The following is a 144,179-nucleotide window of genomic DNA, read 5'->3' as shown; positions in this document are numbered from 1 at the left end:
CAGACTCTTTTAAGTGGTCCCCAGTGACAGAATGAGAGGCAGTGGGAACAAACTGAAGCACAGGAGGTTCCAGTTGAATATGAGAGGGCACTTCTTTACTGTGACAGTGGCAGAGCACTGGTACAGATTGCCCAGAGAGGTTGTGGAGTCTCCTTCTCTGGAGATAGTCAAAACCTGCCTGGATGCCATCCTGCACTACGTGCTCTACATGATCCTGGTCAGCAGGGGCATTGGACTAGATGATCTTCAGAGGTCCCTTCCAACCTCAACCATTCTGTGGTTTTGTGTGATTCTGTAATTAGCAATGGTATTCAAGAAGAGGCAGAAGGAGAGGAAGAAAGGCAGCACAGATGATGGAAACGTGGCACTCATCACAGGGAGAATGGCAAACAGCTGGTAGGCAGAGAAAAGATGAGAATGGAAAGCAAAGTGGGTCTGCATGCCATCTAGGATGTGAGCAGTCATCTCATTTCTAAGGACACCAAGGATAGGGTAAGTTCTTTCACACAGTTAGTAACCAATGGCCAGACTGTGTAAAAGTAACAGCAACCATTTTCCTGCATGGCTGACAGTGTAAGGTACCCGGAGTACTCCAGTACCTGGAGGAGCATTCAATGCAATACAACAGACAATAAGAAAGTTCAAATGAGGACAGGGAGAATAGAATAGAAATGCAAAAATTTCTGGAGTCAGTTTAGAAACATTGAGGAACAATTGGAGGTGCCACTGGACACCACATACCCTCTAAACAGTAGAATTTCTAACACTAATGATAGATATTGTCACTAGGGAGTCAGCCTCAAAAAGCACTATCAGCTTGCTCTCAATCTCACATCTTCCATTAATACTTCAGTTTGCTGCAGAGGATGCCCTTGAGATCTACGCCTGTACTGCAATGGCATTTTGGATTTCTGTCAGGAATTGCATTTTGTTACAGGAAGCTTAAGATAAATTTTAGGATAAAAATAACTCTATAAATCTGCTAAAAATAAATAAATAAATTGAAAATGATTTTACAAAGCTTCTAGTAATCAAATCACCATCAAAGATGATGATTCTAACAGCAATTCATTATTATCTTTTGCACACTGACTTTGACTTGCAATAAAGACTTTAAACTTTTTCCCCAAAAACTCTCCACATGAGTCAGTAAGGAGGAAATAAGGCAATCCTGGTATATAAAACATACTGTCTAACATCTCTTTTCAGTTGTTTTACATCTCTGTAAATCACACTGCAAGTGTAAAAGCCATAGATTCAAAGTGCCAACAGAAACTTGAAGTGTACTCTTTGCTTATAAACAATTGCTATGAATCTTTTTTTTTTTTTTTTTTCAAAAATATGTCCTACTGTACAACAGAACACCTAATTTTGAGCATTTATGACTGCAACTCCCTGACACAGGTCTGAGTAAATGAGAAGCAGAGTTAGTTATTCCCTTTCCACACAATAGCAATATTGAGATCATCTTGTACGCACTGAATATTCATTCACTTGCAAATGACTGATACGTCTATTAAACCACATGACAATCTTTGCCTTCCCCAGCACAGGCACAGTGTGGCTGTCATCCTGATATCACTGACATGATCTGATGTGCATAAAGGATTTGCTGTAATGCTGAGTGTGTCAGATCATGCCACCAACAAATTGTTGGTTTTCCTTAACCATGTCACATAAACATTTGATCGCTGTATGACTAAGCAGCAGTTCCTAGACAAGTTTCACAGCTTCAACAACAGAGACAAAATTAAATTGGGCGGGCCATCTGCTCTCTGGATTTACTAGTGGCTGTGACAGCGCATTGGCTAAGCATCTCTGTGTGACAAGGACCTCAGCAGAGTCAAAAGGTATTCCCACAGATGGAGCTGACAGTCCCTCCAGATTGTCGTGAATCCAGAAAAGCTACTTGAAAAAGAATTTCACAAATACAAATTTAAAAATTAATAAATAAAAAATAAATCCAAGCAAAAACAACACATGGTTTATTTTTCCAGCTGCCTCTGAATTCTAACAAATGCAGAGCTCTGGTATGAGCTGTTGAGAGCAAGGGATGAATTTTGGTGCTTTCCTGGGCCTAAGCAAATCCCTAGCAAGGCCCCTTTTGAGCTTGGTGCCCATTTGCAGAATTGCTCAACCTGGCCAGAATATGCTTCCAGGAGGACCCCAGTGCAGAAATGGAAAGGGCTGACAAGCTTGTCATGCTGGGCCAGCCCATGACTGCATGAAGGTCAGACCCTCCATCCAGAAACTGTAGTTCCAAGGTTTATGTGATTATGGGCTGCAAGTATACAACTGAAGGTGAACAGGAACTTCAAGCCACCAATTTCTCTCAAAGCAGAGAAAAGCAATATCTGCTAACACTGTGAATGCAGGGAGGAAAAGACTTCATTCTGGTAGAATCTGTAGGAGAAGCCAGACAGGAAGATAAAACCAAAGATAGGAAAAGAAAGACCAAGCAGAGATAGATATAGGTCTGGTCCACACAGTCCTTGTGTGAGTTTGTGCTTATTCCTGAAAATATTTCCCTCTTAAAAAAAAAAAAAAAAAAAAAAAGACAGGAGAAAAATTATTATCTCATACCATTATTATATTGGGAACATGTTAGGTAAAAACTGTAAGAAATGCTAATTCTTGTGTTGACACTGGGTGTTTTCATCTGTACAAGTCACTAAGTAGTCTTGAAAGATGTTGTTGGAGGGCAAAATGGAGAAAGCAGATTTAAAAAATAAAAAAAAAAAAATTAAAAAAAATGCAGAGTTAAAAAGAAGGAAGGAAAAAATGGAAACCGTAGATTAGAATTTGTTTTCACTATTTCTTAGATTTTTTTTTTATAATTATTATTATTAATAAGGTATCTAAGTCAAACTTCAAATAAATGGGATTTGCTGATGTAAATATTTTGTTGATACCCCAATATTTGCGTGTGCACAAGTGTGTCTGTTTGTACTAATATAAAAATTATTTAGAACAAGTTAATCTAAAGAGTGCCATCTGCTGCTTTTAAGAACACGTCACACATTCACAAAGTTGTTTGCTGGACATGGTTTCCTGCATGAAGTTCTTTTTGTGGTATGAGGAATTGAGGCATCTCAGCTTTTCATTCTTTCTTGGGACTAAACCAAAGCTGGCTGTAGGGACTAGCAGTCCCAGCATCACTTAGCTCTTCTCTCAGCAAATTGAAAATAATTGTTCAATTTTTTTTTTCTTAGGTTAGTATTGAGTTCACCATCACAAGACAAGTTTAAAGTGTCACAGATGCATCTTTTACGTCTGTGTTCTTTTGCCATCCACCAGTGTGGCCTGGCCTTCTGAAAGCACGGATGTGAGAGGGAAGACTTCTGCACTGCTGTTTGGTATGCTGCTCAAATAGCAGTCTGTACTCAAGCAAAAAGACCATAAATTGCCTCTATGCCCCTATCATTCTTCGTTGGTCACTCACAGCTCTTAAGCTTGTCACAGAATCATTACATGTCTTATCAAATTTTCTTTGTTGGAAAAACATCTACTGGTGCTTCCAGAGTGTTTCAGCAAAGCTGATGCTGCCTATCTGCAAATAACAAATCAAAAACAAATATCTTATGATATCAGTTTATATGTTAAAGCACAGTAACCTGAGTGGATTTCTGTGGGCAGAATTTTTTACAGAATAGCTCAAGGTGGGCAGTGAGAGACTTTTCATCTGGCTCTAGTATTCCATAAATAAACGTTCCTTCAGCTTTTCCTGTAAAATAAAACATTTCAGCATTTCAGGAACACTAAAAATCCCTGTTTGGTCAAGAACTGTGTACACCAAAAGATTAGATATGTTACTTCAGTGTTTCTGTGTGATTACAGGCCTGTGTGAACAGTAGTGGGAAATTTAAACAAACGGGAGTAGTGCCGGGAGAATGGGAAAACTGATAGTGTGGTCATACATGTATGTACAGAAGTCTTACTTATGGGAAAAGGAGATGAAGCACCATCTTTTCAAGTCAAATGTCCCCATCCCAATTTCTAGACTTGCTTGCAGTCCCTTGCTACCACTCAGGCTTGGTGTATAAGGCTGGTTGTTGGTGTGGGGTAGGAGGACACATTGCCAGTAGGGTTTTCCCACAGACCTCTCTGTGAACCTTACCCAAGCACTGTTTTTCTGCTAGAATCACACAGGAGCACAAACACCACCTGTCCCACCTGAGGATTTGTGGTGCTGGCAGGCAGCAGGTCCCTCTTGTGAGGACAGAAAAACTTTTGCCAAAGTGTGTGATAAGCTAAGGAGGAGTTTTAAAACAAAGCAAACTACACTCATCTCTAAAGGAGGTTCAGACACTTCTGGGGGAATTTGAGACTTTTCTAGCAGAGAGAAGGTCATTTTTTTTCCTTCCTCATTAAGATTGTCTGAAGAGGTCTCATAAAGACAGACAATTCAGGTTGTCTGGAAACTACAAGACAATTTTGCAGATGTTGACAGTACAAAAACTTGGCATTTGCATACACAGAAGCACATAGAAGCTTATGAAGGTGTTTTTTGTTTTTATTTTTTTTTATTTTTTTTTCTGCTTACACTCACAACATCCACAATTTGAAAAGGAGAAAACAGTTCCCCCAGGATTACACCATAATGATTCATTCTAGCAGCTATCTCTGCAGCACGGAGCATTGCTTTATTGCTTGTGGTATATTGACACACGATGGCGGGAAAGGAAGTTGCAGCCTAAGAGGTGAATGCAGAGTCTTGACTGAAATGTTACACTCAGTGGAAGCTGACAACAGAAGGAAGAACTGCATGGAAGCAAAAAGAAATCTTGTGCCTCTCAGATATTATTTTCTAAAGGGGTAATTTGGCATTTTGTATGCTCTGTTCACAGCAGTGCAGAGAGGTTTAGAGGCCACCAGAATTTGTGGATGGAGTTCCTACCATGTTATCTCCCAGTCCCAAGGGTCAACTTCAACGGTCCCCAGTCTCAGCTTCTAAGTTACAGAAAGAAGCCTGTAGCAGTGGGGAAGCAGAGGAGGGACCTCTTGAGGGAACAAACACTTCTGTGAACCATCTAAAAATGACAGATGAACCCTTAACTGCTGTTATGCACACATATTTTGATTGAGCTGCTGGATGTTTATCACAACATGCAAGATTCACTGCTTTCAATTATCCTGAGAGCACTAAAGCTTTACTTGCCCCTTTTGGCTTTGAAAGACATCCTTCATATCTCCTCATAGAGGCTGTTGGCTTTGAATTCATTAGATCACCACAGCCTGAGCAAATCAAAGTTGCAGCTGCTTCAATTTTCCTAACGGGCCATGTAGATGAGTACACTGATCAGGTGTCTTTAGATATGCTCTGGTGGTCTTCTGAAAAAAACACCAACAAACTATTGTATGTTATCTTAGAAATACACACAAATCATCAAAACCACTGTTTGACCATCAGACTTTCCCTGACCAAGCTGAGAGCCAGGTGTTGCAAGGTGACCAGGGTATGCCTGCCAGCCATAGTACAGTAGGGCTGAGCAGGGACACACTTCTATCTCCCACTTCCTTGGCATAGATTCTCTGCTGATCTGCTTGTCACCCTTCTGGAGTTCAAATGTTTCAGCTATGTTCAAAACATTGAAAAATTAAAGCCATAAGAGAAGGTTCAGGATTATTACATATACAATTCCAGTTACAATTCCAGTGTTTGTTTGTTTGTTTGTTTGTTTTCCAGTCTATTTCATTTCTTCTTACTAATGTGGTTTGTGTATCTGGCACTGAAAGGTTTTGTTCCTAAGCCTTCTAGGTGATCTTAGAGTCAAACAAAGCATGGGATCCCAGTCCTAGTCCTTACCTCTGTAAATGTTTTTGCACCAAACCACAGTGAAAATTACATCATGCCTAAAGTTAGCAAGGAGAGAAGCATTAGCATGGAAGAGAAGGTTTGGATTAAAAAATGATGGAAGGTGTAAGAGGCATTAACCTTCAGGGGAGCAATATGGTCTGGCAAATAAATACTAAGTCTGTCCTCAAAGATAGGGGAACCCAAGCCAAGTTAGAGAGTCAAAGAAGATAGGTACTAAGGGATGCAGACTAGAAAGTGGTCACAACATACCTATAATTTTTTAAGAAAGCCTGGAGGATTTTCTGCTATTGTCTTTTTAATGTTTAACATCATTTAAAAATAAATAAATAAATAAACAGATTTTTAAAATCCCATTCCTTTTATTATTTGCATTTAAAAACATTGCATAGCCACTTTTTTATTCTTTTTTATTAATTTATTTATTTTTCCTGTGAAGACAAAAAGCTCTTTTGAGTTGTTAAATACTCCTGTTAAACAGTATACCCACAAAAGTATCAGCTTGGACTTCTTCCACTGGATAAAGATTAACAAGAATAGAATCCAATATGAGTTGCTTTTATATGTTTTATATGTTTTCTTGCCAATTGTCATGTTAGATTTTTCTGAGAGAACAGGGAGTTATATAATGTTAAGCTTTATGGAGATGAGTTCTGTTGCTATAGGAAGGAAAGTGAAAAGTCAAACTGTCCAAGGCTGTTGATATAAATTGTTACAAATGGAATATCAAGACTCAAGCCTTTTGAGGGGCTATGGGAAAGAAAAATGTTCCCAGAAATTGGGCTGGAGTAAACACAAATTGAAAGGTTAGAAATTCTGGCAACATGGGATGGGAAATATCACATCACTCTCTTTCACATCATCAACCAAGGTTTCTGAAACCATAAATCTATAAAAAAAAAAAAAAGCCTCTTCTCATCTGATTTTATGCTACTTCCAGCTTTCATCTTCCTACCCTTATCTTTCCTATTCCCCTTTTTACCCCAGGGAAGTGTGTGTAGACTAGCTGTAAACACAGATAAACTCGATAATAGTCTATGATAACAGTCAAGTCATAAGGCACATCCTCATGATGCAGGGTGGTATGAGACCATCTGCCCCACTGTGCTCCTGAAATGCTGGCTGTGGCTTCAGATATTTGCAGCCTTGAGTTGGTTTGTACAAACTACTGACACCTATACTGCTGGGTCTTCATGTTCAAAGTACAGGGCGCAGTCAAGTGAAACGTGCCCCCCAAGCCCCTTCCATTTGTTATTCCTTTTTTTTTTTTTTTTTTTTTTTTTTTTTTTCCCTCATACCTACTTCTTCTAAAATACCTCTAAGAAAAACAAAATTGAAACCAATAGAAGAAAACCAGGTACATCTGAAACAAATCTGCCCCATCATCATGTAGAAGGTTGTTAATAGTTGTCCTGTCCATGCTGATCACACAGCTTACATGCTCCTTCAGACATGAAAGGTCTGATCAGGTTATACAGCCACCTAGCATGCCAGGACCCTCAGCTTTATTGAGTTTGGTGTTTGACCTTTGGGCTTTTCATATACAACTTATATGGAGAAAAAAAGATGTACATCCTTGAGATTCCATTGATGAGTAGATTGGTATTAGAGGCATGTCTCATCAACAGGCAAGACAGAGGCAGCACTGAAGTAAGGGGCTTGGTTAGGTGCTTTTTTGAGTGTTTATGGTAACCACCGCAACATCATACCCTGAAGGTTTAAACTGGTTTTGCTCTGAAAGAGTCAGCAATGATTCCATGAAAAAGAAATATCTTTTAATGTGGTATCAGTTAAAATATGTTTCAGAAATTACAGTGCTAAACAGCTATTGTATAAGGAAGAAATACCAAGTTCAGTTTGTCCTCCCCTCCTCATCCTCCTCCTCAGAAAGGAATTATATCAAGTATTTGCAGTGCTGCCACAGCCCCTCGCCCACTCTATTCCTAAGTCCATCACAGCAAAGTTTTAGTTTCAAACTGATCTCATTGAGCAGGTCAGTAAACACAAAATATGTTTATTATCTTTTCTCCTCTGTAGCTAGAAAAACTTGGGCAAAATTAAGCAGCAAGCAAGCAAATCCCCCGGTACTTTGGTGGCTACGGAAAGGAGAGGTGTTTGCATAGTTCTGCCAAGCTGCAGTCTCATTTTGACTTTAAATGAACTTCATTTTATCGTAACAAGGTTGCAGACCAAAGCAGCTGTGGTAGGCAAGAACCATTGCAGGTGATTTGTGAGACTGATCAGAGTATTTAACTCAGTAATGTGGAAATGCACCTACAGTTCCTCTCTTCCTTATGTAGTGGGATTTCTCAAGGGACTCGTTGAACTGGTTGCAATGGCTGCTTTATGTAAGCAGAGCAGTGAGAATTAATTACTGTAATGCTGAAAATTCATCCCAAAGTGCGGATTTATCCTATGCCTGACCACATAAAAGGAGCCCTTTTTCAGTAACAGTTCTGCTCAAAGAGTGTGTTCAAGCACATCTACTGACTTTAACAGCAAAGTTCAGCTAGATAGTAACTTTCTCCTATGCCTCCTCAGAAAAGTTGCAAGGGATTTCCCAAGTGCAGGTTCAGCCAGAGTGTGTGCAAAGCTAACAAAGGGAGCAAAGGTGTCTGGGTGTACCTGAGGGCTTATTTTGGTCCAGAGTGTGGCATTAACAATAACAAATAAATAAATAAATAAATAAATAAATAAATAAATAAATAAATAAATAAATAAAAGAAACATGATAAGAATCCAGTCAGAGATCAGTGTCCTTGGCTAAGTATACAGGACTGAGTTAAAAGTACATCCTTATAAATGGCAGGAGGTAAATACATAAGGCTCAGAATTTTAATTATTTAATAACTATGATAATTTAATAATTTTAGAGTATCAAAGTCATCTAGAACTTAGAGGGTTTTGTTACAGATAGCATCACCACTGGCTAGGTGACCTGGGACTCAGGGGATCAGACTACCATAAAAGTGGGAGTTCTTAAAGATTAAACTCAAAGCCTGCTGCTGTACAGATACTTATATTTTAAGGTGTAGAGGTAGTCTTTAAAACCTGTAATGTAGTTATTCTGCAATACCAAATTTCCAAAGTTTGTAAATTATTTCAAATTATGCAAGTTTAGACAAGTGCAGTGCAATGTCTTTGTGCAAATCTTTATAATCCATCAGGAGTTATTCTTGTCATCTCATGAACTAAATATTTTGCTGTGATACGTGGATTTAGTCAAAGAATAAATTATTGAGCAGATGTAGTGGAAGAATGACCTTTTTGTGATTCACTACACAGTAATTTAGAAACTGTAGTTCCTGGTAAATTCAATTATTTCACCTGCAGCTTTTAACTAAGAATAGTCTTTAAAGGTGACACAGTGACATACTTCTCTTACATTCAAACGACTCTTCCTCTGTCCTAGAAGAATTACATGAATTTACAGGATGCAGGTTAAGCACTAGTTGGGCACGTCATCTACATTAAAATCAGGTAGCATAAACTGCAGACAAGCAGCTAATAAGATGCAGGGGAAAAAAAAAAAAAGAAAAAAGAAAAAAAAAGTTTTAGCTCTCACATATACACCTGCTCATCCCTGAATATTTTTAACAGTCTTCGGGGGGTTTTTTTGTTTGTTTGTTTGTTTGTTTGTTTTTTTATTTATACCACTAACACAGACATGTGGGTTTAGCATTAAGTTTTAATTAGTAGTATTTTTCATTATTGTTACTGACAGCATATATTGTTAATGACTGCATTAAATGCACATCTGAATTCTTGGTTATTGCACCAAAAACTCTGAGCAGTCATTATGTAAAGTTACAAGCATTACTAGGAAAATGCTGACTTGGATAAGAGTGATATGTTCACAGAGTAAAGCAGGACCAATTATGTAATTAAAAATGCTTATATACATTTATCTCTCAATATTTTCTAACAGTTTTTCTATACTTATAGATGTTCAGAAATGTATAGGATCTGTTCTTTTGTTGTGGTTCCTGCAAAACACTCCTGCTGTTACCAGCATGGACTCTCTGAGAATTTAAGTGCTTTTCTGTTCCGGTCAAATTGACTTCAGGAAAGTTACAGAACCACAGTCACTGCCATGACAGACACAGGTACAGCAGGAGTTGTTACCGTGGGAACTGGTTACAAGTGAAAGGGAAAAAAATAAAAATTGAAGACAAGATCTAAAGCACAAAAGTAACTTGCTTTCTGCCTTTCAAGGAACTTCAAGGATATTGTGTCCTGCCAACTGGTTGGGAGTGATTTTCCTTTTGTCAGTTCTGTAAAGACAACTTGCATGTAAATTGTTCCTTTTAGACTGAAAAGACAGGCCAGTATAGAAGGAATCAGGTTGTTAAAACAATTCAATGACATTTCAGAAAAGGTTAAAAAAAAAAAAGAATCCACTCTGCAACTTTTATTTAAACTTCATACACAATGCATGTGAGAACCCCTGGGGAAAATACTTTGATATTTAACCGACAATTTTATGGCTATTAATCTAATATGTCGTAGGCTTAATAAGTCGCATTAGCACATGATAAGCCCATGAGAGCCCCAAGAGCTACAGGAAGCAAGCAAGCAAACATTTTTGCAGTATTTTTACAGAAGGGTTGCTAGTTTATACATGAGGTACTCCTGGCACTCACACAGCTTTAAGCTAATCTATGGCATGCCTAAACTCAATCAATGCCTAAGCTGCAACTCATGAGGCTCTCTCATCATCTTGACTTCTGCTGTTCAGTTGTACAGCCATTTATACTGTAACAACACTGAGCAGTTTTGAAGCATATTTTGGCCTATATTCCACTGGAAGTCAAAGGGCTGTGCGTGCTGCTGACAGAACTAGATATTAGGCTTGCCTACACACTGTGCATAGTGCATCTGGGAGCCATTGCACCTTATGTATACTGCCCAATTAATGTATTAAACTGGGATGTCAGGTAATATATTCTTTTGCTAAATTAAATCCTAAGAGGTGAGGAGGACAGAGTGTGCAGTGCATGGAAGATGCTTAAAGACTTAAAGAAAAAGTCATCAGAACTCCGTAATGTGAACAAAGCAGAGTATTTCTCCCTATTTCTGTTCTGTATAATGGCTTCATTATTTTTGGCTAAAACTAAAACACTCTCTTTCTGTAAATGCTTTTGTATGTGTATGTATTGTATGCTTGTGTGTATGTCTGCGTATGTATGTGTTCGTGTGTATACTTGTGTGAGAATGGGTGTGCATGTTCACAAATGCATATGCATGTATAAAAATAGGTGTGCACAAAATGTGGACATAAAATGAGCAGTTTGGGCCAGTTATTTGTAAGTAGCTGATCTCCTAACTAGAGGTAATGGGCAAGCTACATCAGCAGGGAAATAATCAGTGCTTTGTGAGACATTGTTCTGGAGGCTGCAATATTTGTGTTACAGACCAACAAAAACAGCTTTCACTCTGGCAAAAATCACAATATCGGCAAGTTATCAATATGGTGATAGGCTCTTCATATATATAAAAATATATATTTATATATAAACTGGGTCTGCTGCCCACTTTCAGAGGTTACACACACTTTTGTTTTTCTTGACACAGTCAATTTTTGCTTTTAAACTTATCAGGAATATCTTAAGCAAGCACTTCGCATCAGACCTATTGCTAACCAGACTACTAGACTACTCTTAAGCTGCTGCCCATCATATCTGTTTGCCACTATGCAGCCAGCCCCATACAAAACACAGCCCTGTGATAAAAAAAAAAAAAAAAAAAAAAAAAAAAAAAAAAAAAAAAAAAAAAAGTTAAGGAGGGGGGAACAACTCAGTTGTACCACTTATGGCTTTGCCCAGCAGGCAGTAAAGCATGGCCGAGCTTATCTTCCTCCTCTCCCCCCAGCACCCCCCAGCATCCCTAAGACCCCCCAGCACCCCCCAGTATCCCCAGCACCCTCCCTCGTCCCCCGCCACCCCTCCTGTGCCAGCCCGGGCTGCCTGCGCCTGACCCGCGGCACCACCAGGCGGCGACCCCGGCGCGGTCCTGACAGCTTGTTTGTTTTTGGTTTTGTTTTGTTTTGTTTTTAATGAAGTTTGAAGGAAACGAGAAATCCGCCACGTGGAAGTCCTAGCAGAGCCAGAGCACTGACTGACTTCAGCGAGTTACGATACCCTATCCCTTGCTGCAGAGGTTGGCAGAGGTTTTATTTTCTTGTTCTGACACAAGCAAGAAAGGCTGGCAAACTGTCCCTCATGTCTCACCCAACCCTGGGTTCCTCGCAGAGGAGCTTGATGTGGGATTGGAAAAACTGTTTATTTCTTCCAGCTGCTTGTAACCAAACAGAGATCAACACGTGTTCTGCAAACATAATATACTGGAAACCCTGTAGTTTGTGTCAGTGATGCTAGAAAAGGGGGAAGAGCATCTCAGAGCATCTCAGAATAGCCACTGGGTCTGATTTTAGGTCGTCCATTACCAGCATACAATGAACTGAAAACACTTGGCACAGATGCAGCTTTGTTTTCAAGGCTATTGCTCTGCAGAGTCATCTGAGGAGGGCAAAACTTCCTGCTGCCTCCTGTGAGACCAACGAATTGCCCACAGGAGAGAGAAGACTTCATTACTTCTTTTATTCCAGAACAAGAAATTTAATAATGTACTTCCAGGAAACCCTCTCTGAAAGTAATAATAATAATAATAATTTTAAAATCTCATGTTACTTTGTACTCACCTTAGGTAGATTTAGGTACACTGAGGAGATCTGCATGGAGATTACGCTCCAAGGGAATTAAAACACAAAGTCTCTTGCTTTCCTCTGTGGTAGAGCATATTGCAAAATACAGATAAGTTCTTTGCATCTAATTGACAGTTCACTATTAGAAAAAATATCTGGAAGTCTGCCCATGTTTGCCTTTCGCTGCTGACTGTCTTTCTATTCTTTTGTATTCTTTTTTTTTTTTTTTTTTTTTTTTTGTGAAATATAGAGTGAAAAATACTTTGAAAAGTTTTGTTATGGATAAATGCACATTTGCACACATCTGTGTCTGTGTGTAAAATACCATAGACTAGTTCTGCATCTAGAATTTTCCAATGAGTAATTTTTAATGTATTTTTAAAATAGTACTTATAACTTTTTTGGTTTTATTTTATACAGCATCTTCAAAAGCAATTATTGTGTCAGTAGTACTACTGGAAGTTGCTTTTTTAAAAATTTTCTTGAACCTAGTGTTAAAAAATAATCATTTTGGTGGATAATCAGGGAAAAAGTAAGCCCTCGTCTTTATTGTTTTGTGTAAAACTGGAAAAAAAAAAAAAAAAGTTTTTTTCCACACAGGAAGGAATGTGAGCTTACAGGGAAATAAAATAAAATAAAATGAAATAAAATAAAATAAAATAAAATAAAATAAAATAAAATAAAATAAAATAAAATAAAATAAAATAAAATAAAATAAAATAAAATAAAATAAATAAAAAAAAGACCACTTATAGTAGCCTAAATGTTGTAGGAGACAGGTTCCCAGAAATATGCTAATTCAGGATTCAGTGAAGGGACATCTGCAAAGCTGGTCCTGCCCAAGCCAGTAGCTTTCAAAACAGACTATTATAATATAGAGGCAGCTGGTATTGTCTTTGTCCAAAGGGAACAAAGCTGGAAATATACACAAACTGTCAGCAGGAGACAGCACCACCTTTGAATTTGCAATGAAAGTTTTAGAGTACTATTTCCATTTCCTAGTTAAAAACTGTTTGTATTTTAAACAATCACTGAAATGAAATGACAAGCAAAAGTATGGAGACTGGAAATGATTCCTCCCAAAACTGTGCTGCCTTAAATCAGTACTGGATCATGATTTTGTTTAACAAGGTTCACTTTTTGACAACATTTTAAGTGTAGTGAATTTGATTCTCTCCTATTGCCATGCCAACAAGAAGACTTCTAGTCTATTATTTGCACCAGAAAATTTCCAGTTGCTTCCCTTTCTGCATTACTGTCTAGAAAGTGAGACAAAGAAAGAAGATTGCTGGTACACAGTTATCACAGCATGTCTCCACCTGCTTTCAGATGGTTAGTCAACAGCTAATGATCTTCAAGTTGCATGAATGTGCTCGCCTTAAAATAATGAAAAGGACTATGAGGATCTCATTAAAATAATATTAAGGATGACAGTATTGTGTTTGTTTTAAAAGGTATCAACATTTTATGTTCCAAAATAACTATTTCATTGAGAGTAAAATCCATGTGCATACACTTATTGCATTTTAATTATTTTTTTTTTTTAATTAATAATCATGTAGGCACTCATTATAGAAACTTAAAGAGCATTGATTATGGAATAAATGAATTGTACAAATTAAAACTAATAGTTTTGTTTTCTATTCCTGAGTGGAAATAAAATATGAATGCAGCCATTTCTAGAGCACCTGGAAAGAAACTTAAGGGACTGAACGCTCTGCAATGCACAGCATGACCAGCAAGAGCTTTCTTTGTGCTCACATCAGAGCACGTTCCTTTCTTTTAGCACCTTCTTGTGCACTCAGCATATTAAGGACTGGACTTACCAGACCTGTGTAATAGACTGGATGAATAAGCTATAATTTGCTAGGCAGATGTATTTCAAATTCTTTAAGTGTGGTAAAGACAAAAATTTCTTTATTAGTCGAGAGCTTGCAGGTTGTGTAGCTTTTTTTCTCTTTTTGTTTTTATTCTTTAGAAGTGTGAGGAGACATGCTTATGCCCAAAAGTTTATCCGTAAAGAGAATCATTAAAATGAATTGCCATTTAGTGAGATAAAATTATGATTTTGATCTTTAAAAACAAAAAACAAAAAAAAAAAAAAAACTATGAAAGCAGTAGTTGAAAATGATCATTTAAGCTCTAGCTTATTTAATTTTTGTAAGCATTCATTTGTTCTCCATGTTAGATCTAGTAACACTTTGAGAATGAGAATTGTTTTGTGGGGAAAAAAAAAAAAAAAAAAGGACTACTTCCCACCTCCCTGGGCTCTTTCCCAAGAGGAGCTTCCCAAATCTAACAAAATAGATGTAGATACCATATTGTTGCCTGGAATTCATTGCCACTTGCCACAGATGCCAGTGCAATCTCTTCTGCGTAGCCAGATTTGTACTAGAAAAAATATGTATCTGAAAAATCTTGCAAGTAGCAAGGCCTAAGACACTGACATTTTCTCAGGTGCTACTTTTGAACGTAGGTGTTTGGAGACAAACCAGTTTAAAGTTTGCAGGTTGTTTCACCTAATAAAATAGTTGCCATTTGATTTCTCCTTAGCATCTGGGTACCCACCAGCAGGTGCGCTGTGAGCCGAAGGCAGCAGCTGGGCTAGCAGGGCCATTGCACTGGAGCAGATGAGAGAAGGGAGAAGCCTTGTTGCTGCTGCTGTGGAGCTGCAGGCACGTTTAGACTGGATGAAGCCAAAACCACTGAGCTAACAGGCTTTGTACTTTATGTTTTCATCAATACAAACTGTTTTTGTAGCTCATGCATCAGAGATGGGCAAAGTCAAAAGCAGCACTGTATAAGTCCTTGATGAGGAATGCTAGTCAGCAAATCTGAAAGCAATTCCCAGTATTTGATTATTCCACGTGCAGTGGCTTGCTTCTTCAGTGAAAGGAAAAAAGCTTCCACCCAGCCAGCAGTACATATAATGAAGTTATTACTGAAACTGAAAGTATTGGTAGTAAAAATCAATTAAAAAAAAAAAATAAGAAAAAAGAAAAGACAATGTAGCTAACAACAATCTTGTTTGTAAACCTTTCTAAATGTGGACTTATTGAACTGTTAACATCTATGTGGAAACAGCCAAGAATGGATCGGTCTGGGCTTGTGTCTCAAAGAAGCCAGTAATTCACTGCAGCTGTGGCCTACCCAGTTAACTGTAGTGGGTCTCTGTGAGGACACAAATGCTAACTCAAAATTGTACGAAACATGCATATAGAAATAATCTTTAGTATGTTGGTAGTTCTGTATTAACAATTATTTTTAATTTTAGCATTCCAAAGAGAAGGAGCAAAATTAATACCATGCCATCTAACACAAGAACTACATCCTGCCAGTGTTTAGAGCTGCCAGCAAATCACTCTTTGCTGAACTGGTCTCATCGTCATGTTTTTTGCCAGAGCCAAGCACCGAGGAGTTCGGGTTTATATATCCATTGCCAGCTCAATATTTCTTGCCACTGCACATGGCCAGCTGTTGTAGCCCACCTGCACTGCCTTGGAGTGACAGCGGCCCAGGCCTCTGCCCCATAACAAGGTCCTCAGGACACTACAAAGCACCTCTGCCAGAAAAAATAGGCACCCCAGTGTAGTGTCATGATGGGTTGTTATAGGTGTTACTCTCCATATAGGTGAATAATACAGCATCTTTGAGCATCCTTTGTAGCATTTCAAAAAATATTTTCCAAGCACTGCTTGAATTGCTTTAAGGTAACTCCAAGTAATAAGTTTGTTCTTCCTGTGCTACTTTGAGTCTGTTTACAGATCTGGTTCAAAGTAAGAGGGCAATATTCTTATTTGCTACTCTTCTTTCTCTCTCACATCTCGAAATCCAAATTCTCCAAAACAACTTAGTAAGCTCGGTTATACCTGCTTCTGCTTTCCTCTCCACCTCTGCTACAGCCTAAAAGACACATCACTACTGAGGTGAATGGTGAACTGCCCCCTGCCTCTTACTCTGCTCCTCCTCTCGCAATCTTCACATAGGTATCTGCTGAATCCTGTCAAGGTGACACCTTGTCTCCTGAGGCTGTATCATCAAAGGCAAGTGAGTCCCCAGCACATTGCCCTGCTTCCAGGCCTGTCCCTTGTCTGCTGCTGCCACCCAACCTCACTCACCTAGCTGACTGCCCAAGGAACTTCCCCGCATCAGGAGAGCAGACAGATCTAGCACCGGCTGCTGGACACAGCCCAGACCCATGACTCCACTTTTCTGGACTTAATTTCCTCCATTTGTAAAAAGACATGATCTTTTCACCTTATGTTTGAGATCTGTGAAGGGATTTGAATGAGTTATTGGTCCAGGTAAGCAAGAGGTCATTATGTATGCATAGCTTTCAAATGATACAGAGCTAAACTGAAAACAGGTCCAGCCACATCCTCATTGGCCTCTGCCATGCTACTTTAGATTCTGTAATGATATTTCTACATGCTGAAACAGAGCTTGCAATGGAGACACCATATGAAATGTGAGCATGCTGGATTCAAAATTATTTGCTTGTTTATATTTTGTAAAGCTATACATAGTGATACCTAGCCAGATGTGATTAAAAAAAACCTCAGCCTCATTGGATTAAAAAAAATCTCATGATTAAATGCTGGAAATCCCAGATTTGAATGACTGCTCTCCCAGGTTTTCTATGCAACTTGAAGCTGGCTCTTTCAGTTTAACATTTCAAAACTGGTTGCCTGGCATTAGCTACTCTAATGAAGTTGGTCTGTTTTTCAGAGCCACTTAGTTTGGTTCCTGCATTAAAGTTGTGCAAAGACCATGGGTTCTTGGTATCTCTGAAAATCAGCCTGCTTTTCTCTTCCCTTAGGTTACTAAAATGAGGTATAGCTGAGTACTAACAGAAATACAACTTCGTAACCCTTGTTCTCTGTTTGCACGTAATTTGCTGTTAGAGACAGTAATCTTACATAAGCCTATAAAGTCCTAGTGGATATCACGTACAAGTCCAAGAATAAGGTTTTCTTGTAACTACCATAAAACTATGGTATAACTATGTGAACTGCAGCTATGGGTATTAACCTGAATCACCAAAGGCACCAACAAACATGTCCATTGCATTTTGTGTAATGCTTATCTTCTGCTTGATGCTATCCAAGATCAAAGAGTTTTTGATCAATGGAAAATATATCCCGACCCTAGTTTTCACACCAATGATATTTTCTCTTTTTTTGTGTGTTCCAAGGATTGTCTTTCAGTCTTTGATGTTAACCTGAACATTTTCCATCATGTGTCACTCATGATTCTCAAAGGTAAAGTTTATAGGATAAAACAGTGGCGACAGAAGAAAGGGAAGTTTGAGATGATAAGAGGTAGTGAAAAGAAAGACAGAGGAAAAGAGGTATAGAAGTAAGCAATAATAATAGAAAAATCCATAAGAAACAAAATATCAAATAAAAGTCTAGAGATTAAAAGTATCTAGAAAATCAATGAGAAATGTCCAGTAAGAGCTTTTTTGTTTGGTAGGATTTTGTTTTTTCTTCTTTTTAAATAAGAAATGTTATCTGGCCTCTTAAAAGTTTAGGAAAAAAAACTTTGAGGGAAAAAAATGAGGACATACAAAAAAAGGAAAAAAAAAAAAAGAAAAAAAGAAAATTTAATAAATTTAATAAAGACAAAAAAATGGAGAGAGGAGACAAAAATAAAATATACATGTATATGGTGACTTTCTTCATTGTTTCAGTGATAGACACAAAAGAGATAAGGGAATTACAAAGAAAGACATCAACTATTATTTTAAAAGAGCGTAATTACTATATAACTTAGCTGTAAAGGCTTTTGGACCCCTCAAGTTTTCATAAATAAAATCATCACTATTCAATACCTTATAAAGATTATCATACTATAAAGTAGTTGCAACAGAATCATAGAATCATGTCACAGAATTGGGTTGGAAGAGACCTCAAAGATCATCTAGTTCCAACACCATGCAACGGGCAGGGATGCCACCCACTAGATCAGGTTGCTCAGGGCCTCATCCAACCTGGACTTGAACACCTCCAGGGATGGGGCATCCACGACCTCTCTGGGCAACCTGTTCCAGTGTCTCACCACCCTCTGAATGAAGAATTTCCTCCTAAACTCTAATCTAAATCTCCCTTCTTTTAGTCTAAAGCTCTTCCCCCTTGTCTTATCACTATCTGTCTATGTAAAAAGCCACTCTTCATCTTTTTTTAGAAGCTCACTTTAAGAACTGAAATCTGTGATTGCTGTGTAACAATAACAACTTTTGTACATGTCTTCCAAAATCCAGGAACATAAGTCTTGAACTTAATATTTTTATGAGTGGTCCTGTCTCAATGTAAGATTATCATTTTTCAGCTTCTTCTGCTTCAAACAAAACTCCCTCTCCTGGACATATTTAGCAGCTATGCAGATGTCACCATTTCCTTGTTAAACTGTACTTCCCAGCACTGGAGGCAAAGTTCATAACCAGGTGGAAAAGGCTTCAAACTGACAAGAAAAAGGCCTTCACAGGCTGATAGTATCTATCTGGCTCTACAGAGTAATAACTATGGGATTTGATCCCATTTTCCATAGCTAGATTGGGCTGGGATCCCACAGGGCTTGAGCAATTTCATTTGCTTGTCAGGGGAGGTGAGATTTGCATCACTTGATTTTAGCAACATGAAGGTTAGTTGTTTTGCCCAAGGTATTCCTCTATACTCTATCTACCAGTTATAGAGAAGGAGCATTTGACTTCTCCTGTCAATTGTTTCCCTTAAACTTCCAGTTACCACTGGCTAAAAGGGGGATCAAAAACGTGGCCAGCTCACTGACAGCTGGAGATGAAGCACAGCCTCCACTTATGAAGGAGCTGTGTCCCCATTGAAATGGATTTCTACATCTAGTAATCTCCGCACAGCATGTGATGCTCAACTTTATAAAAATTTGCTTTGCATCAACATTTAAACACAGAGGTAGCGAGCAGGCAGTCCTGCTATATTTGTTTTTAAAAGGCTTAATTTTAAAAAACAGCTCTCTGCTCATCTCTGTCCAGCATGGACCAGACAAAGGTTCAGGTGAGGAGACTATTATATGTTACTTCAGCATGTACTGTTCTCTCTGCTGCTTCCATCTACTAGTACATAGCTTGTTAATTAGTGTAATACATTTCTCCTCTGATGCACTGTATTTTTCCAAATGATTTAAGTACTGGAGGTTTCTCTCTATATATATTTTTTTCCTCTTCTCCTGAGTAAATCCTGTTGAACTAGTAAGGAAAAGACCAAGTTTGGCATTAAATAGGTCCCCACTGTACTGTACATACTATCCAGTACTTCAAAACTGGTCACACTATGCAGCCACATGCTAGAGGCAATTCACAAAGCTTGACATTCATGAAGTTGAGCTGAGCAGTGCTGGGGGCTGCGCAGCTCACAGCTCTGCTGGCATGATGGGATGATACACAGACTATGGCCAGTGCAGGCACAGAGGGTCAAAACTACCACTGAGGAAAAAATAAATAAATTAATAAATAAAAAAATAAATAAATTAAAAAAAAATCAGGTTAGGAATTAAATTAGGAAAAAGTGTGGGGTAGGGGGAAAGTTGTTGTTTCACTAGGGATTTCTGTGAGATAATCAGCTTGTGCCAGATTTTTAAGAATTCTTCCGTTTCAACTTGCAAATAGAAATGTGGATGGTATTTGTAACAGCACATATGAACCTAACTTCTGTTAAAAGCATGAAAAAAATTCAAAAAATCTCACTGTGTACATATCTTCATCTTCGGATATAAAAAAATAGGATGCTTAAATCTTTCAGGGCCTCTGTTTCACTTACAAAAATAGTACTTCCCTACAACATAGATGTATTGTGAAGAGAACTGGTTACAGTTCTACAAAATTACCACTGAAAAGTTCTTTGTTTCTTGTGAGGGTGTTATAAAATAAACAGAAGTGATAACATATCCAGTTAGCTGTAACTGGTGTGTTTTTTTTTTGTTGCTGATCTATTTTGATAAATCAGTTGGTTTGATCTGACTAGCTGGTTGCTTTCTGTTGAAGATAGCTTCTTTGTAAATACTTTTGGTATTTTATCCTTTATAGAAATTGAGGCCATGCATGCTACAGGCATTGTGTGTTCAATTCCCTTCTTTGATTCCTTTGCTTACCTCTAGCATAGAGGAAAAAGTTGCCTCCTTAAGAGGCCAAAGTCTTCTTGATCACTCATAAATTGCTTTAAAAATCTGCTTCATAAAGTTTGTGTTTTCCATTAGTGACACTCAGAAGAGAAAGGCAACTAGCTGTAAGGAGCACATCACAAACAAAAAATATGTTTGTCATAAAGTGACAGAAGAATAATTTATCTTACAAAGCTTCTATGCCTTTTTTTTAAAAGGATCAAATCTTCAAACCTGGATCCATAAATATTTGGCACTTAAAGCATTTTAAGTAATGAATACCTACAGCACACATGGAAATTTACATTTGCTCAGCACCACGAAGATTCAGTCTGTCAATAATTCAGCTGCACAAATAAGGAGCAATATGCCAGTTTTGAAAATCTGTACTGTGCTATATAATAGCTTTCCGGTTTAAAAGCAGGACATTTCAAAAACCAACAGCTATACTAAAGTGGAAGCTATGCTTGTTAGGATCTTATTCTTGAAAGATTCGTTAGGGGAACCATTTTCTCTTTCCTTCTCCCTCAACCAAGCCACTACCTTTGGAAGCACAGGAGCAATTCATTCTAGACACCACTGAATACCAATGGAGTGACATCGATGCATTAATGGCCACTTCAAAGACCCAAAAATTTCCCTGTAGCCAGCTTACTGGAGCAATGGAGAAGGCAGCAGCCTAAACTCTCCTCCAAGCACATAACCACCGATGACACACATGGGCTACCTACTGCAGCTAAAGCTCAGCACCTACCCACCATCTCCTGCCTTCATGGCATATCTGCATTTGGTCCTTTGATGGTTGGGTAACAGCAAAAAATTAATGAGACTGGAGTTTTTGAAGGTAGAAATGTCACAGACAGCAAACAAAAACAATCACTTCCTCGAAAAAGATCTCACAAGTCTTCTTACCTGTCTGGCCAGCTTCCCTAATGTGAAGCAGGTGGGTTCTAGAATCTCTGATCCAGTTCATTTGCAACGATTTGTGAAAATGACTTTCCCAGGAGAGTAAAGGAAAACTTGTAGGGGTTTTTAATGTCTACCGTTAACTAAGTATTCAAAGTCTTAACAAGAAGGAATGATGTTAAAAAGGGAGATTTATGGTAATAATAATTAGCTTTATACAGCTCCTTAAATCAATAAAATGGGAGAGGTTGTTACAAAATGGGAATAATCTGACTTGGCGTGTCCTTTATAAGGAAGTTATTTTGAAAACAAATAATTAAAAACTGATATATGAATTGCTGTTAGACATTAGGATTTTTTTTTCTGTTTACTTCATCAGAAGTAAACTGAGAACAGATCACAGTTCTGAATTAACTCTGACTTTGATGATTGTAATTGCACTTAAAGAGCAAATGCAAATTTATGGCTCAATAGAGTTTAATTTAATAAATGTTAACTTTTAGTTCTTCCTTACAGCATTAGTGGCTTAAAAAAAAAAAAAAAAAAAAAAAAAAAAAAAGATTTCACTTTAAAATTCACAGTAATGCACCATTATATATCAGAAAAATAAAGTGTAAGAAAGTAGGTTCAAAACAGAACTGAAAAAGAGGTCAATATTTACTTTCCTTATTTTGACAATAATAGCTTAATGACTTAATTTTAATGGATATTTATTATTTACTTAAATGGATATTTATGGACTTTGGTATACTCTCCATATAAGCAAAGGATGGTTGTCTTCTGTAACTGAAAAAATAAATACATTAAAAAAAAAAAACAAACAAACAAACAAAAAAAACACCTCAGTTGGACTTCAAATATTAAATAACAGTATTCGGGATGTTTTAAACAAAATATAAAGTTTTTCACATTTATACATTTATGCTAAAAAAGCAGTGTCTGTCATCTTGAGCAAATATGTTTGTACCAACTGATCACCTTCTCTACGTAGAACCTCTAACATGGTAGAGCTTGTCTAGAGTGGTACCTCAGTTATTATCAGACATTAGCCAACCATGTAGATGTAAAACGTTAGGCAAAATCAAAGCTGTTCACCTGGAAAAGCATTTTATTCACTTATGTGTTCTAACGTGTTGTAAATCTTCCAGTTTAGACAATACATTACACACAAGCTTTCATCTGATTTATTTCAAATTTATTTCATTTTATTTACATATTTGAACACAGCAAGGTCAAAAAAATAAAGTCTGAGCAGTAAGTCCAGCACACGTTGTCGAGACCATCTTAGTAATAATTACTTCCAGTTTTATCTCATCTTACACAGCATAGAAACAGAAGGAATAATCAGCATCATATTTAGTGGTGATAACCAGATGAAAATTGTTTCCAGCCTGTTACTTGGTCTGTTTTTAGCCTACAACTTTACAAGTTGTGAATTACCCATTCATAGCATGTACAGCGAGGATCTACAGTGTATCTGTGTGATTTACTGACCTCTGTGTCATTAGAATTATTTTCAAATGTTTTCATATGTTGTTACTTAAGGATTAGTTGCCTTGGGAATCACTTGTATTATTTAACATTATTTTCCTCTCTGGCATAGCATGATCTTGACAGATAGCCTTAAATGGTGCAGGGGTGGGGGCAGTTTTTGACCTTGAGTCTGTTACTCTGATTTAACCAAATTGCCATGATATTAAACAAAAGTAATCCTTTCCAAGTGTACAGTCAAGCTTGTGTCAGAGGATCAAAGTTTATATGCTGTTTTGCTTCTCCAGATGAAAAAAAATAATAATAATAAATAGCAGGAACAGCAAATTGATCTGCACGGTGCCAAGGGGCATGCACAGTAGTATAGCACTTAACCTTGGTAACACTTAATCTGGGCCTGAACACTACATGTAACTCTGGACAATTCATTTAGCTTTGTTGCTTTTCCATGTTGTGTAACTGGAGTCCATACAGTTCATACAAATAGGTGTATTAATACTGAGAATACCTTGTGTCCAGAAACTGGCATATTTATATGATATTTGAAATATGGAAATCAGAGTAAAGTGAACACATTTTCAGCTTTTGGGGGTATTTTTGTTTGTTTGTAGATGGGATGGCTGTGGTTTGGTAATGCCTTTAAGTATATGGCGTTCTAAATGGTCCCAGCTTTTAATCACGTTTAGTGCTATCACAATTTCTGTGACAAATTTCAAGGAGCTGAGGCATTGTTTCCTGTAATCATCATCCAGTGTGCTTTTAATGGCTTTTTGGAACATGAGGTTTTTCATATACTAATATTACTATTATTCATTTTATGCAGTCTTTTGTTTAGTGAAGAGATAAAAGTATTTGTTATCCATCAAACTAGGCTAATTTGCAATAATATGTGGGAGACCCACTGTAAATTACTGAACAAAAAAAGAAGCCATAATAACAAATAACTAAAAGCATCAGTCACAAATAACACAATGTACTTGGTTTATTTTAGCAACTGTAATTTTAATTCCTTCATAATTGACTTGTAAATTAGCTTTCTTTTCAAGAAAAAAAAAAAATGTACATCTTCTGTTGCTATCTGGGCTTGAAAAGAACTTGTACTTGTCTATGAAAAAACACCAGAGAATTAGGGTAAAACTGATTACTTTCTCTACTGAGTGTAGGTCTACCACTTCTTCCTCATGATGTTGTGAAGGTAATTGTGATTAATCAACAAAATAGGTCTCCTAGCTATAAAAATTCATTAGGTTTTCTCAGACTTCTGAGATAGAAACATAAAGGCATTCTAGCAGCTATCTCATTATGCAAATTACTAAAATGTATCTGAGCTAGACAGAAATCACACAAAACATATTTTTGGATATTTGCTAACTCTTATTTATATTACCTTAAAATAGTAAATTAACTCAAGATTTTAGCTATACTAGACCTTAATCTGGAAATCAAGTGTTGTAAGTTAAAGTATTGGATTCCAGCTATAATACTTTTCAACATTTGCTTTAGCAATTTCCTAGTTTCTGATGATACTAAAGACAAACTCTTGTTACAGTATTGTTTAAGCACCAATACAGACCTCCATTAAAGTACTGCTTTCCCAGCTTCCTGAACAGTTAAGAAATTAATCAATGGTGCAGAGAAACTGTGAGTCACTCACCTAGAAGTGTTTGCCATTCTTTAGAGAAAAACACATAAACTGATGGTGCAAAGAGGACTAATGTCCTTACTGATGTAAGTCTGATGTCATGATCTTTTGTGGGAGTTCTTCTAGCAGCCACTGATACTTTAGCACACCAGGTCCCATCTCTGCCTACAGACATCAGGGTACATGCAGGCTATCTGCCTGCAGCTATCAGGTGGAGAGCTGGCAGGCTGATGAAATCAGAACCAAACTGACACCCGTCTTCTGCAGCCAGAATTAGAAAACATACGGCAGGCTCCTTACTTTTGTGGCAAGGATGTTCATTACAACCACAGAATGGTTTGGGTTGGAAGAGACCTTAAAGATCATCTAATTCCAACCCTGCTGTCTATGGGATACCTTCCACTAGACCAGGTTGCTCAAAGCCCCATCCAGCCTGGCCTGGCATCCAGGAATGTTGGAATTCACTGCTGCAAACCTCTGATACAATAGTTCAGGTGAAAAACACCTGTCAGAGAACAGCAAAATCAGAAATCTTGGGGAGACATTGATTTGCTAGTAACAATGGACAATCTTGAAACTCAAACTTTCCACTCAACAGAAAAGCTGCAAAAATGGATAGCCTCTTCCCAGTATGTTCAAATATTGAACTCAACCATTTATCCCTTTCCTGAACACATTTTTTTCCTGTTTTATAATTCCTGTATCTTGGCTTGTAACCCCTCCAAGAAGGGACAGTAAGGGCAAAAACATGACCATGCCTCTCACTATTTCAAGCAATAGATGTTCTCAGAGCTACTGTGAGTTTCCTACAGAGCAAAATGTGCTCAGCCTAAAAGCAGGAATAAAGTCCTAAAATGGGGAACCCTCATTTATGAGCTTATCAAACACTCTTTACTGAAACATTGAGGAAAATGAATCTCCCAGAAAAAGCAAGAGATATTCAATACAGCCAAGCAACCTTTTCCAAATACAAGTGTTAGTACAGTAATATGGTATAATACAGAAACAGTTAGGTATTAGAAGCAGCGATTGTATCACTTTCTCAAATCCTTGCTCTCAAAGTGACCAATAAGAGGCAGATTTGATGTCACTCACGAAGATAAACAAACCAGCACAAAAGGTGCTCATACCACTTAAGCTCTTAGTCTCAATTTTGCTTTGTTTTGAGAATCTCCATCTGACATTAGGCAAGGAAATTGAAAGACATAAGGGGAGAATATTTTGTTTTTCACTAAAGGTAAAGCATATGAATAAAAAAGTTTACAGCCAGTGGGTATTTCTTATGTCAGCTTTCATAACACTGCTTTCTCACAGCACTCATGACCATCCTTGTTTTCTTTGGCAAATGTATTAAAAAAAAAAAAAAAAAGAGCAGGAGGTTGCACTTCCCAGCTGAAGGGCGTCATAGCTTGAGAATCTCTCCTACCCAAAAAGGGAAGGAGAGATTCTACAAAGTTCAGTATGTGATGAGCCTGAGAAAGGTTTGGGCTAGTATAACGAAAGCCTAATGCTAGTTGGGAAGAGCATTCTCTTGGTAAGACAAAATGATGGATCTCTCAGAGAGAGAAAAAGAACTGGGCAACTCTCTGACTGACTAAAAGGAAAACAAACTCTGTTTCTAGTATTCACAGACCAACTACTTCCTTTCAGGTCAAATTACATGCTTTGTGTCAAACAGACTGAAGATCGAGGAGGGGAAGGGGAACTGAAAGGGGAAGAAAAGAAAGGCATGGAGAGTTGTTTTGATGAGAAAAAAAAAAAAAAAAAAAAAGCTGTGGAAATTTACGTCTGCATGATCTGTGGTAATTTATAAAATCAATTATCCACAAAGACTTTAAGACTTTCTCCTGGAAAAAAAAAAAAAAAAAAAAAAAAAGACTACTAGGACTGTCATCAAAAGGAGGTAATTAAAAGCATTCCTCCCTGAAATTGTTAATGCCAGATTCAACTACAAAACACTTGTAGGATTGAGAGGTAATGAGACTTCTGAGAAAGCAGTTTGCTTTTAGAGTATGATAACTTTTTACCTCTAGGTTAGAATATTTCAGTTACATCACTGACAGGGTCTTGTTGTCAGATGTGATTAACCTCCACCCTGTAGTTCGGGGAGTACTTTTCCACAAAGAAGGAAAATACCATAGAATCATAGAATCATAGAATATCCTGAGTTGGAAGGGACCCTTAAGGATCATCAAGTCCAACTCTTGACACCGCACAGGTCTACCCAAAAGTTCAGACCATGTGCCTAAGTTCACAGTCCAATCTCTTCTTAAATTCAGACAGGCTCGGTGCAGTGACCACTTCCCTGGGGAGCCTGTTCCAGTGTGCAACCACCCTCTCTGTGAAGAACCCCCTCCTGACGTCCAGCCTAAATTTCCCCTGCCTCAGCTTAACCCCGTTCCCGCGGGTCCTGTCACTGGTGTTAATGGAGAAAAGGTCTCCTGCCTCTCGACACCCCCTTACGAGGAAGTTGTAGACTGTGATGAGGTCTCCCCTCAGCCTCCTCTTCTCCAGGCTGAACAGGCCCAGTGACCTCAGCCGTTCCTCGTACGTCTTCCCCTCCAGGCCTTTCACCATCTTCGTAGCCCTCCTCTGGACACTCTCCAACAGTTTCATGTCCTTTTTATACTGTGGTGCCCAGAACTGCACACAGTACTCGAGGTGAGGCCGCACCAGCGCAGAGTAGAGCGGGACAATCACCTCCCTTGACCTACTAGCGATGCCGTGCTTGATGCACCCCAGGACACGGTTGGCCCTCCTGGCTGCCAGGGCACATTGCTGGCTCATATTCAACTTGCTGTCTACCACGACCCCCAGATCCCCCTCTTTTAGGCTGCTCTCCAGCGTCTCATCGCCCAGTCTGTACGTGCAGCCAGGGTTTCCCCGTCCCAGGTGCAGGACCCGGCACTTGCTCTTATTGAACTTCATGCAGTTGGTGATCGCCCAGCTCTCCAACCTGTCCAGATCCCTCTGTAAGGCCTTTACGCCCTCATTTGAGTCCACAACTCCTCCAAGTTTGGTGTCATCAGCAAACTTGCTCAAAATACCCTCTATTCCCACATCCAGATCGTTTATAAAAATATTGAAAAGTACCGGCCCTAAAATGGAGCCTTGAGGGACCCCACTGGTGACCGCCCGCCAGCCTGACGCAGCCCCATTTACCATAACCCTTTGGGCCCTGCCCGTTAGCCAATTGCTCACCCATCGTATGATGTTTTTATTTAGCTGTATGGTGGACATTTTGTCCAGTAGGATCCTATGGGAAACCGTGTCAAAAGCCTTGCTGAAGTCCAAAAAAATCACATCAGCTGGTTTCCCTTGGTCCACCATACGGGTGATCTTATCATAAAAGGAAATCAGGTTAGTTAGGCAGGACCTACCCTTCACAAACCCACACTTGTATCAAACTTGATTAAAACCCACAGTCTTGAAAGCAGAGGCTAGCAGTCCCACCTCCACATCGTGGAATGAAATAACTGTACCAGGCATCATGTTGTTGAAGAAAAATAAAACAAAACTCCCTCTATTAGGAAATGGCTCAAACATATATTTATGTGTATATATATATGTATATGTATATATATATATATATTTTCATGGTTACTGGGTGATTTATCAGGCTAGTGAGGCAGTTGCAGTTCCCATTCCCATTAACACTGCCAAGAGTGGCAGAACTGCTCAGGTCAAATGTTGCAAACTCCTGTAAGCAGCAAAGCCTAGCTTAGCGCTAAGTCTACTCTTGAGGGACTTTTTCAGCTAAATCTCCTCCGCCCCTTCTCTACCTTGCTTGCATATCCTGATAAACTCTTTCATATTTAACAGATCCCATTTAACGAATTCATTCTAGTTTCACTAGCCATCCCCTCAGAGTATAACTTCCCCAGACCTTTCAAAGTGCAAAACTGTGAGTTACAGTAATACAGACATGGTGATTTTCTCTGTTTAGATGTATTACAAAGGCCAAATTATCCATTAATAACTTATTTTTTCAATCTCTATTACATTATTGCTCCAAGCAAATCATATTAATGTTGCTTTTCTTAGTGCCCACAACATCTGAAGGAATTTTCTGGCAGAAATTAAATAGCAGGCTCCCTTCATCATTTTCACTGACCAGTTGCATACTTAGAAAGCATTGGACTAAGTAACCTAGATGAAAATAATACTAGTTAATATTTTCAAACCTTTAAGACTAGTCAGATGTACAGATTAAAGTTCTACTTCACATATAAATTTGTTAAGCACATTGAGGAATGAAAATATTTAGTAATTACATTTAGTTACATTTTGTAATGTAAAAAAAAAATCTGCTATAATTCATCAAATTAATGTGTTGGCTAGTGAAAAGTACATTGTTTAGTTTAAGTATAACCCCTGTAACATAAGTAGGAGTGCAGAATGTTGTTATCTAGCATAGTTTTGGAATATGTTTTTGAGGGAGACTTTCAGACAGGTGTCCCATTTTGTGAGCACACTGTAGCCAAAGGAGTTTGAAATACTAATGAGCTTCTCACTGATTAAAAAGTATGAATAAGCTTACTCTCTACACTAACTTTTATTATAGATGCAAACTTGGCAGTGGCCTCTGCTGTTAGCTGCCCTCTCACCATATATTCTCTGTGAGTGGTAGTACAGTCTCAGTGTCTAGTAGACCTTTGCATCCAGGCTAACTACACATCTGCTCATTTCAGCTAGGTCTTCAAAAACTATTGCTTACAAGATTTAATAGAGTGCTTTTGTTGTTGTTGTTTGTTTGTTTAGTTTTGTTTTGTTTTTTCTTTGGGTCAATATCATAATCAAAGAAATATTTATATTCAGGATCTAGCTGTAGTTTCTACAAGACATCGTAATGCAGTATATTTGACTGCATTCACCAGTTTTGCATATCTTACAGATTCATTCAATTCCACAAAGCAAATTTGTCAGATTTGTTGGTGAAGATTTTTGCAGTATTGTTTTTTGTTGGTGGTAGTTTTGTTTCGGGTGTTGGTGGTTTTTTTTTGTTTTGTTTTGTTTGTTTGTTTTTCGGTTTTGCTAGCCCAAAGTAGTGGTGCACTGTCAGCACAGCAGAACTCATATTTGATAAGAATGTGTCATGAAATCTAGTTATCTTCTAACCTTAGTTGGTCTCCCTGGCTATGTTGAGAGGATGATACTATTGCTGTTTTCAGAAAACCACTGTAGATATCACTATCAGGGAAAGTATCCCTGCCCAGACAGCCAACCTCCTCACAGTAGTAATAAACTGGCACTGCTCCTCTGCATCTTGGAGTGACTCAGGCTTTTCCTCTTGGCTAAGAAGCCAACTGCAAACGGTGCTTCCTACTTGCACCAACAGCATACATTGCTGTGTTTCTTGATGCCTGCTAATTCATTGCTGATGCAACAAGTGAGAAACCTGGAAGTTACTTCCAAAACAGGACCCTCTCAGCAGCTTTGTGAACTCATTCCAGTAAAAACTGATTTGATTTCTCCCATAAAGTTTGTCCTTGAACTTTTTTTTCCTCATTCTCTAGGGAAGGTATCTCTCCTCTTGTGTGAAGTACATAAAATCCACTGGACAATTTAAAATGCATTAGCCATCCTGCTGTGAAAAAAATGGTGATATTTACTTTGGCATACAATTCACTTTTCTCTCTGTGACCACTTATTGTGAAATTGGACTTTTTTCAATGGACGTATGAATGAATCACATTGTGCATGATGACTAAATCTTCTAGTGAGGATTTTTTCATGGACTACCTTTTCAGAGTGCCAATCATGAATAAAATCAGAGGACTGTGCCTTGCCTCCTTAAAGTATATACAAATCATAATGCAGCTCTTGGAAAATAAATATACAAACAAAGCTAAATATTCATAATTCTCAGATCTCAAGGGGAAAAAAAAGTCTAGTGCATATTTTCTTCCCTTTCTTCCATTTCTTTTCCACTTTCTTTGCTTCTCCATGGCCCTATCTTCCCCTCATTTTAGGATTTTAGTCAGTGATGGTTTTACCTTTATGTAAATATAATTGCTTGAAAATACGTCATTAAAACTTACTTTCCAAGACTAAAAAATCAGTCGTCACCTCCCCCCCCCCCCGTTTTTTTTTTTTTTTTTTTTTTTTTTTTTACCACTCCATCCTCCTTTGGATTTGGTTCCTGTCTCCCCCAGACTATTTCGTTTCCCCTTATTCTTCCTGGTCTTTATTGTATCGTGCAGAGCTGGCCATGCTGATGCAGCACAGAGCATGACTAACACTGATTCTCCTCTAGCGCAACCCACATTAGCAAGCCAGGAATTTAGTCATGCCTAGGAATGGTATTTGCAAACTATGTCTACACGGGCAAAATTAATATAAGTGCTGTGATGCCACCCAGCTGACTGGACTGTGTTCATGCTCTGCATTAAACCAGTTCCTCAGACTGTGCTTCTCAAGTGCTTAGCCAGAACTATTTCATTAGAAGAGCTGTTCCAATGACTTAGCTTATGTCCACTTCACTAGGCTGTGCTGAAGTAAGGCGTTATTATACAGAGAAATATTTTTTCAAGCACTTAGGTGACTAAAGGCCATTAGCTTTGAGAAGGCCAATTTTTGAAAATTGTGTAAAGCTGGTGGAGCCAGGATGCAAGTGAAGCATTTTGCAGTGCAAACAAATGTTTCGTTTCGATTGCTTCCACATTTCTCTCTCTTTTTTTTTTTTTTTTTCTCACGAAGCTATTGTGCTTTCAGGGTTGATTTCTTAAGACTAGTGTAAATGATAAGACTTTTTTATTATTTCATTTGAGTTGCTTTACATGTCTTCTGGTATAATTCAGATCAGTATTTGATTTCATCTTGGCAGGGAAAATCTGCATGGTTTGTGAGGGTAGAGTACGGATGGCCTTGACTAAGCAAAATACTGAGGACTCGTCAATCCCATTCTCCTTTGCAGCACAATTCCATAAATATCTATTCCTGAGGACTGTGGAATTGTAAGACAGGACTAAGTCCAAAACACTACTTTTCTGAAACTTGCCTTAATTTTAGTATGATTTGCATCACCTATTTCACGGTGTTAAAACTGCAGTCCAGATGAAGGCGATGCAAACACTATGAGTTTGTACTTCATTTTGCATTAAAATTACCTATGCTAAATTTGTTCACGGATTGCAAATAAGTTCACATAACCATTTACCACTGCATCAGTCAGCCTTACACACCTCCCAACCAGCTCACGACTGAGAAGTACATATATTTCAAAGAATTTCTACCCCATTCTCTCTGCAGCGTTGTTTCCTGAGATATGTATGTTTTTTAATTCATGATTATAGAAATATTTCTAACCATCTTTAGTCATTATGACAGTCGCACTTTAATTGCCGTCTAAGTTATCACTTCAGCGAAGCTAATGACTCTTGATGCCATACAGACGAGAGCCTCTCAGCTCAGTTTATTAACGCCAGACAAGGACCCTGCCTGGCACAACTTCAGCACTCGTTGGAGCTTCGGGTACCGTGTAATTCAGTACCGCCTGGGACAAGCTGGGAGCCAGAGCTCCGGATAAATACACAAAACACCGGCCGTTTGCTGGTGGACGGGCGAGAGCCCGGACCCTTCACACCGAGAAGCAAGAGGCCGGTGCTGCGTCGGCGGGGCCCGCGCGGTGAGCCCCGGAAGGAACGCGGCTCGCGGGCCCAAGCCCTGCCCGCGGGGCTCCTTCCACCGGGGGGCTGCGGCCGGGCCCTGCCGGGACCCCGAGGGGTGGGGCGGGCCGGGGCGGCGCCTGGGCGCTCTCCGGGCCGCGGCGCGCCGGGGGGAGGCGACGGCGGCGGATCCGGGCCCGGCGGAGGCGGAAGGGGCGGGCGGCCGCGGCCTGACTCTGCGGGACGCGCGATGCTGGTGAGCGCGAGGAGGCCGCGCCGCTGTGGCGCAGCGAGGCCGGCGGGGAGGCCGGGACGGGCCGGCAGGGGGGAGGCCGGCGGGGAGGGAGGCCCCGCCGGGACGAGCCGCGCCGAGGCGCAGCGGGGCCCGGCCACCGGCCACGCCGCGGGGAGCAGCGGCAGCGGCAGGGGAGGCCGGGCCCGGCCGCCTTTCTTCTCCCCGGCGCGCAGCGAGGGAGAGAGGGCGGCAGGCAGGGAGGAGGCGGCGGCGGCGCGGGGATCCGGCCGTGCCGGGCGGGGAGGCCCGGGGCCGGGCGTTGTAATGCGCGGAGCCGGCGGCGGGGAGCTGCGGGGGCCGGGCCGCCCCGCGGGGCCCTCCTGCAGGCCCCGGCCGTGCCGTGCCGGGCTGGGCTCGGCCCAGGCCTCCGCTCGCTCGTCCCGAGGCCCCTTGGGCTCCTCCTGCGGGCTGCCCGGCCGCCGTTTTCTAGCGTTCAGCCGCCTTCGCTCCTCTCGCCGTGCCCCAGCCGGCCCGCAGCCATAGCGGCGCTGGCGGCTGCCCGGGAGCTGTTGGCCATGCCCAGAGAAACCCTGCTGTGCCCCCAGCGCCCTGGGGTCTCCCTCGGAGTACTTCCTCCTTGTCCCCTCCCCCGGGTCCCCTGGCAGTCAAGGACTGTGTGCTGGACTTTCCCTTGTTGCCTCCTGCGGTTGTGGCCCTCCCAGGGAGGGTGCCCCCTCAGATAACCTTTTATCTGTTTGCTTGTTGATGTATTTATTGCCTCCACCCGGATGGCTAGTCCTGCAGTTTTCTGCCATTGCAACTAATCGCCTCATTCATCTCCCAGTAACTTTGTCTGCCACTGAAAGCTGACTGTGTCCTTACTGGGATACTTTCCAATCCTTCTTATTTCCTCTTCAATCTATATTCCTTAATCATCATTGTTCCCTTATTGCTTTTCCTCTTTCGGTTTTCTTCCCCTCAGTAACTGTTCCCGCACCATGATTTTTTGCCCTTCTGATCTTACTTTCCTGTCATTAAAACCTTCCTTCTGATCTCACCTAATACTCTTTCCCTTTGACATATTCCTTTCCTTTGTAGACTCATGCTGTCTCCCCCACTTTGTATTTAAATCCTCCAGCTGTGCCTTTGAGGAGAAAGGAATTTAACCCTAGATTATCTGTACACTTGTCAGTAAGCACTAGGAGGGCACAGATTACTTACTTGTTTTACCTTTTTTGTTTTCATTTGTTTGTTACTGGCTTCCTTAACAACCTTTTTCTCCTATATAGTGTTCATATATAGTCACGTGCCTTGACCTTAATACACACGTACCCTGATTCTAGTGTAGAAGAAACTTCTGTCATAGGCTTTTTCTCTCAGTCCTGCCAAAAGGCTCTCCATGGGGACCAGAGATACCCAGTGGCTGTGTGCCTTAAATTAGGCTAAATATTGTTTGTAGTACTGTACTGTGAGTTGGTACTTGGTTGATCTGGGTGCATTTAGGAAACATTTGCTTTGGGGAAGTGGTAAGATACTTCTTAAGTGACAAAGTACATAGTTCTTACCCCAGATATGCTTGCAGTTAACAGCTGCGATGTTGTGTGGTGATGGTTAGGAGTCTGTGTTGCACTTAAACTTAATGTGCCTGCTGGCAACTACTGGAAAACAGGCTTTTCCCTCTGCTTTGTGATTTCCCCTATTTCTCAGTATTTTTTGCCAAATTTTTTATTTTATGTCTGGCTTAATTGCTTTGGTTAAGACTGGTTACATTTCATGATCGTACTGTTGTAATATATCTGAAGTGCGATTTAAACACCGAAAATAGCTGCCCCAGGGAGGTGTGGCAAATACGTTGAATCTTGAGAGTACTTTGTACACCTAACTTTAGAATCCAAGTTTGGTGTCTAATGTTAACAGCTTGTTCTTGTTTTTCTCAACTGCGTACACACAGATCCTAGTAACTTGACAACATCTCAGAGCAACTAACTAGGCTTCTGATCTGAACTACCCCTCTAGAGGAAACTTTTTCCATTTGTTGATCCAGGGATCGTATAGAGAATGGTTTCATAGTTTAGGCACCTTAATTAGGTAATACTCACCCCACTGCTCAATTGACAAAACAGTTGCACTGCTTTAACTAAATTATTCTTCTTTTGCCATAGTCCTTTTCCACTGGTTTAAACTTACCTTATACTTTGGGCCTGTTACTTAAACTATGGGCATGAGAAAATTGCATTGCTCTGATTTAAATCCTTTAAATTATTTTAAGCCACATTGATATACGCCCTTAGTTGGATACTGATTTGAGGGTAGTTTTTTTGAATTTAGCTTATTCTCAGTCTTGGTGTAATGTTTTATATTCTAGCTGTGCTGTTACAAAGATAATATTGGTCCTTTGAGGAAGTTATCTCAGTTATTCAGCTTAAAAAGTGTTTTCTTACAATTTATATGTGAAGATCTCTGAGTATTGCTTTTCATCTGTTATCTTTGTCAAGTAGTGTCTAGTTTTGCATAGTCACACTTATTTCAGTAGGGCCCAGTTTAATGATGAGTCACATCCTGGGTGTCAGTTTTTATGTGGATTGGGTATACCTGGCGTTTTCTGAGACTGAAATTTTTTTTTCTAGTTTTCCTAGCAGAAGAACCAGCTTTAAAGATGTCTCACTTGCTGTTATGCCACTTCTAACATCCAAAATATGCATCGTGAATGTGAAGACTGGGGATTGCCAGTATGCTATAGGTGGATAATGATGTCATGTGTACTATACTTTTCAACCAGGATTTTCTAACTTGCTGAGGGCAGAAGCAGATTAAAGTGTAAAGTGGTTGGATCATGGCTGTGCCGCTGTACTTACCATGTTGTATTAACCTGGTTTGTCTGCTCTGAGGAGAAGGGGCAGGTGCTGAACTTTAGCAGGTCTGTGTCAGGAGGACGTGCATGGGCAGTACCAGCAGTGTCTAGGTTAGTACAGTCTTTGTGCTCCACAGAGCTCAAAGGAAGATAGAGCATGGAAAACTTGGAAGTTCAGCTGTTACGTAACTTGTAGCCTTATGTGGATGTTCTTTGTGTGCTTTAGGAATGCTTGAACCTGTTCTAAACTGACTACGTATGTACTAGCATTGTTTTTTTTGGAAAGGGCAAACTCATAAACTTCCTAATTATTGTATTTTTTCAAGGTAATCTCCAACAACCATTTCCTTACATGGAACCAACATTTAGAGGCCTAGGTAAAAGTTGTAACCTTTATAGGGTGCAAGCAAATTTTTAAAAAATTGTTGTTGAGATCATTGAGTTTCTCTTACTTGCTAAAGGGGAACATTCATTAGGGAAGAGACATAGCAAGAAATTTGAATGGTTGGAATTGGAAAGTTACAGAGAGCTGTAAAACATATCTTCATTTGGATTATTTTTTTAAGTCACTTGCAATTTTATTTTAAGAGAGTTTTTAAATGGAAGAACTACTACAGATTGACTGTTGATGGTTCTACAAGAATGCAGTTCCAGCCTTTTACAGACAGGATTAAATAATGTGGTAATAAAGCTGTCCTGACCTGATACGCACCACTATAGTGCAGTAACTCACAGCCTTACTTTAATGTAACTACAGGGTTGGAACACTGTTAGATTTAAACACTTCCTGCATTGCGAGTAGATATATGAGGTTTTAATCAGGGATTAGTTGCAGTGCAGCTGGTAAGAAAACACTCTTTTAGCACATAATCCATGTTCCAGTGGGTAATTTTCAGAGTTCTCTTTTCACCCACAGAACCTCTGATGTTAGAGTCACAACAGCGAACTGATTCACATTGTGATGTGACCTCTTCTTATAAATGATTCTGGACAAGATCAAAAATACACATTTTTTAACCAAATATTTATTACATTCCACTTTATTTAATGTAACACTTCTCAAGTCGTTCTTTATCTAAGAACCTTGAAAAAATGGTTAAAAAATGAAGCTACTGTGAAAATAAGAAAATAATGACTCCACTTTGTGGTTCAGGAAACTGATAGAGAATCATATCCTGTGGCAACCCTGTTGGGATTTCTTGTATTTTATTCTCAAGATGCCCCTACCTTTCTTGAATAAACAATATAATTTTGATGTGGTGCTCTTCCAAAAACTAACACAAAAAAGAGAAGATTAATCTCTTTTTTTTCTTCTTTCCCTTTGATTTTTCTGCCTTTGCAGTCAGGAGGTTCACTGTTGTAGGTTGGTCTGGCAGGTACGTGGCATTGCTTGAAATCACTACTAAGAACAAAGGATCAAATACATATTTTCTCTGTAAGATCTTCCTAGTTGTGCAGTAGGTTCCAATAGCACTTCAATACCCTTGACATCTGTTCTTTATTAAATTAGAAATACTGAGAGGTGATATAAAATGCTCGTTGACCTTGGTTTCATTAGATTGGCACTGGTTAATGTTGCTCTATGTCTCATACTTTGTGTTACTGTGAAGGAGAAATTTAAACTTTTTTATCCTTGCAGAGGACACTGAGGATTGAAGGCTTTTGCAATGTGGGCAGCTTCTCACTCTGCTCTGGTAATGTAGTGGTATTTGGAAAACACAGATGTGCTTCTCTTCTCCCGTTTTCGTGGAGGTACTGGTCATCTCAGTTGTGTTTGAGTCATTAGCATACAAGGTAGACAAAAAATAGTGCCAGGATCCTTTTTAAAAATAAAGCAGGAAACTGAGAATTTGGGTTGTTAGGAATTGAATTTCAGCCATAGCTGAACTCGAGAACCTCTTGTTTGTATTTTTAATTCACAGCTGATGTAACTTGGCTTTTTATTGTTACGTGTTTTAGGTTGGACAATGTCTCGATGCTGATTGGAATTCAGAAACAAGGCTAATGGTGCGACCTTAGTTCACCCTGCTTTGCTCTGTAATTTAAACTTAATTTCATATGTAAATTTGCAAGCTCCTCTAGTGTCACAGCAGTGGAAACTATCATCTGGAAATTTTATCTTAAGTTTGGAGGACTTAATTTTAGATGGGGGAAGAAGAAGGGTTATAGGAAACTGCTTTTGTTTTGTTAGGCACTAGTCTTTCTATCTTGCTTTTTGTGGTAATAATATCGCAGGCAAATGTTTTGCTTGCTTCTGGGTAGTCAAGGGAGAATTTTTTTTCACTGTACAATTTAAAATACTCTTCTTAAGAAAATGCAGATATTTTTAAAACAGTCTGTTCTCTTGCTGTGCAGGTATTTTTCCAAAGTTTTACTGTCTCTGAAAGTGTGCCTCTATGAGAGTGCCATCATTAAGAGGAATAGCGAAACACCCAAATGTATGTGCTTAAGCAAATTAATTAAAATTGATTTTGTTAAAGCAAAGCCTGTACTAATACCTAAGACTTCATGGTGCGAGCTAAATCAACAAGAAGTGGGATTTAATAGTGGCTGCTAGTGGTGCACAACAATTTTAACTTCTGCAAAGTTAAATTGTTTCTCTTCTGTACCAGCCATACCTGTTGCAGTTATTGGGAGTCAAAACTGATTAAAAAATAGCTCAAGACAATGCTGAGTTTATATGAAATTCCCTTTTTGTACAGTAGAAATTCTTTGCTATGAGGAGATTAGATTTAGGGTTTTCACAGTTCAGATAAGTTACTTGAACCAGAACAGTCATGTATGAATCCCTTTTTAGGCCTTAATGAGAAGCATTCTCAGTCCTTTTCTTGCTATCTCTGGAAGTAAGTAGCTATGCCTTGTCAATGTCTAGGCACCTGGAATGAACTAAACTTTACTCTTTTTTGTGAACAGTGTTCACAGCACTGTACCCTACTGGAAATGTGCATTGCTAGCAGATACATCAGTGCATGTAATGTGGACGTAAGGTTAGGCTGGGTTCAAATATAGAATGTAGGCCTGTTTGGGGGAGCAGCTTTTGCATAGCAGTGTCTTTTGTCACATGCAGGAGATAAACAAGTAAGTGCAATGTTCTTTCATTTTGTTGACTGTTTTAACTATATGAGTTGGAGTTCTCATTGCTTCTGAATGAAAGATTAGTAGGAAGGTTAACGTAGGAGGAAACTTTCCAGTATTTAAGCCATGCTCTTGCGATATATTTGATCATCTGAAAACTTCAGACTGTTATAAGTTAGTGTGGCCATAATTGTTATTTTTAAACTGAACTTACAAACTGCATTACTTTGATTAGTTGAGCTCTTGCAAAGGTAAAAAGATCAAAGGTGCTGTGAAATTAATAAGCTATTGGGAAGAGATTCTACCCTGAACTGTCTGACACTTGCTAACATTAGTCCTTGCTAAAATTAGATAAGAATCACTGCTGTCCAAGAGCAATGTGAAAATTTTGCATACAAACGTTGTTACAAGTGAAAGCTGCTATTTGACTATTAACAGGTCAGTATGAAATCATGTACTGTGGTACACTAAATTCTGTTACGATGGAGAGAGATTTGTTGGCATTTAGAGACTCGCCCTGAAGGTTCTGACAGAGGTGATACTGTGACTGCAGTGGACTGTAAGTTCAGACCAAGATTTTCTGGGTAGAGATCTATAGGATCACATTGTTCCAGCTTATGCAGTTGGTTTCAGGTAAAGTTTTGATGGCAAGTAAGAGCTCTCAGGAAATCAGTTCATGTAAGAATTAGCTGTACAAGGTTATTGGGGTCTCTAGGCTGGCCCAAGATAATTCAGAGTTTCCAAAGTCTTCTGTGCTTGTTCTTGCTAAATTGAATTCAATACAACTTCCCACTGCTGATTTTATTTTGTAAGAAGAACAAGGTGCCTTATTCTGTCTTCTGCTAGGCATATTGAGTATCTAGGATTGTGTTTTTTTGACTTCTCCACCCTTGTTTCCCTTTATTGCATCTTCCAAACTGATTCAAGAAATGTAATTTGATCCATGTTGTCCATGAAGGCGTGTGTGTTAGAATATTCTAATGTTTCTCTTCTGGTATTGATGTAATTTTTGGAATAACCTGTAACTATTTTTTTTTTTTTTTTTCAATTGTTGTGGATTGATTTTGCTGAGACACAGTGGAAATGTCTGCTGTAGACAGATTCTTCAGATTTTGAATAATTACACACATGTAGTGTGTGTGAAGTGCTAAGGACACCATACTTGTTCCTAGCCTTGCTGTAGGGATTGGGTTATTTTACATGTGTAAACCACCTGCCTATTTTAGTGACGTAAAATACTTCTGGACAGAAATGTCAATATCATAAAATGTTGTATGCAGGACCATGGTTCAATTAAGCTGTTACGTTATAGTTTTGAGCTCATAATGGTAACCTCCACTGAAGTCAGGTAAACACAAAATAATTCATTTGGAGGCACATGGTTTTAGAAAATGTCTTTGAAATCATAAATTGTAAGTGCAAGTGATCATAGAGACAAAATAGAATTATTTCTCCTTCCTGTTTCCACCACATCAAATCTTAATATGTGCCAGAGTGGAGGCCATGTCCTTTAGGGTTTGAGAGATGTTTAACTTGGAAAAAAAAAAAGTCCAAGAAACAGTTTATATAACTTTTAAAGACAGAAGTAAAAGGAGAAAGTGAAGAGAATTTTTTAAGTCTCTGTCCTACCTCCCCACAAGCCAATGCTTGTGTCTGTTTCACAATGGAGATTCTGTCTTAACCTCCCTTTACCTCTAGTTAATCTGTATATTGTTCTCGGCTCTGTGCTTTGTGTTTTCATGTCTTTCCAAGGAGTTTGTGCGTACATGACTTCAAAAGGAGCCCTAAGACCGCTTTGTAGGATTTTGCAACATCCTATCTGTGGAACTGCCCATGTTTGGTACGAGGGATATAAGAATAATAAATTGACAGCTTTGGTTATGAGAGAGGCTTGGTTTGTTTTTTGGTAAGTTTAGCCTTGGTGTAAAGCGATAGGCATGCATTGTAAGGCAAAATCTTGCAAAGTAGTTTGATGTGGTAATACTTCAGGGGCACTTCAATTATTGTGATTTCAAGTTTATTGTAGCTGGAGTTAAACCAGCATGCAATATCTTAACTCATTTTTTAAATAAGTACAAGAGCAAGCAAATAACTACCATGTTAGAATAAAGGTAGTGTTTAATGTCCTTCTGACTGTGTCTTTTGAAAATACTTCGTATGTTGTTCAGCTGTATTGCATATCCCAGGTAAATAACTTAAATAGTTGCCTCAGCTCAGTGTAGAGGAGGGCAGAACTGGTTGGGAACGTTTTTGAGAGTTGCTGCTGTTGTTTTCAAGAAACATCTGTTGAAATTCTGGATCAGACAAGCTGAAATGAAAGAGGGCAACAGGAGAGCAGGGTAAGATAAGACAGAAATTGAGCTGGAAAAATGGGGATGGAAGTGTATGGCAAGAGGAATTTCACCTTGCATTTGTACGTGTGTGGCTGTATTAAACTTACTACTTTTTCTTGTCTTTTGAAGCCAAAGATTAAATGTTTATTATGCTTTATCCTTCAAGCACAGAGGGCTGTTCTGTTGCTTTTAGTGGTTATTTAAGTGAATGTGGTCACTACACCAATTTTTACCAAAGATAACAAACTGTAGTTAGTGTCCAAATGAACTTTTGATGTATTTTTATTACTTGCAAAATTTCTTTCATCTTTAGAAAATGAATTTGAGGTGTATGGGGGGAAAGCTTTGACTTCAGTATATGTTTGAAAATTTTGGAAACCTCAATAATGTTGAAGTCTTTGAACTTTTAGAATAAGTTATTAGAGTGGTTTCCCCCTCCACTCTGCACTGGTGTGGCCACACCTTGAGTACTGTGTGCAGTTTTGAGTGCCACAGTATGAGAAAGGCATAAAGCTGTTAGAGAGTGTCCAAAGGAGGGCAACGCAGATGGTGAAGGGCCTGGAGGGCAATATATATGAGGAGTGGCTGAGGTCCCTTGGTTTGCTCAGCCCCGAGCAGAGCAGGCTGAGGGGAGGCCTCATGGCAGCCTGCAGCTCCCTCACGAGGGGAGCGGAGGGGCAGGCGCTGAGCTCTGCTCTCTGGGGACAGCGACTGGACCCGAGGGAACGGCATGGAACTGGGACAGGGGAGGGTCAGGCTGGGGGTTAGGGAAAGGGTCTGCACCCAGAGGGTGGTCGGGCACTGGAACAGGCTCCCCAGGGAAGCCGTTCACGGCACTGGGTCTGTTGGAGTTCAAGAAGTATTTGTCCAACGCTCTCAGACATGCGGTATGATGTTTGGGTGGCCCTCTGGGGACCCAGGAGTTGGACTTGATGATCCTTGTGGGTCCCTTCCAACCAGGATTTTCTATGATGACTTTAATGGCATTTGTTTCACCGTAGCTTATTACTGGAATCAGACAAGGGTTGACTTAGAAATGGATGAGGGATTACTTAGATGTGACTGAGTTTAGGTGCTGTGTATTTACAGGTCTGCCAGCTTTTTTTTTTTTTCTTTGTAAATTCTTACTGAGTCAAGAAGCTATCAACTTTGAATTTTATCTGTACTTGTTTTTACTGTTATTGAAGTAAACTATCTTTTAAATCTGTAGTTTAGCAATGCGTGGTTATGAGAGGACAATGGGTGGAGCATAGGCTGTATAGCTGTGAAGAAGAAAGCTATATTGTATTCAGACATCAAAATAAGGTGGCAACTCCAGCATATAGCTTGAGATACTGTAGTCAGGTGTCTTTTATTGTGTTGTTGTTGTTGTTTGTTTGTTTTTTTTTTAAGATAATCTCTGAAAATTAACCCTGCTTTCTTTGTATAGACCTAATTCAAGATACGCATTGTTTTCCTTATATGGGGTAGCTAAAAGAAAGCTTCTTAGGTCAGCAAAAATGAATGATGCCATTTTTAAGTGAGATCTCATGCCTTGTATATGAGGTGTGTTCTTCTTCCAGTACCCCAGTAACAGAAGAGGAGAATAGTGTTTCCTTCTGTCCTTTGAGGGCATTGTTCTAAAGGTTGTGGAGAAATATTACTTCTTTTTGATGTTGGTATAGGCAGAAACGACTAGGTTCTTTGACAGTTCTGTTTCAATTGTATTGCTGGAAAGCAGGGTTAAAAAGTGGGCTGTTGAAAACTGTCATACTGCTGCATAAAGTTGTCTGTATCAGCTGGAAACTGCAGAAGTAATTTTTTATGTAATTATCACTGGTCCTGGAGACATAATGCAATCTGTATTTACTGGTCCAGAGCTACTGAGCAGGTGGTGTAACTTGGGCAGTGGTCCTGTCTTTGAACTGGTCATCAACAGAACATTTGCTTTGTGGTTGAGCGAGAAGGTAGGTACAGTGACAGTCAGTTCAAGTTTGGCTTATACACACTCCTGCTAACATCACTTCCAAAGGTCAGAAATCTTACTGACGAAAAGCTTTGAGCTTTCAATTCATCTGTAGCCATGTTTGGCTCTTGGGAGGGCACCTTGCTTTTGGAGGTTGCACATAGACTGAGCTCTGGGAAATGGCTAAACTCTTGTTCTTTGTTATAGTCTCTGCATTTATTACTTTGTTTTCTATCCCCCAAAGCAGTGAGGATTGCAGCAATGAATTTTTGTTGTTGTTTTTGTACAATGCTGAAAGTCAGAGTATTGTATGATAGCAGGCGGCGTGCATGGTGTCTGTTATGTAAGTTCTAAAAGCTGAAGCCTCTTTAGCTAATGAGAGCTGTTGCAGAAGTGCTATAGATGTCTTATTGTCCCTTCCCTTTATTCTCCCTTGTAAATGTAGTGATAAGGACCATGGGTAGTGAGACACAGTGTAATTAGTGTGGACCAGACTTCGTGAGGTTTTGTGTGCATGAATCACAAAAATAATTTTGAAAATTACACTTATCCGTAGCAGTGAAATAGAACTTCATATTTTCCCTGGGTGCTTGTGTGTAATAATAACTGTTATGCAACAAAGCCTAGTTTTCCCTTTCTCTCCATACATGTAACACCATCTTAGTTGAACAAGTAAGTGCAAACATCTGCTTTTATAAATATGGTTTTGTAACTATTCTTATTCAGTGAAACTTCTGTTATTTAATATATTAATAATTCCCTTTCCATTTTTATGCGTATGAATAAATCTGAAAAAAAAAAAGTAGTTTTGATCATTATTCATCTGTTGTGTTATTTACCAACTGTGTTAACTAGTAACTAGAAGAAGTAAATGTTTTGAATCTATGCAGTTAGTGATAGGATAACATTCCATAGGAAGTTAGTGATATGATGCTAACATTCTGTAGTTACGCCTCTAATTGTAAAATTCAAATTGAAAGATAGCCAAAGGATCGTGATGTAATGTCACATACAGTAGGAATTACTGTTTCTAAAGAAAATGTATTTATATGTAGTGGACTGGATGAGAAAACAAAATGGAAATCAAAACTAAGTTCTTTCTTTGTGACATTTTTTGTTAATGGTTGCATCTTGACTTGCTCACAGAGGTTATTTTAGGGAGATACTAGGGAAAATCAGTACAGTGTGAATGAGGAACGCATTGATTTTTAAAAGATTATGGAAGAAGGCAGCATTTGTAGATGCACCAGGGTATGTAACAAGATTAGGAAGTGCTTCATTAGAGAAGTTATATATTTCTGTCATACATGCATAACTGCATCTGTTAGGCCACTGGTTACAACAGGCTGGCGTGGAATGGTGATGTACCCTTACTGGCACCTAGAGAGACACCAGAGCAAGAACCCTGGGTGTTGCTTCTTTCTGCGCCTTGTCTGGGAAGGGACCTTGTCCCACTCGTGAATTGTAATAACAGTTACTGTATTTTCTTTGACCTAATAAGGGGTTGGTCTTTTCTTGTGAACTTTTATACATGAGTGAAGTGTTCTGTATTAGTTACATCAAAATATTTTTACTAAAATACGTTGTAATTCTGGGCTGCTTGCTTTTTACAGATTAGTAAAAGCATCAGGGTCAGTTACGTTTTACAAATCCTGATAGAGAAGGAGAGTTGGTAGGCTGGTAACTATGTCCTCTCTTGCTTATGTGGAGAGTTGAAGTAGTAAGGAACCAAAAAGTTTCTTTTTTCTTGGATTCAAGAGAGAAAGTTAATTGTGTTGCTTTGTATTGCAGTGCTGACTTAGGGTCATAGTCCAAGGTTGTGGGTGTGTTACATGCACTTCAGACCATGGCCATTCTCCTGCAGTAAGAAGCGAGCAGCCACTTGTGGACCTTTGTTCTTCCTGGTGTTCATTGCTAAGTTGTGGAAATCCCATCACTTTTAGTTTCGTGGCAAGTTTGTTTTCCAGAAATGAAATACCAATAAGGTGTGATCTGTGTGATCTTTTTTCCAGTGCAGCATGGTGATTCACGTGCCTCTAACAATCAGTTTGCTGTAACTACAGAAGCACAGAACAGCAAAGTTAAACATTTTATAAGATACATATATTGATTGTATTCTCATTTTTCTCTCCTAATCTTCCAAGTAATTGTTGCTCATGTTAAAAGAAAAAATAGCTACAGAAGCAGTTTCTCTGATCGCAGCAAGTACTGTCTCATTTTGCAGATTTACATCATCTAAATAATTATACATGTTTTTTACTTAGAATTTGAGATTTAAATACTTGTGGGTGATGGATAGTAAATGACTATGAGGAATGTTAACTTGCGTGTTATTTGGGTAAGGACTGATTTGCTGACTGAAAAAACTGAATGTTTTGTGTTCCCCTTTCCCAATAATTTGCAGGGGGAGCAGACAGGTAAGGTGTGATATTATCTTTAATCTTGAACTGTGGAATTTGGAGTGCAACATACAAAGTCTAGAAGTGGCTGTGATGAAGTACCTATGATGTATTTTAGATCATGGAAGTATATCTTCATCTTCCACTGCTCAGAGGTCAAAAACAAATAACAGGATTTATCAGGTCTTGGCACATACTATCCTTGAATTTACAGAAGGATTCACTTGGCCCTTTGCCACCAGACTCCATTACAGGACAGGTTTATCATAGGGCTGTATTCTTTTTTTTTTTTTTCTGTAGAAACAGTGCAAAGAGTAATGATATGTTTCACTGTGTTTTGAGTATTACAACATTTCAGTGAATGCACTCTAGGGTAAGCTGATCCTGATTTATTACAACTTGATTATTGTGGATTATTTTTTAATCATGTTACCTCCTTTGTCACTCTAGGAAATCTTCTTAATTTGGTTGCTACAGAGGATGAGCCATATTAAAATTGCAAATAAATTCAAAGGACTTGTAAAAATGGATCTTTATTTTGTGCATTCAATTAGTTGTTCTTTCTTCTGACCATTATTGACTGCATGTTTTCCTGCTCATACAATGACATTCAAGGAAGTGATGTTATTTTACTTAACACAGAAATTAATGTAAGCATGTATCTACCAAATACAAAATGCTCTGCTCCCAAAATACCTTGGACTTTCAGATTATCTGTGATAGAATCTCGAGTCTAGAAGAGTTTAGTGATATAAAAGAAAAATAATGGTATTAGATACCTTGTGGTTATGTTGGCTATGTATCATGGTGTTGTTAAACCATGAGTTATCACAGAACCATAAGTTGGTGTCAAATATTGGAGGGAGGAAACACTTCATGGCAGGATAGTGTCTGCTTCTTGGAACAATTATTTCTATCACATTTTTTATTAGTGTTAGGTTTTTATTGTCAACTGTGCTGACAGAGGTACCTATACGCTTTGTACAGATCTGGATACTAACAGTTGCATGTTGTAGTGAATTGCTGAATTGCAAAATTAAATTCTTTTGGTTCTGGATCATGGATATCTCGTGTAAATGAAAATGTACCAAAGAGATCACTAATTTTACATTTTTCATTCTAGTGCTAATGAATTTGATTGGACAGTTTTGTAATATATGCATCTTTTTTTTCCTTTTGCAGATTTTCTTCCTGGGAAGCCTTGCTGTTTGCATATAAAGAATATCTTAGAGTTACTGCAACTGAATTTATAATGTTGCTTTGCTTGTGACTCTGATGGAGGAATAACCAGATCTCAGGCTGCTGCACTGGAAGACTTCACAGGAAATACAAAATGTCATCTAATAGGAGTCAGAACCCGCATGGACTTAAACAAATTGGTCTTGACCAGATATGGGATGACCTAAGAGCTGGAATTCAACAGGTTTACACCAGACAAAGTATGGCAAAATCCAGATACATGGAACTGTACACGTATCCTAGCATCTAAGCCAATTAGTACTTTCATTCTTTCATTGTTGGTAGATGAAAAATATATTTTTTTTATATTTTTAAATTTAAAATTGCTTCGTAAGTAGTTGATTTAGTGATGTTTAAGAATATATCAGCCTTTTCTGTTTAATGATCAGCCATTTCTATTTATTCTTTCTTGCAAGTGAGCAGACTTATTGTTCTGGAAAACTCTTCGTTATGTATACTTCTGAATTTCAGGTTTGATTATGATTATTTGATAGAGCAGATATTTAATTTTTTATTAGTTTTTTTTCCTTTATATGTTAGATTTTGGCATTATTTTTTGGGTGTGATTTGTAATGTCCAGTTACCTTGAAAAATTTTCTCTTGTGAACTTCAAAATAGTTCTTTAAGCTGAGTTGTTTTTATGATTTTTCCAGCTGGTGTGAGGATGCGCACAATGGATTTCTCTTGAATTGCTAATTTGTATCCAAGAGCTATTGAAGTTTTCCAGCATCTCCTATTCTGGAGATTGTTGCTGTGTTCATCCTTGTATGTGTAGCAAACTACTACTTGGAAAGCTTCAGGAAACTTGTTTCTGTCAGGTAGTATGTCAGGATTGAGGTCAAGTAGTTGAAGGTAACTCCCAACCTCTACTCTGCTCTTGTGAGACCTCCCACCTGGAGCACCGTGTTCAGCTCTGGGGCCCCCAGCACAAGAAGGACATGGTTGTATTAAAGCGAGTCCAAAGGAAGGTGGTCAAAGGGCTGGAGCACCTCTTCTACGAAGACAGGCTGAGGGAGTTGGGGTTGTTCAGCCTGGAGAAGAGAAGGCTCTGGGGAGACCTTATTGTGGACTTCTAGTACCTGAAAGGGGCCTACAGGAAAGCTGGAGAGGGATTCTTTGTCAGGGACTGTAATGATAGGATAAGAAATAATGTTTTTAAGCTAAAAGAGGATAGATTTAGATTAGATATAAGGAAGAAACTCTACTCTGAGGGTGGTGAGGCACTGGCACGGGTTGCCCAGAGAAGCTGTGGATGCCCCATCCCTGTAAGTGTTTGAGGCCAGGCTGGATGGGGCCTTGGGCAGCCTGGTCTGGTGGAGGCATCCCTGCCCGTGGCAGAGGGTTGGATTTAGATGGTCTGTAAGGCCGCCTTCCAATCCAAACCATTCCATGATTCTGTGATCTTTGATCACTGATTTTTAAAGAGACTTGTGCCTCTTCCTGTATTACATATTCAGTGCTTAATTTCAGGACGTTGTTTGGAAAGTGATAAATCCTGCTTTTGTGCCTTCTGTAAAAAGTGACATGCAGTTGGATATGACAAAGAACCACAGTAAGGTGAAATCTCTCACCTGTTCTGTTTGCATCTGTTGGTCAGTATTCACTCTAAGAACCTTCTACTGCCCAGTAGAGTTAAGTACTGTTTAAGAAGGTTTTGGTAAAGCAAAGTGTGTAGACATGTGACAAAAGAAATTGAATGGTTGTATGCATTTCCTTACTTCAAGTAATTCTGATAGTTTTCTTAATTTTTGGAGATTTTTAATAAAAGTTATTATTCTGATACATAAATTAATCTTAAAATTGTTATTGGCACTTATTTGGAATTGTGCCTCGAATTTAGTCTATTTTTGTGAACTTATGTGAAGAGACAACTTTAAAAAAAAAAAAAAATGCAAGGCAATATAAGTCAGTTAGTCCTGTGGTTCTCTGGACTTTCTAAGGAGACAGAAAAGTTTGTTTTCTGCATTTATAATCTCAGAGCAGGTGTGTAATCTTACAGGTGTGTATGCTTACAGAATCCATGCTCCAAAGTAGAAAAAACGCCCTGAGGTGTCTCTCGATTTTGTCTAGATTTTTTTGTTAGAGGCAGGAAGATGAAATAACATTTAGTTTAGGGTCAGAACTCTTGCCAAGACTTGAGATGACTGAAGCCTTGTGTTGCTAGATTCAGTGTTGTTCTTTACTGAACAAAACAAATCTGCAGAAGTTCAATGTTTGCAAGAAATCTAACATGTAGGAGAACCTCTGAGGGATTTTTTTTTTTCTTTTGAGTCTTTAACATATTCCTGTGTGTGTGTTCTATCAAGCAGTTCAGCTGAAGACTAAATACCTGGTGTAATAATACTCTTGAAGCATCTACTTTTTTTCCCCTCTCCATCAGATGTTCTCAAATACTCATTGGATGAAGCTGTGAAAGGGATATCTTGTATATTAACTACTCATTTGCTTCTTGCTGCTTCAAGTGATTTGTTGAGCCTGAAATTTAGTTGGATTTTGTTTCTTCCATGAGTGAATTCATTTGGTGAATAATTTTGGTAGTTGACTTTTATATTTATTTGTGGGTTAATTTAATAGTCTAGTACCTCAGAATATTTGACGCTGGTTAGGCTAGGAGTTCTGAATCAATTATCAAGATGATAATGCACTTTACATCCTATATCAAGTGCAAATGTTCAAAAGTTGTGCTTGAAAGAAGATTTATCCCCTTTTAGATGCAGTATGGGAAACATTTGATCAGTCATCACATACAATGAGTCTAGTAGATTGGCAGACTTTTCAAGAGGCTCTGAATAGCTGGGTTTGGAAAGCAAAACAGATGAGTTTCAGCAGAGTGTAAGGTCTGAAGATCAGCCTTACTTCTGAGAAGGCTGAATGTGACACCAGTTTGGAAATCTTGTGGAGTGGACAGTTCAGTCATTTCCTCATCCTTTTTTGTTGTGTGCAACTGCTTTTGCTTCTGTATCTGGTATTGAACTTTTAGCCAGCATTGTTTGGAGGTGTGGAAGTTCTTGTTGTGCTTTGTTAAAATGAATTTTAGAAAGTAGAGGAAGAGTTAAGCAGTTCAGACAGTTTGGACCTTCCATCCTATCTCTACTCATTCTCTTTATCCAGAGAGTCCTTTTGTGAGACAGTGGATTCAATCTCTGAGTATAGGTCAGAGCTGGTATTTAAGTTTTTATATGCTTTCTTCTAGCAGGAGAATTAAAAAGTTGATTATTCTGGGTGTTTTCTAGATCGCAGAATATTGAAGAAGTAAACCAAGAGATCTTGTTTCTGAATGGTAGTTCTAAAGACTTCAATCCCTATTCTTTCAGATTCCTTTGTGCTTCTTATTTCAGGATGTGCTTTTTTTTTTTTTTTTTGGTCAAATGAGACCATTACCAAATGTGTTTTTTTTTTTTTTTTAGTGCAGCACATACTCTTGTGATTCATTTTTGTCCTACCAGCTATGTCAAAGCACCTAACCAGAAGAGCAGTCCTTTAGAGAAGGTGTGATATTTTTATTTACCGCTCTTTGCACAGTTATGATGGATTGTACTGTAATTACTTTCTGATATATGTTCTTTATTTCCTGTTGAGAACTTCCTTATAGAAACGAAATTATTTTAGAATGGTACTTGTTGTTTTCCCTCCTTTTTTTTTTTTTTTTTTGTTTTTTTCCTTTAGTGGTAATTAGTTTGGAGGCTGTTGGGAAAAGGACTAGGTTGTAAAAGTCAGTTCTGTAACAGTGATGAAGTTTGTGGAACAGTGGAGAAAAGCAGCAAATTTTGATATCACTGCACATGAAAATTTTCATGTCGCTACCCATGAGAGGGTAGTTTACTGATAAGTTGTTCTGTCTCCCTTATACAAAGGGAAAATGAGCTCAAGCCACCGTTCTGCAACAAAAACAACAAAAGAGGAACCCCACTTGTTGCAATAAGTCAGGGAGTAGCATTACCAATGTATGCAGAGTATTGCTCCATGTCATTTGATCTATTTTTGATGCAACTGGCAGTGGGTCTGTCCAAGAAAGCACCATCCTTGCAAAGCAAGTCGTGAGCTTCTGAATTCTTGATGGAACACCTATTACTTTGTTTACTTACTAGAATGACTCTTATAAAAATACAAATAAGAACAAGTTGAATAAGTCACTTATCTTCATGGCTACCTCTTGCCAACACCCATCTGGCAATGGTAAAATATTTGTACATCTTCCATTTTACTATTATTTTATTACAGAAACTGTCAACAGTTTTTTAAACTAATTATTCGATAAGTCTGTGATTTATTTTCCTCAGATGTATTGGGATTTCCACACATTCAGATTTAAATTCTGCAGTGGAGGGAATGAAAGGACTTTGTAACTTACCCTCTTTTATATATCCTAAACAGATACTCAGACCAGGTATTAGACTATCAGAAAACATTCATGCTAGTTCAATATGGTGCAGTAATTTTCACAGTGGCTTACCCAGAAAGCTAAATAACTTCTTGAAGTTACTCTTCCTAAAGAAGTCTTCAATTTACAGGTATGATTGATGAATGGAAAGCTCAGTGGTTCACCGTTATTTCATACCTGTGTACTTATTTGAAAACTCAAGATTTTTTTTTCTCTTAAACTGAAGCTCTTACTGTCTTACTTTACAAAACATAATCTGGGAAGCATTTATAGATTCTTTTTTAGGCAGTGCAATTATTTTGTACCTGTTGAACAGAGGAATCTTTTTGTTCAGTTGTAATGTTTAAGGAATATGTTCAGCTGGGGGGAGGAACTGTTTAAGGATTCTAGGCATCATTAATTTACTGTGAGTAAGATCTCAGTCTACGTGAAGTAGAGAGAGAGTTTAAAATGTTTTAATTGGTAATCGGACAAGTACTATGGAAGGTTTGATTGCTTTACTGAAAAGTGCATCTGCAGTGTTCAAATCAACTTTATTATATTATTGTCCTTTTATTAACAACTTGGCAATAATTTTTGAAAATAATTATATTAAGTATTTTAAAGTAAGGATAAATAAAGGTTAGGCTTTTCTGTCTAATTTCATCATTTTATGAACATTTTTCCCTTGTTTCTAAATTTGCTTACTGTGATTCAACTTTTTAAACTAGCTTTAATGAAGTGGTAGTTTTTGATTATCCATTGCATCATGTAATTGTACATCAGAAAAGGTTATTGTGGTTTTGTCTCAGATTTTAGCATGCAATAAGGAAAAAACATTATTATATACGTTGTAGTATATTTACATTCTAAAAATGCCAGATGACTCAGGATAATCTCCCTGTTCATAAAATAAAATATATAAATACATGAAACATGTCTTTGCCTGTGGATAGATTCAGCACCAGTAGAACGTTTTCCCCAAGGAGAATCATGAAATTATTGCTTCTTTTGCAGCCCTTGTCCTAATGGCATTTACTGAAATTTTACTGAAATTCTTGTAAGATTCTTTAGTTAAGACTTCTAATAAGTAGAAATACTTTAAAACTATAAGAATCTTTTATTTACTGATCGCGTGAATCTGCTGTTACTGGGCAGTACAACATCTTGTGTTTTTTTTTCTTAATGTCCCTTATTCTTTCTGTACAGAAAAATATACTGGGATGCTAGAGTATGCAGTTTTTAAGCCTTAGAAACAGTTCCGCTTTCTTTTGAGATTCTAAGCTATCCGTTCACATTAATGGCAAATTGAGGTCACTCTGCATACATCAAAGCAGCCTCCACTGTGCTAGTAGTAATCCTGTTTACATTCAATATGATATTTCTTAGCATTTCTTGTGTGCAAGTTAGAGCTTACTTGGAATGTGAAGGTAGAAGTAAATGCACTTGTGGTACAAGTAAATGAATTTGTTTACACTTTTTGAAGGGTACACGTGGTTATGCAGAAATGTAGGTATAATGGTACAGTCTTGTGTATACTTATAACAATTGCTGCTTTGGTTTTGAAGAAGTGCAGAATATTTTAGCGTGATCAGTTCCTTCTTTATTCTCATCTCTGTGCTGATCACGTCCTGTTCTACTTGCTTGTAGTAACCAAGAATGTTCTGTACAAAATCAACTTCTGTCAATGCACAGAACTTTAAACTTAACCTCAATTATAGTGGTTCTTACACATTGACATAAAGACTGTACGCTTTGTGTATGTATTTGAGTTTGAAAATCTGTGTTTTCCTTTTAACTCAGCACTTCTCTGCTATTTTTCTGGTTTTATGCCATGCAGATGGAAACAAGAAGTTGTCTATTAGTCTTTAGATGGCTTTTGCTGGAAGTTTCTCAGATCTCAGACTTTCATAAATGTATGTGAATTTGATTATGCATGGATTCTTACAGCAGCATGCATGGCTGATTCTGTAATAGGTCCTACATTCACTGCCTCAGTCTTTCCTTGATTAACATGGGAATAGCTTAGCAAAGCAGTAGTATGTCATATAAAGACTTAAATGTGTAATTGATCATAGAATAAATTGTATTGAAACTCAGATGGAGAATGTGTGGGGCTGGAGCCGGGGTGTTTTTTGTTTGGACTTTGTTTGAACTGCTTTGTGGAGTATCTGTAACCTTTCCTAACTGAATTGACTTAAAAATGGGCTCTTGCTGATACCTTCCTGAAAAGAATTAAGGCTTGTGGTTTTATTTTTTGGTCTTTTTTTTTTGTATGTTTTTTTTTTTCCTTCTCATTGCTACTCCTCAGAAAGCTGAATTTCAGGTTTAAAGCACTTATTCTGAAAAGTGGTTTGATCTTGGCAGCCTCATCATTTCAAAAACCTGTGCAAAATGTCATTAATCTGTTTGTTTGATGAGGTGTTAAAGTCATATAGACATGTATACTTCTCTCATAATTTTTATTTATGCACGAGATGGCTTTGTGAAATTCACCCAATGTAATCTGGACACATGAATTGAAATGACTTTAATCTGTCTGAAGGAAATGCGTAAAGCAGTTCTCTATTGAAAATGGTGAGCTGTACTGTTTTATTGGAGGTGGTTTTACAAGAATACAAAATTTCCATAGCTTTTCCTAGCATTTTGTTGTTGTTGATGTTTTCAATACCTTTCTATATGTTGTTCTTGCATTACTGTTGTCAAAAATTTCCATTTTTCTTAATTATACCAAAGTATAACTAATCTGAACCTGTTTGTTTCGACCTACTCTTAGGGTGATGGCATTTGGCATAGAGTTAATTACTGATTTAGATATGTAAAATAGCAAATTTATGCTTTATCTTCGTTATAAAGAGACTGAAATCAATAACAAAAACTCTGGTTAGAAGGTAGTTTGGATTTGTCTTCTTGTTGTAAAAGCTTTGCGGTCGTTTCTCTGCCATCAATAATGTAGCTTTGTGCTAAATTATATTATTTCTGCTTCCCTTTCACTTCCTTTTATTTTTACATATCTGTACTCTAGCTATGCTATTTTCATAGCAATATGGGAGAACTGTGGGGACCCAGCTGTGCTACTGGAAGGGGAATCAGTTATTAGCTCAGAAGCACAGCTTTCTTTATATGTTTAAAATTAGAAACTCATGAAACTAAGTAATTCATATCCATTGGTGTAAAGTCTGAGTGTTTTCCTGTTGTATTGAATTACAAAATTGATACTTGTCTTCCATATTTTGTCTGCACTTGCTCCTTGAGGAAAAAATGCCTCATGAAGTATTTTGGTACTTTTCTGGAGAAGGGGTTAGTTTAGAGGTGACCATAGCACTCTCAAGCTTACTGTTTTCATGGTGTACTTGTTCAAAAAGTTTATTCAGTACTACTGAGAGACTGTTTCATTTCCCCTGTGCTGACACAGAAATTTAGAACCTCTCAGCATATGATCTGGGAAAAGGAAAAATGGTTAGTTGTCATGGCAGTCGCTTCCTCAAATCCACACTGACTGTCTGCATGAACTCCTGTCCTACTAGAAAAGTAGGTGGCAAGGATGGATATTAAGCCTTCCAGGTGCATTTTGTTTGTCAGGATTGTTTCCTTCAGTAGGTATGTTGTACAAAGCCATGAATTCATTATGAAATGGTAGCTGCTCGGCTTCAGAAACCGAGTAAAGGTTGTTTTAAAAGCAGCGTAAATTGTATTGAAGACAAAGATGGTAAAATTAATTTTAGTCTTTGAATGCTTCTTGAATCACATTTTAGAGAAGAATAAAGTTTTGAAAGATTTTTCATCTCAACTTACACAATACTGAATAAATTTACAAACTTGCTTTTCGTCTCCTACCTCAAACCTTAATTTAGATAAATAAATCTAATTCCTCTTTCACTATAAAGATGACATAAAGATTCATCTAATCCTTAAGATGGTTTGTCTGCTTGCTGAACCAACCTTGAAGTTTAGAAGTCAGAAGGTTTGGGTGCAACGCAACTTCACTGTAGTGTAAACTATTGATAAATTAATTTCTCTGATTGTCGTAATATGTGAATCACTATGCAGAACTGTGAAAACATCCACAGAAATGTTTTGTAATAGACATTTGGTATGTACTTGACTTCCAAAGTACAAGGCAGTTGAAGGGGATTACTTTGCTTTCTGCAACCAAGAAATATTTTTATACCATTCTTCTTGTGATTCTCAGATGGACTGGCATGTACTTTGCTGCAGGCAGCACATCTCTGATTTTGTTTTGCATATGTCAGTCTTTCTGTCAGTGGCTGGCTTTACCAGACGGAGGTGCAGATTGTAAACAAAGCCTAAGTTTTCTTTTATGCATAATATGTCGAAGAGTTGTTTGCACTTAAAAACTGCCTTCTGCACAGACAAACTGTAACTTCATTTTGACTTGCGCAGAACAACTAAAGTAAAGTATTTGGAAAGTGCCATCTTGGACACTTTGGCTAGTGAGACTGAAGCTGGAACTACAAGTAAAGGTGGCTACTACTGGTATATTTTTATTTCATCTCTGAGATGATTACTGTAAGGAATGGACAAAAGATTGCAAAATCTTTCTCAGCGTTTACTTTACAGGAAGTCCTGGATTTAACAGTAAAATGTGTAGGGCTGAAAAAAGGCTTATGTCTTCTAGTGTTGGTCTCTTATTTTTCTGAAGGCTGCTGGGATGATTGTTGGAGAAGAGCAGAAAGAGTATTATTATCATCAGGCTGTATTCACAGAAAATTTAAGAATTACTCACCATCTGGGCTCCTTGTATTTTTAGGCTTGATTAAAGCCACTTGGGTTAGGAGAGCTAGGAGAAGGAGGAGGCAAAACTCTAAGCTCAGTATTTATAAATCAAAACTCTAAATTCCTTGCATCATTATGGAGGGACATTACACAATCCAGAGCACCTTAAGTTAAATATTTTAAAGTTAAACTGTGAGATAAGCCCTGCTTTTTTTCTTCTTTGTGGGAGGGAAAAGTTTTGTACCCAGAGAAAATTTGTTGTACTGTATAACATTGCTCACTTAAATGGGGAATTCTGAAATCAAAGTCTAAATGATACAAGTAGTGACAGTGCCAGGAAAGTTGAACAAACAAGTAGCTAGGAGCTGAAAGAAATCGATAACGTTCAGGTAATAAGTGGCTGATAAGAGATTAGGAAGCTGATAAAGCTTCAGTTACTAAGCGCAAATAAAGGTTTCAGACTGTTTGCTATCATTACTTGGCACCTAGAAGAGGTAACAGGTAACGACTGAGGTTATAATATACATTTTCCAAAATGGTTAACTTTTGGCAAAGAGCATTATAGTTTTGGGCAGAATAAGATGACTTTCTAAGCAAGCATGTGAGTATACATGTAGGATTGAAATAGACTTTTCCTTTGAAATTCATCAAAAACAACAACAACAAAACACATGAATCTCTTTCCTTGTGGTGTAGAGTACACTCTGAAGCTGAAAACCCAGTTTAAGATTGTTTGTGAAATATTTCTTAAATTGCAAAGGAGGTAACTGAGTATTTTTCAGAAGTTTTTCTGCTTGAGCTTTACTGTTTAAATACCAGCAGCAAGTCTGTTATAATGACTGTAATGGATTGTGTTTCTAATGCCCTTGGTATTTAATCACAGTGATTTCTTTCATTTTATTGTGCTGGTCTTTCAGAAGGGAACGAAAAAGCCAAATCTCGGCAATATACTAATTTCCTAATGTGTGACATACCATGGGCAAAGCCTGTCTAGTGGTTAAAGCTTGACCCATTAGTTAAAACACAAGTTACAGCCAAATTAGACCTTTTAGATCACTTACTGCAACATTGCTCTAACGAGATATGTGACTCAAAAGCCTGATCTTAGACTATCAGTAGAAGCATCACTGCTCGGTACCTTTCTTCTTGTTGACAAATTGTTTGTTGAGTGAGTAATCACTTTTGTTGTTACATCATCAATGTCCAGTTGCATTCATTGTTACTGACCTAGCTTTTTTCTTTGTTTGTGGAGTGCAGTTTCTTTTAGGATGCTTTCTTACATGAAGTGTTTCAAGCAATGTGACTTCCACCTACAACTTTGGAAGAATTATGAGTATTTGAATGTTTGTTTTCGTTGTTGTTTTTTCTTCCAGAAAACAGAATGTTCTCTTGAAATGTCTTGCTAACAGATACAATAAGTCTTCCAGGTTGTACTGATATGAGAGGAAAAAATATTGCAAGCAGATAGTTCAGTTACACTTCTAGCTGTAAATTGGGTTTTGGTGAATCTCATCACAAAGTTCTCTTTATGTTGAGGAAAGTGTTGAAATTTCTTCCTGTTCATATGAAAGCTTATGTATTTTTAGAAAGCCATTATAATGCATCAGATAAATTCAATTCAAACCTTAAAAACAACCTTCTCAGAAAATTCCATTACTTCATTTTGTTGGTGGTCTTGTTAGGTATATTTAATGTTTGTATCAGTATTTGCCGTGCAGTCCACAGTGTACACTTCTGCTAAGATAGTTCTGCTTAAAATTATTTTTCTTAGCTTTGATTTTATTTTATGAGTTAATGTAATATATGAGTTATATAATGTAATATATGTAATATATGAGTTATATGAGTTATATGAGTTATGAGTAATATATGAGTTAATGTAATATATGGTGAAGTCATTTACAGTAATATAAAAGTAGTTTCTTTAAATTGACTTGATTTTTTTTATTGTATTCTTAATGTCCTGTGCTCACACATACATATTCCTTAACTTCCTTGTCAGTCACGTTTATAACTACTGTACTAGTGTACACCAGTCTAATCAAGCACGTGGAGCTGGAGTACCTCCTTCTAAATCAAAAAAGGGCCAAACACCTGGAGGTGCTCAGTTTGTGGGTTTGGAGTTGTACAAACGCCTAAAAGAATTTCTGAAGAACTACTTGACAAATCTTCTTAAGGTAAGATGGAATGTTAGATCAATTGGTGTTTATAGTAATACGGGCTGACTTGAGGAAAAACTTGTACCAACATAACTGTGTGCAATCTTTGTAAGTAAATTGGATGATCTTGAAATCTGCTTTCATCTCAAGCATTCCATTAAACATTAGAAGGTATTGTAGGCTTTACCTCGACATAAGCTTTTTTTCCCCCCTTTTCCTGCCAAAGGGGTTTGTGTGCATGTGTTATAAAAGTAACATTACATGTCATCTTAAATTGTCCTGTAACTTGAACAAGTATAGCCAGACTTTCTAACCTGTTAACCAGCATATTAGTAGTGCTGAAAAAATGGTTGCCTGTATTGTTGAAAATGCTTGGTGGTAGACCTTAATTTATTATAATTGATATATTACTAATAGAGCTATGGGCTACATTGTAAGAGAAAATTTTCCTATCTGTTTTTGGAAAAGCATTAAGGAACCATGCTTTTGATTTTTAGGATTTTAGTTTTTGAGCAACAGTAAAACAATTCTTAGTCTTGAAGTCTACCTTGTAATTAATTTACATGGCTGCATGAAGGTGTCTCAGGGTTTTATCCAGAGTGCATTCCTGTTTTATTTCCATGTCAATTCAAAGTGTACTGGTCCAGTTTGGAAAGATACCTGAATTTCTACATAGTACTTGTCCATCTCCCTAGCACACTCATCAGTGTAGCTGTCTGTTTCTAATATAGAACCATCTCTCTCTTTCAGAGGAAAGTGTCTTTGTCTATACTTTCCTTTTAATATTTTAGTGGTTTTTGTTTGATTATTGTTTTGGTTTAACTTTTTTTATTGTAAAAGTATTAGCCCTATGTTTCCTATAAATATATTTCATGGCATACATTTATTGTATACCCTTATGTCTTTTTACCTTAAATACTACTTTTTATTAAAAATACTACTAATTTTTAGTAGTATTGTAGTAGTAAAACAAGCAAACTTCTGTTTGTTTTTTTTAGGATGGTGAAGATTTGATGGATGAGAGTGTGCTGAAATTCTATACTCAACAGTGGGAAGATTATAGGTTTTCAAGCAAAGTACTGAATGGGATATGTGCCTACCTCAATCGACATTGGGTTCGTCGTGAGTGCGATGAAGGTCGTAAAGGAATATATGAAATATATTCGGTAGGTAGCCTTTTGAAGTGAGTGATTTGTCCATTTCGCCTGTCTTATTTACACTCTCATCCTACAAATCACTTCTTGAAACTTGCTATTTGTAGGACGTTTACAGAAGTTTTGAAGTAGGCATCATAGAATTTGTTGAAAGAAATTGCACCTCTTACCTTATTCCTCACACCACTATATAGTAAAAGTTTGATGAGTCTAAACCTGAGGATGTATAATCCACCTGGTACCTATTGGGACAACCAGTATCAATCTGACAAGAGCTGTCCCTTGATATTTGCTGCTTGTACTGTTATCTTTATGTATCTACATAGCCTTCTCTTTCCACTTAAAATTCAGTCAAGTGTTTCAAATACAAGACCAGGAAGTGAATTGCCTTTTTCTGTTAACTTCAATGCATCTCTACAAATCTTCTAGCATTCAAACTGTCAAGATTCAGACAACATTTGGTTTGTAATATCAGTCTGGAAGATTGATATGTGATCTTGATTTTTTTAAAATTTTTTTCAAATATAACAAGAGAAGAACACAGTTATCTGAGGTGCAGATTTTCTGCTGAAAGTATATTTTTTTATAATGGATAAGTATTGTCCTTGCTGGTGGTGCATTAGGAAAGATGCGTTGTTTTACTGCTTCACTAAAATAACTTTATGTAGGGTAGAAAAACAGTTGATATTCTTACTTAGCTCCCTCTCCACTGTTCTGCCTTTCACTAGTCTAAGAGATTGTGCCAGCCTGAAAATCATTAACAGAAAAAGCAGTATAATGTCAAAGTAATATGCGAGGTTTGTTGTTTTCCAGAGCTGGCAGTGGATCACTGTCAGAAAAGGGGACACCTTAGGTAACTCTACCTTAAGTAAGGCTAGCAATAAAGCAAAAGGTAATTTTACTGTGAAACAGTTTTATTGCATGAGAAATTTGTGTGCCAGAACATAATTGTAAAAATAAGTTCTGATTACTTAGTGTACTATATCAATTTTCCTTAAAGAATTACACTCTGTGTGTGTACAAGTACTTTTCTTTAACTCTGTCTTTCACCTCCTTTCCTCTAGCTTGCCTTGGTGACCTGGAGAGACTGCTTATTCAGGCCATTAAATAAGCAGGTATATTTATATATATATGTGTGTGTAGAGATTGTGTAACTATAGCATTATTTTAGATAGTTAATTTTATATATTCTTAGTGACTGCTCCAAGGAGAACTAGGGGCATAAAAAGTCCCAGAAAACAAAACAGATTTCTACTCCTTTCTTGTGATGTTAAGATAAAATATCTTGAGGGAATTAACCTTGCCTCAATTTCATTTATTTATTTTTAGTAGTTGAACTTTGATATCAACGCTGTTTCATTATTTCTTTGCTTAGAGGATCCTTGGCATTCTTTAATGAAGGTAGCCATAAATGAAGTAACAACTCCTAATGTTTGCAGGACAGGCAGGAGTACATACTGACAGTGATGTCTTAATGTTTGAGAAAGTCAGGATTTTGTGAGAACAGATAGTGACAAATCTGAGATTTTGATCCAGATTTTGATCTCATGTTACTATGGATCTTTTAACTTACTCTGATGCCTGGGAGATTCAAGTCAACCATATATTTTAAATTTGTGAATCAGTACAATACAAAGCAAGATGAGTCTATCACAATGAAATACTGTGTTTGTGTATATTTCACTCTTATTTATTAGTACTTTATGATGAAAAGATATACTGTATTATGAAAGCATTAGTTATATTTCAGTATAAAGGTGCAGTAGTTATACCATGGTATCCATCAGCATGATCAATAGCTTTCTTTTAAAGAACGGGTCATTAGTTAACTCTTATTGTGATGTTTTCTTATATTTCAGGTATAAAGCAAACAGAAGTTTGCTTTAGGTGCTTTTTGAATTAAAAAAAAAAAAAAGAACAAAAAACAAACATTTGAAGTAAATAAAAGGGAACAAAAAAAAGCCTAAGCACATTCGTACCCTCTTTTAGCTCACCACTAATTGTACTGTAATTGTACTGTAGAATTTACAGGTGTAGCATACTCTCAGTGATGTCTGTAGAAATTTTATATATTCAGGTATCCTTAAATTTTGTTCTCAAGGATCTTGACTGCTTTTTAACATAAGAATACATTCCTGATTAAATGCCCTTCTGGACCTACCAGCAGTTTTTTCTGTATTTGACTTGCTTTTAATCCTTGTTTTCTAAGGTAACAAATGCTGTGTTGAAACTGATTGAAAAGGAAAGAAATGGTGAAACTATCAATACCAGGCTGATAAGTGGAGTTGTACAATCTTATGGTAAATGAGATATCTTTAAGGTTTAATTATTTTCTTTTTTAAAAATAGTGGTGATAATCCCCTATCAGAACTCAGAAGTAGACTCCTGTCTATTCTCCTTGGATGTTCAGTTAATATCATTTTAGAGTAAAATAAGTACAGTAATACGAAGTTTAACTTCATGTATGTAGAGACACTGGATGCATATTTACAGTTAATAATAAAATATTTGTAAAGTTTGAAAGCAAAAATGATAATGTTGTTTGCATATAATCAGTTTTAGAGAAAAAACGGAAGGGTGAAAGTGTAACAGTTTACAGAGCTGAGTGGGATTATTTTTTTCCCATTTGCATGAAGTTGAGAATTTTGCCATGCAGATTAATGACCAGTTTCATAACTAAAAATAAGTATGCATATAACGTGTAACTGTTAAGAGGGAAAATACGGAAGGGGGGATTTTAACTGTATTTTGAGAGTGGAGTTTCTCATGTCCTTGTGCTGTTTTTAAATGCTATAAATATACACTACTTAAAAAAAAAAAAAAAAAAAAAGTGATGCTTATACAGTCCCAGTTGATTATGTTCATGTCTCTTAGAAGGAGACTACCTGTTTACTTGCAAAGGGCCATTTAATAAAGACAATTTTAGTAATATTTGCTCTTTTTTTGTAGTGGAGCTGGGACTGAATGAAGATGATGCATTTGCAAAAGGACCTACACTAACAGTCTATAAAGAATCATTTGAATCACAGTTTCTTGCTGACACAGAGAGATTTTATACACGAGAAAGTACTGAATTTTTGCAACAGAACCCAGTCACAGAGTATATGAAGAAGGTGGGTTATTAAATGACTTTGTGGTTATTTTCTGGTTAGAGGTAAAGCAATATTATGTTTTTGACTTTTGTTACTAGTTTCTTAAATGACAATTACTTTACAGAAGCAAAACAATTCAGCTCTTTTCCCTAAGGTGATATGCTTCTATGTTTTACTTATTTATCTGGTCTGAAGTTTGCCTCCTTAGTGATTTCTGTTAAGTAAAACAAAAATTTGAAACCTTATTAACCGGCAAAACAGAAAAGGAAGTTGAAATAAATACAGATTTCTGTTAAACTTGAGGATTTGACACCAGAATAATCATTTTGCTTTAGATCTCCAAGTTTGCTATTCCTGTACCAGGAACTTTGTGTGTTGGCACATTATTGGAATCTCTTCCTGAGCAGGTTGGCCTCCACAGAGGAAGTAGATCATTAATCAGCATTCACTCTTTCAGAATATTTTCATTTAGTGAACTCTACGTAGTCATTCTGATAAACAGAAGCAGGGTTTGAATCCTTGGTCTCTTCTTGGTCACTTTGGTTTGGTTTCTTAATCACTCCCAAACAGGGTGATTAAGAGCAACCTGGATAAACAAATTGTATTTCCTGCCTGGTTATTGGGTCAGTCTTAGTGAATTTGAAAAATGTATGTATATATATATTTAGTACATTTTATTGTTTTCTGAATTTATTTTTTTTCTTTAATTAACAAACAGCTTTTTGAATATGCAGTGTGCAGGTACACGTAACAGTCACGTCTCTTGTTGTGATATCTTTGTGCAGCTCTTTGCCACAGAAGAAACATATGATTATAACACAACATAACAAATCCCATTTTCAGTGCATGGGGAGAGTTGCCTGGCATCAGTTGTTCTCAGGCATTTCTATATTCACATTTGTTGATGTTGAATTCATTATTTTTGACACTTCTCTTTCAATTTGTCTTTACTTTCATTCTCTAACAATCTCTTTTATTTTCTGAGTTATGGGTGTCGATTTAAAAAAAAAAAAAAAAAAAAAAAAACAGTAAGGGAATTTTAGTCATTCATAACATGAATGAATGGCTCAGCCAGGATTCCAGACAGTAAAAAGCTGTCTGAAGGTCATTACTATTTCAAGAACTAGGGATTATTGGCAAGTACAACAAACTAAACAAACTTAGTAGTACCTCATGCGATCTTAAAAACTTGAGAAGTGCACGGAAGAGCAACTTGCTTTGCTTGAAGCTTAATGTTTGCTTTTTAGTTGATGCTGAAAATGTATAGAAAGCTATTGGAAGGTAAGGGAATCCTTAACCAAGGAAGTGTGTAGCCTTGCAAGTCTGATCAGTTGTATGCTAATATATGGTGTGTGTGTGTATTGTATATTGTATGTACGTATAAGACATTTTGTCTATCTTAGTGTCTTCTTTAAACTGATTTGGGATTTAACTGGTGAAACTCAAGATGACTGCAGTAAGTGTCATTGGAGCATTTTAACTGGAGCTAGCAAAAATGGTAAAAGCTTGCAAAATGATAAAAAACAAAAACAAAACAAAACAAAAAAAGGAATATGACCTCCCAGAAAGTGGAATGACTGAAGCTAAAAGTTTATTTACTGGAATAAATTGTCTTGACTGATTTATCTGGTCTATGTGGTCTACTGCAACTATTTATTTATTTAAAATTCAGATAGGTTTGTTCTTCAGTTTTTCTTACTGTGTCAGGAGTTCTTAACATATTTTTTGACTTACATGAACCTGTCTTACAATATTTGTCTTATTTTTTTCTGTATGGGTGTTAATCATGCATGCCACTTAAATGCCTGGAACTGAATAGTACTCTCCATAATTATTACTCACGTACTGATACAATTCATTTCTGCTATGAAAATTAGTAAGACTGATGTGAAAAGTTGCAAGTTGTCAATCAGTCACGTGTCATCCTGGCAGTAAGAGCATCTTAAGTCATCTGTTGGAAGTATAAACTAGGAAAAGTAATCTGTTATTAGTACACTTGACTTTCCCATGGAAGCACTGTGCATTGAATTCTGATTGGGGATAAATAGTGTCTTGGTGACATTAATTTAAATAATCATATGTACCTTATCCCTAATAGTGTATTACTCTTACACATGGCTTATAAAGGCAATCTTTAACACTAACAAAGTAGAGGTCATTGTTACATAAAAAACATTCAGTTTTACATTTTTGAATAAAGTAGTGTTTCTCAAATGACACTTAATTTTGTTTTTCCAGAAAGATATGCATATGTAGTATTTCATGTGCTAAATCAAATACTGATACAGTTTGAAGTAATTGTAGATTAAGAAGCTTTTCTGTTTAAGAATGTATATGAGAACATTCAGATAAGTTTATAACGGGTGTAGAGTTAAATTCTAGTTTTGTGCCTTGTAGTTTTGCGCAGGCACACACTGTAGCTGGAGATCTTGATGATGCTGAAACTGCAAGCATTGCATGTCAGTGGCTTTCTCTTTGTCTGACAACGTATTCCCATCTGAAAACTTCTTAATCAGAATCATAAGGGAAGGACAATTTTATTGTGATTCTCCACCTTTTCAACAGTATATGATGTTATCATCAACATTGACATTGATTCCATATGTATATAGTGTAGTGTGGGAGGGATCACGTTGCAATTCTCAGAAAAATAATGCTTACAGTGAGGGTAGGTACCATAGTACTGCATTCATGAGAGATTTGGTGTTTTTTGTTTGTTGTCTATTTAGTAAATTAATCTAGAAATCTGTTTTCTACTATATTGGATCTTTGCCTTCCATACAGGTTTCATGCCCATCTTTCTTTCCTGTAGGCTGAAGCTCGCCTTCTTGAAGAACAGCGTAGAGTTCAAGTATATCTCCATGAGAGCACACAAGATGAATTAGCACGGAAATGTGAGCAAGTACTTATTGAAAAACACCTGGAAATATTTCATACAGAGTTTCAGAATTTGTTGGATGCTGACAAAAATGAAGGTAGGTCAACTAAGACATTGGTTTTAGGCTTGAGAGTTCTTCCCTGATGGTTTGTGAATGACATAAATTCTGTTGATAACTAAACATGATTTTTTGTGTTTTGTTTTTTTTTTTCCCCAAGTCAGATTAAGAGAAAAGATAGACATCAAATTGATAACAAACAACTTTTGATTAAATTGGGACAGTTCAGGATGTTGCCTCAAGAAGCCCATTCTAATCCTAAATACTAAAGCAAAACAGCCCTGATTTTAGCTTGGCTGGAATGGCTTCAAGAGCACTTGAGCTATTCTTCCAGCAGGAACGGAAGCTTTCTCAAGTCTTGAGGCAGAAAACAGATCAGTAGTCTCACCAGCTGTTTCAGTTTGTTACATGGATCTTCCTAAGTCAGCAATGAGAATTTTAAAATCTAAATTGACTGGAATTTAAAAGAGGAATATGAGAAATAAAAAGTAACTTCTAAAATATTAAATAGAACTGCATATAGAGCACAAAGGTACAAATTATTACTTGATGAGACTCGTTTTCACAGCTAAAATTAAGTGAATTAAATTTATACCTTTATAGAAAACAAAGAGCATAAAAGTTTCTTCAGTAGTTCCTCTAAAATAAGTTAAGAGTTTGGTTATTTCTAAGGAATTATCAATTGCACTGATTACTAAGAGTTTCTTCAGGAGTTAATGCTTTGCACAAAATTGTCAAAACTAGGGTCAAATAATGCAGGTGCTGAAGAAGAATGGTATTTCAGATTTTTTGCAATTGGAGAATTAATTAAAACTATATCAAGATAAGCTGAACCGTTGCTTATAAAAAAATGACAGAATTGAAGAGATGTAGTAAGTTAGTATTGTTAACACTGTTGGTTTCACAGTTGTGTATTGCAACTATGACTCTACATACCAACCTTAAAGAGCAACTATGCATAATTACTATGATTATGTTGATAACTAAGAGACACTTCAAAACAGGGCAATTAAACATGATGAGTAGATCAGAAGTTACCTGTTTCGGATGCAATAGTTTCTTTTGTCCTGTGGTAGTTTTTAAAGGTTGGATGTTGTTTGTTTGTTAATAAATGTTCTTAATCTATAATGGAGATTTTTTTTATATGGATAGGTGTTGAATAGTAAAATGGCTTCATATATATATATTCTGACAATAGAAATAACAGTAGCTCAATCAAGAAGAAAACTTGTCTGGACTCAGGAAGCCTTCCTGGGGTAAAAAGGAAAAAAAAAATACCTTGAGTCGTGGGCACCATCTGATGTTTTATTTTTGGTGTGTTTCTTTAATTTTCACTTGAGTTATATCAAAGACTGATATTTTCTTAATTTTCAAAATGCTTCCTTTTCTCATTTTAGGCTTCACTTACTCAAATAACAGTAGTGTTCCTTGGCCCTATTGAAGTCTCATGAGTAGAAGCATTTTATTTTGATTGTGATTAAAGAATGAAATATCAATTTTTAATCAGTTCACTCTTGAAGCACTGGACCTAAATTTTGTGGTACAGTTAGGATAGTCTACTATAGGCTATGATAACTCATAATAAAATCTTGATCACTCTCGATGAATTCTTTATTGCTTTGCTACTGAGAGCATGCAGGTTTTGAGGTCCTCCTAAGTGAAGTATATTAAGCATACTGTATTGCAGGCCACACTTGTTGGTATTCTCTAACTTTTTAATTGCATCGTGCAGCCAGTTAGGTTTTAAGGGCATATTTTTCATGTGTTAACCTATTCACATCAGCATTACACCTATAGGAAATATAATTATATTTATTGGGAACAGATTCTAAGATTATTTAGGAGTAATTACATTGTAAATGGTCCTTTTTTGGTAGCATCTCTTCAGTATTTCACCCAATACAGACATCCTGATAGAGCAACCTGTGACCCTTGGCAGGATAGCAGCTTGTTACACTTACATGTGTGTGTTTTTCCTATCTCTTTTCTAACCTTCTGTAGGTAAAGGAAAAACATTCCTGTGTAGTAATAAAAGCTTAACATTACACTGGGAATGTGATTTTTCAGAGGGGGGAAAAACAGTTCAGTTTTCAAAAATGGTCAATACAAAAATTAAAAACTTCACAATGTTCTAGGGAACTGAAAGCATTATATGAAAATTCTTCGGAATAGAGGTGTAATTGCTTCACTATTAAAGGTATCAAGCTCTGTGTTGTATTTCAGTGTTAGATAGCAATACAGCTACTTGATTACTCCATTACATTTAATAATCTAAAGGTGGTAATAAATTGCTCCTAAGCCTTCAAGAGAAGTCTTTACACTTTTAGAATATAGCTAGATGTAGCTGACAACATTAAGATCAATTCGGTAAGGTGAAATATCCGCATTTCTTTATAGTAACTCATTTGGTGATTTGCTGTTTTACTTAAGTGTCTGTTCAGTAAGGGCAAGACCACTAGAAATACCAAGCATTTTTGGGTACCTGGTTTGCCAATGTAAAAGTTTTGAGAGTTTTTTGTTTCCTTAAATGAAACAAAAGGTGGTTAGGGGATGGGGAGAGGTTGAGTCCTGCACTCAGAAAGCCCAAAGAATCTGCCCTGTTTAAAAGGAATAAGAACAATGCCCTCTTTAAGGACAGTACCCAACATTACAAACTGACTGGCTGAAAACTGAGAATTTTATATGAAGCTTTGATATGTGTGAAATGATGCCCAATTTATTTCTTTCTACCATCACTAGTTTTATGCTGTGGGGATGATTTTTAAAAGCTTTTTTCTTCTTTGAGGTAAAAGAAAATCAATTAGTATTCTATTTTAATTCTAAATATTCTATTAGATAGTTAAATCAGATAGTTAAACACTGTTAGCATTATTGGAAGAAATTTGGTTTCTAATGTTACAGATTATCTGCCAGAGGTATCATCGGTTTGTGATGGTTTGCCTTAAGTTTCCTGCAATTTCCACTGTTGCTGCCCCAAATAGAAATGTTAATATAGAATAGACTACAAGTGATGTCATGTCTCTGAAAACTGTCCTGTTCGAAATAAGGACAGATCTAAGGGATGGTGATCAAGTGGAGAATTCTGTGTTCTTGGAACAGCTAGCAGTAACACTAATGCAAGTCCTAATTAAAGGCATCACTTCAAAACTTCATGTAAATAAGAATGCTTAATTCCATTTTTTAAACTATTACACTTCTTTAGATGTGTGACAACTAGAAATCAGAGGTAATTATATTTCTGTAACTGAAGTTTTTTTTTTTTTTTTTTTTTTCTTATTGATGGCACTGTGAATGTAAAACGTGTCTTAATATTTAACAGATTTTCTCTTGAACTCTTAGCTTTCCAGGTTAGTGGAAAAGTTTACTATACAGATTTTTTTGCTTTTTTTCTTACTTTTTACAATGGCAATTGCATGCATATTTTCATTGGTAATGAATGTTTAACTCCTATTGACAATTTATAAATGAAAAATTGGAGTCATAGCTAGTACAAATAAAAGATACTGTCTTTTTGTTATTTTTCAGACTTGGGACGTATGTATAACCTTGTATCTCGAATCCAGGATGGCCTTGGAGAGCTAAAAAAGCTGTTAGAAACCCACATTCATAATCAAGGTCTAGCTGCAATAGAAAAATGTGGGGAAGCTGCTCTGAACGCAAGTATCCCATTAAAATAAGTCTGTATATGGTTACTGCCAATGTATGTCATGAACCCTCCTATAGTGTAAATCTTAATTTTTCATGTGCTTTCCTTCTCACTCATTCAAATTTGTGAAGAATAGACAGTTCTCAGATGTTTATGGTACGTTTAGAGCAACAGCTATATTGCTGTGTTATTACTACTTTTCTGTGTTTTTATTTTGTTCCTGGGGTTTCTTTTCTTTCTGAGTTTTGGCTCTGTCAGGATGTCATACTGCTCAGAAAGCTGGCTGTGCAAATACAACATACTTGGAAGTCCACTCTAAGTGTAGTATTTTTGTTACAAGAAGTATTGTTTCCAGTGTATTCTATTTTTTCATTGTTGTGTAGACTCCTGACTTGGAGGGGACTGTTCGAAGAAAGTCTCTGAGTTTAGTATTTAGGTGAATTGCTTCATTCTTTTTGGAAAAGCATGACAAGTGGTAAAGGAAGAAACAAGTTGACAACTGAAATGGTTGGTTAGGGTACAATGTAAGAAGCAGGTTACTTCTTTCACAGCACTGTGGTCATTTAGCCATATAATTGGCCCTCTTGATTTTGTTACATTACAATTCCAGGATTAATTTTGTATTGATCTCAGTGATGTTAAGAAGTTGTTTAAAACCTTTCTTAACCCTTTTGAACATAGACAATAAGTCACTAACTATCAAAAATAAAAAAAAGGCATTGCACAAAACAAAATTGGGATAGAAGAATGGAACATAGATTTCTGGTAAATTTTTTTTAAAACTGGGTTTAATTTTCAGTTCTGACATAGTTCAGTTTTAACCATTTATTGGGCACAGATATTCTTGAAATAGTACTAGCAGTGGAACGTACTAATAAATATTAAAACAATAGTCTGTAATAACTGCATGGACAGCTGGACAGTTCTAAGCACCTAGCTTTCTGGCAGTAGTGATGCTTTATGAATCATGAAGCAACTTAAGGATTCTTCAGTTTCATTCATAGATGTCAACTTAAATTTTGAAATTGGATATGCTCCATAGTAGACATATCCTTCAAGAAGTTGTAACTCTCAGGTTTCTTTTTACCTAGACCTTAAAGTTCCCAGAAAAATAAAAGCTGCTTTTTCAGCAGTTTGTCTTTGAGAGTGAGGAAGCCTGAGATTCATGTGTATTCTTTTAACTCCAGCCCCATAAAGGACGGAGAGGGGGGGAAAAAACCTTTATCATGGCACTCTTTCTCGTTTCTTAAACGTGCATGCTTTACCTTTCTCTTTTTTTCCTTTTCTGTATATATTTTTTTTATTTTCGTAACTGTATCTCTGGCTGGTTTTCCTTGGGAACCATCTTGCCTCTTCTTCCAATATCCATTACTCCACTGTATTACTTGAATCGTTGTCTTGTTTGCCCTTGGTTGCATTTAGGTAGGATTGGTTCTGTCTAACTTCATTTATCTGTATTGTGTCTGAACACACTAACAGCTGAGCAAATGTCGCAGTTTCTCTGTAGTCAGTGGGGATAATGGCCATACCAAGTTGACTCATCTGACTTACTTTAGATTCTTATTGCTGAATGAGTTGTGTTTTAAACACCATTAACTATATTAACTGGACTGCTCTTCAGTCAGAGGACTACTGTTTTTAGTTGCTTTTGGTTATCTGTTTTGGATTTGTAAACAAGACACTCCTCTTTGAATGTCCTTCAGGTTCTCTTCGTGATTTCTTGCCAACGAGATTCTCAATAACATGTCAGTTCTATGTTTCAAGCACAGCCTTAGACTGGTGGTCTACATAGTTTGTGTCTGTCTTCAGTGGCAATAGGAAATGTTTTTCAGGATCCTGATGTAACCCTGCCCATCTTTTGCTATTTGTTCCCAGCATCCAGAACCCTTATGGTAGGGATTTAACAGTAGTATTTCCATGCCCAATCCTTTTGTTTATGACAAACTCTGTCCTTTGAGTTTGTTTAATGCATTTTTGTACCCCCTTACAGTTTCTGCTTCCAGTAGTCTACTGTGGCAGCAAGTTACAGAAGTTCACTACCTTATATGTAATGGTATTACATGTTTTACCTGTTTTAAGCTTGTTTCCTATTAATTTCATCAAGTACTCTGTAGTTTTAAAATGTGGTGTTTGGTGAACCTTCATCTTGTCACTCATCCTCAGGATTTTCTAAACCTTGGCTCAATGTGCACTTTTACACTTCAGATCTCCAAATTGAAGACTTCTAGCCTTTTTAGACACATGTAAAGCAGATGTCCTGTCTGCGTGGTATTCTAGTTGCCTTTCACTGTTTCTACTGATTCCACTACATCTTTTTTGAGATGCAGAGGTCAGTAATTGCATGCAGGACTTGGTCTGAGTGACGCAAGCTGGATGCTTGTTGGCATTTGAATGCTACTGGGTGTTGAATTAATCATTTTTTTAACTATCAGTGATGACTGAGGTCTCTGCACTAAGTTGTACCTATTGGTGATACACTATTACATTCTTGCTACAGAAATTTATCTTGAGGGTTTCTTCCAGCAATTACCACTTTATGATCATCCAGCTCTCAGGTCTGATTGGAATTAAGCTCGTGTCTCTGGAAATATCTTTCTTGAAAGTATTTGCAATGGCAGAATTACTGCTTCTCGTTTTATAACCGATTCTGGTTTTTGTACTATATAGTATAGTTAACACTCTGCCCTGGTTGTATTAAATGAAAGCTTGCAGTAATAACAGAAACAGAGACTAAACTAGTCTGGATAGATACTACCTCTAATAGTATCTAAAACTTTTAATACTACATCAAATATTTCTAATACTTTTTACATTATGCCATAAAAACTTCCAGTGAGTAGCTTCTTTTTAGAGGAAGGAGAAAGTAGAAGGCACAAACTCAGTGGGTTGCGAACAATCTTTCTCTGTTACAGGATCCAAAAATGTACGTACAGACAGTGTTGGATGTCCATAAGAAATACAATGCTTTAGTCATGTCTGCATTCAACAATGATGCTGGTTTTGTGGCTGCACTGGACAAAGTAAGTATATGTAATGGCATATGGTAACAATTTTCTTTCCTTTTTCTATTTCCCCAAAATTTCACGATCTTTTGTGATTTATAGGCTTGTGGTCGATTTATAAATAATAATGCAGTGACAAAAATGGCTCAATCATCCAGTAAGTCCCCAGAGCTACTGGCACGATACTGTGACTCGTTGCTAAAGAAAAGGTATGTCTTCGAAGACGAATTATTATTCCAGGTTGGCTTTTGTTTTAAAATGATTTATACTGTGAAGTTTTATTTTGTGTATTCAGAAAGAGAACATAACATTTGAAGAAAAACTAATTATATCAATTCCTGAATTTAAACAAACCAACCAAAAAGTCAGTAGGGCCTTTCCTAAAGATGATCTGTAGTTTACTGTTCTTTTTTAAAGAATGGCAGGAGGGTGGGAAATAACAAAAGAACTAAGATCTTTTTTTCTTATAGAAAATGAAGTTCTAGTTTTCTTAGTTCTTCATGTATTCTAACGTCTAGGTGCTCCCCTCCTCCCCCTTCCCCTCCCCCCCCCCAATAAATTTGAGTGGTGCAGTATATACATGTGGTAAAAAAAGAAGAAACACAATCCCTTTTCCATTAAAGTTCTTGCTTCTGTTGTTCTATCTGTATATTCTTCCATCTGGGCAGAAATTGAGGAGGACAGAAATTGCCTTCTGAGGTCTCATAGTTCATATTAAGTTAAGGTATTTAGCTTGAAATGATTAAACAGCACATAAATTGAGTTGGTACCAGTCCAGTTCGTACTGGATTGGTGTCATTTTTGTCACTGGCAACTTCGGGGTGGGAGGGAACAAAACCAGAAAAATTTGCTCACTTCTCACTTCCCATCCATCCCTTTTTTCTTCCTGCAAAGGATTTATTTTTCCCCTTTATAAATACAACCCTTCTATAGCTTAGATTCTCCATATCAAGCATGATATGGAGAAAAACAATGTATTGCCGCCTTAGCTTTCAAGATGCAGCTATCTGAGCTGTTTCCTTTTCACTATATTATCTAAGATAAGAAGTGAAGGTAGCATTTAGCAGCAGAAAAGAAAGGAGGAAGAAAGGGATCCACATTTAAGCCCGTATATCCTGAGAAGTATGAGGCTATCAGGAAATCACAAGCAATTAATGGTACAGGAATTCAACCTGTTGTTTCAAAATCACATACTTTAGAAGTGCTTGCATATGTGTGTTTTGTGGAATAAAGAGAAAAGCATTCATTTCATTACACTGTTCCCTCTTTTGAGAGTCTTTGATTCCAAAACTATTAGTTTTCCTTTGTTTATGAAATAAATTTCCATATACTTATTTATTTTGGCCTAATATAGCAGTTTGGGGAATCATAAAAAAAATTCACTTGTTTCATTACAGCTCAAAGAATCCAGAAGAAGCAGAATTGGAAGATACACTCAATCAAGTGGTAAGACATCTGTAAATAGTTAGTTCTCTTCTGTTTTTAGCTCTGAAAAGTTAGTAATATTAAATTGTCACATAAGTCAGATGAGATCAAACCTGTTACTTTGTATGTTTGATTTCATTAGCTTTTCAGTGATGGTCTTTATCTCTGAGACTTGTTAATGGTATTTCATTGTACATAATTTTAATACAGAGTACTTAGTGTATTTAAAATGACAAGGTAGAATTTCCACTTAGTTTAGTTGATTTATACGTATGCATAACAGTTTCTACACTGTTTTTATATAGCTATATACATGTATATACACTATCTATATTAATGCATAATAAGACTATTTTAGTGGACTATACAGTCAATGTTTTTAAAATTATATTCAGATTTAATAAAAATAAAAAGGAGAAAAACGTTCAAAAAAAAAAAAACCAACCCTGCTGTGAAGTTTGAACTGTTATTGAAGTAGGTCCTGTTAAAGCTTTTCACAACAAATGCTTAATTTTCTTTCTTACAAATTATCTTGGCTTTTCCAGATGGTTGTCTTCAAGTACATTGAGGATAAAGATGTGTTTCAAAAATTCTATGCCAAAATGCTGGCAAAAAGACTTGTACATCAGAACAGTGCTAGTGATGATGCTGAGGCAAGCATGATCTCTAAACTAAAAGTGAGTATTCCTTGATTGTCCCATGATCTACCATATTGCACGTCTTCACAGTACCTTGGATATCACTGCTGTATGTACTTTCACTTTGTTTTTTCACTTACTTTATGTACAACAGAAAAATACGCAACCTAGTTCTCATCTACTTCTAATTTTTTTAACCTCTTAGGAACTTGTAATGCATGTCTGTTTGATGGAGTTAAAGTTTATTCTTAATCCAATAAATGGCATAGATATTATTGTCCAAGTGAAGGACTTGGACATTAACTTAATTTCATTTGTTAGTACAATGTCAAGCAAAATAAGATTTAATGATTTTTTGGTAGTCTGTTTCATTGTGTGTTTTTGTTTCATCTTTAAACAAAACTTTCACTTTTTGGTAACTTGAAGAACACATTTAGTTGGAATCTATAATTCAGTAAAGGAAATATTGAACTGTGTACATCTTTTAAGAAAACAGGCTCCTATGCTTTGTTTTTGTTCTTCAGTGTCAAAACCTGTTGTCTTGTGCTGACGTATCTGTTTTTAAAATACAGCAAGCTTGTGGTTTCGAGTATACGTCCAAACTGCAACGGATGTTCCAAGATATTGGTGTAAGCAAGGACCTGAATGAGCAATTTAAAAAACACCTGACCAATTCAGAACCACTAGATTGTAAGTAGTATCTTTACGTGCTAACTATATGAAGGAAACATTATTTGACATATCTTAACTCCCCAATGGTTAGAGTTACTATTTTATCCAAGATAACTAGGATTTTTAGTCTTCTGGGTCTGTACTTCATCTTCTTCATTCCATAGCTTTTTGTAGCTTGTATTTGGGTATCTAATGAAAGTAAGTTGAATGCTGTCACTTTTTTTTAATTGAGAAGATGATTTTCTGTAAACAGTATTGGTTTCGAACGCAACATGGCTTAGTAATTGTACTTCTGTAAGAGTTAAGAGAAAGGATACTGCATTACACTGTTAGAAAGCCTTATTGTTTTCTTTTGTGTGTTTATGGCTTTTGTGTTGTTTTTGTTTTTAAGTTGAAGCATATCAAATCAAATCCTTTCAAAAAATGATAATTATTTGTTGGATTACATTAGAGTTTTGTATTTTTATTTCTTATTGAATTACGTTATATGCCTTACAGATATAAACGTGTAATTTTTGTTCTTGCTATGTGTTGTGTTTTAGTTACACACAGAAATGTGTGTTTATAAGTTTTTATACTGGCATGGTAAAAGAGAAGTCTGTTGTGGGGTAGAAGCAGGGCAATTTCTGCAAATGAAAGAAAATTGTCTGTCACAAACCTAAACCTATCCAGCTGTACAATCATCCTTCATGAATTTCTGTGTTCTATGGTTTGAATAATAATGTATATTGCTTAATGATTTTTCATTGTGTTAGTTTGAGCAAAACAGAACTATTTCCTGTGTTAGAACACGAACTGCATGTTTGAGCAGCGAGTGGAAGCAAGGAAGATAATGCAGTCCAGCCTATTTATGTGCATTTTTCTCTTCCAGTGGATTTTAGTATACAGGTGCTGAGTTCTGGATCATGGCCATTTCAGCAGTCTTGCACATTTGCTCTGCCCTCTGAGGTAAGGTGCTGCACTTTGTTCATCAGAGCGATGAGATTACTAAACAAGAGCAAGGCTGGTGTGTGTGCATGTTTTGTTGTGTGTCAGAGGACTGGAAGGTTCTTTTTTGTCTAAAAGCTTTGTATGTGGGGTTTGGCTTTTTGGCTTAAGGATATTGGGAATAAGATAAGCGAGTAAAGGTAGTGGGAGAAAATTATGTGAAATACCTAAATTCTTTCTTCTATAGAAAGACAATTAAGGAAGTGTTCTTCAAAACATTCCACAGTAACTGAGACAAGTCTTTGTTAGCGTATCTTTTTTTGTATAGGTCTGTGTAAGAAACTTTGTTGCAGTTGCTTCAGCTCTGTCTGAATTATTTGGATATTGTAATCATTATTCTTGATAAGCACTCAGCAGAAAACCAGACAAGAAATGAATACTTAACATGAGAAACAACTGCTGTTAAGTGGAGGATCAAGGTAGTTTAATCACCTTTCTAGTCTTACCTAATTTCTCAAAAAGGGAAGAATGAAATTTAGATTCTTTTTAAGGTTTCTATTGTTAATGACATTTTAAAGGGGAAATTCATTACAAAGGGAAATTTTCCATCCAATCAGAAGAACCTGAATATTTCGTATTTCAGACAACATTGCAGCATAGGGCAATCAGATTTGATTGTCATGTGTTGGTTCCAGAGCATATTCTAGTAAAGGATGAATAAAAATAATATTCTCTTTTTTTTATTGTTTTTATACAGTTAGAACGGAGCTATCAGAGATTCACTGCATTTTACGCCAGTCGTCATAGTGGAAGAAAACTAACGTGGTTGTATCAGCTGTCCAAAGGGGAACTGGTTACCAACTGTTTCAAAAATAGATACACGTTACAGGTACGAATAAGGTTATGCCAGTAGAAACACTTGATGTTTGCATTTTTAGAGGGCTGGTCCTGGCTGATCACTTTGGAGACATGCATTCACGCTCTACTCCACTGCTTTTATGTACTGTAGATGAGCTGTACAACCTCTTCTTATTTGGAGATAACTGGTTTTCCCAACATTAAAGGATAATTGTGTAGATAAATGTGTTTAAAATGGCAAGGTGTGTAGATGGTGAAGTAGTCGAGTTCATGTGAATACCTGTGCACCCATACAAACAAATTTTAAAAGATAATATGGAGACTTAAGCTGTGTTTTATTTGTATGTCAAAATATTCATTAACAGTATGTAATGATATATTGCAAGTGTTTTAAATCATTTGGTTCATTAATTGTTGCATTTGTGTGTGCATGTACATGTATACACGTATATGTGTTTAGCTACTAAGCATTCATTAGCTTTACTTGTGTACGATGCTACTGGCTGAAAAAAAAGTGCCGGTGCAAGATTGAAGGTATTCTGGGTATTTCTAATGGGAACAAATACTAGCTCTCAACAGGTAGTTGTTGGTATTATGATAAATAGAACCTTTGTTATATGTTTGACTTATTTACTGTAATGATACTTAAGATTTCTTTAAAAGAAATTTGACTTAGAAAAGTGAATATATTACTTGGGGTTTAAATAGTTGTTGAACTGGGTTACGTGAGACAACAGACTGTTATGGAAGATCTCATGCATGTCATGCTTTTCTGTCTGCGTTCTCTCAAAGTAGGCAGAGAAGGAGAGTTCACAACAGTGAGAAGAAACAAAATAATCTCAGACTCCGAACTTGTGTAATCAGCATATGTTAACCCAACGGTGATAGACATGAATAAGCCACTGATAGCTGCTTGTTTATAAATTTGTTTTCATTATTCTGTTAGATTTAAGAGGGTTGTGAGAATGAAGTCAGTAGTCCGTGTAGGTTTTTAGTGAAGATTAAATGAGTAAGAGCCAGATAGTGATGGGAAAATAATTAAAAATTGATATTAACAAGTGGAAAGATAAAGCTTTGACATCATAATAGAAGATATTAAGTGTCTGTGGCTAGTTCAGTGCTCATTATCTTAGGGTTTATGTTTAGATAATACTGGAAGGTAGAGTTCTGGGTATATAAGTAGTATCAGACTTCCTGTATTGTATAATGATTAGTGCTAGTTGGCTATTTTCCATTGTCCGGTTATTCCAGTATGTGTGTTCACACTGGTGAATTCCAAGCTGTTCAAGTTCAGTAAGTATGTTCATTCTCATTTTCTGATTTTTGTTTCTGGTAGGCATCCACATTCCAGATGGCAATTTTACTGCAGTACAACACAGAAGATGCCTACACTGTGCAGCAGTTGACAGACAGTACTCAAATAAAAATGGTAGTGATTTTGCACATTTAACTGCACTCTTTGGTCATCAGGGCTCTTCTGCTATCATAAGAAACTGGGATTAGACATGCTTGAAGCCAGAGTTGATTTCTGTCCTGAAGGAGCAGATGTGCTCTATTCTTGGTTAACTTTCCTGGTTTACTTTCCTGTAAACGTAACTGCTTAATCTTCTAAGGAATCTTAGCATGTCTGATCACTAGAGTGAATTGTGCACGCTTCTGCTGAATTCCCATATCAAGTTTTCACAGTTTCCCTGCATAAATCTTTAATATTAAATACTGTTCTTCCTAGAGAACATCTTATTTCCTAAATGATTGTGTTTTGAGTTTGTTTTTCGTTGCATTTCAGTGCTTATATACGTGAACGTAGTAATGTCTGTATATCATAGGCTCACTATTTGTTGTGAAAAAGATTCCTTCTTCTTTCCAAGTAGCCTTTATAACCCACAATTTATTTGGCATTTTTGTCTTTTCCTAGTAGTTATGAATCGAGTCTGCTGTGACTTCTGGAAAGTTAGGCAATACCTAGTCAGTGAGGGTTTTAAAATTTTGATTTCAGAAATGCAAATCTAGTAAGTTACTGCTGTTGATAATTTACAGCAATTTCAGAAGTTTTACGTATGCTGCAGGGCTACCGTTTATTACAGATGCTTGTTTGCAGATATCTACAGATAGATAAATGCAAACATATATTGCTATATATATATTATATTATTAAAAAAATAAGTATTTGGCCCAGATCATGATTGGACCTGAATAAAACTCTTCATTCAAGTGAAACTTAATGACATGAAATCCAGAAGACTTTCACTGTGTTAAAATAGCAGCTTTGCAACCTTGCACAGAGCATTGACTGGTGTAGCCATCTGGGTGTCTGACCAGTGACAGTAACCAGAACTGACCTCTGTATTGAAGACGAAAAAAATATGTTAATCAGAAAGCAGAGGGTGCCTACTTCTGAGATTTTAAGCCTGGCATGGTACTTATATTTGCATGGTTTGAAGGAAAATGATTTCTAACGCTTAGAGGTGATTTTTTAAGCAGATATATAGGACAACAACTAGAAAGATCTTTTGTTTGGAATTAGTCTTTATAAAGAATTTGATAGTATTTGCCTACTACAGGGGAATGTGTCCTAATACCCCAAAAAAGACCTTATTACTTCTTTTAATGTTAACTACATTTTTACTGCTTCTCAGACTCATTTTGGAGTGCTCTGCACGCAGTAGTCCTTAGCATAAGTCTGTGTATTGTTGTTAGAGGATTTTAGGTTAGAGAAGGGAGCAGTCTGTCTGATAATATTTTCTGTAATTTTGTAGGATATCTTGGCACAAGTTCTACAGATACTGTTGAAATCAAAATTACTTGTAAGTACTCCTTGTTTTTTATGATATGCCTAACATTCAGCAAAATGTTATTGACGTTAATGTTTATTTACTTTATTTCTTACAGGTTTTGGAAGATGAAAATGCAAATGTTGATGAGGTGGAGTTAAAACCAGATACCTTAATAAAACTGTATCTTGGTTATAAAAAGTAAGGAAAACCTTCAGCTGCCTACCTACGTCACTTATATAGAATGGGTAGCATCCTGCTTCTCTGCTTTCAAAGTTTGGGTAAAATGTAACATGCATGGGATGAAAGCTCCGGGGCACAAGTGCCAATACAAATATAGATCCTGATACCAGCTTTAAAGGAGACAGCTAGTAAGGGGATGGAGATTTCAGTTATCTGACTTTCTCGTAGTCTGGCAAAGCCTTAATATGTTTTCACATCTCTATTTTGTACCTTGATTCAATTTTTACCTAATTCTTGTATAATTTATTTCTGGCAAGATATGCTGCTTGCCAGTTATAATTGTGCTGTTTTTTTACTGGAGTGCATAGTGTAAATGCAGCCCACAAAGGACGTTACATTTTATAAAGTAGTATACAGTGATCAGCAAGGGCCAAAGACTTAAGTGTCCATCCAGTCACAATAACATGGGAAGATCAGCAGGCTCATTTTAGAACTTCAAAGTGGAAAGTGATGTAAAAACTTGAACATGATTCTCAGTAGTTTTTACTTTCTACTTTAACCAGTGTTGTTTTCAGTGTTTGTGTATTTTAAGCTGTTCGCACCACTGTGCTGACTTCTTATCATGTTAACCAGAGCATAGACACACATTCAGTGAGGAATTCAGCACTTTCTGAAGATAAGATCTTAAGTGAAGGAAACATTTATTTTAAAACTTGCCCCTGTACCTCCCTCTTCATCTGCTTTTTTTCCCCTCTTGGCCAATAATAAAAGATTTGAGAATTCACTGTCAGCTACATCAGTGTAGTAATGGAAACACTTGAGTGTTGCTGTATTGTGTGGATTGTAGGCTCCCAAATTACAGCTCACAGGACTGCTAAGTATGTAATGAAACCTCTGTCTACTGCAGCACTTCCAAGTGTGGCTGACAGGCTGAGCACTGAGACATGATCATGAGTGCCCTGGTGCTGTGGCTTATTCCCTGCTTGTAACATGGCATGATACATGCTGCACATGGTCATGGGCCCACTGTTTTTCTAGTTATTGTTTTTTTATTTATTTTTTTATTTATTTTTAACTTTAATGAGATTTTTTAAATCTTTTGGAACTGACAAGGTCTGCTTTTGTTGCTCAAGTAATTGTGGGTAGTTCGGTGAGTTTTTGTTTTGAGAACAGGCTCATTGTTTGATTAACTTCTGTTTTTCTTTACAGCAAAAAATTAAGGGTAAACATCAATGTGCCAATGAAGACTGAACAGAAGCAGGAGCAAGAAACTACACACAAAAATATAGAGGAAGATAGGAAACTACTGATTCAGGTGACTAGTACTGCAGAGTACTGCCACACAGCGCACTTGAAATCCTAACTCTGTAGTCTTTTAATGAGATACACTATGGGATTTTTTTATTTTTTATTGAAAGACAATGTGTAGTACCAATACAATGGAATGAAGCTAAAAATATATTTACAATGCTCTTGAAGGTGCTTCCAGTGAAAGACATGATAGCATACCGTCCTTCACATAGTTTTAACATGTTGGTGAGTGTTTGCGTTCCATGGAGGCATACACTCACCAGACCTCTATTCTGGGTGAAAATTAGTTATATTTAGGCAGAATGAACTAGAAGGTATTTTTCTATCACTTCATTTGGAATCCACCTGAGAAGCAAGTAGGGCAAGGGAAGAAGATAAAATAGAATAGTTCAGTTGGAAGGGACCTTTAGAGTGTGACTGCCTGACCTCTTTAGGGCTAACCAGAAGTTAAAGCATATTAATGAGGGTGTTTTCCAAATGCCTCTTGAACACTGACAGGCATGGGGCATCAATCACCTGCCTGCTACATAAATGGACTACTAAGAGAATGTTACAGTAAGGTTAAACGTTGTTGTAAGGTGAATTGCTGTTGGTACTATTGTCCTTACTGACCTTAAGCAGAGTAGTTCTCAAAATTCATGTGTCAAAAGCACTTTTGATGTCTGTATACCATATAGAATGAGTTATGAAAGTCTGTCTGAGTAGTTGGCACTTGTAGGTACACTTCTCCTTATCTGCTACTGAAGTAGTCTGTGATGATGCTTCTGTGCTAGCAAACATTATCTGCTGGGGAAGTGAAATGGTTCTATGCAGAAGTCAAGTTGTATGCACTAAAGCACATCTTTCTGACTTTGATGTGCAGGCTGCTATTGTAAGAATCATGAAAATGAGGAAGGTTCTAAAACACCAGCAACTGCTTGGAGAAGTGCTAACACAGCTATCCTCAAGGTTCAAGCCACGAGTTCCAGTAATTAAGGTATGTGAAAATCATTGCTCTGAACCAGTGATCTGGGGGTGAGGAAGATAAAATATATGCTTCTGAATTAAAAAGGGAAACTAAAGATGGGATGGGTAGGGACAGAGCTTAAAATTGTAACTAATCAGTAAATATTTTAACCAGAAATAGATTCCTTATATGGTTTCTCAAATGTCTCCTATTCATATTTTGTATTGTTTGCAGTGGTAAAATAGCTTGAGTGCTTTTATTTATTTATTTTCTGTGTGTGTGTCGGTGCCAGCATACAGCAATCCCTTCTCCAGGCTTACCTATTGTTCTGTTCTCACGGTTGTCAGAGTACCACTGCTTACAGGCCTGCTTACTATAATAGTTTTCTGATCTCTTCTAGAATAAAAAAAGTTGGGAAGGGGGCGCTATATTTAATTGTTTTCCTAATTGGTTGGTTTAGTTTTTCTTTTCACATCCAAGACCCAGAGGGACAAGTGGAGCATGAAACAGCCAGTGGAGAGCCACTGTATGAACAGGCACCAGTGCTGAAAATGATGCATATAGACAAGTCATTAAACAGGCCACTGGTTACTGCTGTAGCAATCTTTAGTAACGTTATAGTAAGCACTCTACATCTTGGTTTAATTCTTTATTTGCTGTCTTACTACCAAGTTGCTGAGCATACTACCATGGAATGGCATCAAGTAAGCATAATTCCATTCAGTGGACTAGTGAAGTGTCTTCAACATGGATGTGGTCAGAAATGGGAGAGTGAATTGCCTTGGTTTGTGCCCATTGCCTACTCCCATCTTCTACTTGGCATGAAAATCAAAGGCCAAAATTGTTCAAAGCTCGTAGCAACCACGGAGGGTTTCTGTCAGTGTAGCCACCACTTACCTTTGTTTCTCCTCACAGAAATGCATTGACATTCTGATTGAGAAGGAGTACTTGGAACGTGTTGATGGTGAGAAGGACACCTACAGTTACTTGGCTTAACATTTTTATTAGCAAAATTTCTGACTGTGTGACACTCGGCAAATAGGTATGTGATGGAAAGAATGAAAGCAACGGAACTTCATAGCAGCTACCCTGCTGCCATTTGGACCTCCCTTTTTAATAACTGAGACCAGGACTCCCATCAGCCAGTCTCAGACTTACATCAGAACTGCTCAGGATTGATACATTTCAAGTATGTAAATATGGACACCAATGCCATTTAACCTAATTTAAGAACAGAAAGGAATCAAACCCTTCTCCTTTAAGGGTTGCATGCTACTGCATTTAAATCAATACATTGGCTATATGATAAACAGCTGCCATCACAGGCAGCACTTATAAATGTTGGCAGCACTTTGAGAGCGAGTCTGAATGGACCCATGTGTAATCTGCTATGAAAAACCATTTGTATAGTGTGTTTCATTTTTTAATGTGATAAATAAAAAAAAAAAAATTAAAAGATTTCTGTACAAGTTGCATTTGGTTTTATTGTTTTAAGTTTCATGACTTATCTTTCTAAATGTAAATAAAAGGTATAATGGTTATGAAAGATATAGAAACTTGTTTTGCTTTTCCTCCTTTCCCATTTTCCAGTGATTTAAAGCATACTTTGTTCTCTGAAGAGATTAATTTTCATCTGTAATCAAACATAAGTATTATTTCTTTAAGAGGAAATGCCTGCTTTGAAAAGAGAAGAAAACTGTGATTTCACAAGATAAGCGGAATAGAAAATGTGAAATATGCAGAAATACTTGGTCATCTGAAATTGGAGTTATTTTTAACGTATCCCATCACACTTGTCTAAGTATTGCCTTGAATAAGGTTTACGCTGCCCCTTTCTTTGAATAAAACAAAAAATTGAGTGTGTTCCTAAAGATTAATTCCTATTAAATGCAACCTGTGATGGGAATAAAATGTTACTATACATACATTGATTGACCAAGCTTCATTCCATTCTTTTCATGTTGTATATTCATCATATACATGTGAAAGGAAAACCGGCTTATGTAACAAGCAAAAAGCTACCATCCTCACATGACTCAATCTTGTTAATTATATTCTTCATTCTTGATGGTGAAAAGGCTTTTGCTTTCCCTTTTTTCCCCTTAGAAACGATCAGTGTTTTGTTTGTGTGGCATGAAGGGAGGCAGGTTTGGTGTTGATAATGTTCTCTGAGTCTAAATTTTATGGTTATAACTAATCTTTGTGGTTATAACTAGGCTTTGACCTACAAAAATGCTTGGTTTAAAAAAAAAAAAAAGTCCCAGCGTGAATTGTGGTGTATTAGATAGGATCCTAACTTGTTTGGAAAATGGATAGTCTGATCATCTTGAGATTTTGCAAGCTTCCTATTCCTGTACTGAAAGAACTTTCATTGCACTGAAGCCTCCCTGCATGATTAAATGCACCTTGCTGTTTGATTTTTGAGTTGCCTTTGGAAGTTCTTTTTTTTTTTCTGTAGGGGGATGTAAGGGTGGTATGGCTCTAGAAAAGCATACCAAATGCTCATGTGGGATGCCAGAAATAACCTGCTGTGAGCTGCCTTTCACAGCCTTGTTGGGCAGCCTAACCCATCACTGGTTAAAGCAGTACTGCTTTGCATAGTTTGTATGTTATATTGTGCAGAGCTCTATTTTAAAAAGCCCATCTGCTCTCAGTCTGGCTCTAGGCAATTGAAATGCTTTAGCTAAGCAGGGTGAAAATAAGTTTTGACCTTGCAAAAGGAGAATAGCTGACTGGTCACCCATGTTACAACATGGGGAGGGATGGGGACTGGAAAGCAAAAATGACCAGCAAGAGAGACTTTCTCCCCTTGCAACTGCCCCCAAAGGTTTGAATAGTTCAAGCTGTTTTTTTCTTATCAGTAAGATGAGGGGTATGAATTCTTAGTTCTTGTTCCTGGAGTCAGTGTGGAATAAGATGGTGTTGAGCACCCGATACCAGACTGCAATACTTCAGCTCTGTCTGAAAAGAATCAGTAAGTTAGAACCTCCTCAGTCCAGAATGCAGTCAGTCATTACTGACAGGATTTCTTGAAATCAGTTTTGTAATACTGTTTTCCTGTCTCTGCCCTCCTAGCCCAGCTGTTTTGACTATGTATCAGAGCATCATGTTCTAGCAATAAGCTGCAGAGTTCAGACTCTGCTGGCAAATGAGAAATAAACATGTACAAGACCCAAACAGATGACTATCTCCAATCTAAAAAAATTTGGATGAAAACATATGAAGTTTGTAATAAGAGCTAGACATTTGTACCGCTAAGCAAACAGTTGTTGCTTACAGCTAAGCCAGTTAAGTGGTCTTGGGCTGGTTGATGCACATGGTATATGTACGTAATTATGGCATCATTCAGGTTGCAGCTTAAGAAAAGCCACAATTCAGGGGAGCAGTTACTGGAGTTAAGGGAACACTGTTCCCTAATCAGATGACATGTGGCCTCTTCAGTGTTTTTTCTACACATATATTCATGACACCTGTTTGAAGAGCTGGGTTACTGTTAAGCTAGTATGTGTCTAGAAGAAAACCTTGTAACATTAGGCACCACGTACATCTTAGTATTTGTCATGAAAACGCTTTGCTTCAGAAATAATCACAACTCTACTTAGTCCCTTTGTTCTTTTAGTGTCCATCTAGTGTTAATGGACTGGTAGGACTTAGTCTCTTGTTAGGACTGATGAGATAGATATAGTGAAAGTAGAGGAAAAATGATAGCATGACAACAGGTCAGCTTAGATGTTTCTGGCCTCTAATTATCACTTCAGAGAACCTGACTGTAGCTTTACCCTAAGGGTGCATGAAAACTGAAGATCACTACTCTTTTACTTAAGTGCTACGGTTGAAGTTCCTACAAATTAATTTTTTTTTACAAAAAGAGATGATTGTATGTAAAGAATTTAATGTAAGTGTGACCTGAAGTAACAGAAACAGAACTAGGCAAGTATGGACTGCCTTTATTCAGAAATTGAAAGCAAGTCGCCACTTTGCTTTTTCAACTACCTAGCACAGAATCCCAACTCCATTCCAGTAAAAATGAAGAAGTTCAAGTATCCTTTATTCAAGGTTGAAAAATGTACCACACCACATTATTGCAAAAGGTCATAGGTACAAAACACTTTGCAGCTGGTGAGAAGGCAATAAAAAGTTGTTTTTTTAAAATTTGTTACTATAAATTACTGTTACAGTACTTTGCAAATACAGAATTTCAAATTGCATCATTTTATCTTTTAAAAATTGCCCACAGTACTAGAAATTCCTGAAGATAAGGCAGCTGTATGTTTAAAAGAAGAGGTAGCTGGTGTCAAGGGATTTCCATTTCTCTTTCTATGCCCACATACTTAAGGGCATCAGCTTGGCTATATCTGAAATAAAAATAACAACAAAAATCAGTAACACTGAGCATTTCAACTTCACTCTTCTGACCTAACAGCACAGCAGCTCAGCCTGGAATACCCTCAGATTTGCCAGTTTTCCCACTACTGGGGCCTTTGCTTCCTCTGTGACCTTGCAGATACAAAACAATGCAGAACGTTCAAGAAATTGCTTTAAGAAAAGCATGAGCCAAAGGGGGAAAGAAACGCACACTTTTCATCCTGCATCCCACACTGCTATAGTTATTTTAGCTAATGGAAGGAAATTAAGTCAACCTTGAGAAATGCAGTTAAATAGTACTGTTTTCACTGGACAGATAAGTTTTCTTCTAGTAATGATTTTAGAGGAAAGTATGAACACAATCTTAGCAAGCACTTCTCAGTAATAAAGCAAAAATTTCTTGTCCATTTCTGAATGATGGTAGAGTCAACGTGCACTGCTAACCAGGGAACTCTACCCAAAGAAACTTTAATGCCTGTCTGCCTGGTAACATTATGCAAATCTTCCCTCTTTCTAAGTACCATTTCTTTTCTCGATACAAGCTGCTGTTGAAGGTTTGCAAGGCTCTTGGCCAGCTGCTTTGCTTAAGTCAGTCTTACTATTGTCTTACTATTGTTTTTTGACTTTAAAAAAAAATGCTCCAGGACTGTCTCTCAATTACTGTGCCTTACAACTTCGGGTCTCAGCAGCTAATTTTGAGCTGACCAAGAACTACAGTTAGATAATCCAATGTGTGATAGGAAGAAGTTACAAAAAACATCTACCAACCTGTAGTCAAAGAACAGTTCTTCACCAGTCTGAATGGCTCTTTTAGCAAATATTCCTATTCTGTGATCACCATTAACCATCATAACTGTTAAAAAGAAATATAAACTCATGTTAACAAAAATACTGAAAATGTATATTCTGAATTAGCATCCCACAACGTTTCGTGTATTGTTATGCTAAAGGTGAATTTAAAACTTACCTTTTGCATAGCAGTTGGGATTTACTGAATGGTTAGCAAATCTAATCTTGTTGCCCTTGCGTGTTGCATCAACCACAAAATCTAGGAAAAAAAGGCCACAAGTGATAGGTAGGTCACCTACAAACATTTTTTTGGTGTTTATTTAATACCTAGTGTGCTTAGATTTTAGCAGCTGGAAAGATAACTGCTCAGCTTCCCACATAGAAGAGCTTGCACAGTCTCTTACAGTAGCTTTATTGTCCTGCAACTCAGAATGTTCTGCTGCCCAACACTGAGCAGCCCATTTATCTCCTGCCCCAGTAGCAATACCTTAGTTTCTCATTTAAAGCTTCTCTAAACTTACTCCACAAGGACAAGTTCCATAAATATATTAAGTTAACATTTACAGAAGGCAGCTTTTTTCTTCCAAATATTTTCTAGTATTCCATAATTGACACAGTACAGTCAGTGTTTTTCCTCTTCAAGCAGCAGTAGCTGTACTAGTAGCTGTGTGGCTCCTTCTCCTCGCAAATTACCATCATAACTTACTGATTATTTAAGTCATAGTAAAATTATTTCAAACAATAGCTAGCATGACTTTTACTATTCAGGTTAGTTGACTAGTGCTTGCATGTCATCTTACTCCTTGAAAATCTACTTCTACACAACTCATCTTGCATAGTTGGCTTATATAATAGGCTTTACTAGTATCTATTTGAACAGTGTTTACATTAAACACTATCAGCACTAGGAACCAAGAAAGTTACTGAGAAAAGATAAGGGAAAGAGAAAATTTCTTAGTCTTACCTGCTGCCTACAAAAGAACAGGGCTGAAGGATATTGTGAACATACATATTTTATGTATGTTGTAAGGATTATGACTTGTAAACACTTACCATTATTCAAGTTAAACAGAAAGCTGCACATGTACTTGTCATATACTTTTCCTCTTCTGTCTGCCTCATCCTGAGAAATAATCTGAAAGGAACAGTATTTGTAAAGTAGACCACCTCTCCCCTTTTGTAACCATAAGAACTTAAGGTTGGAAAAAATAGACGCCTTTCTTATTTATTCTCTGACACTGAAAATATTCCCAAACATAAAATACTCTTTTCAGTATTCTGGAGTTATCAAACAATCATGGTTTGCTTTAAGCATAAGTTCTTTCAGAACAGGAAGAAAGCCAGAATTGCTTCTCATCTCAAAATCAAGACTGCATATATGATTCAGTTTTATTATTATCATTATTATTAATTATTGTGGAATATCAGTTAATGAAAGTGCCTACTGAATTTTAGTACTATATTAAATGATTTTGCACAAAGTTCCAGGTGTGTCTGAATTGAAATTATATCAAAGATAAAAGTAAACTTCAACACTCATTCTCACAAGAACCTATATCATTATTTTTGTGACATTTCAATCATCTGACTCCTGGGTTTGGAGTCTCTGACAGCAATAAATATATACTTAGTCAATCACATTTGTCTCTCTAAAAAATGTCTATAACGTGATGTGATAATCTCCTGGTTCCAAGTCAACATGCAGCTTTACCAATTAAGTTCATACATAACCTTCTTTACCTCACCACAGTATTCAGAGATGAATTCATTCTTCTGTACAGGATCCTTGATGAATATTCCCCAGCCTGCCACATCTGAAGGTGCCAACAGCAAGTGCTGTGGGAGCAGGGTGGAGAGAATAAAAAAGAGCTTAGACAACATATACACTAAGGACTTCAAACTAGAAAGGTCTGCTGACAGGAGTATAATACCAATTAGTTCACCATTTGACAGCCTAGTTGGTGGAAAGATGCTCCAGAGCAGATTTTTTTTTTGTTCTGTGTGTTTTTTTTTTTTTTTTTTTTTTTTTTTTTTAAATGAGCTGAACAGGCTTTCCAGATATATTTGGTAGACTGTGTACAAGTTGTTGCATTAGAGTCAACAACTTAACAAAGAATAGCAGTCTCTATGTTTGAGCCAAGTTTTCTTGCCCTGAACTAGAGAAAGGCTTACAAGCTACCACTTTAGAACAGCAGACTATTTGCAAAATACAAGAGAAGCCTGACTGGGAGAAAGAAGAGAGATTCTACCACAGTATTATACAGAGAACACTAAAAACACTAACGTGGTAGTGGTATATGATAAAACGTACAAGCCTAACAGCAGCACATAAGCACAGTAACGTAAGTGACAGCTACCTCCCATTCTTGGTTTTTGGCTTTTTATTGTTTGGTTGGTTTTTGTTTTATTTTAGCTGTTGTTTTTTTCCTTTTTGAAAGCATGAAAACAAATTCCATATTCTGATGTGAAAATGACTCAGAAAAACAAAACAAGGCAATAGGCATGTAATTGTATATCTACATACTTTTTTGGATCCTCTCTGAATGCTGCAGTTCTTGCAAGAAACATTTTTGCTGTCCCAGTGGTCAGCTGCTCCACATGTTAAACAGAGATCAGGATCACATTCACGTACAGCTAGGTAACATGGACACTGCTTAGTGTTGCATTGTGCTTTACAACGACATCCAGGAAACCTGTTTTGGCCTACAAAGGAACATAAGAAAAACAAAAAGGGCAAGTATGAAAAAAGTACCAGGTAAAAGAGATTATAAAAGAAACAATAGAGATTATAGCATATCAGAATATTAAAAACAAAACAACCACTGATCTTTTTATAGGACATTTGGAAGTACTAAGAATTCTTGCCTTCTCTGATTTTAGAATCAGAATATCCCAAGTTGGAAGGGACCCATAAGGATCATCAAGTCCAACTCCTCAAATCCAACTCCCATAAGGATCATCAAGTCCAAGTCCAGCTCCTCTACTTCAGACTTCCCCAATTCTCAACATTAAGACTTTGATTTTGTTCAGTGGCTAACAAGAGGGCAAGATAAAACTGAATATTGTGCTGCTTTTATTTATTTTTGTAAACACTGTTCAACACTATTTGCTCCTCTTGCAATCACTGTCTGCAGTACAGACAGAGAGCTAGTACAGAGACGCTAGGACAGTAAAAAAATTTATAAGATAGCTCTTACATTTTTACTTACATTCTGAGCTGCACTGACAAAACTTCTCACAGAAGTTTTGAGCAATTACACATGGGCATGAGCTGTCACAAGGCTGACGTGGATGATCACATGGCTGATAGTTGTAAACATGATTTGATGACCCATCTGAATAAAAATAGCAACATTTGGTAACGGTGAAAGGTGTAAACAAACAATATGCAGTTCCCTTCATTCAGTATAAGTTCCCTTTAAGTCCGTTAACTAAGAAACCCCAAAACCAAACAAGCCCAATACTACAAACTGTGTGTGTTGGTGTTTTTTTTGTTTTTTTTTTTAAGACACCAAACCAGAACCGTAAAATTAGTAAGGTGTTTGACACCATTAGTTGCTTACTTCCTTGTGCACTTCATTTTTCCCATTATTTAGCTAAAGTATTCAAAATTGGAAGCTTTCTACTGTGGAAAACTGAAAAACAAAACTACAATGGTATAATTTCCTGCGTAAATATGTGGGAGAGTAACTCTGGTATTATTCAAAGCAAATTTGCTCAAACACCCCCAGATCATTTTTACACTAGAGCAACAGTCAACTTTAAAACAGATAATGCTGGGCAAAATAATACTTGGTCATTATACCACTGTGCTTTACAAAGTCATTTTTCCAATACAGACAATGCTAACATCTTACAGGCAAGGAGGGACTACTGGTGGAAAATCTAGCATTACCTATAGAGCAGCTAGGAGAATTTGGTGCAATATAAATTATGTTTGCTGTTAATACTCCTGAGCTTTTGTTGGGCTTGCATATATTTGTAAAAATGCTCAATTAGGAAGCAAAAAGGGGAGAGAAACAAACTGATTATTCGTTGCTAAAAGTCCCAACCATTCTCAACAAATTTTCAGAAAACAATTTCTAAAATAAGCTGTTTTTTTTTAAAGAAATAAATGCTGCTTTTTACTGCAGCTTCTATTTTTGATATTGTTTTATGTATTTTAATGACACCATACTTAAATTGTAAATTCAGCCTCCTACCATTTTCATTGATTTATAGAATATTTCCAAGAAATTATTTAAACTATGTCCCTACTATATCTGTAATGAGATTTATTTATTCATTTTTTTACTTCCCCTATGATCTCTATCTCCCCATGGAATGTATATAATGACCTAGCATTAAAAAAATACAAACAAATAAACAAGCAAACCAAAAAAGCAATAGTAGGATCTTAAAAGTTCAGGACATAAATTGAATGGAAAGATGCTAACCCTTTTTCAGCTGTATCTTTCTGCAATGAGCAGCCCACAACCTGCAAAAACACAAAACAAACACAAGAAGGTTGACAGGAACTCTTCCTGCAGTGGGCTGGGAAAGATATCTGCATCTTGCACCCATGCTTGATATGAAATGGGCGAGTTTCTGGTAACATGAACATCCGCTAAGTGTACAGACAGACGTGGTTGCAACAGAACCACCTTGTTCTAGTCTCTTGGAGCTGAGTTTTAAAACTCAACACTCTGCAGGCTAATCCCTCCCTCTCCCCACACCACTGCATTACTGTAGTCCCAGAATTGTACACATGAGAAGCCCCCACCCAGCCCAGGCTAGAGATTATTTAAATTCGGGTGGCCTTGAAGGAACCCTGCAAGGAGGTGACTGCTGGAACTGCTTCTAGTGGGCAGAAGCAGCAGCACAAGATATCAAATTGCAGATATGCAGGGGTATCTAAATAGAGGGGTGAAAGTGTGTCAGCTGTTCGCATCACAGGACTTGGGCTTACACTAGTAGTCTCCTACAGATCACAACCAGGTATTACCCCTCATCTGCCAATCTCCAAGTATGGGACAACAGATCACACTGCTAAATCATTTCCCTTCAATTTCAAACCTTCTGTGCATTATGTGCCTTCCTCTTACATAGTTATAGTTTTCCTTCAGTGTCCTCCTTCTCTGTTAACGTACCTAAGCAATGCTTTTTCAAGTTTGCTTGGGGGCAGAAGGTTGGGGTGTTTGTGGAATGCGTGTTTGTTGGAATAGCATGTTTTTGTTTATCACAGCATGGCTTGCTACACTTGCAATTTCTTGCAGGTTATGATTACCCCTTTTCTTTATTTTGTAGCCATTTCAGGTTGCAAATTTTGTGGGCAAGTAATATATCATGAATAGCAGAGTCAGACAATCAAGCAAAAATACTTGTCTGGACCTCAGGTACCAAACACACACTTAAAAAATTTCAGCAGCCTTAAAATTAAAAGTAGAAATACATGTTGTTGTTTGTTTTTAGTTTTTGTTCAATTCTATGCATTGTTGTTAGCAGCTGAATTTCAGTGAATAAACAATTTTTAAAAAGTTAAATTAGTTGGAGTTAGGATTTTCAAAATTTGATACTTGCTGTTTATTAGTACATTATATAGCAACATCAAGGGAATATAGAACAACTCTCACTCCCCAACGAAATAACTACGAAATATGCTGCTAGCTGCATCTAGCTAGCACTTTCTGTGCAAATTTACTTATTATAACTGGTCTGAAATAGTAGTAAACACCTGTACTCAAATTCCTCAGCACACAATACTTAGACAGCTGTACTGCCTTTCGATGAATGCAACAGTCCAAAGTCTGTGTTCTGCAAAATTACCTTCTGCTGTACCTATCCAAATAGGATTTTTTACCTGGTACTTTCTTTTATATAAGCATTGTCTCAATTTCTGCTTTAATTCAGTTGTTTGCTGCCTCTTTCTGTCACATGCAATATTTTTTAGGTTAACAATATTCTCTGTGCTATTGCCCTTTCAAAGATTTACTGTTTGACTTCATTAAGCTATCAATAGCTAACTTTCTTCCAAACATTTGTAGAAACCCATACAAGTTAAAAACATCCAGAGGCAAACTTATTCAAGGTAACGCAGTTGAAGAGTGGGCAATGAACCAAAGACTATCAGAATTACAGAACACTGTAACAAATAGATGACATTCCTGTCGAGAATGGCTCTCTCTAGAAGAGAAGAACTGGGGAAAAAAAGATGCCAACATATATTTTTGAATTATGAAACACTGACTTTATGTAAGAAGCCCATTCCCATAAAACTGGGAGGAGTGTGATTTTGACTTAAATTACTCTAATGCATAAGCTACCTTTATTTCATTTTTTTTTTCCTGGCTGGTATTTGGCAAGTATAACTTAATGCTACTTTTGAACAACTCTTTCACAGAAGCTTGTCTCAGCTTAAGGTAATGAGAACCTACCAGCATACCAAATCCTTCAAGGCTTTGTGTGTGGATACACTCCTTAAAAAACTATTTCATTAGCAATTAGTATGAGTATCTATAGATACAGATATTTAAGCGAAGCACTGTCCTAATACTTAACAGTAAAATGCCATTTCCTGACTAGTTGCCTGCTGGAACTTTTTGGTTTTATGCGAAAGTGGATTGTATTGACATGGCTACCTGAATATGACAAAGATTGCCATTATCAACCAAACGTTCAGAAAACTATCAACTCAAGATGGATAGAAAATTCAGCATGGAAGTCACAATGACAAAGGCATAAGTTTTGCCACTCTTGTAACAGAGACTGGTGTCGTAGGCTAAGAGACCTCAGCAAGAAAGGAACCAAGACATCTTGTGTGACCATGACGTGAGGGAAATGACAGGCAACAGCATGGAGCTGCCATCACTGACCAGTTAGACAGGAGGTTTGATTAGCACAATCAGGTATTGTGTTCATTTTCTTGCAACTTTCAAAAACTGCCAGGAAGCACTGTACGTTCTCCTTACTAGTAGTACACAGAACTAAAGCCTGAATGAGTACCCTATCAGAGGCAGATTAATGTCTTCATCTGCCCTATAATCTGCTATCTAAACCAGAAATATAAGGCAAGATCGGGCCTTGTGCACCAAGAACCGAAGGGAAGACAACAAAGCTGAGGAAGCACTCGCAACACAAGGTATCAGAAAAAATAAATAAATTGGAAACTGAGTGGCAGAATTCCAAACAAGCAGGTGGATTTGTACATCTGGTTGCTAACATCTGTAGGGCTAACAGCTTTGAAAACAAGCATTTCCAGAATTATGACAGCAGCTGTCAAAATGAGTTTTCTTCTTTGCTAACATGCATCTTTACACCATGAACTCTAGGCAGAACTGCATTAGCTAATCAAACATATTTGGTGAGTGAACAGTAGTCTAGGGACAGCAGGATGAAAATGAGAAAAATTGGGGGAAAAAAAAAGAAAATACTTTCAAATAAAGTTTAGTAAAGTAAACTCACATCTAAATAGAGGATGGGAAAGGGAAGGGAGAAAAAAATTAAAAATCAAGCAGCAGCATTACATGGCAATCAATAACAGATCCCTAACAATGCAGAGGAAAGAGTGCTGATTAAAGCAAGTGCAGTTCAGTTCCCAGCAATGGAAAAAAGCATATACATAAGAGAATGAACAGTACTGAAGAATGCTTTTTTTCTTTATTCATATTTTTCTATTGTCTGCTTCTTATGCAAAGTACTTATTCTGCTAGCAAAGCAGTGTTGTCACAAACTGCCAAGTTAATCTCTGATATATAAGACAAGTTCTAACATTTACCAGCTCTCCAAAAAACAACTACCTAAAAAGTTTTCTCCTGTCACTGATCAGTCTTATTACAGCTATCTAACTAAAGTGACACTGGAAGGAAGGTGAGAGCATCTTTTACTATCCCAAATGGGTGCAGTCATGCTAGCTAGTTGCTAAGTATGCCTACATGAGTACAAACAAGACCACATGGGAAATAGGCCATTCGGCTAACATTCGGCAGCTCCACTCACAAGACAGAACTGTCATTTTATCATACTATGTGAATATTTAAAAAGAAATTCAACAAAAAGCCTTATAAGAGAGAATCTGCTATCAAATCAGATAGAAAATGTCATTAACTAAGTCCTCTACTGCTCGTTCTCTCTTTGGTAAATGCTGCTTTTCTTTAAAGGCTGTGTACCACATCTGCACATGTAAAACCTGCAGACCAGGAAGTCCCTTGCAATGGGGAAGTGCAAAGAGAAGAAAAAGAACTATCCTGCCTCTAGAACTGGATTTACTTAATGACTGAGTAAAATCAAACTGGACTCAGCATAAGAACCAGACAAAGGCTTCCAGATGGTTTTCCCAATCACTAGGATTGTGCGCCATCTTTAGACAGTGCTCAGATTACACTTGTACATAGATGGGCTAAAAGGTTTTCCTTTTTTGAAAGACTACTGCACATAGAGTGGAGACTGCTTGATTGCCACATTCTCTGAAATCAAAAGAAAAATTTAACTTCTTCCTTCACTGAGGGCTAAAAAAAATAATTAAAAGGCATTTCAAAACCAAATCACTGGCATACAAGTTTTTTTCTTCTTTCTCGGCAACTAGTAGGAAGAAAGAAACATCAAGAAACTCCACATACTGGTATATTCTTTCATTTATTTAAAACAAAAAAGTCCTCAAACTCCTCCAAAACAATGTCAATCCATTAACCATACAATCCAGTTCAGTTTCAAAATGAATTTGAGTACTTTTAGTTGCGCTTTCCGAATAGATGTAGTGCCGCTATTTTTATAGCAATTTGCATGAACCTGAAAGCAAGCTTCCCAACCGAATATTCCAAACCTACACTGTGGCTAATAACTCCAGATTTAAACATCCAAGCCCCAAATTGCCCACAAACTTGAAAGCTGTGCCAAAAACATTAAGTCAATATAAGTTTTGCTTAGAACAGACAGAACCTCTTCCAGACGCTCACCAAATTTTTTCCTAGCTTACATCAGCTGTTTCTGTACTACAAAGCAGAAACATTCTACTCCAACAGTAGTTTTTGAACCAACATTAGGAATTCAATTAACCCTGAAAATAATAAATATACCTAGAATTACTGGGAGAAGAACTGGAAGAATGAACTTGGTAGAAGATAAGGAAAGTTAAAGGGAAAAATAGGAAATATGGAAAAAAAAGTGTACTTATTCCTTGCAAAAAGAAACGCTCTTGCTAATTTTCAGTCATTTATTTATTAATTTATCTCCTATTTTCTTATCCCTGGGAACAAAAATGATCACAACACACAAGTTGTCACATTTTTCAAACTTCAGGATTCTCAACAAAGACGATTACATTTCACTGACATTGGACAGTAAAAGTTTATAATTTCAACAGGAATTGTTATAGGTGGTCTTTCTAGCTCCAGCAAATGGCTTTATTTTGTACTTAATTGAAGGTTCTTAATTGCAGCCACATGTTAAATAATAATTCATTAACTTGTTTCTTCAGTTGAAGTTCTAGTTAATAATGAAGCTGGGTGCAATAAAGGAATTCCCACTGTCACCCCTCCCAAAAAGGCAATCCTAGTTTCCTGAAACATTTTTTCTTACTGATCATCTGAATAGAATTTTGATGGAATACATTTCAACGTAAAACCATAGATTCTGATTTGCAAAATAACATATAATCATTATTGAATACCACAATCATGCTTGTAAATTTATTATTTATTGCTGAAACAAAATTATACTGAAATATCCTGAATGTTTTAACTATCTATATAGATGAGTATTTCTAAACTAAACTTGATTTGCAACAATAAACCTATCCAGAATCTGACTGTTTAAGAGGTTAAAAAGAAGGGGGGAGGGAAGGGAAGTGGAAGGGTTACGCTTGCATACGTGGTAGTGCTTTTGTCTGAAAACAACACACTTTCATTTTATTGCTGCAAATTTTGTTTTTGAAAAGAAAAGGAGAGGAGCTGCATGACTTTTCCTTCAAAATAGTTTCTGTTCTTATCCCTTGCACCTCCAATTTACTGTTATGCTAAGGTTATTTAGTAACAAATTTACCTGTGTTTCCTTTTCTTCTTTCTGGGAGGAGTATCAACATCTTCAGCAGGGACTGGAGCAATAATACTAGATTCCTTTACTCTAAACTCATACACCTAACAAGAGATACCATAATACATCCACGATAAATCTCTCACTAGTAGAAAGTTGCTCATTTTCTAAGTTAATATGATTTCCTCCAACCAACATCTTACAGATTATATCTCTTTTCAATATATTCAAAGTTTATTATTTTTCTCCTTAAGAACAGATAGTCTGACTACAACTTCCTGTAAATTTAATTTAAAAAAAGGTTTAAAACTAACTTTTATATATATATGTGTCACATATTCTGTATCATAGCATTTTTAGGAAAAACAAGAAAATTAGTTAATTTTCTCTTTCAGCGCTAGTACTTCTGCACTTCAGTTTTTGAAAATAAAATACTATCATCCTTAGTAAGAGTTTTCCCCCCTCCTTACCTGCCTGCATGTTTTGGTCCCAATCAGTCTAGCAATTGCACAGAAGTTGTCATAGTAGGTGCCAATAAGAACTCTAAACATTGAGGCTTCTGCACCACTCCATTCCACATTCTCTGGAGGTTCAATATTTGGCTTCATCTTTATTGGTGTTTGACACCTAGAATTTGCTTCTGTAATAAATAGTTATTGAAAGCACGGAACAATGTAAGGTTATGTTTCAAATTTTTTCCACAGCCTTTACAAACATCAAATTATTAACCTATTCAACTGTAGTTAAAAGAGACTGCATTTTGGCTTGTTTCTTTTATTTAAGTACTATAACAAAACAGTAATTTTCACGCAGCTCTTAGAGAAGTTTAAAGTTAGGTAGCTACTCAAACTAGACATCTAACTTCTATACATAATTGAGACAATCTGTACATTTTGTTACAGGTTTCTACTAAACTCGTATTGTTTTTTCTCTGATTTCCATACATTTCAAATACATGGTTTCTAAGATTGCATGGCACAATCCAGATTCATGCTCTCAAGCACTGCAAATAATTAAAGAAGCTTACCAGAAGAACTAGATGTTTCATCTTTCTTTTCTTCTTCTTCTTTATCATTGTTTTCTCCTCCAGTTTCAGTTCCAGCTTCCCTGTCACTGTCTGTGTCTTTTGATTCCAATACATTTATTGTTGGTGTGCTGGGTCTGCTGGTGTTGTTTGGAAGTCTTCCCCTTCGGCGGCCACCTGGGCGCTTTGGTGGTGTCTTTATACGCTCAGCAGTCAGAGCAGCTGCAAACTCCTTTGCACCTTCCTAAACACAATACACTACACTTATCAGTAAAGAGTTTAAATGTGTTTTCACCTCTAGCCTGGGGTTGGCAGGTAATAGATTCTACTTACATACTCTACAGGCTTGCGTTATTCTACATTGTTCTGTAACTTAATCATGTATACATAAATTCTAGTTAATTTACGCCAATTATGCAAATTGTTTTTAATGTCTCTCTGTGTTCAAGTTTTCTATCATGAACATGAATACTTCTGATGCTACCATGAATAAATCTACATTTACAAAGTAATTATGTATTTCAATTCTACTTTCATTTTGGCTGCCAAGTAAAAAATAATTCAGTTGTAAGTTTCCGTCTTCCTAGGTGTAAGAAGGAATGAGAATTTCCCACTGCGAATAGCCTTCAAAACAAGAACTTTTCTTGCCTAAACAATATACATTCTGCATTTTTCAAAATACAATCAGTGGCAATTTGCCTTCTAATGAAAACAGATATGACAATAGTACATTTTCAGACTGGAAAACTAGATATGTAGTTTCTCACATTAAAAAAAATAGGGCAGGTATGAGAGAAATTTGAAATTATATTACTAACACTTTCCCCTTAATTTCTATCACATTTTTTCTTAAAAACTGTAATACTGGATATAACTCTCCTTCAGTAAACTAAATCTGTCCAATTTTTAGTTGATATGTAACTTATGAGAGCTAAGTCTATAACACCCAGTTCTTTAACTAAGTTAGACACAACGGCAGCAACATGACATTAGGAGGTAATGATCTTTTTTCCCTATAGCTATGTCAGAATACATCTAATAGAGTTAAAAGTTATTCATACTCAGACTTTCAATTGGTGATTAACGCTCTCCTTTCACAGAAACTAACAGATTTGACTCCAAGTGGCCCACAAATATAGGCATGTTTGTATACCTAGCATGTCCTAACACATACAGCAACACACAATAGCAGCTTGCTATTTTACAAGTATTTCTGCTTTGGTGAATTCTTACAGTTTATTTGAAATCTTACCAGATGTTGATAACAGTGCGGTCCACAAGGCTTATTATCTAATGCTGTTTCTGTATTCTTTCTTTTGTAAGTATTAGGAGTTGCATGGAATGCTGTTGAATCAAAGAATAACATTTTTAAACCTTAAAAAAATGCATTAGGTAACTAACTTCAAACAATATTCAAAACACAAGGTTTACCTAGACTTCACCAAAAAAAGCATAAAAACGATAAAAACTAGAAAAACACAAAATATATTCCAGCTACTGACATTTGCTTACCACTTAATTACACACAGAAAGCAGATGGGTAAGTTTTGCATATGCCTGTTTATATCAGTGAAGGCAATCATCACCTTTGTTTCATGTGTCAAGGAAGACTTGCTCTATCTCCCTTTCCAACAAACAGAACAAACTTGATTACCAAGTTAAACAGAATTATTCAGGATTTCTCCTATTAAGCGTTCATCTCTCAAGCTGTAAGAACCATATTTTCCATTTCTATCTTGTCAAAAAAATAGCCATGCACTTTACAAATGTGACAGACCCACTTTTCATTCTGGTTAGTGAGAAGGACTTACAGGCATTTTTACTCTAGTAGTTACTAGCACCACAACTAAGCCAACAGGCAGTAAGAGTCCAGTTCCTCTAACCTAGCTGCAAGGTAAAAATGAGTTAACAGCACACAATCATTACAGATCAGAACAGCCACAGTCAAGTCTGCAACTTGGAGAGAACTATTTCTTGTATCCTGGTGGCATCTGTAGAGCACTCAAGTTGCAAAATGGTGACCCAGAATGAAGCCAAACTGGGTACGCTGCAGATGCCACATTACCACCTTTACAACAGGATAACAAAGTTCCCTAGCCATTCCTTTGCTAGAGCTAATCTCTGCCAGCTCTTCCCTCACTTGATTAACAGCTTCCCAACAGAATGTTTCCAGAGTGACTGATTTTCCTGTTCTCACTGGAAGCATCAGGAACTCTTCAGTATCCCCTACTTAAGTAAAGTCTGGGAAACCTGTAGCCAAACTCACATACTTAAGTTCCCAAGTTGTTGTATCTCTGTTGTTCATTGCTGTATTAGGAGCTTTTCAAAAATACTATCCTTAGTTTTCTGCAATTTTCTTTAAAACAAAAAAACCTTTATCCTCAAAGATTTTTTGTTTGTTTATTTTAATACATATAAATAGTTTAATACAGGAAATAGCTTTTTCCCCTAAACATGGTAACAATGACATATACAACTTCAAGGAACAAGAATGGAGAACGTACTTAAGTCTAAAAAACATATAGGACTCAAGAGACTCCTGTTTGAAAATACAGATTCCCAAGCACTGCAGAACATATGCTGCAGTTTTACCACACTTACAGTTAAGCAACTGTAAGTCACAGTTAAGTTTTTCATCACTTGGTGAATAAAGAGTGCTACTGTGTGAACTGAAAGAACAAATCTCTCCTCCTCACCCATATTAATCCATAAGAAGGGCTCTTCTATATTAACAAAACTCACATCTTTCTTCAACAGATCACCACCATAGCTTTTCCTACTCATTGCTAGATTCTACATAAGGCTCCTCTTTATAATCCACTACGCCTTCAAGATTGAACATTTTAAATGCAGTTATTCCCCTGTTAAAAAAAGAATATCTGTCAGCTGTTATGGACAGAGCTTCATATGTCTTCACAGAAGGTTTTTACAATGAAATAATGTTTCAGTGATCTGGTTTGCAACACAGCTTCATAAGCACTTGATTTGGCACCTGCAGGGAAGGTGAGCTAATGAGTTAATGAGTGCTTCTTCAGGAAGCCCCTCTAGTGAAATCACTCCATCTTAAAACCACCACTGCATGCTCCCCTCTTCCATGAGGGATGATGTGGTAAAAATTTCATTTAAAATTCTGTAATTTTATGCTTGTATTAATAACAAGAGTACATAGGGATTTCAGGGAAGCAATGTATTTTTCCAAAGCTGGGCTTAAAAAGTTATAAATGGATACAAATATTTCACTAATTAAATATTGCATCTTTTTTTTCCACATATATTACATTTTATAAATTTGTAAAAATAAAAAAGCTTCAGTTTACCACTTTCTGACATACAGATATGTAAAAATTATTTACACACAAGTATATGGATGTAATTTATGCACATTGCTGCTATTAGCATTTCTTCCTCTCTTCCCCCACATTTCAGTTAAAATCTTTTATGTAGTATGTCACTTCTCATGCTTCATATATCCTTGAAGAGTTCATGTGTTCTGCAGTTAAAATAATTTAAATAAGAAACCATACAGTTTAATGCCAAGTTATTCCACCCTTTGCCAGCTTTTGAGAAATGAGATAATAGGAGCTTCTCAACAAAAAGTGGAAAGGAAAAGTCACATTTTTCAACAATGCATCTTTAAATTTGCATCGTATACCATTTTATTCATTCAAGCTTGACTGTTTTACTCTCTCTTCACACCACAAGGAAAATGATTTTGCAACAATGCAAAAGAACAGTAAAATATTTGCTAGCCATGATCCATGTCAGACTGCTGCAACATGCAGAAATCAAAACTATTGTTTCTACATATGCCACTCGGCAATGCAAGTATTTCTCTTCCAAGTTTGTGAGGTCCTAAAACAAGTTAAAACAAGTTCTTATTTATTAAAATTTTCTTTTCCTCTTTTCCACTAGATAATAAAGAAACCCTTCTCATTTGTAAAATCAAATCCTTTGACTTTTTAAACCAGCAAGACCAAAAATATGCTATACCTTAAAATTAATCTTAGAATCGTATCTTATATTCTGCTATTTCCAAAACACACAACACCATACACCATACAGTACTGACCACTATAAACAGAATCTACCACAATGGTTGCAAGGTATTTGTGAGACTTGTTACAAAAGAAAGGACCAGGACGAGATATAAAAATTTTTTATAGCTGTATTCTGAATGTTGCAAACAATAACATATATTTTTTTCAAAACAGATGACTTTGTAGATTTTTCTAAGTAACTAAACTCAATTTCTTTAATAATTTCCTTAAATTAATTCTAAAATTGTTCCACTATGAATGTTTTCCATCTTTGCGATCCACAACAGGCTCAGTTCTCAACTTTTTCATGAAAGCACACAGGCAATAGCTTAACCTGAAATGTACATTTGCTTCACAGTCAAGCTATTTGGGAAATTCTCCCTACCTGATATTTTTCCTTCTTCTAAATTCTTTGTTAGTCCAGACACTTAGGCATAATTCCTTGCTGTCAGCAAATGAAGTCGGTACACAAGTTTTTTTCAGTAATGCCATCACCTGCACATAAAGGGATTGCCAGCTCATCAAGGGGACTAGACATATTAGAAATCTAATGATAATTTTTCCAATATTTAACTCAAACTTTCTACAATGAAGATTTGAAACTATATAAAATAAGGATAAACTTAACAAGGACAGACTCTAAGAATGGGAGTTGTAAGATCAAAAACAGAACTAATAGAATTCCTGTACTTTTTATTTTTTAATTCTTTATGCCTTCTCCAGAGATTTCTGCTTACAAATTAGATCCCAGGAGCGAATCCAGTATACTTAGACTAACAGTCTTAAAACTTCACAGAAAGTGAAGAGGTCATAGAAGTGAATTTTCTCAGTTCTTAACAGACAAATTCCTATCTCTAGTCACACACAGACACAGGGGAAAAAAAATAAAACTTTTTCCTTTGCTGTCACTACAGAAAAAAGCAGAAGGAAGCAACGCATCCAAAGCAGTGACCAATCATTGCAGAGGTGGGATTTGGATTATGTCTTCAGGGAATGGTGACTGAAGCATCAGTTTACTACACCAGTATCCACTCTGGTTTGCTGCATAGTGAAATGGTCTCTTTGCAATGATAAACTATTTTTTTTTTAAGAAGGTCAGCAAGAATGAACATGCTGCATGAGCTGTCATGAAAAGCATAATTATTACAGGTAACTTTACAGTCTTGATGCACAGCGGTGTTCTGAATGCCTCCACACTGAAAACATTATTCTTCCTTCTGTTAAGGCCCTGAAAACCTGAAGAAATTTAAGTTCATCATAGGATAGCTCAGGTTGGAAGGGACCTTAAAAGATCCATCCATGAGATCAGGCTGCCCAAGGCCTCATTCAGCCTGGCCATAAACACCTCCAGGGATGGGGCATCCACAACCTCTCTGGGCAACCTGTTCCAGCATCTCACCACCCTCTCAGTGAAGAATTTCCTCCTAAACTCTAAACTAAATCTCCCCTCTTTCAGTTTAAAACCATTCCCCCTCATCCTATCATTACCTGATTGAGCAAAAAGTTGTTTTCCATCTGTTTTATAAGCCCCCTTCAAGTACTGAAAAGCTGCAATGAGGTCTCCCTAGAGCCTTCTCTTCTCCAGGCAGAACATCCCCAGCTCTCTGTCTTTCTTCACAGAAGAGGTGCTCCAGCCCCCTGATCATCTTCATGTTCCTTCTCTGAACCTGCTTCTCTGAACCTGCTCTAACAGCTCCACATCTTCCCTTGTGCTGGGGGCCTCAGACCTGGACGCAGTAATCCAGGTGGGGCCTCACAAGGGCAGAGTAGGGCAGGGGGGACAACAATCTAGCTGCTGGCCACTCCTCTTTTGATGCAGCCCAGGACACAGTTGGCCTTCTGTGTTGAAACACACTGCTGTCTAATGCAGAGCCTTTTGTCCACCAGAACCCCCAAGTCCTTCTCTGAAGGGCTGCTCTCAATGAGTTCTTCTCCCAGTCTGTACTCATGTCTGGGATTGTCCTGACCCAGGTGCAGCACCTTGCACTTGGCCTTGTTGAACCTCATTAGGTTCACATAGGCCTGCTTTTCTAGCTTGTCTAGGTCTCTTTCGATGGCATCCCTTCCTTCTGTTGTATCGACTATACCTTGGTGTCACCTGCTGACTTGCTGAGGGTACATTCGATCCCGCTGTCTATGTCATTGATAAAGATATTAAAAAGTACCAGTCCCAAGACAGACTCCTGAAGGACACCACTCGTCACCAGCCTCCACTTGGACATATAGCCATTGACCACTGCTCTCTGGGTGTGACCTTCAAGCTAATTCCTTATCCACTGAAAGGTCCACCCCTCAAATACGTGTCTCTCCAATCTGGAGATCAGGATGTCATGTGTGACTGTGTCAAAGGCCTTACAGAAGTCCAGGTAAATGCCATTGGTTGGTCTTCCCTTATCAACTGATGCAGTCACTCCATCACAGAAGGCCACCAGATTGGTCAGGCACAATTTGCCATTGGTGAAACCATGTCTGTCTCTGATCACCTCCTTACCCTGCATGTGCCTTAACATTGCTTCCATGATCTTGCCAGGCACAGAGGTGAGGTTCACCAGCCTGTCGCTCCCCAAGTCCTCCTTTTGACCCTTTTTTAAGATGAGGTATTGTTTTCATTTTTCCAGTCACAGGGGACTTCGCCTAACTGCCAGGACTTCTCAAATATGATGGAGAGAGGATTGGCTACTATATCAGCCATTTCTCTCATGACCCTGGGATGCATGTCATCAGGCCCCATGGACTTCTATCTGTTCAGTTTCATCAAGTGGTCTCAAACCTGCTCTTCACTTACAGTGGGAGGGATTTTGCTCAACCAGCCATCACCAGGGACTGGGAAGCCTGACTGGCAGTGAATTCTGAGGCAAAGAAGTTGAGTACCTCAGCCTTCTCCATGTCTCTTATTATCAGTTCTCCCTTCTCACTTACTAGAGGGTATAAACTCTCCTTGGCCTTTCTTTTCTGACCAATGTGCCTATAGAATCCTTTCTTGATAGTCTCTGCATCCCTTGCCAAGATTAGTTCTATCTGTGCCTTGGCTTTCTTAATCCCATCCCTGCATATCCGGACTGCATCCCTGTACATCCAGACCACATGTCCCTGCTTCTGCCTGTGCATTTCCTTCTCACACCTGTTTGACCAGCAGGTTCTTGCTGAGCCATGCCCATTTCCTGCTTTCCCTTCTTCCTTTCTTATACATGGGGATGGAAAGGGATGGAAAGCTCTTGCACTCTAAGAAAAGCATCCTTAGAGGGTTCCAGGAGGATCTCGCCCACTATGTCTTTGAACAACTGCAAATTCGCTCTTCAGAAGTTCAGGGATTTGCCAAGCCCATATTCCTTGAGAACACAAACTTAACCAGGGCGTGATCAGTGCAGCCCAGACTGCCTCTGATCTTGACCTCTCTAATGAGTTCATCTACACTGGTGAGCATCCAGTCCAGTAACACTTCTCCTCTGGTTGGTTTATCTAGTACCTGGACCAGGAAATTATCCACTACACACTCTGAAGTATGTCCATGTCTTTCTTGTACTAGGAGCCCAGAACTAGACACACTGCTCCAGGTGTGGTCTCACCAAGGGTGAGTAGAGGAGAAGGATCACCTTCCTTAACCTGCTGGCAACACTTTCTTTAATGCAGCCCAGAAGACCATTGGCTTTCTTTGTAGCAAAGGCACATTGCTGGCTCATGTTCAACTTGGTGTCCACCAGGACCCTCAGGGACTTTTCTATAAAGCTGCTTTCCAGCTGGGTAGCCCCAAGCAAATACTGATGCATTCCCGCCATTCAGCCATTTTTCAGTTCACCTCACTGTGTGCTTATCCAGCCCATACTTCAATAGCTTCTCTCTGAAGATCTTATGGGGGACAGTATCAGAGGCCTTACTGAAGTCCAAATAGACAATATCCACTGCTCTCCCATCATCTACAAGGCCTGTCATTTTATCATAGAAGCTTATCAGGTTGATCAAGCACGATGACTTCTTAGTAAATCCATGCTGACAACTCCCAAGATGTTTTGTCCTTCATGTGCCTGGAAATACTTGCCAGGATCTTTCCAGGGATTGAGTTGAGTCTGACCTGGGTCAGCTCCCTGGGTTCTCCTTCTAGCAGTTCTTGAAAATAGGAGTGACACTTGCTTCTCTCCAGTCTCTGCACTTCTCCGAGTTGCCACAACTGATCAAAGATTGAGAGCCACCTTACAGCATTTGCCAGCTCACTCAGCATTCACAGGTGTATCCCAGAAGGGCCCACAGACTTACGGTATGTATGTTCGTTCAGTTCTACTTCTAACATTCTTCAAAAATGACTACGAAAGGCATATCTATATACAGGCAGATCTACATGAACTATGTTAATCATTGAGTATATGCATATTCTTAAAGAAGCCCACAACTTCAGTGGAAAACTCTTCCAAGTTTATAAAAGATACTGAGAAAAATAGCCAAAAAAACACTGCTGCAGAAATACCTAAAATCTTCCGGGGCACTACTGTAAAAAGTTTGTTCTCTAAGTGTCTGAACAGTGTTTTCTTGTTGACTTAAAAACCAAAATGCTTTTGGAAAAGGTAAACTATACTGGCATTCAAACTCCCTGAGACTACTGACAGCGTCAAATCTCCTTAAAAGAAATTCCAGAATAATATATTTGCCAAGAGGTAGCATACAGCTTCACTTCCTTGTCCTACAGACTACAGCTGCATGCAGAACACTTCTTGAAATGAGTCAGTCAGGCAACTAAGGCACATTTAAACAATATCTATAGCTTCACAGGACACACGATGTTGAAGCTGGCTGGACAAGACAGCAGCTATATCTCCAGAAACTTATTTTCTTAAACACTGAGAGGTAAGAGTTTCTCTGCATGTATTTTCAAGCAAGACGAGCCAAAAGAATACAGGGAAAAAGTGAAACTAACTGACCTAACTCCAAAAGCCACAACTGTTGATGAAACTAGAAGTTTCCCCACCACTCCCCATGTAAGAACAACACCATTTCCTCCTCAAACTATGAGGCAACTAAGGGATACTAAAAAGCACCAGCACTGTGTAAAGCCTTTTGGATGAAGTACAAATACAGGCAGAATGCATGCATGCTGGATGAGGAGCTGCTGACAAAGCATGAAGATTTCCAAATGAATATGCATTTATACTTGCAGTCTAACATACATATGAGCAGTTAAGTCAAAAGAGAAAAAGTATTTGAAATAAAGGACATCGTAGTATTTAACTAAGGTCCAAACCACTTCGTATTTGACCATTAGGTTCCCCTTTACCTTTGACTACATTCTCAGAGAAATAATTGTCTCAATTAGCAGTTCTGAATTTCTCTTACTCTTCATATTTTGCAAACGGAAACTAATGTCATTGCTAACTGTCTTTTTGAATTCCCCAAAAGTGTGGGTCAACACAAAAGGAATTCAGTGGAAAGGATATCACAGTTACTAAAATTCAACTGTCTGAAACTATTCTTTTTCAAATCAGACAGGTGAAAGTGACCTAAGAGAATGAAAGATAAAACTGTTTGTGGATGGATATTCATTGTCCCTCCTGGAAGACAAAGCAAGTCTGTTGAATAACTGGATATTTTTATACAGAATCATATTCCATTATCGGTTTTTCTGCACAAACCGCAAAGGTGTAACACAGAAATAGTAGTGGGAAAAAGGGTAGTTCTCCTGAAGAACAGATAAATAGAAATAACATCACAGGCTGGTCTAAGCCTGCAATTCTACAAGCATTCCTAAACGCAAAAAGCATAACAAACCCCAAACAGGTGCATTCAATTTTCTGAGGTATAGTTTTCCCTACAAAATAGTGTCAACATGGACAAATTACTTCTGTAAACTTTAGTGATAATAATACTTTCATTTCTTTTTACTTCCTTCTGTATTGCATCTTATGCTAAGTTTTCTGACTTGCAAAAAGCAAAAGATACAAGCACAATACAATTGTACTTACGATGCAAGAAGCAATCATATTTAAAACAGCGCCTACAGAAGAGTGTGTGAAAAGAGTGTAAGCTTTGCTCCCTCTGAACAGATTTAGCGTTTGGTCCATCAATATTTGGTGTGCATTCAGGAGGAAGAGCTCCTGGAAGCTGCTGCTCAGTGAGTTCTTTGTATCTTAGAAGAAAAAAATACAAGTTATTTATTCAGTACAATGAAAAACAAATTTTTACAAGTACCACTCTGTTTCAGTGACAAAATTTTTATAAAAAATTGTAGGTAATGCATCAGCTAGAAAGGTTCATCAGCAAGTAATATGACAAGTTAGTTCTATACTCATTAACACAAGTACAAAATTGCTAGGAATGCATGCATTTACTTTGAAACTCACCTCTTCATATGTATTACTCACTAACACCAAAAAGGTGGCTTTTTTTTTAAACAGCTTTTATTTTACCACTTCAAGAAAATGGCATTAAGCACACACAAGCACCCACTTTTCAGTAGTTTGAAATGAAAGCTAATAAACCTCTATTTTTCGACTCAATTGGAGAGAACAGCCAGTTACCTTCAAATATCACTTGCACTAGAGTAACACAACAGCCACAAAACCTGGAAGCTAGGGGGACCATTCCTTATCAACAAATACTTAATGAAGTTGAGGAATCTTTGTTTCATAATTCAGCAAAGCAATATATACTAAGAAATATTTTCTTACTTCTCTTTCAGTTCTTCTGCTGTACCCTTGTCTGGAAACATTGAAGAAATGGCTTCAAATATCTTGTCAGAAGGAAACCTCCGAGGTGGATGACTTTCTTTCTCTGTCAAAGAAGCAAAATTTTGGAAAACAAACAAACAAAAATTATATTTCTGTTCCTTTGCTACTTCAAGGAGGTGTTCAAAGAGGGACTTCGCCAAAATCCTAATAAAAAAAGAAACAAAGGTTTTTATTTCTAAATTACTGAGAATTTAAATTAAACTCCTTAAAGTGATCTTTCCTGCTGACAGAATTGTACTAATAAAATTTGGAGAAAACACTATTTCACCAGCAGATGGAGATGGCAATTCAGAACTGTCTACTTAAGAACAATATTATTTCATTTTCTGAGGCTTACCAAAGTTTTTATTAGACTGATTCCCAACTGATTTTTGAGCATTTGATTGTCTCAATTTGGAGAGAAACAAAAGTTGACAAAAGCATTTTTGTAGTATTCTCTGTAAATTTCTTGAACTAAATGGCAAAGGAAATGATGAAGAAAATGATGTTACTTTAGATCTGAAAACTATTAAGTTGAAGGGTTTGAACAAATTTACCAAGTGATTAAAGAAAAGTTTTTTTTGGTCTTAAATTTTAAAGTCTGCAGACAGACATACCCATCCTGTTACCTTCCCGATCTTTTTGCTTGTCATCTCTTTCATCAGGATTGTCATCTCCATCATCATCATCTTCATCATCACTATATTGACCAAGTGCATTGACCAGCTCAACAAATATTTCATCATTGATAAATCCACATTCTGAAATTCAGCAAAATTGGGAGTGAACAGAAAAGCACATGGTATATATGAAATATTTTTAATACTCCCTACATTTGAATTATGGCAAAAGCTGTAATTTACTAAAAACAAATTTGTATTTTTCCTTCTTCGTTTCAATGTATGAACTCAGAAGAATTAAAAATACTTGGTATTCATTTTTTAACCTGAGAACTGGAATGGGGAGAAAAATTTTTGAAAATTCTTTTAATCTCCCCATTCTTCATACTAGTAAACAAGAATATATCTCTCTTTCTTAATAGATTTTATTTTTTCTTTTAAGAGTAGAGTTACTAGCTAGATTGTTTATTATTGTATATTATTTTATACCAGAATCCCAAGTCCAGTGTGGTTGGGTTAAGCCAGCCTTATGCATGCAAAGCCAGCCAATCCATGCAAACAGACTATGAAACTATCCTTAGACAGGGAATCCCCAGAGCGACTTTCGGCGGGTATTTTTTAGCATATATTTCCACTACTGTAGGTTCACCGGCAAGGAAATATAAACAACAATTTCACAAGAAAACTCAAGGATACAATGCTATGTATTTGCTTTTTAGCTCAGATTCAGATTGTGAAACTCACAGGGCAGCACAGATGGACAAAAAGGCATTTTTTTGCAGAGAGGAAAACTGTAGTTAACATTGACATACTGCTGTTACTTCTCAAGAAATAACTGAACCATGTGGCAACTGTAGTGCTTTCACCCTACTTCTGAACTTGAACGGGTATGGATGTCACAATGTAACTTGAACGAAGCTCATAGATTTATTAATACACAGATAATTCAAAGAGCCAGACATTTGCATGTTTTAAACAGAACTCTCAACATACCCACGTAGATTAGTAAGAATTTCTCTCCCAAAAGTGCAACTACAAAACTATTTTATAATTATGGCTCATTTTATATATATATATATATATATATATATATATATATATATATATATAAAAGTAAATATATATATATATATATAAGTAAATATATATATATATATATATAAGTAAAAGGAAATGCCTCTGGATTACAGATTTCCATAGCATTTAAATTTCATTATAGCCACACAAAAAAACAGTTACTGGAAAAATAAAAAGAACTCTTTTGACTTTTGCTAGACAGGTACAAAGGACCTGAATAATTGCCATAATGAACATGGGACTCGAGGCAGTGAAAGAAGATTATTTTTAATACTGGACTCAATAATAAATTAAATAATAAATTAAAAATAATAAATTAAATCAGTAATACATTTATTAGTAATGTCAACATTTTGACCTAATCAGTTCTCTGACAAGAGTGTCAACAACAATCAGTAAATTTGTAAAATTATCCAAAGGCAAAAAACAGTGATGTTCTTTCAAGAAATATAAAGGCACCACGTGTCCTGAGGACATTAACAAGACTGATGTAGGACTGAGTAACATTTACTATTGAATTACAGGCTTAACTTTCATGAGTGACACAAAATGTACTCAGAAATGTAGTTTTCCTCCTTAGTCACTCCTGCATTAACAGGAATGTAAAAGTAGCACTGAAAGAAATGATTCTGCTTGGGACAGAGTGGGCAAGGAGCAGAACAGGACAAATGTTTTTGTGAAGGTGAAGCAGATTAGTCAGAGAAACTTTTACAACTATAAAATTAGGCTTGTATAAGCCATTCTGAGTACACAGAATGATACACAGAGCAAGCAGATCTACTGATTCAAGAAAAAACTATACATGTGAATACATATACATACTGTAGATTGTTACATATACACTGACTGGAAGAAGGGAAATAGCTCCCATTTTTAAAAAGGGAAAAAAGGAAGACCCAAGGAACTACAGGCCAGTCAGTCTCATCTCTGCCTGGAAAGATCACGAAGCAGATCCTCCTGGAAACTATGTTAAGGCACATGGAAAATGATGTGATTGGTGACAGCCAGCTTGGCTTTACTAAGGGCAAATCAGTGACCTTCTACAACAGGGTTACAGCATTGGTGGATAGTGGAAGAGCAACTGATATCATTTACCCGGACTTGTGCAAAGCATTTGACACTTGTCCCTGTTCCCCCTCCCATCCCTGGAAGTGTTTAAGGCCAGGCTGGATGGGGCTTTAAGAAACCCGGTCTAGTGGAAGGTGTCCCTGCCCATAGCAGGGGGGTTGGAGTTATATGGGTCTCTACAGTCCCTTCCAACCCAAGCCATTCTATGATTCTCTGATACAGTGTACCAAGAGAAGGATACAGCATTACACACAGTCTTTACAGTCTGATTTATAGAACCAATGCTTTTAAATAGCAAATAATTTGTGATAACTAATGAAAAATTATTTACACCTTGCAGGTAAGGGAAGAAAATCAAAACCCACAAAAGGTTGTTCTACTGAATGTCATTTGTAAGTGTTGTTATAATCAGAGTTTTACATGCATCTCCTGCTACTTTCTGCTAAGCACTACACACATCTAGATGTTATACTATTACAAAGCTCTGAACCCTGAACACCAAAAACTTCTCCATGTTACACTTAGGCATTATGATGAATCACTTGGGGAAAAAAAGCATTTAATTTCTCCATACTTGAATACTTTGTAGCCTTATGAAAATGAAAGTAATTATATTTATATAAGGATTTCTATTACACCCAACATCTACACAGCATAGGCATTCTAGAGATACTATTGTAACAATCAAGTATCAGGCCTTAACAAATAAAACTGACAGAAATTATTTATGTAAAAAGAAGTGATTAGTATACCTGAGTGTTTGGGCTCACCTCTGTCTCCATGTACTTTCCCATCATAATTCTTGATAAGCTCTTCAATAAAGGTACCATCCTGGTCAAGCACTTCGTCTCCCATATACGGAATGTTATGTAAAACAGTTTCATCCTCTACCTAGTAAAATTGTTTGATCAGAATCGTTGTTAAATTGCATGTTCAGTTGGCCATATCACCACTGCTGTTTTCATAATCTACAACTGTTTAGGTAACAGTTAAATTGGCTTCACCACTTAGCATATTCACAGTTAACTAAAAACAAAACCCTCATCTTTATTCAACAACTTTTTGCACTAGTCTTGAAAGGCTTAAGTTTCTGACACTAACTCCTACCATTAAGGTCAGCAGTGTGTTGCAACAGAACTCCTACTACAGAAGCACAATGAGCTACCTAGCTTTGGGAAGCTTGCACTGATAAATTCACTCTCTTCCTTGCTTCTCTCAGTAATATGTGATAGAAATCGCCCTTTCATTCCTTTGCTAGAGACAAGAAAACATGATACAGAAAGATTCTAAATTCAAGTTGTCTAAACAGATAGCACAGAAATATGCCTCACACTATTTAATCCAAATGCCATTCTCAGTTTTGTTTTGTCTATATCCAGACTTAACCACATTAATAACTCAAAGTTTTATCAGTAGAATTTACAGACCTTGATACTCAGCTGTGTTTTCCAGCATTTCAAAAGAGCCTTCTATTGTTAGGAAAACAGACAATGCAACATTTCCTGCTGATCATCATTCTGCAGCAGTGCAAATACCCAAATACTGACAAATTGAAATGAATAGAAAAAATTGTGGAAGGACTCTGTACTTATACTGATAAAACTGGTTATTTAAATTGCTTTACTGTGATTGTCATCGTAACCATTTCAGCAAAAGCTATTGTATACAAGATGCTGTGACAAAGATTTGTAATAAGCTAAGCCTTTCAAGTAAGTCAAACACCTTTATCAGAAATCTAACATTACAGCTTGCATATACAGTAAGGCTAATTAGAAAAAAAGTCTAAACTATAGTTGCTATATAAAATCACCATTACATTAGGAGACTATTTCAGGACTGAGATCTCTTTAGTATGTAAGAATTATTATTCTGCTACAGGTATGTTGGTCACCTGTCTTACATAAGGACAGTCACATCCCTCAGAAAATATTTCTCATATTAAAAGCAGTGCACCTAAGAAAAGGCTACAGGTGATAATAGCAGATGACTCTCATCTGAGGGAGAAGTACAGAGGCATCCATCTGCTAACCTGACCTACTCTTGAGAGGAGTCTGCTGCTTACCAGGGGCTCGTATCAGGGACGCCACCAAGAGGCTGCCAAGCCTTGGACGCTAACTACCATTATTCATTGTTGCTGTTTCACATGGGCATCAGTGATGCAGCCAGGAGCTGCGTGAGGAGTGTTAAGAGGAATTACAGAGCCCTGAGAGCAGCAGTGAAGGACTCAGGAGCTCAGGTAGTTTTTTCATCAGTCCTCCCAGTTAGAGAGAAGTGGTTTGAAAGGGCCAATTGAATCTGTCAAATCAACAGGACTGGTGCCAAAACCGGGGGAGCATGGGACTGGCTTTGAGAAACCTGGTCTGCTAGGGGCTGATGGGATCCACCTGTCAGAGACAGAGATAGATGTCCAGAGCCTGGAGAAGGGTCATGAGTCAGCAGGAGAACACCTGAAGAACAGCAAAAGAAATTCCAGCCACTAAGTCAGCTTCATCGGGAGCCCAACTATCAAATGCCTCTACTCTAACACATGTAGCGCAGGGAACAAACAAGAGGAGTTAGAGATGCACACAGGCCTGCACGGCCATGACCTCATTGGCAATATGAGGATGTGGCAGGACAGCTGTGAAGGATATAGGCTCTTTAGGAAGGACAGACATGGGAAACAAGGAGTGGGCACCACACTATGTCAGCGAGCAGCTGGAGTGCAAGGAGCTCTGCCTGGGGACAGATGAGGAGCAGACAGAGAGCTTGTGGGGCAGGATTAGGGGAAGGCAGGGACAAAATAGTGGGGGTCTGCTGCAAGCCACCTGATCAGGAAGAACAAGCAGATGAGGCCCTCTCTAGACAAAACAGAAGCAAGATAGAAGCAGCCTCACATTTGCAAGCCCTGGTTCTTATGGGGTACTTCAACCACCCCACTATCTGTTAGAGGGACAGCACAACAGGGCACAGGAAATCCAGGAAGTTCCTGGAACACATGAATAACAAATTCCTTCTCCAAGTGACAGAGGAAGCAAGGAGGAGAGGCGCTGTGCCAGACCTCATTCTCACCAACATGGATGGGCTGGTGGGAAACATGAAGGTCAAGGGCAGCTGTAGCTACTATGACCATGAAATGGTGCAGTTTTGCATTCCAAGGACTGTGAGGAGGGAGCACAGCAAACTCACTAGCCTGGACCTTTTGAGAGCAGACTTTGACCTCTTCAGGGGTCTGCTTGGTAGAGTGCCATGCAACAAAGCCCTGAAGGGAAGAGGAGCCCAAGAAAGCTGGTTAATACTCAAGGATCACCTCCACAAAACTCAGGAGTGATGCATCCCAGCAAAGAGGAAGTAAGGCAAAAACACCAGGAGGCCTACATAGACGAACAGAGCTCCTGGCCAAGCTCAAGCAGAAAAAGGGTCCTACAGAGAATGGAAGCAAGGACAGGTAGCCTGACAGGGATACAGACACATTGTCTGAGCAGCCACGGATCAGGTTAAGAATATCAAAGCCTTTTTAAAATTTAATTTGGCCAGGGACATCAAGGGTAACAAGGAAGACTTCTATTGGTATGTCAGTGATAAAAGGAAGACTAGGAAAATTGCGGGCCCCCTCCAGAAGGAAACATAAGACCTGATTACCTAGAATATGGAGAAGGCTGGGGCTCTCAATGACTTTTTTTTTTTTTTTTGCCTCAGACTTCACCCACAAGAACTCTCTAGCCACATAGCCCAAGTCCCAGAAGGCAAAGGCAGGGATAGGGAGAATTGTGAACTGCCTGCTGTAAGAGAAGACTATGTTCAAGACAATCTAAGGAATGTAAAAGTGCAAAAGTTCATGGGACCTGATGAGATGCATCCAAAGGCCCTGAAGAAACTGCCAGATGTAGCTGCTAAGCCACTGTCCATCCTATTTGAGGAGTCATGGCAGCGCAGTGAAGTTCCCAGTGACTGAGGAGGGGAAACATAACCCCTTTTAAAAAGGGGGGAGAGGAGAAGACATGGGGAGCTACAGGACAGTCAGTCTCAACTCTGTGCCTGGAAAAATCATGGAGCAGTTCCTCCAGGAAACTACGCTAAGGAACACGAACAATGAAGTGGTTGGTGACAACCAGCATGGCTTCACAAAGGGCAGACCATGCCTGACAAACCTGGTGGCCTTCTACAATGGAGTTACAGCATGAATGGACAGGGAATGAGCAACTGACATCTACCTGGACTTGTGCAAAGCATTTGACACTGTCCCCCACAATATCCTTGTCTCTAAATTGGAGAGACATGGATTTTATGGATGGACAACGCAGTGGGTGAAGAATTGGCTGGATGGTTGCACTTAAAATAGTCAATGTTCAAGTGGAGATCAGCGCTTAGTGTTGTTAGTGTTGTTCCTCAGAGGGTCAGTATTCAGACCACCACTGTTTAACATCTTTGCTGGCAACACAGACAGTGGATTCATGTTCACCCTCAGCAAGTCTGCCAGCAACACCAAGCTGCATGCTGCAGTTGTCATACTAGAGGGAAGGGATGCCATCCAGAGGGACCTGGACAGCCTCAAGATGTAGGCCTGTATAAACCTCATGAAATTCAACAAGACCAAGTACAGAGTCCTGCATCTGAGCTGGGGCAATCCCAAGCACAAATATATGCTGGGTGGAAAATGGATTGAGAATGGCTCTGGGGAGAAGGACTTTGGGGTGTTGGTTGACAAAATGTTCAACATGAGCCAGGAATGTGTACTTCCAGCCCAGAAAGCCAACTGGGCCCTGGCCTGCATCAAAAGATGGATGAGAAGAAGGTTAAGGGAGGCGATTCTCCCTCTCTACTCTGCTCCTGTGAGACCACACCTGAAATACTATGTTCAGCTCCGGGGCCCCCAGCACAAGAAACACATGGACCTATTAGAACAAGTCCAGAGGAGGGTCATAAGGATGATCAGAGGGCTGGAGCACCTCTTCTTTCACCTACAAAGGAAGGCTGAGAGTTGAGATTGTTCTGCCTGGAGAAGAGAAGGCTCTCTTCCAGTACCTAAAGGGGGCCCATAAGAAAGTTGGAGAGGAGCTCTTTGTCAGAGAGTAGCGATTGAACAAGGGGTAAGGGTTTTAAACTAAAAAAGGAGAGATATACATTGGACGTTAGGAAGAAATTCTTCTCCCAGAGGGTGGTGAGACACTGGAACAAGTTGCTTAGAGAAGCTGTGGATGCCCCATCCCTGGAGGTGTTCAAGGCCAGGTTGGATGGGGCCCAAAACAATCTGATCTAGTGAAAAGTGTAGAGGGGTTGGAATTTGATTATCTTTAAAAGGTCCCTTCCAACCCAAACCATTATATGATGAAATTAAATACAGTACAGCTTTGTTTACAGCAAGGTTGTAGATACTGAAGGTCATTAAGAACACAGGTTTAGTCTGCAATTAGTAATACCTTCTTTATTAGTAAAAAAAAAAATACCTTTAATACCTTTTTTTTTTTTATTAGTAATACCTTTAGTGTTTTATTTCTAAAACTAACCCCCTCTCTTTTCACCATACATTTCTCCTTGCACCACCTTTTTAAACTTACCATAAAATTTTGTTGAAGAGGTGACCAAGAATACATTATAGGCACAGATGCAACAGCATTGAGAGTCTTTAGTGGGATGACTTGTTTTGGAAAATCTATGTCACTGGTAACAGAGCACTGAAATAAAAGGTTGAAATTACACTTACATAGCAATTTCAGGGGGAAAAAAAAAAAACATACAGAAATCACTCTACAATGAACAAAATGGTAAGTGTTTGTCAAAATTCGCTAGACCTGCCTTTGAGAAATGCTTCAGATTTGTATGGCATAATAAGAACAGGTTTCACAAGAAAAAAGATGCAGGAATTGTTTTAATACCTCTGTCAATAGAACATGTGGTGTTTTTTTTTCCTCCACATAATACTAAAGTGACTGTGTTAGATACTTAGTATTTTATTCAGACTATTCAGCCTGCCATAAGCCATTTTTTGTACCTCAGAACAGATTTAGTACCTTTTGCTGCTACACTGGTCTTAGGAGTATTTACTGAAGCCATCACAGGCAGATGAAAATTCCCTTGGCTTTAGATCAATACACTGCAGAAATCATGTATGATACAGGTTAAAAAATAAAATTTTATTTTAATGACATCAAGACATCTTATGGAAATTGATACTTCATATATGCCTTGTTAACTCCTGCCCTGCTTACTGTCTGCGTATCTTTATACTATAGCCAAATCTTTGATTATGGTCACTGTTTACAAAGAGCAGAGGAAAATTAACATCTTACTGTGCAACTCTGGACATGTCAATGAGTTTTTTTTTTTTTTTTTTTTTTTGAAATTCTAATGTGTATGCAGCCTCCGAAGAATAAACATACCACAGAAATACAAAACAACTTCTAGGTTATTCTTGCATCAATTCAACAGATAACAGATACAGAGATACAGATCAGATCTTCTCAAGTAGTTGAACAGCAGTATGAAAAACTCCTAAAAAAATGTTACAAGCCAAAGCAGATAGGAAAATACAACGTTAGGTAAAGTACAACAAGGAAGGAACGTAGAACAGCTATCATAGCTACCTGAAAGGAAAAAAGGAAGTGGAGACAAAAGATCTTTCTCCTTTCCAGAAGGGAAAGATGAACAGAGCTTCACATTTCTAAAGAAATACACAAAGTAATATAACAAACAGCATACAGAGACAGTACCCCAGTAGAATGATACAAGCCAGGTTTTTTATTTTATTTTTAAATACGCAGGCAATGAAGTTAGATTTCTGCTGTGTATATCAATACTCAAGACACTGTGCTATGATAGTGCTTTATTGCCATTTCAGGTTAATATTTAGTTTTCTAGCTAGCAGCCTTCTAGCACATTTTTCATTTAAAGAAAAACACAAAAATCATTACTTTTACCGTTGGAACTAGAAATCTCAGACTGTGTCAAAATGACTCAAGGTGTTTAGTACAAAGTCCGTTATGTTCCCCCATTATTTAGGTATGGAACTCAGCTTGATGTTTATTAGGCTAACACATATGTGGTATTGTCTCTTGTTGATGCTAACTGCACTAGGGACTGGAAGAAACCTACATCATCAGCAACGCCCTACAGACTTCATCAAGAACACCAAGTTTCTCAAATCCTTTCAATCAAGTAACTTAATTTCTAGCCATTATCCTATACAACTCTGAAGAAATTTAGCATATTAAGAAAGAAAAAGACTTAAGTAATCTTTCAACACCTCCCATACTACTTTCTTTCACTTCTCTCACTATGAATTATAGCAATCTTAAATCAAGTAGTAGAGTTCTTCTAATTCATGGAGACAGACTGGTTTTGAATACAGTAATTAGTGTGCTCCATCAGTTCAGGCAAGAAATCAATTCAGGCAAAAGAGTAAAATAAAAGAATAGTAAATCAAGCTACAAAAAAAAAAAAAGAGCAATAGAGGAATGGTGAGACATGATCTTCTATCAAAAAAATGAAAACTGGATGTATATCTCTCGGTTATTATGAGAGGTTCTGATCCCAAAGTGCCATATAATAGGTGTAGAGCTGTACATGAGAGCTGCACATTCAATCATGCTTAAAGGAAAACAGTCAGGCACACAAATGCACCTCTATGATATAAAGAAAATCAGCTTCCCTCTAAAATTTTAGGAAAAGGAAAGCCTGACAAATTTCCTTGAATAGGAAGGTGTTGCTTTTTCTTCTTATAAACCTGTATGCAGTAATGTCTTCATTCTCAGTCTAATGAGAAGAGTTAGGTTTTCAGATAATTACACATGAAGCATCCTCAAACTGGCTAAGTCTGAAGTGTCTAAAGAGCAACTGACAAACAAGATAAATTAAGCTGGGTTGAGTGATGGAAATTGGAGTGGACTCCAACCACTATTTCAGCTACCAACATAACAGCCAATTTATGTGTTCAACTCAGCATCAGAATCATGGAAGCTTTTTTCACAAATCTAGTGTTTAGTCTGAATATGCAACATAATGGTGTACCAACTCCTTTCAGAACCTGTGTGTTTGAACAACTCTAAGTATAAAGAAGACTTCTTCAAATAGTTATGTTCACACCTTTCATGTGTTTTAACTTAGTAAGAACTAAAGTAACTAGTCATTTGTACCACAGGGGATCAACTCTGATAGAAGCAACACTAGACTCCCAGTATCAGTGAGACTGAGACAAAATGATTTGATTAAAGGATGCTGAAGTACAAGCCACGTATTATCAGAAGTTTTGGGCTTGTGGGACACTCAAAGCTTAGTACCCTGCTATTTCGTGATTTCCAGACAGAAGTCATCTGATGGAAGTTATCTGATGGATAAATAACTCCTTTACTTGTAAGAAAATTGTTTAGTTGCAAAGTCATATCAAGCTGGTAAAAAAATTAAAAGAACAGCCAAATTTACTGTAATAAAATTAAAACATGCTAACAACCTTGTAAGGGGAATTACCACAACACATGTTAACCAACCTCCCTGGTCCCGCGCAATGAGCTCACAGAAGTCATGATGTGTACAGGCTGTATCCTACGTTGTTTCCATTCTTGATTTAATATTTCAGTTCTTTCCAGTATCTTCTGACGATTAGAATTAAACATACTCTAAAAATTAATCACAATTGTAAACATTACAAATAAATCAAAGACTATGAACTAATCTGCTAACATCTTAAGGCATAACATATACTAAAACCAAAAAATTTAAGAAGCTGCTCAACACTGAACTGGCCCAGTTTTGCTTAAGTGTCAGACTATAATAGATTGTTATCCCTTTCTTCGACTGAAACCAAGTTCTCACATTTAGAGCCTTACAGGTTTAACATGGAATTAAATTCTAAAGAGAATTAGAAAGAGTAGGTAGCTAAAGGAACTGCCGTACTTGCTCTCCAGTCTCTTCTGATACTTGGCACACTTGATTCAATCATATACAAATGGATCACACCTACTTGCAATATCAGAGTTGAGATAAGATTCAGTATGTTAACAAAATATTTCATAAAACTGTTATTGCAGTTGTTAACTGTAGGACAACTTTCACAGTCAATCCAACTCATACTACAGAAGAAAATTGATTTTGATATCAATTTTTAAACAATCTAACCAAAAGATGACATACCTTTACTTCATCTGCACGTCGGAACCTCTTGAGCTGCCTCAGTCTCATATATTCTGATTTCACACGCTTTCGCCAACAAATTGGTCCCTTCTCAGATTTTTTTCCGGTTTGACCCATGATTATGCTGCAAGAGACAACATCATATTAATACTACCAAACCCATCCCCTCTGCTTACAAAAGAAGTTAGAGCAATGGGAAAAGCTGGATAGAGATATTCCTTTAATACCTAACATACTTAATTCCTTTCAATCATACACTTGAAACACCATCCCAGTCTAAGTAACAACCACCACCACCATTTCCACTGTTAACTGGAAATAAATCAGACACGTTAAATAATGGAAAGACAATCTCAATTTTTAGGTAATATAGAATATCAAAATCGTCTCAGTTAGGGTTCAGCCAAAAGACATGATAGACACTGGAAAAAGTAATTTTAATTAAGAATCAGTGAAAGACACTGAAGGAAAGTAATCTTAGTTACAAATCATGGGGACCATTCACATTTGGTTTAAGCACTCCTAATACCTACATAAATAAAAGTACCCGATGTATTTAAATGAGTAAAGCAGAACAAATCAAACTCCCCACTGCAAAGAGATAGGTTAGAATCCATACAAGCAGTCTTGTAAATTAGATTCTGGGCAGCAATGTTCAAGACAGACAGATCTTCCCCTCCTCACAGGAATGGTCATTAAGATAGTAAACCCTGCAGTAGGCTTCTAGAGTAGATTTCGAGTGCACAGATGTACCAAGTACGGTCTTCCTCATCAGCCACTCAATTGCCAACGAGTTCTAGAAATTCAGACGTACATAAGTTTTGAGACAGACCTCACTCTTTTCTCAGGTACAACATGAACAACTAAACTGTCCAGCTGTTTGCAAACAGGACACAGATTCTACTTTTACTGATCACCCAGCTAGTACCAAATGCTTCATTTTTATGTTTCACGACCATTGGCACTGAAGTTGTATTTTATATTACAGAAACTGCTGGAACATGTAAATCTGCTCAGCATTTTTCAAAATCAAGGACCATATACTGCACCCATGCTGACAACTCTTTTGAAAGCATTCATAAACAAAGCCACTACTACACTGAAGACTTACTTCCTCTCCAGAGTTACACTGTAACAAAACCTGTATTTCACTGAACAGCTCACAATAGCCATCAGAGGCTGAAAGGCTTAAGTGTCCAGTTGCCCAAGAAAAATGCTTTCTCAAATGAGCATAATCAATTTGAGCAGAAACAATTCTAGCCTTTATTATCAAGGTACAATATAAGTAAAGATGAACAGAAATGCACTCTTCAGGCTTGAATCAGATACCCAGTGCCACTTCTGCCACACCATACCAGTCCACACCTGTAAGTCACAAGTAAATACTTAATTTAAAAGATCTTTGTAGGCAGAGCTCAATTTTCAGCAGTTTTGTACTGAGTGGATTTGAGTTCTACAAGAACTCATGATAATCTTGAAAAGAAAAATCAGTGCAGATCCTGTTTGTTCTCAATACTATGCCATAATTTACATTAATTTCCAATGATTACAATATAATCATTGAATAAAAAGTAATAGTCTAAGAGCCTCACACATATTTGTACACAAGAGATTAATATTTTGGAAGAAAACATACTGGATATTCAGGTTGAGATTAAAAACAAACAGCAAAATTCCCAAATCATAGGAAGTATCCTTTGAGGGAAAAAAAGGCAAGGCATACATGATGTTTCCCATAATGCAAGAGAACCTGACTTACACAAAGGGGAGGACAGTAAACTAGAAGGGAGAGGTCAACCTAGAGCAAAGGAGTCAAACACAGCTGATATGTTTCCATGCCTCAAGGCAGCAGGTAGAATCTACCTGTATTTCATTTACCACAACACAAGTGACTACAGGAGAAAGAGGTTAAAGATAATTAAAGTGAAAAATCACAATCCATTCATGTTAGAGCACAGTGAAAAGGATTGGTGATTCAAAATGCACTATGATATTGATTAGAGAATGGCATAAAAGCATCATGGAAAAAAAAGTAAATGCATTGTATTATATGCTAAACTAAGCAAAGGAAAAATATGGAAAAACATCCCTTTAACTGGAAATAAATCAGACACGATAAATAATGGAAAGACAATCTCAATTTTTAGGTAATATAGAATATCGAAATTGTCTCAGTTAGGGTTCAGCCAAAAGACATATAAGAAGTATGAAGGAATTCAAAAGATAAATGAAACCTCAGCTGACAACACTAAAGTAGCACATCCCATTAAGAACAGGACAAAACACAACTTATGTTTATTTTAATACTGCATTCAGCACAGTCCGTTCAATTTTAGATTTTTGCAAAATCATAAATGATTCAGGTCTTAAAAAAGCATTCTCAACTTAAATTGCCAGATAAGCCCTAATCAAAAGTATATCTGCATGGAAACCATATATAATTAGGTTAATAATAATAGAATGATGGGAATTCTGTTTATTTTATCACAGATCTGAAATACTGCCTCAGAAGTCCCCAAAATTGGAGTCTAAAACCAGAGAGAAGTATCTCCATCTAATAAACAAAACAAGTATATTCAATTTACCCAGTAATGAACATCATGGTTACATGGTGTGCTAAAATGAGAAGAAAAATAATTCATACTTTACAAGACAAATGCTTCCTTTTAAAATACTACACACAGGTCATTCATCTGATAACAAATGAGTTTTAAAAACTCATTTTTTTTCAAACTAGCACTAGTTTGAAGCTGCTATTTGAGGCACAACATGGACAACGGATTTAGTATTGAAGGTACCAGATAAAAAAAATCCTAGAAAATAAAGAAATATGCTACAACTTCATATAAGCAACAGTAAGAAACATTTCAAGATAAAGTAATAATGCTAATGTGCAAAGATCAGTGGGATACACACAATACATTAAGTCAAATACATACAAACAAATTAGAAACGTCCTTTAAATGGCAAGTCCACAGTAAGACAAAAAGCACTGAGTAGAAAGGAAGAATACACATGTATATGTTAAACAAAAAATACAGCTAAGAAAAAGTGTTATGGATACAGGGTTGTATAATATCAATTTTGAAAGAAATCTGTTTTCATTTATTGTTCCTTTCTTTAGCAGCAGTTTTGCAAGCCAAGTGAACCATATTTGTAAGTTTCTGGGCAGTTGAACATCTCTAAAGCAGAATTATATTACATTTTAACAGATATACCGCAGTAAGAGTAATTGTTCTTTTGTCCCCATGTCTCAGGGGGAAATATTAATGCATTTTCATAGAGGACAGTTAATTCCCATGGCGCATCTTCATAGTAGGACTATAGAAATTATCTATGATACTTTATTAGCACCAGCTAGAAGGTCTACCAAAAAAAAAAAAAACACTGCAGAAACTAAGCCTGGGAAACTGGGCTAATATATTGCCCAGACAAGGACAGCCTACTATGCTGGGTCATTGCTAGGAGAAAAAAAAAAAGGAGAGGAAAAAAAATTTAAAAATCAAAGATGGATTCTTACAGAAGGATGCTGTACACCTCCTTTCAGGGATGGAAATAATTTAGAGAACTAAAAGACTTCAGAGAACCATCAATGTAAACTTGGCTTCTGGAGCAAATCCAGGACTTGTAAAGGTGCTCTCTCAAACCTACTGTTCATTCATTTGCACTAGTACCTGTGTGTAAGGAAAACCTTTTCCAAATCACCTTCTACAATTTCTGCAGTTCACATTTGTATGCAACTCTAAGCTGCAAACTACACTTTACTACACAAGAAAAAAAAAAAGCCTGTACATTTTCATTAAATGATTTTGTATGGGATTTGCAGCTAAGGTTGCAGAACAGAAAAGCTAGGGATATTTTTAAGACTGATTTTGAAACCTTTTCATTAAAAAGTTTCCAAATATTCCCTACAATATCACAAGCTAATTCTATTTAAGAATAGTTAAAGCTGTCTTAAGACAACATAATGTTAAACAATTTACATTTAGCAAATAAAAACATGATTCTGGAATATCTTTGTGCAGGAGTGTGATTCAGACAGCCCCCAGTTGAGTCCTTCTTCTCAATTTTCCTTTCTGAATCCTGGTACTTCTATTGCTTAAAGTCTTCCCATTTGTTCATCCTCTTTGATGAAACAGCCTGCAGAAACTGTGCAATTGCTCATGATCTCAGTCCTGAGACTTCTTCTAAAAGAAAGATACTGTACAGTCAACTCAGTCATTATTTATAAGCAGATTATCTCATCTCAAAAAAAAAAAAAGAGAAAGAAAGCACAACTCTAAAGCAGTTATCTTGCCTCTAGAGAAAGCTCATTTCCCAAAGCACAGAATGACTTCCTTGCAGAACCTGAGCCAACCTTGCCTGATCATACCTGGCTTCATACTATAGAGAACAGCCCTGACAGAGCTTCCTGCATCTATTTGCAGAAGAGGGAGCACTGAGAAATGCAGTGAGACACATCAAAGGAGTTCTAGCTTCAGCTTGGTAAAGATCTCACTCATTCCAGACTGGACAATCATCCTGACACCACAAAAAGCACAGAGATGCTTATGCCCCATCTAAACAAAGTCCTCAAGTCCAACACAGAGCAGAAGCTATCCAGTCTTTCCACAACACAGGATCACAGAACTCAAGTGACCCCACACTGTCTACTCTGTATAGCAGTGTCCCTACATTCCTCTCCACACATCTCACACCACCCCTGTTTTTCCCATTACCAATAATATCGCAACTAATTCCCTGAGCTATAGCCATTTCATAGCATTAAGTACACAGGTGGGTAGAATTGGGTGTTAGTTATATTAATGGAAGGACCAACACAATTTGAAGCAGAGCATCATCAAATGAAAAGTAATAGAAATAATGCCTCTTTTTGACCAATGAGGAGCCTTAACTATGGTATTAGGAATGAGATACACCAACCCAACTAAACAATGACCAAGAAAAACCGTACAGAAAAAAAAATAGACACAGAGGTGTTCTTTTCCATTTCCATTCATGCTTGCCTAGCTGGAAATGAAAAACAACAAAATATGCAAGTGTCTTACAGCATGCATGCTTGTACTAAATAAACTCCATTAAGCATTTCATAATGAAATTTTGTACAAGATCCATATGCTGTACACTGAGTTTTAAAAAACTGCATGAGCTTAAATCTGACAACTACTAAATGTCAGCAGCCAAAGTGTATATAATACATCTACAATTCACAACAAGAGACAATTAAGTACAGAAAAATATCCATTCATATTGCTGTTTTGCCTACAGAACATACAAATGGCCTTATTTAAAAACAACATCCTTTTTTTCTTCAATCGCTTTAGCAATACGCATCAGTAATAAACAAGCACGTGGATAATTCTCTAAATTAGGCAGCCTATTCAAGCAGTCATACTGCTGTCAAAGACTATATTAAAGCTCCTCTGGCTACCCTGCCAAATTTCAGGAAAAAAAAATTAAAATTGCAAACCATGAGAGCATAAATGAGGAGAGTCTGCCCTTATAAGCGAATATTATTAATTCTGTAACTGCGCTTAATATAATATTGTTACAGCTTAAAATATTGTGTATCTTCTGACAACTCAGAAATTCTTTTTGGAGATATTTAAGAATTAAAACATACTGTGCACAGCACAACTTCCAAGTCCTTTTTTTTTTTTTTGAATTTCATATATGCTCAAAATGTCATTCCTATGCTTCAGTTGTACGTATACTCCAATACAACACTGCACTTAGGAGCACTCTTAACCAAAAGTTTCAACGGTGAGGGGAAGAGAATATGAAACCCAACAGACAAAGTGCCTATGCAACTTGATGCAAACCAACGAACAATCAAGTCATAATGTTTTTGTTGCCTAGAGTAATGAAAGAATAAAATAATTCAGTTTGGGAAGGGTGGAAGGAAATACTACCTCTAGAACCTCACATAAAGCCAAGTGTGAAAGCTTTCACATTTGCTTCTCAGAACCTCAAGAAGTAGGGAAACTTACTGAACTCCACAGACCTGCTCAGCAAACTACATCCTATGTCCAGACCTCTCCCACCTCACTGACAACATGAACACAGTGACATACTGTCACTACATTCCTTGGACTGACGCACTAGTGAGCTCAAAGCACTCATCTCAGCTAGCTTCAAGAACTGTCACTTCAAATGGCATAAAATTATTAATTTAGATTCAATATTACATCACAACGATACTCATCCAAGTTGAGGGATGTGATTCTCTCCCTCTACTCTGCTCTTATGAGACCCCACCTAGAGCCCTACACAACCTGTGCACAGCTACAAATCAGGAGGGAATTGTGAGGAACTTTGGCCAACACTGGGGCCACAGGGGAAGAAATAGCGCGTGCCATTGTACCATAAAGAAGCCCTGGTTTTATACATCAGTTTGCTCTGGAGTAGCAGACATGCTCTTTAGCTGTAAGCCGTTATCAGATCCAGACAGCACACATGTCCCTCACATTATGCATATTCAGTTTTATTAATGACAAAATTACCATATATTAAACCCTATCTGAAGTCATTATTGAACTTCTTCATTTATCTACAAAACTTGGGTTCAATTACAAAAGCCACACCTTCCATGCTATTTTCTTCAAATTAGTAAAAATAAAATTGTTCAGGCAGCATGATTAAAGATAATTCATATTCAACTCAAAAAGCAGAATTTTAGCAACAGGAAGAAGAAAGGATTAAAGACTTCTCCATAAGCCTAAACATACAAACAAAGAACCAAAACCACACCTTCACTAGAAAAGAAATAAGACAATAAATGTAAATTACTAACATCAATGCATTCAGTGTATACCTAAAGGTGTAAGTTCACAGTACTTTTAACTTTCCAAACCCATCTAATAAAAAACTCAGATGATGTTCATATTACATGATTTTACACAGTACAAAGTAGTATAACAACATAATATATAAATACTACTAAATGATTGCTCAGCTACAGCCAAGTAGCTATCAGCTACACTAAACCAAACTTTATTGCCTAGAAACTCTTGGAGATGTATTTTTAGTATTTTACTTCATGCAGTCTAAATGCAAAACAAGCCAATACTATTTATGAACCTATTCTGAAGGCCTTCAGAGTAAGCAGTTTCCAGCAGACTCTTATTACAATTATCAAGCACCTAAAAATAAACCAACATATACATATTGCCAGACTTCAAGAAATGATGTCAAATTTAATTATAATTAACTGCTGTAATCTGCATCCTTCATTTACTCCAAACTTTTATTAACCGTGTAGATATTAATGAAAAAAAACTCTGGTCAAGAAACAGTATTACTCTCTCAGGCAAACTAAGAAAATTTATTTACTTCTGTGATTTCAGAGCTAACTTCTTCCCTATGCAAGTTATAGGGTGAGGGGAAAAGACACCCCAGCACCTGAATGGCCTTTTTACCTGTGTTATGAGCACACATATAAATCATCAATGCCTAGGTGATCTATAGCTGCTTGCTACTCTTTCTGCATTTTCTAAAGAAATACAAAAACAGTTGTCTTTCAAACTTATCTGCGTAAAATAGCATGTTCTCATTTCCATGGGAAGAAAAACACTTTCAAGGCTGTCAGCTCTCTGTTGTCAGCTTCTGCATTTCAGACACCAAACCACATTGACTAACTAGAAATCTCTGGGTCAAATACAACATTGGAAAGATTAGCATAGTTTATTAGTAACATTCCACTACATCACATTCACTCTACAAGATTTTTCACAGTGATAGATGAGAATAAACTGTAGTGGTTTTTTACTGTAATATATTATAGAAACATAGTATTTTAAGTTTACAGTGCAATTCAATTTGTTTAACCAAGAAATACTTAAAAATTCCTATCTATGCTCTAAAATATACTTCATGTTATTCCATATGCTGAAAATCTTTATCATTAAGAATATTTAAATTTCAGCATTGGACTTTCAATAAATGTTATCAAGTTAAGCTATCTTCCTCAGACATTATTTGTTGTCAGTTTCACCTAGAAAAGACATCATTTATCCTTTGAATCAGTGGCCCCACATACCTCATCTCCACCTCTACTCAGCCTTCTGTATTGTAAGACCTAAGTGCTTATGATTCTGTTAATCAAACTAGGTCAGGAAAAAAAATCTGGCTGAACAGCCCAGAAAATAAACATACTTAGGTTTTCAAATACAAATTTTCAACAAAATCAGTTCCACAGGCAGGTTTGTTCAGCAGCCACAGGAATACTTGAATCAACACAAGGGAAGGGGGTAGAAACAAGAGGCAAAGAACTGAAATTGGAGAGGCTAGGAGTTTATGCCAGTCCTGCCTTCAACAGAAGTGTTTGTCAAGCCACACTGTATCACTGCCACAGTTTTACCAATATGTAAATGTTATCCTTACCAACCAGAAACGTTTAGCAAGACACCCATGCCAGACCTGCCACTCTTTGGCCACATAAAAGCCAAGAAGCTTGTCGTGGCCTACAGAGGCTTAACCTCTATTGCACTCTGACAATATCTAAAATAAGTATACTTATTTATGAATCTAGGCTATGTAGGTAACTCTAAACAGTTCATCTGTCCTTCCTCACTCTGACAGACATCAGTGGCTGTGGCTGATGTAGGCTAATACAACACTCGTGACCAATTCTAGTAAGATTCCGCGCTCTGTGAGTACATTCTTGATTACTCAAGAGATGGAAACTCTTAGACAAGCTATCATCAAATACAAAACTAATTTTAACAAGGTATCTAGAAGAACCATCAACTTCTTCAGATATACCAATGCCATAACCCTGAACTAAAGAGGAATGTCTGTATGTGAAAGTAAGCATCCCAATCTCAGAATGACTCCTTTCCCTCCACCTTAAAGTTCGCAGCACACCCCTGGTTTACAAGTAGAATTCAAAGCCTATGTTCCAATTGCAGCGTGGGCACCAAGGCATGTTAGCACCAGCCCTAATACCCAGACAGATAGGTAACAACCATAGACAGACCTTCCAGGTAATATGGCAGCATCGAAAGCAGGTTTGCTGCTACTATAAATAGACATTTTTCTTACAAGCAGTCTCATCACAATTAAGCTTGTATTTATTATAGTACTGCCAGTTACTTGCAATTAGCATTTGCAACACTAGAATACATTTTAAGTAGTGAAATCCTTTCGAAATTGGCAGTCTGTCACTACAGTATTGTTTCTTTGAGATAACAGCTTAAAAGTTGTCACATTCAAGGCCAGTGCACTCCCTCCTCCCCAACGTGCAACATCAGTATTTACTAGTGTATTAACAGTTGCCTAATACAATTTAATTTTGAGGAAGAACATTGCAACTTAACCAGGACTTAACAGCACAATCACACATCCATTTGCTTTTGGAAGGTGATGACATATGTCCTCATGTACTTCTTGGCTAGAATTGGGAAGGGCAATGGAATCATAAAATGGCATACATTTCTTCTCTTCATTATCTGCCTACATTACCTCTGCATCTCTGATAGATTTAGAGGGCAAATACGGTAAGTTTGATTGTGATGATTAGTTCTGCTAAATCAGACCTTTTCCCCCCTCAGAAGAGGCTGACTGGTCTTGAACTGGACCAGAAAGTCAAAATTACTCAAGCTGGCAGAGCCAGCACACAACTGGCAGGGAAGAGCCATGCAGACAGGGTCATGGGTATGAAGCAAAGCCTCTTTCTGTCGATACCAGCAAGCTGCTTGAGAGTCTCCCCAGCTTGCCTTAGACTGGAACGTTTATCTTCCATACCACATGTACCATACTATTCACACTGTAATCTTTTTTTTCCTTTACAAGTCTATGCACAATCAAAGCAGTTAACATGGCAAAATACTTGTGTGAGTAGTTTTCAAGAACCGTGCTTCCTGCTCTTGCTCTATCAGCTAAAGATTACCCTGAAAATGATTCAGTGACTGGCAAAACAGTCTATAACTTGCCTCTGTTAGCTGCCAGTGGAGGACAGGTATAGAAGATGACTGTAACAAATGAGAAGTTAATGCAAGCTTTACAGTTCAGTTTTTCTCATACATCCCATAACAGCCATTCACAACAACTCTCTATATTCAAATCAACAGTTAACAAAAGTTATTTTCCATTTTCTATTATTAGTACAAGTCTAAGGCTTCAAAATATGGTTCTGTCTATTCTTAAAAAGACTAGAAGGAAACTACACGTAGGGATCCAAACTCCTAAACAGCCTCTTTTAAAAATGTTACGTTTTCATCTGTTTTGTGGCCTTATCAAAATTGGAAGTCATTTCAAGAATTTAAACAAATATTCCATGAACAGTGTGATGTCTCAGAAATCAGCACTAAATCCAGATGACCACAGAATTTGAGTACTACTCTAGCCCTTCTATGGAGACATGCTAATATGTGCTAAACAAGAGCACCAAAGTCAACAAGCAAGTCTCAAGTGAGGGATTTCACTTCAACATAGGGAGAAAATGCTTCACAGCGAGTACAGTCCAGCACAGGAACACATTAAGTAGAGAGGTTCTGGAATCTCCATCCGCAAAAACATTTTAAAAGTGGTCTGGAAAAGACACTGAATAGCCTGATGCAATTTCAGTGTTGGCCTTGTCTGAACGGGAGACTGGATCAGATAACCTCCAGATTTCCTTGCCAACCTAAACTATTCTAAAAGCCAACAAAATTCTGAACTGGGCCTGCCATCTCAAAACCAAGGGCCACACTGTTTTTAGAACTGATGCTACCAAGCTTGCGTGCTGTTTAAATTCCAATTTAATATTTCAGAAGATGGAAATATTCACCACTACACTCTAAAATTCTTGATATTTCAGTCAGCTACATGTAATTTGGAAAACAATATTAAGGGAACAGTAATTTCTGAATTAAAGTGTTTGGGAGCTTAATCAGATTACAATCTTTAGTTTGGTGTGTAATCACTGGTTTTTCTCATCAGTATAAACACCCCTTGTACTAGAGTCTCCTTTAACAACTCCAACTCGTTAGTTCACATATTCCTTCCCACTACAATCTTGTGTTTGTTCATTTGAAGAGTCTGTCTCTGCTTAACACCAGTTGGAACCTTCAGCTCCCCCTCATATAAAACATAAAAGGCAAAGAAAGCTCTTTACTAATTAAGAAATGTATTCTAACTACTGTGCTTCATACTCTCCAGAAACTTACCAATGTTTTTAAAATGAAGAAATTAAGATGCAGTGTTCCTTTCAAAGCCAGAAAAAAGATCACTTTTTCTAAAACCATAACAGCGTCAAAGTAGTAACTTTGCAAGTTCTGCTTCAAGAAACCATCATTCACTGTCTGAAGTAATGTATCAGGGCAACAGGCTCTCCAAAATAAAGGTGTGTTTTGTTGTTGTTCTTGTTTTTCTTTTTCAAAGGGAGCAGGACTAGAAAAGTGAAGGAAAATGAAAGAAAGTAAAGCGAAAATTAGCTGAGAAAGACTTGTAAAGGGATGTTTTTTCGAGTGAGCCTTCTTCATATTCTAATAGAGTTCTTCTTATAGCCCAACTTTTGTGCCTTTGAAGTGTCATTCTTTGCCAACCTTTTACATACTGTAATTTAAGTGAATAAAGCTTTACTTTGTTCTTGGTGTGATTAAGATCAGGAGCCTGATCTTTACCCTAGAATGTTAAAAATAAAAAAGAAGAAATAAAGTATTTAAGTAAAACCTAAACATATTCTAGAAGCTATCAATAAGCAAGGAGTACACGTGCACTGTAAGCAACTGCTGTGACCTGCTTCCCTGCAAGTGAAATGCTGTGCCTTCTCAATTATTTCTTCCCAAGCACAATACTCTCTGGGCCTTTTGTTACTATCCCAGCACCCCCTTAACTTAATAGTACCCAGTTGATACTTCAGGATATTCAAGGTTATTCACATTTCTTCTACATTCTTTAAGCAAGTATTTCAGCTCACATTCAAAAACATTTTTCTTTGCTAAAATTTTCACCCTTTTACAGCTACCTATAAGGTATTACTCATCCAGGAGCGTATTTTCACTGTCAGCAACTGATTTTTCTGCTTTCACTTCCAGAATGTTTCCAGTCCTACCGCATTCAGTCTGATGCTAAAGTCACCAGCTTCTTTTTGCTGTGTTTGTCAATCCTTATAGCTTTAAAAACATTGAGTAATTCTGAGAACATACTTAAAACAGCAAGTTTTCTTATTCAAAAAAAGATCAGTTTTACATTTCAAGTTTTAAAGTTACTCTTCCTTGTTAAACTGGTCCCTTACCCTTTCACATTCCTTTATTAGAAATAATCCTTTACATCTCACCACTCTTTCAAAAGAGGTTTAAAAAAAATTACTACTTTGCAGCATATTCACTCTTTTGGCTATCACATGTTATCTCGATCCACATAGCCACCATACACAAAATAACTATACACACCCTTTTTTCTTACATCTACTTGAATGGCTATGATTGAACTACGAGTACACTTTCATGACATATTTAATCCAATTAAGCTACATACTTCTGTCAGAATTGCCAGCCTGCTGTTCACTCACTTGTTCATACTGTTACCTTTTGTGTCCTAGTCTAGAAACTGCATGACCATACGCTGAATAAAGAAATTAGCTGTAATTAATTCTTGTTTATTTGCAGTATTACTCCCCAAACTAAGACTATCTGGGAGTAGTTACTAATTCACTATAACACAGGCCAAACCTTGTAACTGAGCTGATCGGTGTACTCAGTTTCCTTTAAATGGCTGATTACAGCCTTCCTATGAAAATAAGGCCGACGGCCTCATTCTGCATACATCCTTTACCGTAACTTCTGATACAAATGGCAAGCATAAATCATATGTGACATTTCTTAGAGATAACTAAGTTAGTTATGCTTTCTGCAATATACTCATAAAGGTCTGCAAGTGCCTTGGCATTATGAAATGTTGCAGTACGAATTCTCATTTTATGAAAAGCAGAAAACAACACACAGAAATCATGAAAAACATGCAGACACTGACTTACCAAACCTAGCAGCAGATTCACTGAGATGCCACTGTAGTTAACCACAATTCAGAAAACTCACTGACATGCCTGTTCTCTGTCCCAGCCACATAACATAATTATATACGTTACTTCACAGTAGCTACCGTCCTGCATTGCATCCTTAGACCTTGCTAGGATACGCTTTTATTTTAGATATTAGGAATTCTAACCTTCAGTCCAGTTACCAACCTGTTAGAAAACCCTGTTTTCATCCCCATGCCTAACTCAAGACTTCTGCTTGCTTTGGGCACATCTGCCTACTTTAATCAATCATCATTTCTCATCTGTTTTTAACATTTAAGTGAACCTTTTCAAAAAAAAAGTTTCTCATCACTGACCAAAGATTATACCAGACAAAACCTGTACAGATGGCTTGGACTTTCAAGTGTCACTGCTACTTTCTGCTGACATTGCTACTAAAAGACTTTTACCTACCACTTGCTCATGCATCTGTGCTATCATTTCCCTCCCGACAGCATGAGTATTTTCGTAGCCAGTCACTGACAGAAGCGAGAAAGTCCTTTGGCTGAAAACACCTTATGTCTCTTCACTGAAGAAAAGTGAGCATCCATTTCTACTGTCCCCACCTAACCACATTGTAAAACTCTGGCCTTACACATTCAATTTCCAACTCCTGAGAGCACTAACCGCCTAAGATTGCGGATCGATTTCTGAATGCGCTCAACTCATACTAAAACTCATACCGCTATTTTCTGAGATGCTTACATGAGAGTAAATCAAGACAGGAAGGAAACAAGTCAGTTCTAGTGCTCTAAGAACTGACATTTTCTTCAAGCATTTTCCCCCATCTCATTTTTTTTTTTAAACGTATTACTTTTCCTCCCACAGTATTTTATTTCTTGCTTTCTCCTAATAGTTCATTCTCACAGTTTAACACTATGTTGCTTGAATAATAGTTGTAGAAACTCCTGAAAAGAATATAAACTAACTAGGCAGATATTAGAAAGCCCCAAACCAAGAAAAAAAAAAAACAAAACAACACTGCCACCTTTACCACGGCATGGAACAGGGAAAGAGAAGAATGAGGAGTAAAACAGATCTTGAATATGAAAAGAGGAGGAAACACTCCTCCACTCCCTTTTCCTTCCTGGAAAAGGGGTAGGAATCTTAATTTTATTTATTTATTTTTTTTACTATTTTTACATTAGAATCTTTTATTTTCTGTGTTAGAAAGCTATGAAAGGTAAGTAATAACCGGTTATTTAACATCTCTTTATCCTTATTATTTTATAATTATCTACCAGCATGTTAAACTCAGAGCTTATAAATAACCCAAACATTCTGCAAGTACTTCATAAAATTTATCCCAAACTTTTTTTAGCATCTAAAATAGTTGTAATCAATCTACTTCAAACATGCTTAAGAAAATGCAAAATGAAACAGGTAAGAATATACATAGTCTTGACAAAATTCCCCAGTCATTTTTAAAACTTTTCGCACCAACTACAGGTTGAACAGACATGAAGCACCTGAGTAAATCCAACAACAGAACTGTACCAGAAATGCAGTTTATTGCAGATTTACCACCAACCATAAGGATGGAAGACAATGGTTTGAGGGCTTTTTTTTTCCCAGTAGTACACTGCCTTTGGATTTACATTTAAGCCATCTCATTTGAGGGAAGTTCTTCATTTACGACATTTACTAGTAAAGACAATGGAAAGGGTTTCATTCTCTTTAATAAAGAAGAAAACTAAAGAGTCTGTTAATATATAATTTCAATGGGTTCCTAATATACTTCCTTAAATATGAGTAGGACAAAAAAAGTATGATTTGTTTTCAGACAGCCATTAAATATATATAAATATAAATCTTTACTAGAGTTCTGAAGCAGTTTGCTCATGCTAACCTGTAGCTTTCAAAACTTCCCTTCAAAAATAAATTCCTTTCACTGTATCCCAACAGTTTCAGGATAAAATAGAATTTAAAAAAAAAAAAAAAAAAAACAGACAAAATGTAATTACTGAATATCATGTAAGAAGCAATCATTTCAATGATATTTCTCCCAGAACAGTTAAACATATGATACTTCTAGAAAAATACTGTTTGAGAAATAGAAGTGATAAACTTAAGTACTTAGGGATGTGGGGGAAGGTGAGTAGAAAACAGGGAAATTATAACCACCGGGGATTTTTTTCTTTTTAATGAAAAAATCAAACCAAAATTGGAACTGAAATCTCACTTCAGTTTAGGCAATATCAGCTAATAAAGCTATTTTTTTAATTTTTATCTACACTTACGTTTTTAACTATATTTGCAGGCACAAGTGAGACTATTTGGATCCCCCGCCCCCCCACCAAAAAATATGATGTAAAAATCCAAATAAAAGAACAGCAATGAGTCTCAAGCCTTATTTTTATAATGTTCTTTATAAGTGACCATTAAAACCATTCCACACCTCTAACATAAGATGAAGCCTGGCTGTTTGTCAGGAGACGGTAAAGCTTTAGACATAAAACTTAAACTCTCAGTTGCTCAAATGCCTACCTCCAAATCTCTCCCCTCACACTCATTCAGATGCCCAGAGGAGTTAGATGACTCCCTTGTACATTCCAAATAACCTCTGTTGCCTAACACATCCACCTCTTAAAATTCAAACCTTTTTGATACCCTGGATAAATCTAGCAGAAAAAATAGCACTTGCTGCAAGCACCTAACGCATGTCTACACAGGCAAAATAATTTGGGGTGTGAATTTGGAGTTCAGTGACTATTCCACCCTAACTAGTTTTGCGGACACACCTTTTTTGTTTTTACTCTAAATACATTAAAATACCTAAAAGTTCTTCAGTTCAATTCACACACACAAAAGCAAACCACACTCCAAACTGAAAAAATCCTGCCACATAACAATTAAGCAGTTCAATAGCTATAACATACCTCTTCCTCTGCATAGGCAAATAGCTTAAACTTTCAAAGACATTACACAACCATTTATGCAGACAAGTCATATAGAATTTATTGCAGATAAGTGTCAAATTTTGGAGCTGAATGTGTATTTAGAATATTTGTAAATTGTCTGAGCAATTCCAAAACAAACTTCAAACAATGAAAGCAACCAAGAGTTACTTAGCCAACTCTCATCCCTAAAGCTCTCAAAATAACTGGGTTTAATACAGAGCATCCCTATTCTAAAAAGCATACGGTGATTAATTCATCAGCAGATTAAATATTGCTTATAAAGGGGAAAAAAAAAAAAAAAAGATCCTGCTTTTCTAGAATCTTTATTTAAAGAATAAAGAGAATTAATGAGAAACAGTTTAACTTAAAAAAAAACAAAAAAACAAAAAAACAAAAACACTCCAGTGAGAACTCAGCTACCTTAGGCTACAGATGAGAATTATGAGTAGTTCCATGGTTCTGGGACCATTTCTGTCCCCCGGTTTCAAAGCAATGATACACTGAACACCAGTAATGGTCAAACTATTTTAACACTAAAACAACATATGTCAATCTTCTCTCCCAATATTTAAACAATGGATTCAACTTTCCACTAAACACACTAGTTAAAAATACTCACTAAAAACATAGCATAAATTGGCAGGCAGATAGCTGAAGAGTTAACGCAATGGACAGACTTAACGTTCTTCCTAGTTTTAAGTTGTACATAAAATCAACTTAATGACTTTAATCCATTTGCCATGGTACAGTTTTTGCAGGTATATCAGGTCTTTCTAAAACAAGCCTGATTTCTCACATAAAAAGCAAACTAGGTTCTATCTCTTAAATTTCGTCTTACTAGATGAAAGTAAGATCAGACACCTACACAGAAGAAATACACAATTTACCAGATCCACTCAGCCTAAGAAACATAGAAAGGAAAACAGCTCACAGTTAAAACACATGCATTTACTAGTAAGATTTGAGTTTGCTTCCTTTCAAATACTTTAAGTTATGTCTAATTGCTTTGAGATTTAAACTGAACACACAGGCTGTGAAAGGGAGAATACACAGCAGAGAAACAGAACCAACCATGAAAAGGCAGAATGAAAGAAGGAACCAGATGCAACAGAAATTGACAAAGGAAACAGCCTGGGTCTAGATTAAAAATAATAAAATTAACACATAAGGAAATCACACTCTCCTGCAAGTATTTATTTTTTTTAGTTCACATATTAGAAAGCCTAGAGTATGGACTGCAATGTGCACCACTTTGCTTGCATAGCTACACATATATCATTTAAGCCGGCACCAGACACATATAAAAAAAGGTGAAAAAATAGCAAATTCATATGTACTCCTGAAATGGCATATCAGAGAAGTCTTTATCTGCATACAGAATGATGACAGCACTGACAGCTTTATCTAAGATTATATTAACAACTGAGGTATCTGAAAGACATTTTGAAGAACTACGTCACATTTTCAAGCAATTGCCAATATTGCACTGATCCACTCACATCACTACATTGTTATTGTTATCTGAAGCAGTTAGAACATGCCTGGTATCTAACTACATTTCCAGATGGTCTTCTCACCTTAAAAGTACTCCTGATTTTACCATTAGAAAGGAAGCACTATATGCATTATGAATCTTTCCATTACAATAGTGCTCTTCACCAACTGAACAGAGGTACGATCACCAAAACACTCTACATCCACACTTCAGCCAGGTAACCAAAAGATTCCTAAAATAAGGAATCCACAATAATCTTTTTTTTTTTATATATACTTTTTCTGGACACCATAGTGACATCTGAAAGACATCCTCTGTTTTTTTTTTCTTTAAATGGAAATCAATTTACAAGTCTGTGGTTAAATAATTAGTAATATCAAAGAATTTTTCTTCACTATTTTTTTTAAATTACATTGAAATTGTCAATGCTATATGCAAGTGAAAATCTTACTTTTCACTCCTCTTCCTTAGAGTTGCCTCTACCCACATTTACCTTTTTAATTTAAAATACTTACTCCAGTATTGGAGGCATTTTTCTCACTGTCATTTGAGGACCCAGACCTCAAGCCTACAATCTTAATGGGAATCTAGGTGCACAGCTAGAACAAGCCTGCAACAAACAACCTACCTACTATTATCAGTTACAGAAAATTGCATTGCAACTACTGTGTTTTTAGAAAACTTCAGTGCTGCTAGCTTGGACCTCAATAGAACCTACTTCTTCCTTCAACAAATTTCACTCTTGAGTTTCACCTCATGCATAGATAGCAAGCAACTCACAGCTTCATCCCAGAGCCTTTAACTGATCTCTGTGGGAACAGACAGAATACCTATTTAATAGTTTTTTACATTTTTTTCCTTTCAATCTTTAACTCAACAAAAATCTTGAGCATATACTTAGATCTAAAAAACAAATCCAAGCAATCTGCTAAATTGGAACTGACATCCTTGTTTTTCCCCTGTAAAACATCTCTCCGTTTTGCACCCATTTTACACAAGGCTTTGTTTCTTCATCTCACCTTTCCTTCTCCCAAGCACAAAGCTTAACTGAAATTATCACCTGAGCTATGCCACCACTAGAATAATTCGTCTGTTTAAAGACTAATTTAGCACAAATATTCTAGAATAGCAAGTTATGGATGTTAAATATACAGATACACATATGAAATACATCTAAAGATACAGACAGCATAAATGCTGTCAGCCATCGTTTCAATGAGCTCAGCACCAGTTTCCACCTCCATACTATCAGCAAATTAGAAGGCTGGTAGCAACATTACCATTAGAGAACATTACAGTTAAAAATAATCTTCCTATTATTGTCCTACAGCTTCTGTTAACAGTAGTCTTGTTTCCTAAGGTAAGTGCTATTCAAACAATTCATGAAACCATTACGAATTATATTCACGGTACGTAGTCCATTTCTTCAACATTTCTTTAATCTGATAAAATGAAATTTCCTTGGGTGTGTAATTCTGTAATGATGACCTGCTTGATTCAGTAAACTTCTGAATATTCCTCGCTTAGCAAAGGCCACATCCTGCTCCTGAGATTTTCAGGATCTCTGCTGGGGAAAATGTTATTTCCCCTAAAATTTCGGGTATTTCTCCAAGTCAGCTACAATGCATTGCAGCTAACCACAGAAGTACTGAACATTCAAAGGACAACACTAAAGTTTTCCACCTTACTTTTGCTCAAGAACAACTTAAAGCAAACATTTGTTAAATATACCTTCTGTCAGTATTGCAGCCATTTTTTAAAATAGTTTTTCCCCATGACGGTAGTGCTGCCATTTAAAAATGTTGTTCAACTTTGAACATTACAGCTGTGAAATTTATTAGGATGTATACATGATGTATACAGCTGAAGAGGCAGAATCTTTTTGTGAATGGTGACAAGGAGAGGTTTATTTTTTTAATTTATTTTCTATTTTTTTCTTACTAATTTCAAGAGGATGTTTAGAGTGCACCAGCTATTCAGAAATTACAGAAAGTATCAGTTAGCTTGCACTCTCCATTTATACAGTCACTGCATTCACTAATGTAGTGCAAGAATTCCCTGCTCATGAAGCCAAAGTTTCTTTGCAGATAAGCAGAAGTGCAGGAATACATTTACATTTCACCTATGAATGCTGCAATGCTACAGAACAAACACAAATCCATTTAAAGGCATGTCTTCAATTAAATCACTTACCATATTTCAGCTGGTTGGCAATTATATCTACTAGAGAAGAAAAAATACAGCAAGGAAAAACAGAAGTTTGAATTTCGAGTATCCAGCCTAAGCTGACAGACTACTGTTTTAGCTCATTTTAAACTGAGCAAAGACATTTTATGTTCTTTTGATTATATGGATTTTCAGTGTCTGTCACTTTTCAAGGTAAGATTACATATTAAAAGTGTCTTAATTTTCTTCTCCCCAGTTTTTTGTCCTAGATTACAGTCTTGAATTCTTACAGTTATCCAGTAGAAAATAGCTACTGACACCTCACAGAACATTTTACTACCACAGATTTCTCCATACATTCTTTAGCCTTTAATTACATTTCAGTTCCTGTTGTCAATAGAGGAAGGAAAAAGTGTACCTTTTCCTCTCTTTTTTTTTTTTTTAAGGAATACTCTGTAACATGAAGCGTAACATTTTGACATAATAAACTTAAAGCAAGTAAGTAACAAACCACTACCTATCAAAGTTAAAACACTTGCCACATTGCATAAAACTTTTCAGTCACATCTTCTAAAGTACTGGAAGCATGATGCCTGAAAGATACCGAACATCTTTAATATTCATATTTTAATAATCTAATCTAAAGCAAGAGTGGCTATTGTACGCTGTGGACAAATAATACTCACCCTTCTGAAGATGCTTTATTGTTACCACAAATAAACATTCCCCAGACTCTCAATTTGATATAGACACTGGGGACAAACAAAGAATGACATTTTCTTATAAAGACTCATAAATTTTTATAAGTCACATAAAGAATCTGAGTGTGCCAACCCCTGAGAAAGAGAAAACTTATCCGTGAGGAAATCCCAGTTTAGAAGCGAAGCTCGTGCTAAAAGTACTGGTAAAACGTTCACTGATACACACGTTAATATGAGCCAAATTCATAACAGCTGGATCTGCAGCCGCCAGACTTACACAAAGACAAATCTATCCTGCAACAATTGAACAGCTCCATTCAAATTGTTACATGCTTTTTCTTAGAGACAAAGCATCTGAACTTTCAGCCCTACAGTTAAAAATTAAAAAAAAAACTTTTCTCCAGTTCCAGTAAAACGAAGACGGTGCTTTGTAACTTCGTGTAGGTGACTTCAGCGAGGCACAAGCCCATTATTCCACTCCTGCTGCCTCACGCTCAGCCCGCTACGAGTAATTTCCGAATCACCGCGAAGAATACCTGGTGACACCGAACCCACACGCGCACGATGCTACAACGTGCCGACCTCCTCACCGCTCTCGGACCACACACGTGCTGCTCGAGGCCAGCCTCCCTCACACCTCCTGCCTTCAGTGCTGCTCTTTGCGCCCGCGCTTGGCCGCCTTGCAGCTCACCCCAGGCACCCGGCTACCAACCCGGGCGCAGCGCCCTGGCAGACCCCAGTCTCTAGGGACCGGGAAACCCGCCGGGGCGAGCGCCCAGCAGGCGCCCCGAGCCCCGGGTTAGGATCCCGGCGGGAGGCGGCAGCTGCCCCGCAGGACAATAGCGCGCCGAGCCCCGCTGCCCGCTGCCCCGGTTTCCGGCACGGCGCGGCACACGCGGCCGGGCGCACCCGTGCCGGCCCCGGGCGGCCCGGGCGGGCTCCCGGGGCCCGGCGGACACCACGGGGGGGGATCCCGGAGGGGTGAGGGCAGGGGGGAGACCCCCGGCCGTGCCCGGGGCAGGGCCCCGCGGGAACGGCGGCGCTGGGCCGGGGCCAGCGCACACAAAGGGCGCCCCGCGCACGCCGCCTCCGGCCGCCGCCGCGCCCGCGTCCCCCCGCCGCTGGGCGCCGGGGCCGAGGGGCGGCTCGCCGCGGGGCCTCGCCCCCTCCCCTATTCCCGCTCTCCCCCTCCCCGGTTATAAATAGCCGCTCCCGCCCCGCCGTGCGGCTCGCTGCCTTACTCACCCCCGCCCCGGCCTCTCACCGCTGCCGCCGCCGCCGGCAGCCCGGCCCCGCTCCGCCCGCGCCGCCCTCCCGCCCGCTCTGCCGCCCCGCCGCCGCCGGCCGCCGGCTTCACCCTCCCGCACCGAGCGCCAAACGCGGCGGCCCAATCGGCGTCGCGCTCATTGGCGAGCGCCGCGCGCCGCCCCGATTGGACGGGCGCGGACTGGGGGCCCCCTCGCGCCAATCAGGCGCGGCGCGGGGCGGGCCGGGGGGCGGGGCCTGGCGCCCCACGTGCGGGGGGGGCAGGGCGGGGAGGGGGAGCTCTTTGTTCTCGCGCTGCCCCCCCCCGGAGGGAGGGGGGCGGGGCCGCGCGGGGCGGGGGGCGCGAGGGGATTGGCGGCCCGGGGCGGGGCCGCGCCCCGGTTTGAATCAGTTCGAAAGTGGGAGCGGTAACGGCCCTAACGGCTGCTGCGCGCGGGACGGGGGGGGGGCGGGGACACAGCCTTCGGCAGCCCCTCGCCCCCCGGCCGGCGCCCGGCGCGGTTCCTCGCAGCCCTCCCCTGCCCCTCCTCGGGAGCAGGGCACGGCGCTCCCCCCTCTTTGCCCGCCCCAACCTTTCTGCGCCTTTACCGATTAAAAATAAAATTTCAGGGACAAGTCAGCCTTTCTTTTTTTTTCGCCTCCCCTTGTAACCGTAACTCCTTCCTGCGCGCCCGGCGGTTTCTGAGGGGGAATAAAACCTGAGGCGTGTTCTCACTTTCGCCGTCTCTTCCCGTTGTTGTCTGTTACCGGGTGCCGCCGTGCGTGGCTTGGGGCGCCCTCCGGGACCGTGCCTCGTCCGTGGGCGAGGCCCCTAAAATGGGCACCACGCACCGCGATGGGGTCCTGAGCGACAAAACTCCCGTCTGGAAAAACACAACCCCATTCCCACATCATTCACTTGGGTTACAAGTCACACAGCGCTCTTATTCTTAGAGGTGGTATCTTGGGGTGCTTTTACATCCTCTGTCTTTCCACGTGTAAGCACTTAAAATGTCCAAACTTCATCATATATTAAGTTTGCAATGAAATCTCAAGAGCTGTCGTTCTTACATGGCTTATTCTTGATCTACTTTATGACCTTGAAAAGGGGGTTCTACTAGGGACTTAGTTTAGTTTATTTTTATTTTTATTTTTTTTTTTTGTAAGCAAAAAACGTGTGATATAAATGATTTATTCTTGTGTTTACATGTCACAGAGTGATAGATTGCCGTACCCTTCCCCCAGTTCTCATGGAATAGCTGGCAGTTTTCAAGATTATATTACGACTGTCAACTTTGCAAAATATTAGTAATTTCTGGAAATTCAGCTATTTAAATCTATTCTGCCCCAAGATGGCTGCCACCACCAAAATGGCTACCAAGTCTCTTCACAGATTGGAATTTATTTTGATTGTTAGAATTGCCTTTCATGAGATCTGGTTTTGGTCAAAACATAAAAATACTGAATAAGCACAGGGCACCTTGATTTAAGTAGTACCTCAGTCACAAGGTGGACAAATCTATTGTAGAACCAACGCTGTGAACTACACTGCAGTACAGCTAGCTTTTTCTCTCTTTCACAGAAAATTACTTGTCTGCTATATCACAAGCTAATGCTTACTGGAAAACAAAACACATTTTGAAATGAAATACTCTTTCTGTTTTGCTTTGTAGTTAAAAAACTTTTCCTCCGAGACACAGTTCTAGACTCTTAAAGTGATGAATTTCCACAGTGAGGATCTCCATTAAGTACCAGTTTTCTGATCTGTCATCCTAGATGTTTCAACCAACCCGGAGAATTTTGACAGCTGTTTTTTGTTTGTTTGTTTGTTTTTCTGCACACGGGTGTTTAATGTTGCAATGAGCTGCTTATAGACTTTCTGGTTTCACAAAGTAAACTACCTGAATTGTTTTCCATTTTTGTGTATCTTCATGATTAAAGTATGTCTGTTTGAACACTGATCTGCTTGATGAAGAGACATTCATACCAGATCTCTAGGCTAAAATGTTACAAAAGTTTCTGAAAGAATTATGAAATCTGATATTTTGACAAGTTATTCTGAAAAGAGTCGATTCTGATGGCAGTGTGTAATAGTGCTTCTGAGAAAAGTAGCTAATGCCAAAGAAATATATGTTTGACATGTCAATGAAAATAAAGTCAGACTCAGGAAAAAAAAATGGTTTGGACCTTATTTCTGGAATTTGTTGAAATCCTTTCCTTTTTTTTTTTTTTTAATAGATAACATTCTGGAAGAGCTTTTTATATGTTTCCAATACATGAATGAAACAAGTTTATTCATGTTTTATGCATGATTGAAATAGTAGAATAAAGATTTGTTAATGCTGGATCACTAATATCGATCAGATGTAAAAAGAATTGTTTAACAACGTTGCAGGATAATCTGAGGTACTTAGGTGCCTCTTTCACCGTTTGAAAAAGAGATGTATGAAAACAGAAAAAAAAGATACAGCACTAAAAGGCAAACTTACCAGCTGAGTGATTTCTTTTAAAGACTGTGCCATTTTAAAAAGGTCATATTTATAAAACGTAGACTATTCTCTATGTATTATTACTGAAATAACTGTCCTGATAATCTGCTGATTCCTGCAGTCAGAATGACATGGTATTTTTTCCATCTGTCTGAGGGATCCAGCAAGACACTTAGAGAGCTCCCCTAGCCTGGAATAACCACAAATGTT

General features: G+C 37.5%; 2 protein-coding genes across 9 annotated transcripts; one reads left to right on the top strand and one right to left on the bottom strand.

Annotated features, from left to right (window-relative positions):
- The first annotated feature begins 32,457 nt into the window (after positions 1-32,457).
- On the top strand, positions 32,458-82,747 carry CUL1 (cullin 1). Of its 2 annotated transcripts, XM_084282479.1 has the most exons (23): positions 32,458-32,553; positions 46,318-46,608; positions 57,474-57,648; positions 58,629-58,796; positions 59,849-59,899; positions 60,994-61,084; positions 61,734-61,897; positions 64,689-64,851; positions 68,338-68,468; positions 71,371-71,478; positions 71,563-71,669; positions 72,858-72,906; positions 73,431-73,562; positions 74,096-74,213; positions 75,067-75,143; positions 75,880-76,011; positions 77,317-77,409; positions 78,737-78,784; positions 78,870-78,952; positions 80,144-80,249; positions 81,108-81,221; positions 82,107-82,155; positions 82,234-82,747. In XM_084282479.1, exons 2-23 carry the CDS (start codon positions 46,469-46,471, stop codon positions 82,239-82,241), a joined length of 2,307 nt encoding a protein of 768 aa, XP_084138605.1. In that variant the 5' UTR covers positions 32,458-32,553; positions 46,318-46,468; the 3' UTR covers positions 82,242-82,747. The 2 variants fall into 2 exon arrangements, with proteins under 2 accessions (XP_084138605.1, XP_084138604.1); XM_084282478.1 differs by having other exon boundaries at positions 82,107-82,747.
- Positions 82,748-84,935: 2,188 nt separating this feature from the next.
- Positions 84,936-141,519, bottom strand: EZH2 (enhancer of zeste 2 polycomb repressive complex 2 subunit). Of its 7 annotated transcripts, none has more exons than XM_084282649.1 (20): positions 141,500-141,519; positions 119,974-120,097; positions 119,331-119,459; positions 116,406-116,522; positions 111,621-111,759; positions 108,721-108,864; positions 108,065-108,167; positions 107,360-107,523; positions 98,627-98,718; positions 97,378-97,618; positions 96,821-96,990; positions 96,360-96,454; positions 90,782-90,822; positions 89,555-89,680; positions 88,870-89,048; positions 88,086-88,181; positions 87,399-87,480; positions 86,524-86,604; positions 86,325-86,409; positions 84,936-85,546 (listed from the first exon to the last, which is right to left on the bottom strand). In XM_084282649.1, exons 2-20 carry the CDS (start codon positions 120,088-120,090, stop codon positions 85,486-85,488), a joined length of 2,262 nt encoding a protein of 753 aa, XP_084138775.1. In that variant the 5' UTR covers positions 120,091-120,097; positions 141,500-141,519; the 3' UTR covers positions 84,936-85,485. The 7 variants fall into 7 exon arrangements, 6 of the variants coding, with proteins under 6 accessions (XP_084138775.1, XP_084138776.1, XP_084138778.1 ...); XM_084282650.1 differs by having other exon boundaries at positions 108,733-108,864; XM_084282652.1 differs by having other exon boundaries at positions 119,358-119,459.
- Between the last annotated feature and the right edge of the window lie 2,660 nt (positions 141,520-144,179).

This window comes from Netta rufina, assembly GCF_964035555.1.
Source record: "Netta rufina genome assembly, chromosome: 2".
Taxonomy (NCBI): domain Eukaryota; kingdom Metazoa; phylum Chordata; class Aves; order Anseriformes; family Anatidae; genus Netta; species Netta rufina.
The sequence above is the reverse complement of the archived record's forward strand: the minus strand, read 5'-3'. Positions and strand labels throughout refer to the sequence as shown.

Coding starts and splice junctions, on each gene's coding strand:
- CUL1 (XM_084282478.1), top strand. CDS start 46,469: ATGTCATCTAATAGGAGTCAGAACCCGCATGGACTTAAACAAATTGGT. Junction 64,852..68,337: donor GGATGCTGACAAAAATGAAG/GTAGGTCAACTA, acceptor GTTATTTTTCAG/ACTTGGGACGTATGTATAAC. Junction 68,469..71,370: donor GTGGGGAAGCTGCTCTGAAC/GCAAGTATCCCA, acceptor TCTCTGTTACAG/GATCCAAAAATGTACGTACA.
- EZH2 (XM_084282649.1), bottom strand. CDS start 120,090: ATGGGTCAAACCGGAAAAAAATCTGAGAAGGGACCAATTTGTTGGCGA. Junction 119,460..119,973: donor GACGTGCAGATGAAGTAAAG/GTATGTCATCTT, acceptor ATTAATTTTTAG/AGTATGTTTAATTCTAATCG. Junction 108,168..108,720: donor TCGGGAAGGTAACAGGATGG/GTATGTCTGTCT, acceptor CTTCTTTGACAG/AGAAAGAAAGTCATCCACCT.